The sequence below is a fragment of the Drosophila rhopaloa genome, unplaced genomic scaffold, assembly GCF_018152115.1.
Source record: "Drosophila rhopaloa isolate 14029-0021.01 unplaced genomic scaffold, ASM1815211v1 contig_3, whole genome shotgun sequence".
Taxonomy (NCBI): Eukaryota; Metazoa; Arthropoda; class Insecta; order Diptera; family Drosophilidae; genus Drosophila; species Drosophila rhopaloa.
In genome coordinates, this window is record NW_025335123.1 from 2881822 (window position 1) to 2989863 (window position 108042).

Below are 108042 nucleotides of genomic sequence, written 5' to 3' on the forward strand. Positions count from 1 at the left end.
CCCCACCTAGATCGATTGAAGACGACTAACCTCGGACTTCTGGGAGCTGATATAATAAGCGAAAACGACGTGGAAGTTATCAACTTTATTAGCATTTTTATGTTCCATCCGTCTGGCATAAAATAGATTAAAATACAAGAATTACAACTATTGTATTTATTCGTATTTGTATTTGTTTTGAGCAAAAACGGGTTTGATATCATAAATAATTCTTTGACTTTTAAGAAAACATCTTTTTGGATAAAATTTTAAAATAATAATAAGAAATTTAATAGAAAGACATTGAAGGCAGTTAAGAAAAATTACTTTACGTTAATGTTGTATTGGAATTTTTGAAAAATGTAAACTTTGCCTAAGTGAATAATATTGAATATTTTAATCACCTGATTAACAACTATGAGATTAACGGTTTAGGATACTCTATAAAATAACTCTCATACAAAGTACTAAGTTGGTTTTTCCTTTTATCTGTTGCTTTATCTAACTTAGTTAGTTGCCTTAACGTCCATTTGTTGTTGCTGCTTGGCAGAACGCACTGCATGCTGATGTTTTGTTTTCACTTCAATTTGATTTTAAGCACTCTAATTAGCATAAGAAAACAAAAACAGAGATCGACTAAAATGTAAAGAGAAAAAACCAAACGTTTCCACTCAATTTAGTTTTTTGGTTAATTTTGCAAGCACTCCTCTTTCTAACAAAGTATTCGGGGCGGGTTGCAGAGGGGTACTTGAACTGTATCAACAGCAAAAGTGTGGCCAACACACACACTTTCTCAGTTTCTAATGTGCATGCACTGAGAGCAATTAATTAAATAAGTGTACTAACAATGTACAATTTTTATACAAAATCTAGACTTTTTCTAAAACATTTTTGGTAGCTATATGCCCATTATCCTGTTGGACTATTACTATTTCTTATTTAGATGTTTATTATGTTATATTTTTCAGATATTCAATTGCCAACAAAAAATTTAATTTGAAATTATGCATACCAAATTAAACTAAATAATGTAATATTTAATTTCTCAACTATATATTTTATTTTAATCGAATCGTATTTCTAAAATAATGCAAGATAGTTTTTAGACTAAAAACAACCAATAAACTAAATATATAAAAATAAATCAATATATAAATTATTTTAATTAATATTTAATCTGTTGAAAGAGAAGAAAACCACTTAAATATAAAATTGACTCATTTAAACATTAGATGATTAAATATTATTATTAGGATGAGCTAGTAGTGATCGAATTAAGTGCTGATTCCTCTCAGTGTATGCAAAGGCAGCCCATTAGCTGTGCGCTGTTTGGCATTTGGTTGTATGAGCGCTACCTGCGGGGGTGGGGCGGTTGTGTGGGGGTGTGGCGGTAGAAATACAGGTAAACACACAGGTGCGGCCGCGTCTAGCCGCAAAAGTTTTCGCCTCCAGCGAAAGTTCTAAACGAGGCGAGAGTGTGACCCTTATTTCTCTGCGTTTTATTTTCTGGCTCCGCCAATTTATGCAAATGCCTTTTGGTCAATCGAATGCCAAGATTGCGCAGCCAAATAAAAGTAAATCAAAAACGCAAATAGTTTTAGAAATTGGAAATTCCAGCAGACTACAATTTTTGGTTGGCATTCGGCATAGGAATTTACAATTTGCTTATTAAAAGTACCTATTTATATGTAATAAAGAAAAAGAAATGAAACATTAATTTTCTGTTCGCAAATTTAGAATTAAAAATAAAACATATTTATATTTATATGCAGACACATTTACACAGTTTTAAATGATTATGACTAATATTATATGATCAAATGTACTTTTTTCGGCTTTAATCTGATTGCCTAAGATTAATAATTAAATATTAATTATATATTTGACTTGCTGAAGTTAACATTTAGTTTCCACATAAACTCTGATTGCATATAAAAGCTTTGTAAAATGTTTTAGGTTAGTTTATATTAAAATAAGTGAAAATGTTTGGATTTCGCTTTTGTTAAAAAAACTACACAACGATTAGCTAAGAGTCTGCTGAAATTGCAATAAAACAACATCTGTCTAACAACTGTCGATGTGTGTACTCTACGAACATACCTCAACTATGTTGTTCAGTGTGTTTAATTTTGGAATTTTTTGGTTATTTACAATTTTTTTCTGCTGGCGCTGAATATTCATGAAAACGAGCGTGGCGGCAGCCCCCGAAATATTTGCATAATAGAAAATGTTTAAGCTCGTTTTGTGCCTCATTTCTTGGCTGCTGGCAGAATCGACGAGATCGCAGATCGGCGGAGAAAGAGTCACCCGGAGTTCGACAAGTTGTTCACTTTCTTTTTCACTTCACCTCGTACCCAGTCAGAAATTGTTTTTTTCCCTGTCTTTCTTTCTTTCTTTTAAATGTATGGAGTTGCTAAAGATTATGATGACGGCTGTTGGCGTAGTATATAAATATATTCCATTTTACAGAACCAAAGGGCCTTCTTTAAATGTTTTTGAGATATAAGTGCAGATAAGCCAAAGAGTCAAATAAAGATGACCTATTGTAATTAAATTGTATAAAATTCTTAGTTATTCGTTGGTTGATATATTTTAACAAATCTGATAAGTTGTAAGATGGGATATATAATATCTAGATATAGATAGCACTAACCATCGTCGATGCATAATTTTAAGTGGCTTATAGAGAGCCAAAACCATCCTGTTGATCATTTGTTTGGTTTGCCTTTCGAAAGGCGCCTCATTAATCATGTGGCCAATGAGCCGGAGCTGTGCATTGTTTGATCTCACCTGAAGCTAATTACGCACCTTGGCAGAGGGCGGTGAAGGCGGTCAAAGGGCAGGAGGCGGAGGGATTGGCCGAGGAATGGACATTGCAAATTGCGCATACGCCCCGCATGACAAGTGAAAGATACTGAGATGCGAACGAGAGGAAAAAAGTCGTTAACTGGCGACGTTTTCGAAATTATTCAACTCTCTCTCCCTTCGCCACCTTGAAAATCTTTATGAAAGAATTCCAAAATCCGATGGAGAGTGAAAGCAGCCGGCAAAATGCGCGAGTTTCGTTTGGTCTTTTGCCGGGGCCCCCCCAAAAAAAAAGTCAAAAAATAAAACTTCCAAAGATCATTGACTGTCGCTGTATCTGTGTGATTTTCGTATCTCTGAATTGTTGTATCTGTGTGATTTGATTTGCTTGCGTGTGGGATTGAGCTGTACCTGTGTGTATGCCACACTTGCTGCCTGTTTTCATTTTTGGGCTTGGCCCGATCGGCGATCAAAGTAGTGAACTCGTTTTTTAGTCGCCTTAGACTTATTGAATGTCTGGTCAATGGCTAAGGGGAATTTATTGGATTCGTGTGGGCTTATAGTGTGCATTTAACTCACTGCAATCTGGTAGTAACTGCAATTATGCTGGCCGAAAAAATATTAACTTGAGTCTGATTTTTCAAATTATAATTTGAGGGCCCTAAATAAATTGTTACTTTGGTATTATTTTGATAATGTCTAAAAGCCATGGCTTATTAAATAAAAGGAAGAAATCACTTCAAAAAGTAACTTGTATGAACGTAAAACATTTTTCTCTCTCCAGTTCGGGTCAAGGATTTTGATCATAAATTCATTCGACCCGCAAAATATCTTCTTTAACTTTCATTATACATAAAACTAGACAAATACTGTAATAAAATAACAACCACCAACCGCATTAAATAGTATACGCCTAAATAACAAGGCCTATTTTACTTTAACGAGATACAATAAATTTTGACTGTGTACTTAAAGTCTAATTGTGGCATTAAAATTTAAGAACCATATCCAAAGTATTTTTGCATATAACAGGTTAAAATTGCAATTATCGATACATTTTAATGATAATTTTGTAGAAAACTAAATATAAATTATTTAAAAATGCTCAATAACTTGTATTTAATTAGTCCCTGCTGGCTGGTCACCGTCATATTTGGGCAAACTATATACATACATATATAGGCACGTAAGTCCCCGATTTGCACATGCATTCATGGATATCCATTCTGCTTATCATGCAGGCACCTTTCGCAATGTGATCAGCGATTTATGAGCACGCCGCCAAATGTATAAGAAAACGAAAGACTTAAGACACAAACTTGTCGCAGCAGCGACTTCTACTGCAGCAAACAGCAGCAGGTTGCAACTTACATAAAGCAAGTGCCAGAAGTAACAAAAGCCAAAAAAAGAAAAAGCGGAAAAAAAGTCTGAAAAACAAGTGAAAAACCAGTCATGAAGTTGCCGGCCAGGAGTTTTTGTTCAATTGGTTAAATTTTTCTCCTTTTTTCTGGCTTTGGTTTCTTTTGTCTCTTGTCGTTTTTATTTTACCCCTTGCGTAAATTATTTTTTTAACTGCACTTTCGCGTCAGGCTTTACAGAGGCGGGGGAGTAGTGTCTACTTTTTTTTTTTTTTAATTTTTTTTTTTAGTCTGATACTTAAATCTGGCATACTTTTGCTTTTATCTTTTGTGTGTTTAATGTCTGTCTGATTGCAGATGTTGGATGATGCAGCTTTTATGGCTGATGCTGCTGTGAAATGCTTCTTCTATTATTGATCGCTGAATTTGATTGCAGCACGCAAAAAAACACATTTAACAATATTATATTAATATTATTATCTTTTTTAATATCCTGCAAATATCAGATATATTTATGGCTTAAAAAAGAAAGAAATTAGATCTCTTTTTAAAAAAGGAAAATCCAATTGATGAAAGAAATATTAAATAAAAAATTAAATAAAATATTTATTTGTACTATTAAAAATACCTTCTTGGACTACCACTAAGCTTGTTATGTTTTAATTTTACATTTAAGGCCTTTATACAATTTAACGAATTGATTAATGTTTAGTTTTAGTATACTGAATAATTGTTTTGATGGATAAAATTGTATTAATGACGAAATAGTCAAATCAATAGCCAAAACATGTGTCTTTTGCTGTCCAGGATCCTTTAATTGCACCTCCTGGAGTTGCATGTTGCTAATGATTTTTTGGCCATATTGTTGCTACGTTTTTCAGCTTGGTTTTTACCGCTCTTGTGGCTCTTGTTGTTGCTGTTAATGCTGTTGTTGCCTCCACATAATGCGAGTTGAACGCTCTATTTAAGATACTTTACTGGCAAATATTTTCAAGTAGTTGTTGTGTCCGCTTTGCGCGCCAAAAAGTGATCAAAACTTTTAATTGCACACTCAAATGGTAGCCGTTTCTTCGTTCGGTTTAAGTATTTTATATGGCCTATAATTTCATATTAAATTTTTTGTGGCCTTTTGTTTATGGATTTCCTACCTTTCTTGTGTGCTGTTGCCGCTGCTAAGCGTTCGCAATGCAACCGTTACACGCCTTTTACAATTTACAAAAGGTATATTCATATATAATTTTTTTGCCATCCCAGAAACACTCAAACACGAAGTCAGTTATGTAACGCCATTAGCCTGAAATAAACAACATAAAAAACCAAAGCCGAAAAAAGATTCTCCAGTCACGTCTCTCTCGACAAGTGCCAAAAATAAAAAGAAAAACAAAAACAAACAAACAAAACGCATTTTTCCAATCCAACCCAAGGCAACAGCATTGAATTCTTTTTTATGTGATTTCAATTAACATAAAGTACACATTACAGCAACAACAATGACGGAGAACAAGTTTTCAACTTCACTTTCGGCTGTGTGCAAAGAATCATCAACAAAACCCCACAAATCAACATGATCATGATCACAATTGCCAACAATCCCCAACAACTCTATTTAAAAATGTTTAACGAACTTCGTGCCTCGTTTAATCGAATAACATTCTTTAATTTGTGGCCTAATTGTAAATGTAGATCACTTGAACGCGTTTTGGTAACTGAAGCGAAGGGTTTCGTTTTAAAAAGTGCAAAGATTGGATGGTAATGGAATGAATTTATATATCACAAAGGAATGGGAGACTGATCTTGACAACGTAACTATACCAATCTTTATTTAATAGAAACACTAGTAAGTTATTATTTATAATGGAATGATTTTGAAATTTTGGATATTGAGTATTTATCAAATTCAATTGAGATAGGGATAAATAGGTATATAAATGTACAAGTTCTAATGATTTTACTAATGCTACTTTTCTTAGCTGATTTTCCACCTGATTTTTCCACCTGAAATCACTCTCAATTATTTTCGCCTATCATAGAATGCCGCCGTGACGTCAGCAAATGCCTTTTTCCCGTCTGCAGTTGCAGTTAAACAGCAGATTGAAATTGAAATTGAATGGCGGTGGCAGATTGAAGATGCTGGCAGAAAGTCTAATATTCGAAAGTGCGTTGTTGTTGCTGCGGCTGCTGCACGCTCATTACCGTTTGTTGTTGCTTGTCGGCACTTCTTTAAACGCAGATTTACGCGAACAGGTTGTAAAGCAGGCGCAATCAGAGATGACGCTAATTTTTGATTTTTTGATACATCAACATATTCCTTAAAAAATAAACCTCTTATAAACTATAAAATATAAAAGGCATGCATTCTTGAATATACCTATTTATAAAATATTTATTTTATCTAATTTATTTTAATACCTAAATTTATTTTGTGAAAAACTGACTTTATAAACATTGGTTCGGCCTTGTTTCTAAAAAGACAATTTAAAATACGTATTTTATTACTTTTATTTTGTTAACAAATGTTGAAAAAGTCTTTAACTTAGATAAAACTTTATTTAGAAAAGATCGGCTTAAAAATCTTTTAAAGAAATCGGCTTTTCTCATGGGTTTCTGTAGCTGCTCATTTTGGGAATTTGGGCATCTCCAATCGCAGCAACAACAACAAAAGGTGGCGTACAAAAAAGTTAAAGCTCCGCTTTGCCTTGCCAGCTTTTTGGCAGCGACGTCGACTGAATGGCGGTTGAAAGCGCGGCGGAGCGATCAACTTGAATTCAGTCGACAACGAACGCGCCGCCGAGCAACACGCACGCGCATACTGTCTCCGCGCTCTCTTTCTGCTTTTTTCTCCCTTCGAATAACGGTACTGTGTGTGGATCGCGAATTAATCGCACGGATTTTCGCCTGTTTCGATCATTTTATCGTTCATCAATCACTTGATGCAGTTTTTTTTTGTAGTTGAGTGTCGAAGTGAAATGGAATTTGTTGAATTTTAATTGCACGCAGCACGCTGCCGGCGAAAACAACAACAAAATTAGCGGCCAGATTTCATTCAACTTGAGATAAAACAGCAACAACAACAATAATATACAACAACAACGCAGCGAAGCAGCAGGAGAAAATAGCTGATAAATAGACAATAATAAATAAATAATACATACAAAGGCCACAGACGCCGCTTCAATTAGCGTAAGTTTGCACAGGGAAAATTAAAGAAAAGAAAAAAAGAAAGAGCGACGAATAAAAGAAAACAATAATAATGAATTACAAATGACATTATCAAGCACGTGCAAAATGCAGTGCATCGCAACCTGTAAAACACTAAGAAGATTAGGAAAATCACTAGAAAATTTAACACATAATGTAGGTAGATTGATGCGGTCCCAATTTGTTTAAAAATATTAAAGTTTTTCCCCACACCCATTAATATTATGCGATTTGCTTCATTGAAAGCATATTAGATTCAAATGCGTTTTAGTGACCGTGCAGCAGCCTTAAAGTTTATCACTCATACGCACAGTTGCCGTCTATCAACAAATTTATTCTAATTTTATGAACACATTAATTGCACACCAAAAGCTACCACATTAATTGTAAGGTTTTTTGACAATCCTAATGTGCATACCTGTTTGGCAGCTATGGAATTTAAAATAATAATACAATAATAAATTTTATTAAAATATATTACGCAAACCTTTTTAATTGTAAATACTTAAGATTTTGTTGGCAATTGTTTACATATACGTATTTATTTTGTAATTTGATCATTTAGACCTGCGTTTTTTATGAATTAGCTTGAAACATACAAAAATATATTATATGAAGCGTCTATTTTTGCAGTCATAAAATAATAACTCATCCAAAATACTTTAACCATGTTAGTTAAATGACAAAGTTGGGAATTCTCAGAGAAATATGAATGTACCTTAAAATGTGTATTGTTTTTTGATTTTTGCAAACAATATAAAATGTTTCATAAATGCTTATTGAAAGTCAGCAAGGTTATGTCCAAGAAAAAAGGTGTTAAGAAGAGGGCAAACAGGCTTTCAATTGTTTTGGTTAGGTTCACTCTTAAAAATTCCAGATAAATTCAACTGTATTGGAATTTCAAGGTTGCCTGTAAATATGTACAAATTACACTATACCTAATCTTCATTTCTCGAGGAGTTTTTTTTCCATTCTAATGGCTTTAAAGTGACCCGTTGACCAGAGCGCACATTAAATGCTTTAAAGCCCCGGGGCAAAGTCGTTAAGAAACTTAACAAATTTTCGTTCATTGAGGTTGTCAATTTTTTTCCCTTTACCAACAAGCAAGTAAAAAATTGCTCATAAATACTTTCCATTTTGTGGGCTATCCACCTAATTGTAATTGTTTTTTTCGGGCTGACCAGCTCAAAAATAAGAATCATAAAAAAAAATGCAAAAAACAATTGACAAGACTTTTACAAAAGAAACTGCACTGGTTTCTAAGATTTTCGTTGTGGATTGTGGCCCGATTTCGATGGGAATTGTTGAGCGGTTGGGGTCACATTGGCTTTTGGCAGCTAGAAAACAATGTTTAAGGCTACGAATAATAAAAAGCTGCAGCTTGTGAGTCACAAATAATGGGAGTAATAATGAGCGTATTTTGAGCTGCTATTTGTTATCCCCGTTTTCTAAGTTCTATCTTTAAAACAATTGCAGAGACGGCCTTCATAAAGTTTAAGATTTAAATTATAAATGTCGTTTTTCAAATACAAAACAATAAAGAACATTAGAGACTAGTTTCCCGACTATGATAGGTGCTTTAGCCAACTCGCTTTATTTGAAAATCTTCCACATATGGATTACTTTATTTATGTCCTGTTTACACAGACTGATGTGAATCCTCAATAATCTCAGGATATATAATAACTACTTACACAACAATTATTAAACGCAATGTTAAGTGGCGTAGCTAATTTAATTTATTTGAATGACTGTTATTTAACTACAATTTGTTGTAATCCTCAGTAATCTCAGTAGTTTCGTCATAAACTCAATGACCGTTTGGGCCATAGTCGATTACGATTAAGGGTCTTGTGACTCCTTTTTCGGGGAACTGTGATTTCCTCACCTACCATTTTCGAATGGAATTTCACATACAAGTGCATACTTTGCATAATTGCGCTTAGCACATTTATGGATACCCATGTGGATTTATGGTTTCATAATCCACCTGAGCAGGTACACCCATCCCCCAACATTTTCCGCCCTCAGCACGCGTACTTATGCGATAATTGCAGGAAATGCAGCACACTCCACACACACAAAGTTTGCGTGCAGCGAAAGTTTTTCCGTGAAGTGCGCATATTATAAATAATAATAAATGCGAAGCGAAAACGAGAAAATTGCAAAGAGGCCAAAAAAGCCGCGCGACTGCCCACTGGCTAATTGAAAGTGAAAGGGGGAACCAGACGCAGTTCGCGAGACATGGGACTGCACCGGCAGAAAACTTGGTAAAGCGACTCATTTTTCCATATCACATTCGCAATTTCTCCTAAGAAGTTACCCTTAAGCTATGATAAACTATAGTCAGCCAGCAAAAGGGTTTTTGCATTTTATATCAACCATTTATATTGATAATTTCTTATAAAAATTAAGATTTTATGCAAAAAAGAAATTAAAATTACATTGAAGCTTAATCTAATTTTTAATCGACGAATAAAATTGCATGCAATCAAAAATAGCTTGAAATCGAATGTTTAGACAACTTTTTTGCTGACATTTTTTTTTCCAGTGTTTGGCCGAACCTCCGAAAATCGGCAGTTCCATCTAATGATATGCCTGGCCCACCAATTCATTTCCTCGCAGTCTCAAGCAAGTGTTTCGTTTCTGAATATATTTTGTTTCGATTCGTTTTGATTGCGCCTGAGATATGTTCAATGTTTTGTGGCCGCTTTTTTGGTATTTCATAAGCTTGGCCATAAATTGGCCAGTTATCCAGTTAGCTTGTTGGCCAGTACCAGTTACCAGTTGGCCAGCTGCTATTTAGCCGCGTGCGTTGCACTCGATTCCGAATTGCGAGTGTTCGTGGCAAGTGCGTAAGTCAATTTTCCAGCCACCATTTTCCGCAAAACACCCCGCTTGATCTCTTTCCGTTCGCGCAATTATTTTCGTATGAAGTCATTTCAAATGTTAATTCCAGCGACGGCAAACGGCGACGACCTTGCCGCCGTAATTGTCCGGAGATCGGGGAGCGGAGATCGTGGCTTTAAGGGGCCGTATACACGGGGGGATCGGGCAATGAGAGTGCGAATGCGAATTCGAATGCGTGCAACGATTGTTGTTCAAACCAGATTAGGCAGTGCCTGCCGTCGCGGGCTAACCATATGCGATATATGCAATACATTATGGTACGACACATACTTAAGTACATACACAAAATAGAGGGGGTCTTTCGGTTTGACTGCCATTGCACCTGACTGCGCTAATAAGCAGCAAATATAAACAGCAGCCAGTGAATTTTAAGCATTACGATCAAAGATCACCTGGGATCACTCACCTTTAGAAAATCAGTGTATGGCCTGCACAAACAGTCATGCATTATTTACAAATATTTAAGCAGCTGTTAATAGTATTTTCATATTTTATTTGTTATTATTGATTGCTATTATTATTTTAGTCATTAATCATTAAAGACTTTCAGTAGAAGAAACAATAATTTTACATTTTTTTTCAGACTAAAACTATAAATCTAAAGATGATCTGTTTATTTTACATTACCAGATCAAGTTCAACAAAGATCTCAAGGCCGCCTTACTATTAAGTCTGTAGTTTTCAAAGGTATCTTTTTTAGTTATGTAATACTGAGAGCTTTCATCGTTGTGCTAATCGAAAATTAATTGTCCACAAAAACTGATATTAAGCTTAAGGGCAAAAATGTGTCGAAGATCTAATCAAATGATCAGATTACGAAATCTTTAATGATGTGGATCCAGTTTTTGGGGCTTTCAAAATAAACCCAAAAACGATTACGACTACCACAAAAAATTTTTAATTGCGCGGAGCTGTCGTTTGATTAATATTCCTCTGCAATTAGAAGACAAATAATGATTATATGCGGAATATTTTTTATTCAATTTGTAATCAACTATAATAACAACGAAGTACACACAAGTGATTGTCATTGGCTGGGCCCTCCTTGAAAGACACCCAAAAAATAAACATGAAAAATCTGAAATATTAAGTATACGCACAGCTGCCATTGGCCAAAATTAACAGTCAGGTACTAAATTCCATAGGAAAATAAACAAAAAAACGAAAAAACGAAGCACTGCTGGCTGACCACAATTTTGAAGGCTGCTCTTAACCCATTGTTGGCCAACATCCGAAGCCGAAATGAAAAGAAAACAAAGCCGAAAAGGTAAACAATGCAAAATTGTCATTTGGCTAGCGACTCTTTGATCGTGTGACTTAAATACTTTGACATTTCAACCTTTGTCAGTCTGCATTCCAAATGCACCTCATGTGTGTGTTAACCCCTTCTTGCCCCTCCACTGGCAATCAGCCTTAACTTCAACTTGCAACCATCATCAACATGATCATAATTATTCTCATTCCTATTCATTTGTCTGTCCGAATGCCTGCATAAAATTAACTCCAGCTCATGTCGATCCAAGAAAATACACCGACTGCGGGGGCAGGGTGGGTTAAGAGTGGTGTGGTGGGTTAAGAGACCTCAAGCGGAGAGTTCGAGCTGCATGCATATGTGATGCATGAATTCCAGGTCTTACAGCGAGACAACTGACTAGTGATGAACTGAAAGATACTAAGTATCTCCAAATATAAATTATAATAATTGGTTAAAAAAATATTAAGATTTTTTATTTTTTAATTTAATAACCCATTAGGAATTTATTATAAATGTATCATTATTTACTTACATAAAATCATATTTTATATTGAACTTAAAAGGGGGTATTGTATGTATTAACATTGAGATGTAAAATTATTTTGCTTAATTTGCCTTTGTGTACAAGTTTTTTGTAGCCTTAAAACGTCTAACGAATAAAAAAGTGGTTTTTTAATTAAAAAACAACTTATTAAATTCACTTTTCATACGAGTTTTTTCGTTCCTAAATCATTCGAGCTCCCTTCCCTTTTTTCAGTTTATATGCAGAACATGACGACCTGATGTTGACGCTACCCTGTTCTTGATATTTTGTAGCACATATAACCGATTGTGGACACATAAATTACCATCGCAAACGAAAGACTTAGACAACGAACTTACTGCAAGAGATATATCTCCCGATGTTGTTGTTCTTGGTCTTATTGGCAAATGGAGCGCAATTTAGTCAAACAGTTGTCAAGCAGTTTGGTCACCCACTCCCCCTTTTTGAAATACCTGCTCCACTTGCCTTTGGATTGTTCTTAAGATTGTTTTCTTTGATATAAATGGATGGCGACTTTGGATGACGATGATAATAATAATGGTGATGCAACGCAGAGCAACTCAAGTGTTGCAAGTTGCTGCTGCAGTGTCACATTTCACAGTTATTTGTTATTGTTGCACGTGCTCTTTTGATATTTTAATTTGCCTTTGTCGCTTGTCTGTCACGGCAGGCGGCGTTTTAATTACCTCAGACAACGACGACGACGTAAACATGCATCCCATCTAATCATATAATATCAGCTGCAGTGCAAACAACGAGCCACGATTGCGTGGGTAGCAGGAAGCTCCGTCATCTGCAACTGCATCTCGTGTCTTGACTTTGTCTATAGCCATCAGTCAGGCAGTCAATCAGTCAGTCAGTCAATGTTGTGGGAATGTTCACATACTCGAAACATTTGTTTTTCTGTTTTCATTTTTCGGCATACCCGCAGCATTTGCAGGTGTCTTTTCTTTTGATGCAACGCGATTGAAGTGTTCTTCGTAGGTTTTATCGCGGTTAGCAAATGGATAATTGCATCTTTGTAAGGAATTTGAAGATTTTAAAAAGAAATATTAGTTTGAGTATCTTTAAGGTCCGTTATCATAATTAATTTTGTATTTTTGTCAAGATTGTATACTAACCAATTCAAAAAGCTATTAAAAAGATCTGTTTATTTTTAAACGATTAAGCCCATTTAAAATTCATATCTGACTTATTATTATTAGTTAATTAGTATAATAGCTTATATATATTTTATAAAAAACATCTTTATGAATACTAAAAAAACTAAATATTTTATGTGAAATGAGCTGAGATATGTTTTTAGACAATTGCTTTAAATTTCGCTAGTGAGACTTGAGTAATAAATACTATATTTTTGTTAAGCTTTTAACAATGTTTAAAGTGTGTTGTGCAATCTATGTTCGCTCCCAAAATGTAAAAACAAAAGCTGCACTTTAAACACTTTTTGAGCAGCGGCAGTTGCAATCGTCGCAGCTGCTTCAAGTGTCTACACTGATAGTTAAATACGTGTTTGTGGAATTTAAAAAGTTAATTCATTTTCTAGCACACATATTTTTTTTATAATACTTAGATAATTATTTAAAATACCAGACTTTATTTTATTTATATACCACAAAATAACTTACTTACTTTACTACTTAAAAATAGTAAATCAATCAATACAAGATAAATGTATTGAATTATTCAATACATTTATTGCACAAATTCCTGTTTATAACATCTCTCAATTCAACTTATTTACTGTTCTATAAAACCAGATATGAAAAGGGAGAAAATCGTTTTAAAATTGACCAAAATCTTTATCTTAAATTTTAAACGGATGTCCGCAGACTATAATTTGAATGACCTCTTCTATGTAGATATATGATATAGTAGTCTGACTTTGATTAAATTATTTGATTTTTTACGAAGTTACTGTATTGTCAGTTCTATTCGGAAAAGTTTAGAGACCAATGCTGACTCTTCTATAACTTTTGTGATCATTCCTAATATTTTAGATCTCCCAAAGACATAAAAATGTTCTCTGTGTTAGGTTTAATGTCGTCGATCTCAATCTTACCTTCCTTCAACACCCACTTTGAGTGCACACCCCCTTCGTGGTGTTTGCCTCAATGCATATTTTAAGCCAACGCTCAGCGCTGCCCAAACATTCCACTTTAAGCGCAGCTGTCATAACTTTAATCAAATTTGCAAAGTTTCAATTTCGTTTACACCAAAAAACAAGAGAGAACGCTATAGTCGGGTGCCCCGACTATCAGATACCCGTTACTCAGGTAAAGGGAGTGCGAGGGAGATGGAGATAGAAATTTTGATCACGCATAACTTTTTAACGAATGGTCCGATTTGAAAAATTTCTTCTACATTTCGATAGGTATTGATAAACACAATAAAACTGCATTTTTACTTTTCCGAAATATTTAAATTTTTAAAATCGTATACAAGCGATTGTGGGCGTTAAAGGGGGCGTGGCACCTTTTTGAAACAAACTTGCGCTGCGTAGGAACTCCTAGAATCTGCATGCAAAATGCCAATCTTCTAGCTTTTATAGTTTCCGAGATCTCAGCGTTCATACGGACAGACAGACAGACAGACAGACAGACAGACAGACAGACAGACAGACGGACAGACAGACGGACAGACGGACAGACGGACATGGCTATATCGACTCAGGAGGTGATCCTGATCAAGAATATATATACTTTATAGGGTCGGAAACGCTTCCTTCTAGCTGTTACATACTTTTGCACGAATACAATATACCCTTTTACTCTACGAGTAACGGGTATAACAAGCAAGAGAGAAATAACAACCTTTCGATATGTGAATAATTAGCAAATCCAATGGATTGCCTCAGTGGCTGGCATGCAAGAAATGGTTTCGAAAATATATTTCTATTTGGTTCCGCTGGAAAAGGCAACGCCGATAATGTGAGGAAATCCTCTATCTAACTTGGCTCCTCCATTAAAAAATAGTTGGGCAAAAATTGGTGTATGTCAATCAATTGGCCACCAAAATTATGGCCAACATGAGACGCCGGCCAGTGAAAGTGTATATATATTTACATGTGAATTCAGGTATATACATATGTATGTGGACACAACATAGCTGACCGCAGCAGTGGAGTTTTTCTGCTGTCAAACCGGTGCAATTTTACTTTCAGGAAAACTTATCGACATCCCACTTCCCCTCATGCCATCATGGTCATCATGGCCATCTACCAGTCACCAGCTCCTCCTTTGCCTTGCCCCCTTTCCATCCGTCTTTTCATATTTCCGTTTGACTTTGCCCTTTCTTTGGCCAAAAACAGTGGAGAAAAGCACAATTTAGAGGAAAAATAAGCAGCAGCACTTTTTGTAAACCAGCAAGATTGCACAAAGAGAAATATTGGTTTTATTTTGGAAAAAGCTTGATCTTAACTGTGCCAAGTTAAATTAAATTTTAATTAAATAATTTTAAATATAAATTCGTTCATTATATACAATTGTATTCAAAATACTCAACTTAATTGATGCTGTACGTTTTTTGATAGTGCTACTGTTTTTTTGAAGTAACTGCTATTGCTGTGGTTTGGCTTTCTTCTTTTGCTTTTGATTGTGACTTTGCTGCCTCTTTTCGGAGTTTTCATTGTGTTTGATATTGGTTTCTCCAAAGATATTTCCACGTCTTTTGCCCTCGGTCAATGGTGTTTATCTACTGATATATCTAAATAAATAAATAACTTATTAACTAGTTCTCCCTGTGCCTTAAACATTTTTATACTCTTAACTATCGATTCTCTAATCGCAGCTTAGCTTGTTCAAATCTCTCTGTTTATCTTAATCTCTTTGCTATTTTTTGATTATTTGCTCTGCTGATTTATCGACAAATTTGAATGTTTTTGCATTAGTTTCTGGTGTTGCAGTTGCGGTTTTGTTGGTTAAGCGCTTGGGCGATTTTCGAGTGCAGTAACAGCTGCAGTTTGGCAACAGTGTTGGCCACCTAATATTACAACAAGTAGATAAAGCAATTATTTAAAATAAAATAGGCTAGCAAGCAAACAAAAAAAAAGCTAAAACAGTATAAAAAACACTTTTCTTATATAAAGAAGTAGAAGCAATGATTCTTTTCTCGGATGTTCACAATAAGTTAATGCTTTCGAAAACATTTTTCTTTCATTTTTGAAAGTATAGAAATGCTTTTTATTAAATTATATCTTGAACATACCTGTACCTGTCTTTAAATTACATTTGTTTAATATATCAAATATATATTTATTTAATAATCTTTTAAGGTGACTTAAAAAATAAGTAATTTATTTGATAAATGTCGTTAAAGTACTACACTAAATAGCTTCTAGTACTTAAATTTTTTACTTATTTTAAAATTCCTCTTCGACCTTTGAAAAAGGTGCACTCTGGCTATAAAAACTTGGCAACACTTGCGAGTGTGGGAATGGCTTGTGGAGTATTGGGGTTTTGGAAAATGGAAAACAGTGCTCAAAACCCGGAGGATGGAGGGGAAGGGCGGGTTCCTTGAATCCAAATCGAAGGCAGCCGGGCCGATTTTCCTGTGCTAATTGAAGTGTAAGCCATTCACGTATGGCGGTGTGTGTCTGGCCAATTACGCCTAATTGCTGTCAAGGCGACAACAGTGAAAATGAAAATGAAAAGTGCCACAAATGAGCAGCCGGACTTGGGACAGTGAAAAGCTTTGTCGTCTGTCGGTGGAAAAGCGGGGGGAAAACGCTGGAATAGAGACAGAAAGAGGCTGCTGGCTGGCTGCAAGTGGCGAAATGTCAACAGCAAACCGAGAAATACCAAGCTAAATACCAACTTTCCTGAGCTCACAGCACAACTTTGTGTTTTATCATTGCTCCGGCATGTTTTGCATTCGCTTTTGGCTCTCAGTGACCTAGTTTTGATTTTCTAAGCTAAGATTAAATAATAAAGAATTAGTTTCGGTTTTGATCATATATTTTGATATAGTTCAAATAAGATTTATATTACTATGTTGGCTTAAAGATGGTAGATTATTTCGGCATAGGTGAACAAACCTGAGAAATCTGACCGATTTTTGAATGAAAAAAACAATTTTTAATGACAAATGTAATTTATAATCGGCTGATTAATTTAAATATTATTTTTACATTTATTTCTTATTTTCTATTTTGTATTTCTTACTTCGAATGGAAGACTTGAAGCTTGTTGCTATTTCTAGGCTGTACTTGCTCCACTCCCCTAGATAAAAACCAATTTGCCACTTGCACCAAACAATTTGCCATATCAGATGCCATTTAAGTGGTTTACCTCTAAGCGATATCGCGCATACGACGCATGGCACCACCAAACAATGCGACCCCATGGCCCCCGCCTCAAAACCTGCCACTCCCCCTTCTTCGAGAGCGTTTATAGGCTGCTTAAAATGCACAAAAAATAAAATTTTGTTGAATCTTTAAACTTAAAGTTCTGACTATTGTGTCCCAAATTTGCCAATAAAAATTCGAAAACAATATTTTTGTATGCCAAGATAATTTGGAATGTACCTATATTTTAATTAAATAGTTTATTATATTTTAATAAGAAATTTAGATTTGTAAACAAAATGTTTAAGATATGTATTTACTTAGCAATTTAGAACAAAATATGTTTTCCTTAACTTAAAAATATAGATAGGTGCGGAAAACATTTGTTATTTTAAAAGTATAGTTTGAAAATTATATTTTATTTTTGAATAATGATTTTTAATTCTTTCATCTTTTTCTTAAAAGAAATAACTGACTAGTTGCATATATTATTCATACTCAGCCTGCCAGCTTAATTTAAAATATTCAATTTTTTTGGTGCCCTAAGCGACTGTTTGGTTTTAGCTTTTCCATTTTGTTTGGGCTTTCGATTTCATTTTAGTTTTTGGTTTCGGTTTTGGTTTCAGTTTCGGTTTTTGTTTAATTGCCAACCAAGTGCGAACCGGTTCGCAAAAGCCAAGAACAATGACAACCGGCCAGCGGCAGGCAAATGTCAAGGTGTTCGATGCAGAACACTGGCAATGCCAGCCGGTTGACACACGTTTATGTTGGATCCGATTCTGAGTAGGTATTATAAGTGGATTAATGGCGGGCTAAGAACAGGCGATTATTGCGGCAATTATGCGACCAAATTGCGACTTAAGAGATCAATCATCGATCGATGAATGGCCAAAAGCAATCGATCGATGGATAAATAAGCGATAACTGAGCGCCTTTCGAAAGTGTGTGCGCCAAACAAAAGACTCTGGCAACGAACCTGCTTCGCCCGCGGGGAGTTTGGTGTCGATTCGCTAATCCATGGGCCATGGCTTTTGCCCGAAGCACGAAATATGCTACACTTGAAAATAATTCAAGTTTTGTGTATATGCTTAAAAAGCTGATTTAAAAAATATGTACATCTGTGATTCTTAACGTTCTTATGGAATATTTAATATTTAAGAAAATCACTTTTAAATCAAATATGAAAATGTAGAATTTGAATATGACTTTGTAATACCGAAAAGCTTACTAAACTTTGTTAGCCATTTTTTAAGATAATATAAAACAAACAAACAAAAATGGATTTTCTTACATTTAAAAATACGGAAGTTTAAGTATAATGGCAAATCTTTGCCTAGAAAAATTGAATTTATCAAATGCGATTAGATCTGCAGAAATTTATTTGTTTTCAAGAATTAATATCTTGAAAAGCAAAATAAATAACTATATTTTTCCCTCTCCTATCAAGAATTAATATCTTGAAAAGCAAAATAAATAACTATATTTTCCCCTCTTCTATCTGCAGCTTGTCAATGAACCAGTGACATCACCATCGTCATAGCCCAATCATCTCAGCCGTTCAGCAGAAATGATAGAGACCAGCAATCAGCAGCCAGGCGGCGGAGACTTCAATGGCCGCCACTCGGCCTCGCCGGCCCGCACTATAGATTCGCATGATTCCACCACGGGGAGCATGGACACCATTGTGGATCGCAGTCTGAATCGCGAAGAACTCCACCAGGTGGTGTCCACTATCGAGCAGAGCACGAATACCACAAACACGACGGGTTCGGGTAGTCTGACCAACTCGCAAATTGGCATGCTGCAAAGGGACGAGGATCGGAAGCAGCAGGAGGATCAGGATCAGGCACGCCAGGATGCCCAGAGTCACATCTATTCGAGTCCCGTCTACGATGAGAAGCCGCCGGCGCTGAAAGTCCTTTCCGCCGCCTTGGACTTGGATACCGAGAAGGCCAAGGCCAGAACTGACGAGGACAACCAGAAGCCCAAGTTGATTTCGCACCAGGAGTTTAAGCAGCAGCTGGAGGAGGCGATGGCCTCGCGGCATCCCAACCAGGTAATCCACATTGAAAAAAAACAGTTCTATATCACCTCTATCGAAATACAGAAAGTGTTCTTTTGTTTGGCCTACCAACCACCGAATACTGCGCACACACATTTTTGATGGTAGATAAATGTTTTTAATTTCAACCGTTTGATAATCATTATTTTAAAGAAAATATTCATGTTGAGTGGGCTTTTCAATACTTTTGGCCCTTGAACTTCTTTACATCCGCTCCGAAGGACCATATATGTTAAAGAGGTTGTGCGAAACCAAAATGGTGGGACCTTTCCCATAGAGAAATAAATGCAAAGTGGAAAACAGGTTCCTTGAAACTTCATTTTAATTATTTTCGGGACAGCTTGCGTAGAAAACCAGCTAAGAAATAACTTATCAAACTATAATCAAACTATATTACTTAAATGTATTGAAATTTGGCTTTTGTAAAATCAAAATGATTTGTGAAATCAGCCAATTGATCATTATTAAAAAACGTTTTATTGTTTCTGTGCAGGTGAATGCCACCAAAAGCCCGGCTAACACTTTGGACTCCAGGATCAGTCGTAAGCAGCGCTGCCCACCGGAATTCATCAAGTACAAGGAGGGCAGCGAGGGCGGAGGCAGTGCCTCCTCGTCGCTTTCTTCCAAGGATCGGCGTAAGCGAAAGGCCAGCAACGAATGCTGCTCGGCATTTCCACTGCAAATAGTGCTGGGCACTTTGCAGTTGCTCTTGGCCATTTCCCTGGTGGCCCTGGGATCGTTGCTGATCGTTCGAGAGGCAGCGCTCTCCATGGCGGGATGCGGCATCTGGACGGGATTAATAGCCGCCGTCACGGGTTCACTCGGAGTGGTGAGCATGCGCAAGACGCAGACGGCCTTTCTGGCCCTTAGTTTGGTCTGCATCGCCAGCAGCACTCTGGCCCTGGCCATTTCCGGGGTGGGCTTGTCCAGGGATCTCAATAGGATGGCGGAACAGAAGGGCGAGCAGGTATGGCTGGATATTCCTGTTAAAGGCACTCCTCTTACTAGTTTTATTCTTTCCAGCTCGACCTGATCAATGCCAACAGCGAGGTCTCCGCCGCCTGCGGGCTCATCTTCGCCCTATTCCTCCACTTTGTGGTCAGCATCGTCTCCGTCTACAGATGCGCCCTTCAGATATGCACCAAGTGAGTAGAGCCTTTAATACTTTTCAAGTTTTAATATTTAAGTAGAGAGATTAATAATTATAATTATTGAATCACAAAAAATATTTTTTTTTATATTTAATATTATTCTTTAAAAATTAAAATTATTTTTTAGGAAAAAATTACATTTGAGTAAAAATAAAACTCATTGATAATTTTGATTCATTTGCTTAAAATAAAAATATTTTTGAAATTGCGGCTTTTGTGTGCACATTTTTTACAATTTTAAAATAATAAAAACTAAACGTCTGAAAAATTCAGCATTAGAGGAAACAACCCAAAACTGTTCCCGTTGAAATTTAAAAAAACTGACCCACGTAATTTAGTTATAAAACATTATTTTTAAATGTTTAGATTTCTAGAAATACTGTAGTTGTTCTTTTTTTCCTCGGCTTATTTACTTTGAACAAGTGCATTTCGTTAATGCGATTTTAGACTTCTGTCTGGACAGCGTATTAGAGCACTGTGACAGTGACTCGTGTCTTGGTGAATGAGTCACGACTTGTATGGCAGGGTGCTGCCTTCGGTATTTTCTATACTTTTTGGTATATTTTAAAGCCGCGGTCACACTTGCGTAGGAAAAATATTAAAAAAAACTTTATTTATTGTTTAATGTGTAAATAATAGTGATAAGAAGCAACACAGCTGTGCGGATTGCGAAGCGGATAGCAAAGCAGTCGGCGTATAAAACGGGGCGCGTTGAGAAAGTGCAGCTTATTGGCTGTAAAGGGCAGCACGGAAAGCAGAGAAATCCGGAGAAGCAACAGCGCAGTCGGCAGCGACGCCCACGCAGCGGAAGTAATAAAAAAGCAAAGAGAAATCGGAAAGAGTGGGAGGAGAGGAGGCGGAGGAGCAGGTAGCGTAGGAAGAGGGGCAGGAGGAGCACTAGCTGGTTAAAAGGGTGCAGCAGGAGCGGCCAAGAGGAGGGGGCGGAGGAGTATCCGGACAGTCAGTGGAGCTGGTAATTAAGGTGCAGCACAATTAAAAGAAGAAGAAGGTACCGGGAGGAGCAGCAGCCCCACGACGCCAGCAGCCATTGACGTCATGCCGCTGGCCGATTCCCAAAAGGATCTCCGCCAGCAGCCTCAGCAGCAGCAGCAGCAGCAACAGCAGCAGCATGTCTCCTCCACCAACAGCAACAACAATGCGGAGCCGCAGTGCAGCAACAGCAGCAGCGGATTGGGCCTGCAGCTGCGCCAGCGCATGCAGATCACTTCGTCCGGCTGCAGCAGCCTGGCGGTCACGCCCATGGAGCACACGCCCACGGAGGACGAGGAGAGCGGCGGTGGCAGCAGCGGGGTCACCTCCTCGGTGACCACGGTGACCTCATCGCAGCGCCGCCAGCAGGTGCAACAGCAATCCGCCCTGCAGGCGGCCCTGGAACAGCATCACATCTCGCCGGCGGCGGAACAGGAATCGCCCCGAGGAAGGACAGCAAATCGTACCCTTTGCCCACCGCCAGAACTGATGGAGCTGAGTGATTCCGAGTCGCAGGGCGGCGGTGGAGCGGGGAGCAGGAGAGAGGGAGCAACTGGGGGCAGGGCCACCGGCTCAGAAGACACCGAACTCCTGGACGAAACCGAAAACGAATTCGAGCTCAAGGAGGTCATCAAAGAGGGTCACGACAAGGCCGATCCCTCGCAGTTCGAACTTCTGCGTGTCCTGGGCGAAGGTAGCTTTGGCAAGGTGTTCCTAGTGCGCAAGATCATAGGCAAGGATGCTGGCACCCTGTACGCCATGAAGGTGCTCAAGAAGGCCACCCTTAAGGTCAAGGATCGCGTGAGGAGCACCAATGAACGCAAGATACTGGCGGACGTGGGACATGCCTTCATCGTACGCCTGCACTACGCCTTCCAAACCCCCGGAAAACTCTACTTGATACTAGATTTCCTTCGTGGCGGCGATCTGTTCACCCGCCTGTCCAAAGAAGTAATGTTCACCGAGGAGGACGTCAAGTTCTATCTGGCGGAACTGGCGCTAGCCATGAACCACCTGCACACGCTGGGCATCATCTACAGGGATCTGAAACCGGAGAACATACTACTCGACGAGCATGGTCATATTGCCTTGACGGATTTCGGTCTGTCCAAACAGCCCCTGGATGGGTCCAAAACCTACAGCTTTTGCGGAACCGTGGAGTACATGGCACCGGAGATTGTGAACCGGAAGGGACACGATTTTGCTGCCGATTGGTGGAGCTTCGGAGTGCTCATGTACGAAATGCTGACGGGGAATCTGCCTTTTCATGGCCAAACCCGCCAGGAGACCATGAACCAGATACTTAGGAGCAAGCTGGGCATGCCGGAGAATCTATCGCCGGAGGCACAATCCCTGCTGCGCGCTCTCTTCAAAAGGAATCCTCAGAACCGATTGGGTGCGGGTGCCCAGGGAATACTGGATATCAAGGCGCACTGCTTCTTCGCCACCATCGACTGGGTGAGGTTGGAACGAAAGCAGGTGCGTCCGCCTTTCATACCGGCGGTTAGCCGTGACGATGCCTTCTACTTCGATGTGGAGTACACCTCGAAATCCCCCAGGGATTCGCCGGGAGGCCCCATCTCCGCATCGGCGCACGAGATTTTCCGTGGCTTTAGCTTTGTGGCTCCTGTTCTCCTGGAAGAACAATGTGCCGGCTCGAATAGCCTCTCCACCAGTGGCAGCCCGTTGCATAGTATAGCTCCTATACCCGCTGCTCCGGTGGGTGCGCCTCGCACCTTACCAGGTGTCCTGCCCGGGAACTTCCATGCCGAATACAATCTGCTGCAGGAACTGGGCCGAGGAACCTTCTCCGTTTGCCGTCTATGCGAACATCGCGCCTCCAAGAAACATTATGCGGTGAAGGTGATCGAAAAGGCAGCTGTGGCCGCCGCATCCACATCCACATCAGCCGACTGCTGGGAGGAGGTGGAGATTATGCTTAGGTATGGCAACCACCCCAACATCGTCACTCTGTATTCCGTTTACGAGGATGCGAGTTCCGCCTATCTGGTAATGGAGCTGCTGAAAGGCGGCGAGCTTCTCGATCGCATTTTAGCAGTGGGTCAGATGTGCGAGAGCGAAGCGAGCGCCGTTTTAAGGACGATTGCATCCGCGGTGGCTTATCTCCATGAACATGGAGTGGTCCATCGGGATCTGAAGCCCTCGAATATGATATATGCCAGCATGCGACAGACTCCCGAAACTCTGAAGCTCTGCGATTTGGGTGAGTGTGTGGAGCCGCCGGTTTATCCCCTTGAATAGCCTTGCAGTGACTTTTTCAGTTTTTAGTATAAATAGGTTGAATATAAGGATTTTAAAAATATCAAACTCAACGCCTTAAGAACACGTTTTATAAAGGTTATGATTCTAAATTATTTTAACTCACGATACCCAACCACCATAATATGATTTACATAAAACTAAAAGTGAAAGTAAAGCGTTATTAAAGTGAATAACTATTCTTAACGAATATTTCTTATTAATACTGATTTTAAATAACCAATATACAAATTACATTTTTGGTGCGTAAATCATTTAATTCTTTCTTTTCAATTCAAAATCTAAATAGTTTTAAAATACGTTATTTTTGTGGAATTGCTATAGAAGTACAATATTTAATTGGAATAGATTTTTTGAGTATCCCCGAATATACAAGAAAACTATGAACAATTTCTGCAAGGCTATATTCTTTTAGGTTCTCTCTTTCGGGTGGAACAGGAGTGACGTTTATATTTCCCTCTAGGCTTTGCTAAGCAGCTGCGCGCGGACAACGGACTTCTGATGACGCCCTGCTACACGGCCAACTTTGTGGCGCCCGAGGTTCTGAAACGGCAGGGATACGACCTGGCCTGCGACATTTGGTCGCTGGGCGTGCTACTATACATAATGCTGTCTGGCCGGACACCCTTTGCCAGCACTCCGAACGATTCGCCGGATGTTATACTGAAGCGCATCGGGTCGGGACACATTGACTTCACCAGCAGCCGCTGGGCACTGGTCAGTGTGCCGGCAAAGGAACTGTTGCGCCAGATGCTCCACATAGTGCCAGAGAATCGGCCGACGGCGGCGCGAATTCTTGAGCACGCCTGGCTGCGGGAACAATTCGCCGGTGGAGTTCAGCTCACGGAGTATGCGGTGGCTCCCGGATCACAACTGTCGCTCGGCGCCCAGCAGCAGCAGCAGAACCACATTTCGATGGCCTTGAGGGGCGCAGTGGATGCAACGTTTCGGGCCATTGCCATACCGCAGGCGGCCAATGTGGGACCCGTTGAACTCTCGATGCTAGCCAAAAGGCGGGCCAAGGATCGAGCCAACTTGCACTCCTAATCCTGGGCCGCAGCATGGTGTCCGCGGCGCCAGGCCAAGAGGCAGATAATCCGGGTAGTTCTCCGACTCTATAGTATTCTGATCCAATGCTGCTGTGTCATACCGCGACGCCTCGTCAAGGGCAATGGGCACGGGCTTGGTCCACATCCACTGGGCAATCCTCGCCAGCGCTGCCGCAGCGCCAAGCTGCGCGTGGTGTAGGCTTATGGGGACTTGGCCCACCTTTAAGTATTTGACGACAACTGTTAATTATTTATTTTATATAAAATCATACCGCAATGCCAAGGCCAAAAAGCTAAGTGCAGGGCATCTATATACACAAATATAACTATACAGATACGGATATACATCTATATATATAGCTATTTATATAACAAATCCTTAAGCAAAGGCCACGAGTGCGTGTGTGTGTGTGTGTGACGCCAGGATCATCCCAGATGATGCCTGATCTCCCAATATTTATCCTCAGCTCGAAATCGACATCAATCCCCTCGCACACACCACAACTTTACAACTTATAAAACAAAATGCATACATATTTTTAATTAAATTAATCGTAGCTAAATTTTTCAACATCACCTTGTTATTGTTGTATAACTAATTAATTAAAAAGTAATACAAAAAAAGAATATAATTAACATTAAAACAAAAACAAGGGCAAAAACCACAAACCTTTTCTATTATTATTAACCACTTTTGTCGCCAAACTATGAATGAAAAAAAGTAAAGAAGCTACAAAAAAACTGTGTAAAGAGATAATAAGCCTAACAAAACTACAAAGTTTACCACAAATTTTTCTTGAAATGTCAATTTTGCACAAAGAACTAAAAAACTTAACAAATGATATACATATTTACGAGTTTATACCACATATGTACATAAAAGCGTAGGCGGAAACGGACCGGCTTTTTGGGCTAATAAGGTAAAGGATTTCAAAAAGCCAGACATTTAATCCTAATTTGCTTTGTAATGGAACTATTTAAGTGCTATTAAAGTGTAAATCATTTCCTTAATTGTACAAAAGTACTATTGTTTACGCTCCTATTTCAACATTGAATTCGGATTTTAATTTAAAATCGCAAATTCTGCGCAGCTGTCTTATAGTCCTGAAACGCACAGTTTGATCGTACACATGCCGAAAAACAGATGTGACAACATAGAATTGGTTTCTAATTTCGTTCGCCGATGTCTTCCAACAGAAGTTGTATCGTTCTACAATACCATAATGCACTGTAACTAGATATAGAAAGGTTCGAATTACAGCAAGATGACTCAGAACATAAATTGATTGGAGTCGTTTCCAAACCCTCACTAACTTTCAACATAGATATGAAAGTGTACGATTAAACAATTAACGCGAAATATAAATATATATATTCCATACGTAAATCCATACGTATAGAACGATCTGCCCAAGAACTTGTTTGCCACTCGAAAGACAACTAAATATGTGATTTTATAAGCAAATTCTTCGCTATTTCGTTTGTAATTTGATTTTTTCAACTTTTGCCAAGAAAAACTTGTTGAAAATTGTGTTAGAAAGAATTATAAAAATTAAAATAAAAAACCAAAATGAGAAAAAACCGAATAAAAATATGTACAATATTGATGTGAATTGAAATCAATATTTGAGCAAGCTATGTTAACTGAAAAACCAAAATTACTTCGATATTTTGGTGCTTTTCGGATGCATGTGTGTGTGCTTTGAAAGTGTGTGTAAGTGTGTTGTATGCGTGTGTGTGTATGCTAACAAGATTTATGCGCTGTGCCACTACTGAACTTACTGCTAACAAAAAAAAACAATAATTGCATATACATATATACAACACCTAGAAAATGTTAGTTAAACTTGAAAAAATTTTTAAAATAGATAATTCCCCAAAGAAAAGAAAAACAGGGAAGCCGATGGAGGGTAGAATTTCGTATGATCCTCCAAAATACAAAAAAAATTGTAGATATAATGGTTATGCTATGATAAACAAGATATGGGGTCGTATATAGCAAAATTCTAAAATCAATAACAATAACACAATTACAGTTTTAACAATTTAATTTTCAAAAAAATTTACCCAAGCCCCAATTGAGAAAAAACCGGCGTTAATGGTTCAACTTAAAGAATATATATTATGAGATGTGCGATACTTTGGAAAGATTTGACAAGTTATAAGAAAATCATGGCATCATTAAATCAAGAAAGCTGATTTTTAGAACGTTTTAAAAATTCGTACGCAATATAAAATTCGTATCGTATATACTATCAGAGTATATACCGAATATTCTAGCATCATCAATTCAAAACTTATTTATTTTAAATTGTGGCACTTATGAAAATGAAACAGTTAAATTTCATAGCTAAATATTGCAATAATATATCCCCGGCTTGTTAAAAAATTCTGGGCTTTCACAAAAAAGACAGAGACGGCAGACAAACTCCGAAACCAGAAAAGCAAACCAAGTATTTCGGCCCAGCGGCCAACCATTATACTGAAACCATTACACATATTCTTGGACCCCGATCTCAACCTGGACATCGACTTAACTCCCTGAAAAACAAAAATATATATATATGGATGCTACGTACATATATTTTCTTAGTAGATTTTTACAGCTTCCAGAACTATATATATGAAAAAAAAACCCGATAAAACAAAATTAATTATTGAAAAAATTAATAACAACATTTTATTGTAATCGAAATCGATTCGAAATTATTATACAGTTAAATCATAAAAAGCAAACAGGAGAAAATGATGTGAAAAAAATAAATTAAATTCAAAGTTTGAAATTGTTTTAATATAACTGGGATTACTCATATTAAATACTAAATCCATTTATGGTATATGTTTATCTATGATTTAATAAGCGTAAAGCAAATAAATGGTTTCTTATCGCTGGGTTCTTATCGTTTTAGATAAGGTTTTATCACGGCGCGGTGATATCAAACTATAATAATGAACGTGAACATTATATAGCATAACATTTTTTATTTATAAGCTTCTTGACTTTATTTTTAAGTTGTATTTCGATTGCGCTCTTCATAATAGCTATACGCTCTGACTATTGACTCACCCAATGTTTCTGAAATTTCATATTTGGCTAGAACTTTGTTCAGTTCTAATCGTTTTTTCTCTTATCTATCATACCAATAATTTGTTCGATTGTTTCTATGTAACAATAATTGTTGTTTTATTTTATTTTATCGTTTCGCAGCTTAAAATACTTTTCAATTTTTGTTTTGTTTGTATGTGTTTAATTGGAATCATAAGGTTTTCATTTGTGTTAATTGAAAAATTCGCCACCGTTATTCTGAGGCTTTCTTTGTTCATCTATTTATAAATTTGGATCGAATGAAAACAAACACACTTAAGTTAAAGCAAATTATTGTACAATGCAATTAAGTTGACTTGCGTTTTCGTTTTGTTTTTTTTGTACATAAGCAAATTATGTATAAACTTTGAATGTTTTGAGTTTGTTCTTGTGTGTGGAGTGTAAAAAAATATAGATGTGTTAACAACTGTCGCATCTGTATCCGTTTGAATATTGCTGTGTCTCTAAATAAGCCTAATAATGCGGCCTGTGTGGCAGGACCTGTGTCCTAGTGCTTGCCTTTGCCCTTGCGACCCTTTTGTTGCTGCTGTTGCCGCGTCGTCGTCGCGTCTTTCTCTTTCTCTGTCTCCTTATTATTATCCTCTTCCTTGCCGAAATCGGCCACTAGAATATATAGAAAAATTAAATGATGTATTAATGTTAGGTATTTATTTCCATAAGACTCTTCTTTATTTTCTAGATGTTTTCATTAAATTGGAAGCCAATCATAGGGTAACCTCCCTATTGGTTAAGTTTCGTTATTGTCTTTTCTTTAGGTTATTTACTAAACTTGTTGACTTTCTTGACATTGCAAATTAGTGGATAAACTATATTTTAAGTTTATTAACCAAATTATTCTTATGGCTGCTTAAACCATTTCATTTCTAGAAGCAACGGAAGCATGAGAATTCATTGGATTTGGTTTAGGAAATGTCTTTCCAGGACCTTTTATTTGGATATTTATTTTATTGAAATTTTAAATTTAACAATTCATATTGTGAAATGGCCGGGGAGTAAGCGCTCACCTGCTGAATCCGTGTCCTTTAGCTGCACCTGCTCCAGCGAGGGGGTCAGCTCCACCACTAGGGTCTCTGCCTCCTCCGCCAGCTGCTGCTGCTTCTCCTGTTGCTTCTGCGAGCTCCTGGCTTCGTGCACGACCACCTCGCCCTCCTCCTCCTCCTCGACGACGTGCGCCTCCTCGGCAATTACGCCATTGAGCACGTTGACCGCCTCCTGGGCCATGTTGGCCTGTGCCTGGCGGCGACGATGCTCGAGATCTCGCTTGTAGTTCTGTGTCCACTCCACGTGCTCCTTGTAATACTGGCTAACCGGGATCACAATCACCGATATGTCATCAACCGTGGCTGCCGCCTTGCTATCGGCGAGTCGCCAATGCCCAGAGTCGTTGATTTTGCCACGGGCACGGGCAACCAGCTCCTGGGCGACCATCGTATATCGATGCTTCTCCGTTGGATATTTGGAGAGCGTCTGGAAGACGGTGCGTGAAACAGCCTCATTCTCTGACACATCCCACAGGCCATCGGTGGCCATGACGAGCACGCCGTAGTCGCCGTCCCGATTGTCCTCATCCGGAATGCAGACCACCTGCGTAAGGTCTCGTTGCCTCACATCGGGATGGGGCGTGAGGAAGGGTTTGATCTGTATACCAGTGTTGATGGCCAGCAGCTCGTGATCGCCAAACCCACGCGTTACGCCCAAGGTGCCCAGCAAGCGACTTCGCTTCCCCTCGCCATTCACCACCGGCATGCGGAGATCCTCCCTGGTCAGCGTCTTGTACGTCCAGCCACGCATGGTTCCCTGCCGGCAGAGGATGCGCTGGCCCATGTCCTTGATGTGCGGCCGCTTGGCGTACTCCATGGCCACATAATGTTGGCCCATTAGGTGTGGCTTCAACCTGGCCACATTCAGCAATCGTTCGCGCTCTGTTTCGGGCGTGTGATCCGCGGAGAACGGCACTGGATAACAGCTAGCTTCTAGGGGATCCGGCTCAATGCCAGAATCCGTATTCGTTTGTGGCCTCTCCGGTGTGGCACGCCGCTGGCAGAGCACAGCTCTGGAATCGCCGGCATTCGCCACATACATCTTGCCATCGATGAACAATGAAACGCAGGCGGTGCAGCCACCGGCATCTCGATAACGATCACTGTCCTGCGCTATCAGCGAGTCCATGTTGAAGAAGGCACTCTCCAGCGCCCCGATGATCAGCTCGTCCTTGCTCACGCGGCGCTGAAAGTATATGGGGTGCGGAAATGTGGGATTTAGCTTGCTGCCATCCCCGCCACCACTGGTGGCCTCCGCGTCCCGCGGCAGGAGCAGCTCCAGGCAGTCTACCAGCTTTTCGTGCAGGATGTGATGAAACTGATGCGAGGCGGCCAGTGCGGCTCCATATCCGGCGTGTCCGTCGAAAATGCCAAAGTATGTGTAAGGGAGATCCGGGTGCTTGTGCTCCGGATCCGAAAGAACTTGCCTGTGGATGAGGGAAAAACGTAGAGATTAGTTATGACAATTATTCAAATTCAAATGAACTCCAAACCGGTTAGTTTTTCTGAACCTAAATTAAACTCATTACTAATCATATTTTTTCCCACAAAGTGAAAAAAATCAATAAGCTATGCCTATGACATTTAAAAACTATAGTCAAGGGTGTCTAGAAAAAACCGGATTCTCGCAATCCGAGTTACAAAGAATTCCCTATCAGCTTCCTATAATAAATGATTTAATTGCTTAGATTCAGGGGAAGCTCAGTTAGTTTCTAGCATTTATTTTATTTATGCAATGCTCTACATTTAGTCGGAAATATTTCGCACCAATGCCTAATAATTTTCTTACAAGATATTGATTTTACAATTCCCAGTGGTGTTTAGCACCCTGTCTGGGACACTAAAATGCGACACATATGTACCTATGAAAACACTATCTTGAACATGTGTAAACAAAAATCTTAGTTATCCCCAAAGTTTTTGACGCCAGTTTCTAAGAAAACATGAAAAACAAACACATCATTCTTGAAGAATATCTCGAGTTCTAGTAATAGTGACGCAATCTTCAGACAAACAAGGCTTATTATATTATAAATAAGTAGCATCTTAAGCAATAATTTTTTTTTTTATTAAATTGAGAATAAAATGGACTGGGAATTTGGGCAATATATTCTCGATAATGAGAAACAAACAAAAAAAAATTCAATAACATTCAAAGGGTGTAAAATCATTTCCGTTGAAATCGTTTCATTTAAATAAATTAAATATTTTCTTAAGAATTTGATATTTGATTATTGAGTGCAAGTGAAATACAGTAGAATCCAGTTATAACGACTCCCCTTTTAGTGTCCGTCCGGTTATTGCGACGAAAACTCAATGGCTGGGTTGGTCCCCATACAAACTTATATGATACAAACTTATATGGTTAGTGCGTCTTCCGGGTATAACGACGTAAAATCGTCGGTCCTTGAAAGTCGCTATATCCGGATTCTACTGTAAATGCTTTTTGATTCCTGAAAATTTCTGTGATCCCACGTTTATTTTTAGGAATGATATGATAGATTCTTTCTATGGGTATTATCGAAATTGTTTTAAAGACAATCATACAACTTGAAGTAATACAATTTTTGGAGGATGTAATGAGCTTTGTTGGGATAGGACGGCTATATCTCATAGAATCGAATAAAAAAGGGACAGTACATGTGTTAACAACATCTGTAGTAAGATGGTAAAATGGATGTGGTGACCTCCACAGGCCGGTTCACTTACCGGCAGAAGGCGCCCTGGTCCTCGTTCCACTCAGACTTTCCGGAATTGACGCATTCGGCGTATCCGGTGCCCCAGGGCAGCAGGTTGATGTCCCGCGGCACGATGATGGGGCGCACATTGTGGTCCGCGGAGGCGCGCAGTTCGTCCGGCGTGAGAAGCTGCAGGAAAGGCGGCCGGGCGTAGGGGAACTTATCCGGCATCGGTTGTCCGCCGGAACCGCCGAACCGGAGACGCTGGTGCTGCGAGTGGTGACCGCCACTGTTGCGTTCACCGGTGCCCGGCAGTGGTGGCAAATCCGGCGCTATGGCCGATATAAAACGTACCTTAAAGTTACTAAACATTTTTCCTCCTTTTTCTATTTCTATCCCTCCCTCTCGCTCGCTCCCGTTCGCTTGGCTCTTGCGCTCTCGCTCACTCCCACTGACGTGGCGAGCTTGCGTTGTTGTTGTGCCGTTGTGCCTCTTCTCCTTGCTTTTGATCAATCCCTGGAATATCTTGTTTATCGGGTTTACTGGCTGCGGGCTTATATTGGCGGCAACTTGGGTATCCGATCCGATGCACTAGGCTACAGGGCGAACGAGTTGCACGCTTATTTGCGACAACTTTGCGGATTTATGCTGTTTTTTTTTGTACAAAATAAATCGATTAGCGTGCCAGAGTGACCGTGCTCATAAAGCTATGAAATATCAACGTTCTAGTGGGGATTGGCGGAAAATACTAAAAATATTAATAACAAAGAACTACAGTGAAGCCAATGAAACAAAGTACTGCAACTGATGTTCGTTGATTGATTTCATTAGGATTGCAATGCATTTAGATACAAAAAAAAAAAAATAAAACATTTTGATACATAAAAAACTTGATAAATAAAACCAACTTTCAGCTAGTGCAAGTGTGATGAAAGCTAATAAAATGTTGTTAAATAAGACTCAAGCTAAGCAAGCAAATAAAAGTTGTATGCATTTATTTACAGTTCAATAAATTAAAAACAGATTACAAAAAACTTAAGAAATGTTCGGAGACCATGTCAAAAAGTACACAACAAGTAAAGCAATTTTCAAATTGCCGCCACAATTTACTCAGCCTCGACGATACACCAAAAATACGTAAAATACGACCAATAATCGGTCTATCGACTGTTTTAAAATACCAAATTTTGCAGTGTTGCCTTATCAATTAAGTTTAAATTTAAAATGGAAATGCAATTTTTGTTTATTAACTGAATTTCTTCAAATTTTATTGCAGATCGGAGCACAGCGAGCTGCGCGATGTTATTATAAAGTCGAATGCTTCGGGAATTGCTTTGGACCAGCAAAAGGTGGATCAATATATAAAGGCGATGTCTTTAAATGGCAATGAAAAGGTGGACAAAAAAAATGTTAACACAAAGTATGGACATTGATTTTAATGTTTTGTTTGTTTAGGTGAACACCGAAAAGCTGGCGGCAATGTGGATGTATGCCACTCAAATGGGAAGTCTGCCGCCGCCCACGGTTCGCAAATTAACGCCTCCTTCGCGGCAGATTATGCTAATTCCCTCGACCGCTGGAAGTGGGGTGAGTTTAATCCCCAATTATTGGTTTATACTATATTTTCTAATAACTAAGCTTTTTTTCTTGTAATACTTTGTAATTCTGAACGGACTTTTGTTGGCGACTTACCTTGGTGTTGGAAAATAAAAACTTTCTTTTATTTTTGTATTTGTATAATTTGATTAGTAATATTACCTTTAGGGAACATTTATATTTTTTTATACGTTATTCTAATAGCAATATTACTTTCCGTATAATAATGAATAATGGAATTATGGTTTTATGTTATTATGGTTTAGTTGTTACTTTATTTAAATAAATTGAATATATTTAAAATCAAAATGATCTATTTTATTCTTCTTACTTATTTTACTAATATTTTTTATTTTTTATAGTTGCTAACTACCTTGGTGTTGGAAAATAAAAACTTTCTTTTATTTTTGCTTTTGAATAATTAGATTAACAATATTACCTTTTGGGGAACATCTATATTTTTTCTAATAGCAATATTACTTTCCGTATAATAATGATTAATGGAATTATGGTTTTATTATTTGTTTTACCTGTTACTTTGTCAAAATAGTTTGAATACATTTAAAATCAAAATTATCTATTTTATTTCACTAATATTTTTATTTTTATAGTTGTTAATTTTGGAATTGTGGTTGATATTTTTATTATTATGTATTAAACGTGTTACTCTAATTAAAATAACGTTGACAATATTTTACATGAAACATGTTACTCTAAAATTAGGGTTGGTTTCTGTTGCTTTTGAACGGCACTAGAAATTCTGCTGAGTTATTGTTACAATGCTAATCGTATGTGATTTTGAAATGATTCAGATGGCTCCGCCGCCGCCCACCCGCCTGCCTCCTCCACCCCCTGGCGCCGGAGCTGGACTTTTGCTGCCCGTGCCGCCGCAATACCGCGGGATGACCCTCCCGTACATGCGCCCCGGACCCGGATCCGTGCTCTACGCCCATCCGGCCAGCCTGAGCGGGACATATCGCACCCACAAGAGCACCAAGTCGGCGGAGATCAATGGACAGCGACGACGCCGGCGGGCGGGGAAGTCGGATGCCAATCGCCGGCAGCGCCGCAAATCGGAGGCGGACGTCCTGGACGGAGCACCCAACTTCCAGTACACGGGTCTGGATCGAGCCATAGCCGATAGCTTCTTGGCCAGGCAGGAGCAGTCGCAGGCGGGCAGCCACATCGACTATTCGTCGTCGGCATCCTCGGACTTGTACGGCAATAAGAGGGCCTCCTCCAAGACGAAGATCGTCTGCCGGGATGTGGTGATGTAAGGGGTAGTGGTAGTAGTGGTCCCAATCCCAGTCACCTGTCTTTTGTACATATGTTTCTCCACTGAGCAGTGCCCAAGACCTATCTTTGTCTGGGCTAACAAGAAAAATTACCCTTTTTTTTCGTCCTATCCCATAACTCTATCTCTATATCTACATATGCGTATTATTTGTAAGGCACTTATAAATATGAATCGAATAAAGTTATAATAAATAAACTAAATTAATGCATTTGAATTCGTAATCTACTTCCCCAATGAGAGAAAGCTTTATTTAATACAGACAATCGAAGCTGTATACAAATTGGAAAAATTTTCAATTTATATTAAGGAGAACAAAAGCCGTTTAGTTTTTTATAAAATTAGTAATTGAAGTATTATTATTAAAATATTCTTTGGTTTCCTCATCCAGACGCTTTAAGGCGATTTATCGATACTACAAATTATAAAATGAAAGTCCTTATGTACGCATTTGGATTCAATGCTGAATTTCCCCCGTGTTTGGTTCGAAATAAATCTATTATTTAGTTGCTGGGAATATTTCTTTATTTGTGATGACCTGAATGCCCTTTTTGACGTGTCTATAAAATCCGTAGAAAATGATTGGTTAACCCTAGAAATCCTCATCGCTGTGGTGCTCCGCCTTATTGGCCGTCTTCGGTCGCAGCGGCAGTTCCCCAGTTAACTTTGAAATGCTAATGTCGTCGATGGAGTTGAGATCAACTGGGGATAGCTGGGTGTTACAAGCCATGTCAAGTTAGGGGGATATTTGGAAGACTTACAATCGTCATCGGCGGCTCCCAAGGCAATGTTGCTCATCCCACTCATCCCGCTGATGGCGCTCATCCCGCTCAGCCCACTCATGCCCATGATCTCGCCCACATCCAGTTCACTTTCGGAGCTCCCGAAGCTGCTGTCATCGTCCCGTGAGTTGAGCATACTGCTGCCGGGTCCATTGCGGCCATTTCGATGGGCGCCACTTGCTCCTCCTCCAGCTGCTCCTCCTCCTCCTCTTCGGGATCCTCGAGCTGCTCTGGCATCGCCACCTGCTCCATCTGGTCCTGCTGCCCCTTTTCCTAAGGTTTGTAATAATTAAGTGCATTTTAATGCATTATCACAGCTGGTAATTACATTTCATTACGATATTGTCTATTGTTTTTAAGAATTCAAAAATAAATATTATATTGGTAAGTAAAGGTAAATTGTGGTTTCCACAATCCGGTCGTGACTAAAAAATGAATAATGAATAGGGAAATTATATTGTTTTTTTTTAATATATTTTAATTAAATAAAAATAATTTGTGAGGGAAAAGCGGGTTTAGATTTTGGTTATTATAGATATTATAACTTGAAGTGGAAATTCGAGGTAATTAAATAGAAATTAAATTAAACAATTAACTTTTTTACTGTCCTCTGAACTTTTAAATTCAGCTTAAAATGCTTATTTAAAACCGTGTTTTAAAAAGCGCGGTATCTCCTATAGTTTCTATGAATTTTCGATTACCTTGTTTAATGGCTTGAAATGTATAAAAAAAAGGTTTGGTTTCGAAATTTTGTCTTAAATTATGTAACAAATTATAAAAGAAGGATAATCACACTTTTAGACATATTCTAGGGACAATAATATAGTATTTTCGGTGACTTTGAACCACCAGGTCATACTTTTCACATATAAATGAATGTTTACTATTTGTATTTGGCATTTGTGGGCATGCAAATATGAAAGTTAAAATATTGATGGTTTAAATGAACATGATATCATTTTGCAGGCCATTTTAGACACTCCTTTTGGGAGGGGAAATGGCAGTGATTCCCTACCTGCGGCTCCCTTCCTGCTCCTGCCCGTGGTGGGTCTCATCCTGGAGGTGGCGGTGCCAGGACGCTTTCCCTGTGCCGAGCTGAGGTGCCCGGTACCCTGCTGCATCAGCTTATCCTCGTCCCGAATGTCCGGTATCTCCGAGTCCAGGCCGAAGACACTGCGTCCATTGACCACCATATCGAGGCCGGAGACCGCATCGCCGCCATCGTCCTCGGCCTCGTCATCCAGATCCTCCTCGTCGTCCTCGTCGTCGTCGTCATCGTCCTCGATGAGTCCCTCCGGGATGAAGGGCATGGAACTCTCGGCCGGCTTCTGCAGAACCGGTGAGGCAATGGGCGTGGCCCGCTTGGTACGCAGCTCCAATTGCGATTTGAGGGCATCCCGCACATGGAGCCGCAGGAAATAGCGCTGGAAGAGCTGCTGCAATTCCTTCTCGCAGTCCTCGAACTCGGCCATGTGGGCAGGTCGAATGCGATGCAGTGCCTCCAATCGTTGGCGAGTCCTCTCCAGCTCCGCCCGGCGGCGTTGCAACTTGGAGCCGAGGGCATTCAGCTCCACCTTGGCCGCCTCCAGTTGGGCTCGACTGGACTGCAGGCGCACCTGGCTGGCCTGGATGGCGTTCTTCAGGGTCCGCTCCACACTGAGCAGTTCCAGAGGTCGCTGGGCTTGGGACAGACGCGCCTCCTTGTTGAGCAGCTCCTTGGAGAGCAGCTCGTATATGGTGGTGCCGCGCTGGGTCAAATCAGCGGCCAGTTCCCGGGCCTTGCGCAGCTCCTCCATCTTATCGCCAATGTCCACGGGATTCAGGCTCCTGTACTGATCCCTCTGCTCCTCCTCGTCGCCATCCGCCTCGCTCTGTCCAGGGGCTGTCAGGAGTCGGGTTATCTTTTGCAGTTCCGCCGCGGTGACCGCAGCAGCGGCATACAGCTTCCGGGGATTCAAACGGATGGCCGCCTTGGTCACGAAAAACTCGGTGGCCGAGCGAACGAGTAGCACCCGCTGCTCCTCCGAGTCCACGCCGCCGGGCAAAGTGGCGCCCGGCTCCATCAGACCAGCCAGCCACTGGAGCAGCTCGGCCACTATGTGGAAACTGGCCAGGCTGCCATGCGGATTGGCCAGGGACTGTAGGGGAAATACCCGTGGAAAGCCCAGCAGCTTGAGATGTTCCCCCAGATCTGGAGGAAGAAATGCCAATTGAGAGGGGGATTGATGATGGGAGTCAGTACGCACGCACCTCGCACATCCTTGAAGGACATTCCTGGATTCTTCCGACGAGTTCAACCTGTTTTCGCTGCGCCGGCTGCGCTGGCAATTGCATTTTCCACTCCGTCATTTGTTGTGGTCTTTGGCGCCTTTGTTTGCGCCACCGAGTCCCAAATTGAAGGTTGCCAGGCAACGGCAATGCACTGGCAAAAAATACTAGATAGTACAGTAGATTACTTCTAGTGTTGTTAGTTACTCCGTATCCAGGTAACAAAATGTAGTGCTTTTTACCTTGCCAAGATTCAAAAATAGATGGCTACCCTTTTACTTACTCAGGTGAAGATTTTTAAAAAGAGTTGAGCTAGTTAATAACATAATTAATTATGTATTTTGTATGTTCTATAATTAGCTTAATGTATATATGCTTATAAAAATATCAGATGAACTGGAAATCTTTAGGATAAGCCATTACATTCCATTCGCACATTATGTTAATGCTTATTTTTAAATATATCCAAAGTCAGACATAATTTAACTTATTATTTAAAAAAATTAGAAAAATTCTTCTTTATTTTTACCTTACTTACATATAACTAGGTAATTATGATCTACAATACTTTGTACTTAACCTAGGTCCAAAAAAACAATTATCCCTTTCAAAACCCACACAGTTTCAAGGAATTTTTGCAATTTTGAAACTCATTTTCTATAACAATACCGCAAAATTATTTATAAAGCAACAATTAATTTTTTAATAACTGTTTTCTTTTTTTAATTAGTTTCAATGATAAGTGGTTAAATTCAAATAATGTCTTACTAAATTGTTTGGTTTTAATTGTTGTGGTTTTTTTTTGGAATTTAAATTGATTTTCTTGCAGTGCTTCTTCACAATTGTGAATAGTTTTCACTTGATTGCTGTGGTCGGTCATACAGAGTTCACCAAGGAAACGTTTGCGTGGTTGCCTTACCCAAATTTAAGGGCTGTGAGGGTTCACCCACTAGTTTGTACTACGATATAAGGCACTTTTCATCTGGCTGTTCAGTTCAGCCGCCAGAGGGCGCCTGTCAAGCTAATGTTGCGATTGGATTTTACCTGTTGCCTTTTGGTCATTTAATTAAAAGCTGCTGTGAAAGACGTTTATTATCACGCTTTTCTCTTTACTTTTTAATTACCATGCCATAGATTTTATCTAATTTCCGTTAAGCTTCAATTCATAACATTATGCCACTGACAGATTTTAATCAGCGGGTGGTGATAATTCTTAATTGCCACCCGCCGATTAAAATATGGTGAACTATGGTTGGCTTATAAAATAAAGTTATTATGGCGGGCTGTCTTGAATTTAAATTCGTTTTAAAATTTTCAAACGATTGACATTCACCTTTGAACAATTACATTAATGCGCAATTTTCGCAAAAAATCTTTATTTAATTATGTAAAAAATTAAATTTTCCAAATTAATTTGGAAGTTGTTTAGTTTTCTTAGCTATACAAAACTGTTATTCTTTTGGCTGTGCGCCTTAGTTTGGCGAAAATAAAGTCCAAAACCCGAAAAAAACATTAAGAGTTACGGTTCTTTATCAAAGTAATGGTCAAAATGTTAGAATTTGTTATAAAACTGCCCATCGATTAGCATTCACAGCTGAAACACAAAGCTTTATGTAAATAGATTCCCAAACCAAAAATGCATTTTTGTATTATATCTAAAATAAAATCGGGGTCCCTTAATTATGTCGTGGGTTTTGTTATTTTAAAAGGCCAGAAACTGTTATTCCGTTAAAATTGTGGAACCAAAAGACCAGGGAAATTAATGCATCTATAGGGTTATATAATGCAGTTTTTGGGTGGCAGCCCTATTTTTGGTTTTTTTTATTTACCCAATACTCTAAGTATTTTTTAGATTTTACGAGCACTAAGAAGGCTTCATTTTAAGCTTTGACAGCTGGGTAATTTCTTTTCGAGTTGGTTGGTCAATCGAGCTGGTACGTCTTCCGGAATAAACCGGGAAAAAAAAGAAATCTAGAGAAAACTCAGTCACTTGTGTGAGCTTGTAAGTAATGGCCCCAAGGAAGCGCATTTCGAAGATTGCCTCGCGCACCGTGCCGCCAGTGGTGCAACCGCAGGCGGATCCCGTGGGTCGCCGTTCCATTGGCACCCAAACGGACTTCGATGCCACCGGACCGGCGAAGCGCAAGAAGGTGCAGCCGGCGGGCAGGCCTCTGGGCCCGCAGATACCGCCGCCCCAGGAGCTGGCCACGCACCTGATGCCGGCGGTCAATCCGCAGGCGGAACCCCTGCCCGCCGCCATCATGATGGGCGGTGGCCAGCCGGTTGCAGCCATCCAACCGTTTGTGCCCGGCCCGAATGAGAAATCCTGTCAAGCGCTGAAGGGCGGCGCCGTGGAACCGGCCGACCGGGTGATCACCCCGAATGGAGGCGAGCGTCAGATGAACTACCTGAAGTCCCTGATGACCAACCGCCGCGAGGAGGCCAACCAGTGGGATGTGAAGCGCCTGGAGACGCTGCTGGCCAAGATCAACGGCAATCCGCCGCCGCGCTGGTACATGGCCACCCAGATGTGGCTGGAGGTGGCCCAGCTGGAGGACCGCATCGACGCCTACGACCGCATGGAGATGCTCAACGAGGCGAAGCTGATGTTGGAGAAGGAGCAGGAGCAGCAGAAGGAGCGGGAGCAGCAGAAGCAGAAGCAGAAGCAGAAGGAGCAGGAGCAGGGCAAGGAGCCGGGCAAGGGATAAGTCCAGGTGGTCATCCCCAGATGAAATCATACACTTATTTTTTGGTTGCGGCTTATATTATCATCACTTCACACACTCACCCAAATGTAATGTAATGTAATGTCGCAATTTCAACACTATTTGACATTTAACATTTTCAACAACATTTTACTCAGTTCCACATACTGTATGTACATATAATAAATAATCTTAATATTTAACATACCCAGTATTTTAACATTACGTTTCCATAAATTTACTAATTCTCAATGCATGCACCAGTCTTTAGTTCTTCTAATTTTTAGATAGTCTTCTTGAAAAATACACGTGGTAATATTTCTATGTTCCCTGTGTTATTTTTTTAATTTATTTATTATTTTGTTAATTAATAATTCAAAAGAAATATAAGTAATAATGAAAATTGTTTTGACCGTGAGCGATAAACAATCTTTGTGTGTTTCCAGAAAGTTCTTTAGAGGCCGTTTTCGGTTCCGATACCGATGACTTCACCAAGGATTTCCTTAAAAAAAGGAGGACAAAAACAAAATGTAAAGGTAAGCTTTCTAGTTTCTAAGGTGTTTTAATGTCTCTGAAGATTTCTGTGGCACTGATTTGGGAGAGCATAGCTCCCTGATGTCAGTATAAAGCCCACTTAATGCAGCTGCCCCATGGATTGAATGGCTTTATTCCGGGCACCCAAAAGATTCAGTCTCTGACTTTTAATTGCAATTCAAGTGGTGTGAATCGCTTGTTACCATATGAATGCCCTGAATCGCGGCGATGACAGTCACTTGGTCTTTTGGTCCTGGGTACTGGATCCCTGGTCCTTGGTCCTGGGTCCTTGGCCCTTGCTTCTCTTCGCAGCTGCTTAATCAGTTGACAGCCGACCGAGCCACGCCCCTCGCCCCGCCCTCTGGCTTACACACAGACACTCGCATGGCCGAGCAAATCTTGCCGGTCTCGGCCTTTTGGCCATGGGTGAGTCTTTGTGCATATTTAAGCAGCATTGGGCGGAGTGCAGGAGGGAGGAGGGAGGAGGGTGGAGGGTGGAGCGCAGGAGAATGGAGGATGCAGTCGCTCCCCCATGTCAGTTGGCCTGCATTTGACGAATTTTCACGCGTCACGCATTCGCAGTGACCTCAAGGCTCAAAGGCTTCCTGCGCGCTTTACAGGCTGTTCACACGGCACAGTTTCCAAAAAGACTGGTTCCGAAAAATACACCGTCCTTACCTTTGTTTGCTCAAAATGTTCGTAAAATGGTAAAAAATGTTCTAATATTAGAGAAAATTTGTCATGACCTGAAATTAAATCACTTAAAGTTAAGCAAAAAAAATATTTTAAAAATATTTCGCTTTATATGGAACTTAAGAAGGTGAAATGATACAAAATTATTATGAGTAAATTCCTGTTACTGAATATTTTAGCTTACCTATTTAATTTTAGGTTAAACATTTAACATTGGATTACTAATATGTTATATCTAAATTAAAAAAATTAATTTTATATTATTTCAAGTTACTGTGAGCTTTAATATAAGTCAAGGAATGTTATAATAGGTTCCATGCAAATGTTTAATAACTGTTTTCAATTATGACGTTAAAAAACTGTTGAAATTGTTTGCTGAAATATATTTTTAAGTGTAAATAGTAATATAAGAGAATGCTTCAATAAACTAATTTATTCTTTAAGAAACCGAAATATAATTTAAAAAATTAAAAAAGTGTTTGCTTATCACGAGAAATAATCCATCAAAAATGTGAGTAATAATTGTCTTTGTGATTTTATAACCTCGCATAAACGTCCCCGAAAATGTGGAATGATATGGACTAGACCCGTGTTGTTGTTGTTGTTGTTGTTTGGAGACCTCAATTCTGGGGCTGCCTGGTGTTTATCCAGCGTGTTGGGGGTGGTATTGGGCGGTTATGTCAGAGGGGGGGAGGGGGGTGATGGGGCAGCGTGGCATCTTAGTTGGTGCTATCAACTCCATTGGCCTCGTCATTTGGTGGCCGGCGTCGGCTTGCATGTACTTATGTCAACATGTGCATATATTTGCATTGCCTCGGGTGTCGACTGCGCTTTTCACGCCAAAGTACTGGCATGATGGCCTTTTTCTGGCATCTTTGAATATTTCGTAAAGATCGAACAAGGAGTGCCTCAACTTTTTGAAAATAAGTTTATTTTTAAATTTATTAGTGTACAATGGGTGCTTTATATTTATTGTGCATTGTGACCAATATGCTTTTCTACACGAAAAATATAGACTGACCTTGCCGCTCTTCCAAACAAATTTGGTAATTTACATTTTTTTGTAATTCTAATGTAAGTATACTTGTATCTTGGCCAAATTTTCTTTGGCTTGGTTGATTAAGTTAATTTTCTTTTTTTTCAAAATTGGAGAAAAATTTAGGAAACATTACATGAAAAATGATTTAATGTTGACCACTTTTTAGGTCATTTAGTTTTTCAACTGTTATATTTTTCTCGGTTGAAGAAATAGCTCATGTGAGAATTAACTCCAAACTGGCACATATTATGTCTGTTAGGTCATTTTCAAATCGAAAATGACGAAAAGTAAATGCAAAAAGTAAATACAATGTACACATTTACAAAAAGGATAACCGGTCATTAGATTACTGGCACTTAATTGGCACTCGAGAAACCGTCCCTTAGTAAAACAATTCCTTATTGCTGGCTTGAAGCCTTTATTTTAATGCGGTAGTACTGCACAGGGATTAACTCGATATTGTTTACATTGGAATTTGGTCAAAGGTGGTTCCTTTATATGGTTCTGGATCCACCTAACCAGTCGATCCAGCTGCGGTGGAGCTAGGAGGTGGTGGAGGAGCTCTGAATTGCTCACCTGTGGAGTTGTGATGATGACTCACATCTGCCATGGTCAGTTGCTAAAAATATTTAGATCATTTTTAGAACTTATTTTAGAAAATATGTTAGCGATTGTACACAAGACTAGTCTCTCAGTTTTGAAAAACTAAATGGATGGAACTGACACTTACGTTTGCAGTAGCTTAAAAGTTCGAAAAATAACATTGTTAAACTTTTAAGCTACTGTAAATGTAAATTTAGAACTTTATGTTTGAATTTGATCAAAAGGTTCATGTATATTTCGTGAACTATTTTAACCATATATTTATAAATCGGTTTTTAATTTAACTTACCATCAGACAGCAACTTAGGGCCAGAAAGAACAGCAAAAAGAGTCGCATCTTGATGTTGAATGGCCATTGGAATTGAAAACCCGGCTTATATAGCCGCGCTTTGTTTATCTTTGCCTAAAATAATGTATACAAATTGCTCGTTCAACACTTTTGTGTCATACAGTATTAAATTGACGAGTTGATTTTGTAACAATATTATTTCAACAAGTCCGCAGTTATCTTGTGCACTCAAGCTGTTTTTTGTGGCCAGTTTGTTTTTATATTTTTGTGTATATCCGCTTTTAAATCATTCCAAAATATGTGTGCGCGAATTAATGATTGGTCTAGGAAAACAAAAAGTTTGTTTTCTTTTTGGTCTGAATTTATCATGTTAAAATATATCTGAACTAAGTGAAATTATTTCGGGAACGGAAGACTATGTCATATAGCTGTCATAAAAAAGACTGTTGAAAAATGATAATTTCCTTGTTCTAAAATGAAAAGCACTTTTAATTTGTAAACGGTCTTCTGAAAGACAAAACAGAGTGGATTTTTGATCAGCCTATTTATGACACATTAAAAATAATTTGAAATAATCGCAGCTTCGCAAAGAAATGAATTTTTAAGAAGTCGATGATTAAATTATAATCAGATCAAATAGTAAGTTGTTTTGGTGGCACATTTTAGCTACCTTTGTAAGCTATTATTGGCAACACTGAGGGCGTATGGGCGTATGGGCGTGTGGGCGTGGCAGGCGGCCGTGCGCCCACTTGCAATGCGCTAAACTTCCGCTGACGTTCCGCAGCCGGAGCCAATCTGCATCAGACTACAAACAGGCATGGAGTCACGCACTCCGGCGTTGAGGGGTTAAGCGGGTGGCATCAGGATGCTGCTGCAAAAGGGTTAAAGGGGGCGGTGGGCGGTGGGCGGGAGAGGGGCTGACACCAATGAACACTGCCATGTTCAACTATAAACGGAAGGCGGATGAATAAGACCCGAGACGCAGGACTTTAAGGATGTTAACACCACATCAGAATCAACCTTTGGCCCACTGATTAAACCCTGAACTTTAAGTGGCTGTACATCCTAAGTGTTTAAGGTATTTACTGGGGCACAATATAAATAGAAATCAATTAAAACTCTCGATTGGGATTATAAGTAAATAAAATATTATAATATGATAAAAACAGGTAATCATCCTATTCAAAAAAAAAAACATGAAACAATATTTTCCCTACTAAAACTCGCAACTTAAAGCCACCTTTAAAGGAACCCCTGACATTCGAATAATTTCACTACGAATGCCCTTGCTTCTTTATCATTTTGGATAAATAATTCCAAATCCGTTTGTCAAATTTCGAGTAAACATCCAAATATTTATCTATGAGCTTCCAAATTATGTAAATAATTTCACCCATTCACGGCTTCTTAAGCCTATATTTGCACATTTATTGGGTCATAATAATATCCCCATAGTTTCGCTAATTAAATCTTGTCAGCATTTCTAGTGAACGGCCAGTATTTTGGCATGATAGTATTGAAATGTTTTTGCATGGCCTTGCTTAATTTAATTTAATTTGAATGGCATTAGCTCGAATGTCCTGTCATTAGCAGGCAAGCTTGATCCTCCTTTGTGGTTTTCGTTGCACGAGTGCGAAAATCCATAGTTGAATTCATTGTCCGGCAATTGTTGTTGGGCTGTGTTGTTGTCAAATCAATGCTGCATAAATATTTCGCGTTGACATTCGCAAAGCTCTGCTATTTGCATTTTTTTTTGACTGCAGTCCGGTGCTCGAATTGTGAAACAGCCTATAAATTAGACTTCCTGAAAAGAATAAATTGGTAATTAGGTTTGATTACGCCTAGTTGGCAGTGCAATTCTGTTGGGAAATAGTTTTATATGGTAACAAAGGGGCTAACTATGTAAAAAAAATATATATATAGTTTGTAATTTTTTTGCTTTTTTTTACATTTATTTAAATATTTTGAAAACCGAATAGTAGTTGTCTCGATAATTTTAGAAAATCTTAAAAAAAACCTTATCCTAAAGGTACTTTAAAATCTTTGAATATTACAAAATTTAAAAGTGGTTTTATCAAGGACACTAATAAATGTAGTTTTTAAGTTATATTTTTTGGGCTTACTAAAATGGTTTCTGCTGCAGTTTATTTTCATATTTGCAGGGTTTTCCAGCTTCGATTGCCTGGCTCAAAAACTCGAGTTGAGTGCACGCTTTACAAACGTTTTGCATTGGTAATGAATAATAAAGCTGCATGAATTCCACATTCCCCCCACCACCCACCACCCACAACCCACCACAGACATGGCAATTTGTCAAAAAGCAAAACTTAAATTGAACCGAACCAGAATTAGAAGTACATATGTTTGTGTATTTGTATGTAGGCAAATAAACTAAACGCACATGAATTGTTTTTGGGCTTATATCTGTTGAATATTCTAGCCGGATTCTGTTATTCGACTCAAGTAATCGATAGCCACAATAAGCTTTGCATTTTATGAGTTTTTGGAATTTGTTTGAAAATACAAAGTATCTGGATGTTTAATTTCTATTTTTAAATTCTAGGTTTTTAATGTTACTTTAGGAATACAATTCAAAGTCTACAAAAATATAAAAAGTTAAATATAAGTTTTTAGATGATCCCCTATTAACCAAGGTAATTCGATTTACTGCTTTAAAAATAAGTCATCATAGTTGTTTGTTTCGTTCTGTATTTGAATATTTTGTAAAACCATAATTTAAAAAGGATTTCCAGTTTTATGTTTCCGCAATCGATAGTTTATTTTACCGCTTCCACTTTCGTTTGGTTAGTTTTTTTTTTAATAACTTTTGTTTAGTTTGTGTTCGATTGTAATTAGCATTTTCAATTAGACTTGTGTGCCCGAGTTTGCGGGTGAATGAGTGGGGAAATGTCGGGAAATTTGATTTACAATTGTTATTGTTGTTGGTGGCATTCGAATTACCGTTGGCAATTAAATCGATCAATCAGGCCATATTATTTCGTTTTTCGGGGGTCTACTCTAATCGGAGATTAAACACTTTTTCATCTTTGTTTTAGGTAATTTCAAAAATGATTGAAAGGGAATTTAACAATAACTTTTGAGAGGTATACCACTTGGAAATCAGATTTAAATAGGTTAAGTTGCAGTTTGAAACATTTTTCAAAAGACCTTTTTTTTGGAAATTCTTAAGAATTACACACATATTACTAAGAATCGTCCCAAAACAGGTATCCAAAATTTAAATGAATATATGGAAGTATTGTATTCTATATATGTATACCTCTCCGAAGTCTGAATTAAGTATTCAAGCTTTACATAGGTATTAGGACCTCCTTTTGCAAAGATAATTATCGTGAAATTGGAAAGGGGCAAGGTCATCAAAAATGCCAAAGATCAAATACAGCAATTAAATTAGGCAATTTGCTTTAATTATATCAATCGCATGGTTTGGATGGGCAGGCTTATTACAAATTTTTGGGTCTGCCAAAGTTCAAATCAATTAAATCTCGCTTAACCGACAACAGTGGCCATATTGCAGATGGCGGCACAATGCCAAGTCAATTACAATCGCCCCCATGGCTCGAAATTTGAATGCATTAATATCCCATTTCAGAATTTAAGGTTGGAATTTAAAGTGATTGCGTTTGGGGGATGATGGCGCAAATCTGTCACAATTAATGCCGCCAAAGTCGCTCACGACTCACGATTCCACGATTCAAGAGGCCTACGAAGTCTGGTCCCCAGATGTTGGCATATTTACACCGGAAGTGCGGGGGCAGGGGTGCGGATTTGTCCCTAAAGCGTGGAAAAGTTTGCCGCCTCCTCATCTCACTCTTATTGGCAGTGTTGGCCAAATTGCAGTACTAACCAAAGTTAAGTCAGGGATTAAAAATAGCTAAAAATAGTTCCTTAAAAAAATTTTTCAAAAAAAAAAAAGATAATAAAAAGTCTATATTACGACCTTTTTATTAAAATCCTTTAATTGATTTAATCATTTAATAATATTATGTGTTTTTATGTTCTTTATAGTTGTCAAAAACCCTTGACCTCAATCTGGCAAGAACAGTAAAATAAATAACAGAGAAGTCGCTAATAAAAAATATTTTTCTCATCCTTAAAAAAGCTATAGATAATAGCTTTACCGAATTTCGAACTTGATATTTATGATTTTATTGGCAACCAATAGGTCGTTGCTGAAACTTGATTAATTTGAAATTAAATTAATGTAGTAGGCAGTTTAGCTGTTAAAAAAATATTCTTTTTTATAAGAAAAAAAACAAATAAGCGGTCAGCCTCATTATTTTTGATATATCGCTTTCGAACTTAGGCTAAAAATATCTAAATTGACAACCCTGTTGGCAGCAAGAGATGGGGGCCATTAAAGCCATGTTAATCGATTTTCTGTTGCTTTACACGCGCCTTTCCAGCAGGCACACGCCAGCCACACCCTCCTACTTCCACCTCCAATTTTCCGCCCCCAACCCTCCCTTTATCCAACCCCCCTCCCCCATAGCAAAGTAGAAAATAAGCAGGATGCTTGGGAGTGTTTCAGGTGACGCCCTCCTCGCTTAGCGGCCGTTTTTGTGGGCGTGGCAGGCGGCAAAGGCAAGGCAAAGTACTTTCAGGGCAATTGCTAATCGTTGGCTCCCAGATTGTTGTTGTTGCCAGATATCGGGGGAATGTTGCTGAGGTTTGTCCACTATAAAAATAGACTCAAGGCGGATGATAGACGATTAGTTGACAAAAGCTATCATAAGCGAACAACTTTATTCGAGCGGCAAATAAAAACGATTCAACTTTAACTGCATAGGTAAAACCTTGACCCACAATTGAAATTTCAGAGGTCATAACTTTACCAAATTTAATCCGATTTCAAAGTGACATCCCTCTTTAGACTTGTGGTTTGATTCTCTAAAAAACTGCATTCAAAATTTTTATTTTAGCGTTAGTCAAATTTTTGACCCATTTTCATGTTAGTTATTTCTAACTTTCCGACGACTTGTAAAAGGGTGACCCAAAATCGGACTTCAAGAGCTCACAACTTTACCAAATATAATCCAATTTCAAAGTGCCATACCTCTTAAGACTTGTGGTTTGATTTTCTAAAAAACTGCATTCAAAATTTTCATTTTAGGGTTAGTCAAATTTTCGACCCATTTTCATGTTAGTTATTTTTAAATTTCCGACGACTTGTACAAGGGTGAGCCAAAATCGGACTTCTAAAGCTCATAACTTTGCCAAATTTAATCCGATTTCAAAGCGACATACCTCTTGAGATTTGTGGATTGAGTATCTAAAATCTGTACCCAAAGTTATCTTTTAAACATTAATATTTTTTTATTTTCTCCAAATCAATTAAATCAATCAGTTAAATTTGCCGTTGTTTCACCTTTTGAATATTTCGATTATACGGTTTTTTATCCGTATATGAAGTGCGTAGATTGTACTTACTTGAAACCCTTTTGAACGTTCTCTGCACTTTCCTTTGAGCAACTTAAAGTTGCAAACCCAATTTAATTGCTACGTAAATTGCGTAACTGTCGCAAAGTGACAAATATGAGTTACCACACTTTTCCCCACTTTCTTTTGCTTTCTTTCACCTTTTTTTGTTTGCTGCTTAACCACAATGTCACGTGCCTGTGTGTCGGGTGTGTATTTGCAAAGTGGGCGGGACGAAAGGCGGTGGGTTAATTGTTAAGCGGCGTGTGACTTTTCCAGCCACAACTCTCAAGCCGTTCACACAAACACACACCCGGAAAATGCCACACGAATATGATGTCAAGAGCGTAATTATTGAATTACTTGACATACACCAAAAAAAGAACAAAAAAAGAAGGGGGAAAGAGGTCCGTAAAAAAGTCAGGTGGCTCATGTAGAGACTTGGTAATATTATGCAATATAAAGTGGCAGCTTGTAAATGTGTAAAAATGCCTTTTACAAACGCATCTGTATGAGTGGCCGTGTGTGTGTGTGTGTGCGTGTGTCGCGCAAATAACAAAGAACCAAAACATGGCCATCCGGTTAGCTGACACCAAACAAGCAGCAGAAACAGCAACAGCAACAGTAACAGTGCCAACGGTAATGGTAACGGTAACTGCCACGTCCGTGGGCGGCACAGACACGCCCCTAGGCCACCCCCACACACAGATACAATCAACTCACACATATGCACAACCGCTCTGAGCATTCGTTTATGCGGTTAAAGTAGTGGCAAAAGTAGTAGCCACCAGAAAAAATAAGGAGGAACCCCAACATTCAGCACTCCAACAATCAGTACAGTGAAAACTCTAAAATAAGTGCAACCGAAAATAAGGAAATAAAAAAAAATTTTTTTATGCACCCTTACAAGACTACTACGAATTGTATTAATGCAAATTTAATTGTATTTAAAAAACTAGGAGTAACATTTATGAGTTTAAAAAATATATAATCAAAATATTTAATAAATCCATAAGAGCTATGCAATATAAAGAGCAAGTTTCTTAAAAGTGCAACGCCTATATTGTACAAAAAATTGCGCAAGAAAAATTTAAAATTCGTTGCACTTATGTATATTCCCCAGAGTTTTTAAAAGAAGTTCTTTGTTTGGTTCTGAGTCTCTTAAAACCGTTGCTGAATTTTCATATTTTAATTATTTTATTTTTTATTTTAAGTTTATCTCATGAGACAATTATACATAGAAGAATGTCGAACTTGTTCTATTCACAATACAGAGTATTAATTTAAGTGAAATGTGTTTTATTCAGCACGTTGCATGGCGGTTCGAGTTGTAGAAGTTAGACTCTGTGTTGAATTATTTTTTCTCTGTGTACAATACATCTGCGAACGTGTGTGAGTAGGGAAGCGCGTGCCTTTTGCCGTCCATGTGGTTACACACTCACACCAGCGCCAGTACACATACAGAGGCACTTATTCAAGCTGCTCGCATATGCATAGAAAGAAATGTTTACCTTATATTACCGCTCCGCAGTCTAACCAACTCTGCGCTCCTTGGCCCCCTTTTAACCACTTTTTTAGCTCCCTTTCACACTTTTCACTTTTCACCCTCCCCCTGCCCCTGCCCAATTTCATATGTGTGTTTGTGGGGGTGTTCTGGCAAAACTTTGTCATTTAGTTAGGTGTAAGTTAGTTTTTTGGCTTAGCCGGGCCAACACTTTAAACAGAGTGAGAGGGATTGACGGAGGGGGAGGGGGAGAACGATGCCAGAAGGGGGGAGAGGGGGAGGGGGGACAAGGGGCACCGCACGGAGTTACCTTAATTTAGTGCAGTTTGCAAAATGTGCGTACGTGTAGAAAGAAACACTTCCTCACACCCACACCTCGTCCGCCAAAGTTGCACTTTCCTTTAAATCAAACACTTGGCGAAACATATGATCGGAAAAGTTGGCAAAACACACTTAGAATGAGTCATGGAAATGGGTCCACGCCAGGATGGATAACTTTAAACATTGCTTTTACAGCTGCAGCCACCGAAATCCGAAAGCGGTAAAGTTGACTGCAGAATGTGTCAAATGCGTGGGTGTATTCCGTTTTTGGGGCAGTACAATTGATAAATACTTAGTAATAAACAGTTGCATTTAAGACTAGAGGTATATATTGAATAAAGTCACACTAAGAGACGATGTTCCAAATATTCAAATTTTATTGACTGACAACTCTTAACTAGAATCAATGTTCTAGATAACTTTCACTGACAAATTTCCAATCACTACATTAAATTGGTTTTAAATTTACAAAATTCGAATATATAAATTTAATCTTAGACATAAGTGTTTTGGTTAAAAAATGTTGATAAATTGTGCGTTATATATATTACACATTCATCGATTTTTTGTTTTCAATCTATTGAAGTCAATCTAAAACAAGAGAGAACGCTATAGTCGAGTGCCTCGACTATAAGATACGCGATACTCAGCTAAACAACTTAAAATATGCGCTATTGTATTGCGCCATCTACCCCAAGACATTGGTACCACAGGCCATGAAAGGCGGAAATGTAGGCGCTAGCCAGGCTTAAGCGTTTAATGGGTTTTTGGGCGTTAGAGTGGGCGTGGCAAACTTTTATTAGTCCAATCGATAGGTATTGACGAAACAAATACATATCAATAAAAATTTTCATAATAGCATCAAAACTGTGGCCACAGCTTGTGGCTTGTGGGCGTCAGAGGGGGCGTGGCACCATTTTGAAACAAACTTGCGCTGCGTAGGAACTCCTAAAATCTACATGCAAAATGCCAATCTTCTAGCTTTTATAGTTTCCGAGATCTCAGCGTTCATACGGACAGACAGACGGACAGACAGACGGTCAGACGGACATGGCTATATCGACTCGGCTAGTGATCCTGAACAAGAATATATATACTTTATAGGGTCGGAAACGCTTCCTTCTACCTGTTACATACTTTTGCACGAATACAATATACCCTTTTACTCTACGAGTAACGGGTATAATTAGTTAGAAGTGTATTAATTTTCGCTCGCAAATCGTTGCCTACATTTGTGCTGAAACCTCGTTGGAGACTTCTATAAGAGAAGGAAATATAAGTTAAGAAGGAAATAAAATCGAGCGGATATTTGACAAAAAAATAATTTAGAATTCCATTTAGAATTTGAAAAGTTATATTTAACTTGAACCTGATACGCATCACAAAAGTGAAGGCAATAAATGTACCCTCCTCTGCCTTGGTTCATATTACCAATTGTAAATGCCAATTCATTGCCTTTAACTTCCAATTTGAACCTTCGATCCTCAGACAACCATATTTTTTAGTGGGAAATGGGGGCATAAATACGACCAACAAATTTTCAATTACTTGTTTGGGATAATATTTTCGGGAAATGCAATTTGTCTGACTAACTTTATTCATTCATTTTGGGCTAGAAGTTGTGCAAGCGCACGAGTACACAGATCTGCTCACACAGATACTCACTCACACGCACACACTCACACACACACACACAGGGCAAACAGCAGCTATGAATGCACTTTTATGTCCTGTTCCCCAGCCTGTGTGTATGTGTGTGGGATTGTGTGTGAAAGCGCATGTTTGCTTGTGTTTGTAGTTTTGTTCCGAAAAACAAAACTTTAGCAAAACGAGCAGAAAAGGAACGCACCACGGACAGAGGTAACCAACGCTCGAATGTCCCTTCCTCTCTTTCTCCGCCTCCTTCGTTTTCCTTCACTATCTCCCCCTCTCCATCACACCTTTTTAATCTTTTCAGTGCTGAAGATCTGAAATCCGAAAGTAGAGTTTTTTCCAATATTTATATATATCAATATTAAATGGATATGTTTTAACTTTTTCTTATACAAAAAAATTTAGTTATTTTAAATTATATACATTTCTTTAGGATTGTATAAATTGTTTTAAGATAACACATTAAAGGGTTTTGATTATCAAAAACGTATCTCATATTTTCAATAAAACTTTGTTCAAAAAAAAATATTGTTGAGGTTTCAAGCCTATAAAAAAAGTTTTATATTTTTTCCAATTTTGAAAGATATTTTGACAGATTCACAAAAGATCCCTAAGTGGCTAGTTGCTTTTTCTGTAAGCGTAAGACTTAAGTAAGTTATAATAAAGTTTATGTTAAATTTGTTTTAATTTTTTAAAATTTATTTAAGTTGCTCAACACTGAGTAAGGCGATCACAGAGGCGACAATAGCGGCGGATGTTGTTGTGGCGCTTAAAGCAATTCGCCCGCCTGCGTTTGTTTGGGTCCTGGCCTTCTCTTCTCCCTCCCCCGGCGAGCCACGCCCCTTCGTCCCAAAAAAAATATACATGTGAGCACATACATACATACGTCGCGCGTGTTCCCTTTGACGCTATGCACGTTTTTTACCCGTTGAAATTGTAAAAGTTTTGTGATTTTTCCACCACCCTTTGGGCGCGCATTGTCGGCGCTGTTTGACTGCATACTACACTTTGCAAATCTAATACATGCTTAAAAGAAAAAATGTCTTGTAGTAAACATTTAAAGTAATGGGCATGTATTATGTTTACCCTAAAACCTAATTTATATCAATTTCTGATAATGTAATAATAGTATATATATTGTTCTTTTTTAAAACAAATTTATATACTATATAAAATTTACTTTGTTTAGACATCGTCTTTAAGCATTTTGGAAAACATTATTCCAATATAAATATACAGTTGAAGAATTCTAAATGTTCTATCCAAAATGATAAAAAAAAGCTTTTAAAATTCTGAAATAGTTTATTTATTTTTAAAAATATTTAAACACCATGAGAAACATATTTATTCAAGACGATTTGTTGACACAATATGTCGAACTCATTTGTACTTTTGTCAACAAATCAGAAAACCTTCAAATAAAAAGAAGAAGGCAACGTAATGATCTAGTTCGATTACCTCAAACCTTACCTTTAACTGTGTCTTAATAATGAAATTGGACATTTGTGATCCAAAAACCAGCGAGGTGCATAGCTAAATTGTATAATTTTTTTAAGTATATAATGTTGTCTTATATGGTGTCGCGTCCTCGACGTGTGGCCCTTTTTGTTTTTATAATTGCCGGTGTCGTGTCTAATTTCTGTTTTAAATACATAGTTGATATTGCTGGCAAAAGTTGCAAATTGCGCTTTTGGCTGCTGCTTCTAGTGCCGCTGAATAATGCATAAATGCAATTTGCAAGTTGAATTGTGTGTGGTCGCTCTATTTTCGGTGGACTCGGTCACACTTTTGGGAGCCAAATGCGACCCCCAGATGGCGCCAGCTGGACCGTCGATTCCAGCGTGATTTATGTCCGTCAGTTATCGATTGTCAGTTAGCATTTATGAGCCACCTGAACAGCACTTTGGGGGATTGCCGTAGTCGCGGCTTAGGGCACCGTTCCCGCTCACCCAGTTGCAAACTTTTCGCTGGCCATAATTTCGCCCGGAGAAAAACTTTCGTCCAAGTGGTGGACAAACATTTTAATTGAAACGGTTGGTAAATAAATTAAACACGGATTACGTTTGGCGTTTTTTTTTTGGGTTCGACTGTAATGTTTATGTAGCGCATAATCTACTGCTTTTTATAGGCAGTTCCCAAAGAAATCTCTGTTTTAAAATGGATAAAATATTAAAACAATATCTTTTTTGCTCTGCTTATAATGTTTAATATTAATAACTTTATAAGATAGTTATAGTTTAGTATAAGAAAAAAACACTCTAACAGAAAAACACCACACCTTAAGATTTTATCAGTAATAACTGTCAGAAAGTGTACTCACTATGGATCTTTTCTATAATTTGAGATAGGCCATTTATCAGATGATTTCCCAAATCCGAAACTAAAACGCAAATTTATTTGTAGAAAAATAGTCAATTTATTCATTAAAAAAAACACATTTCCTTTACGAAAATTTTATCGCTTAAAAATTAAGAACAATTTGACACAATTTCGCAATTTCTATTGGAGATTGTGAAGGACAGACAGGACAATAGGAATCATGAGGAAGGGACTGTGAGTTATTAAAAAAAAAAGAGGTGGGGAAGAAATTTAACAAAAATAAGAGGCAAGGAGAAATAAAGGGAACAGAAGTAACAAAAGGAGATATCCTTTTCCACGATTAAGATGCTTCTTCTGTTGTATCCGGTCCACTATGAAAGATATAGTTATCCTGACCGGCGATTCCCGTGCCGCCAGCGTCGCCTAGCCAGGGATAGACATTGGGGCACTCCCGACAGGTCTCCATGTAGCGCGTATCCGTCAGATTCTGTTCGGGGATCTTGAAGGACAGCGCACACGTCTGCCAAATGTTGCAGGGCTTCGGGGCCACCGCCACGCTCTTGTCGCATTTCCAGGACTCGATTTGGCTAACTTCGCGCAACTCCTTGGGATCGGTCATGTACTGGAGCATCTGGGTGACCGTCAGGATGTAGACGTCGGGTCTGTGGAATCAAGAGGAAAAACTATTAACTCACGCTTATGATGGATTAAGTTCAAAAAACATATTTTCAAACATCTTTAAATTTTGATCAAATTTTTGTAACATTTATTCTCGTTCAATTTAAAAGCTAGAGATTTTATACCCAGCTGTGATACTATTGCTAACTTTCTTTGTTTTGAAATATACCTCTTTGTAAATATACACTTTATATTATATAGTTTGATTTACAAAATAACTAACATCTTATTTTCCTTCAAAATAAATTATTGTTTTCTATTTGAAGCGAATTTGTTCTTCACTTGTTAAGTAACAGGTTTCCAAAATGTTTTTACAGGTAGGAAAAATTAAATAAGCAATCCTTAATTTCGGTACAAATTTTCAACGAATCAGTATATTAAAATCTATATTTTTTGCAACATATTAAGATATTTTACAAAAGAGCAACGAACGATTGTTGGTCACTATAATTATTCTTCAAACAATTTGTAAGTATTTAAGTGCTTGAACATATGTATAATTATATACAATTTGAGTTTCATTTTTTTAAGTAGCAAAACAATTTGAATTTGTATTCCTACTAATCCTACTAGTTCACATTTTTAAAGAGTTTTCTTGCAGGAAGTATTTATAAACAGAATATTTAAATTATGTTTGTTGTCTTAAACTTTATCAGATTTATATTAAGATTTATAATTTGTATGGTCTCTTATAATTAATCAGAATTTCGGAGTAAATAATACAGAAATCTATTTATATAATATTTTCTCAAAAATGACCCAGTCTATATATAAAACACTCTTCAGTACATATAAAAAGCAGAAAAACTTAAGAAATAAACCTTTTCACATATGCTCATTACGATGACAGTGCACCTGTACGGTGAATACCTGTGTGCCAAAACAAAAGAGTAATGATGATGGGCCGAAGTGGGCGTGGCAAAATGGGGGCGTAGATGAGGGCCTAAGCAAGTTGATGCAAAGAAAACTTTACGGCATTCTTTTGCGCTGCTCTGCAGAGTGGTACGCATTTTCAGGCATCTCATGCAAACAGTACACTCCGCCCTCCGTTTTGGCCCTACCTTTCTACCTTTCTACCATTCCCCCTTATCCATTTCCCACTTTTCCATTTCCCGTGAAGCCAAAGCTTCAGCTTCAGATCCAACTGAAGCTTCAGTTTAAGCCTGGTCCGAACGGCAACGCAATGTTGAAAGTCATTCACACTAATTAAAAACTTCGTACAATTGTGCGAGAAATAGTTTCACAGCAGCTGCTCATTCAGTTTTCCCCTCGTTTTCCCCCTTTTTATCCATCGTCCAGTTCACATCTTTATAGTTTTTAACTTCTCTCTCTCAGTTTGCCGTAAACTAATGCATGAGGTGGGAAACAGGTGGGCGGCTGCAGCGAAATATGTGCCGGCATTTTGTCGAAAATGGAGTTGAAATTTCTTCAGTTTCAAAAATAGCAACAGTAAAAAGTTTTGTTACTGCCCTGAAATGAATTTGCCAATGGCAATTTTTAAACTGAAATTCATTAAACTGTTGCTAAAATAAATTAAGTATCTTAAACAAAAATTTGATTTCATATAGAATTTCAGGCTGTTGGATAATTGAGTAATAAGTGTAATAAAATAAAAAAAAAATATTTTGAAAGAGATAATGGATTTCAAAACTATTTGCACATTTCTTATGAGTAAGTACGTGTAATTTGTGCAACTACTTTTGACCACCCCTGTATTTTAATATTTTAAATTACAACTTTGTCTCAAAGTATGTCTCGAAAAATAAAACATCGTACTTCGGCTTTTATTCTTCAGACTCCCGGATTAAACAACTAGTGTTAAAGTAAGATTGTTAGATCCATTTGTAACGCCCCCTGGTTTATGAGAACGAGAGAGACACAGAAAGAGATCTAACAAGAAAGGAAAGCTAACTTCGGGCGGAGCCGAAGTTGATATACCCTTGCAGAATACTCTGTAAATTATATTCTCCAAAATTATTCATATGATGCATTCTTAATACTCATAAAAAATCCGAACTTCCTAACTTTAACAACAACAAAGTTATGGCATTTCCAATCGTTCAGTTATATGGCAGCTATAGGATATAGTCGGCCGATCCTTATGAAATTTGATAGGTCGGATTGATTGGCCAAAAATAAAATCCATAGAAAATCCCAACTTCCTAACTTAACAAACACCAAAGTTATGGCATTTCCGATCAATCAGTTATATGGCAGCTATAGGATATAGTCGGCCGATCCTTATGAAATTTGGTAGGTCGGATTGATTGGCCAAATATAAAACCCATAGAAAATCCCAACTTCCTAACTTTACAAACACGAAAGTTATGGCATTTCCGATCAATCAGTTATATGGCAGCTATAGGATATAGTCGGCCGATCCCGGCCGTTCCGACTTATATACTGCGTGCAAAGGAAAGAAGGGTGTGTGCAAAGTTTCAATCCGATAGCTTTAAAACTGAGAGACTAGTTTGCGTAGAAACAGACAGACGGACAGACGGACAGACGGACAGACGGACATGGCTAAATCAACTCAGGAGGTGATCCTGATCAAGAATATATATACTTTATAGGGTCGGAGATGTCTCCTTCACTGCGTTGCACACTTTTGACCAAAATTATAATACCCTCTGCAAGGGTATAAAAATCCAAAAGACAGGCGATATATGTATGTCGAACACACGCGGATTTTTATTATAGACGTCTTGGTTTGCACCCTAACTCATTGGCGAAAAGGCTGAAATGGAGACCGAGAAAAAGAAGATTAAAAAGATACCACCCACATGACCTCCCATCAAGACACATATAATATTTAAAAGCTTAAAGTAATTAAAATATAAATTAAATATATATCTCTTATAATCTGTTATACCTACAATTTATTATCCCATTTATTTATAAAATACTCAAGCTGCCACATAGGTAGCAGTATACCTGTTAAGTTTTGCAATAAATATACACTTTTTTACTTTTATAAAAAAACAACAACTAGTGTTGCATACTCTTAGACATCTTTACAAGTGATTTTAAAACCCTGTCGGTTAGTTTAAAAATAAGAGGTTAAGGGTAAACCATTAGTTTTTAATTGGTGTAATTCTATGTTTTCATTTAAGGGCTTATTGTAATAAGTTTCAAGAGTTCAAAAAGCATTTGAATTAGCTAAAGTTTTCATAAATCAACTTAAAACCATAAAATGTGAATTAGCTAAAGATTTCATAAATCAACTTAAAACCATAAAATGTGATCCGAAACCCCGGCTATTTTTCCACGAGTTGTTTTTATGGCCGGAAGTCGTTTGTTCGTAGAAATCCAATGTGTAACCTGGTCCACACAAACAAAGATGGCAGATAACATGTAACATGCACATCCCTTGAGTGATGTCGATGACAAAGTGCGATTCTATCGGCATAACTTCATTAAGGAAGTTTTGAGCCACTTTCGCTTGCTTGCCGCCTCTTTCTGCGCATTTCGCCGGCCTCTACCCGTCCCTCTCTAACGGCAGCAGCCCGTCTCTGTCTTCGTTAGCTGACTTGTGTTGTTTTTGAGCGCTTAAACATTGCTTTTTAGTTGGTCAGGACCCCAAATACCGCCGTCCTGTTTTGGTATTCTGTTCTCCCTCCCCCGCGGCCCTTCGCTTCGTCCTTCCTCCTTTCTTCTCTCTCCTTTCTCCTTTCTCTTTGTATGTATATCGCTCTCCTTTTCTTGGCCTGTGCCTGCACTGATATTTTCCAAAATGAAACTTTAACAAAATTAAACTTTTCTCATTAAAACGTGCGATTTTTTCTCTCCTTATCCTTATCCAAGCTACTGCTCTTATTCCTGCTGATGATTTTTTTAAACGCTGACCGCAGCGTCGCCATTGTGAGCTGGTCGATTGGCCGGGAGAGGGGTAGTGGGGGATCGGGGGAGAAAGTAGTCGGGCGAAAGGGGGTGAAAGTAACGCCTGAGATTTCGCTGAGAGTTGTGCATATGGTTGAGTGACTGCCAGCCGGATTGGCTATATGCACAGGTCAAAAATGTTTAAAAATATAAGTTTTTTAACAACTAAACACATTGTGTTGCACACGAAAATCTGTAGTAGTTCGATTTTTTAAGTTGCCTACAAATAATGGGATTCTTAAATCTACAGAAATTGTTATTTGTCTTAAATTGAACCTTTTTTTATATTTATAAAATAAATGTAATATTGTTGTGTAGTATCTGAAATATTTACTATAATTGTTTGTTTACTTGTGTGAAAACTATATATAAAGGCGGTGCTACAGAAATCAGTAGGGCTTAAAAATCTTTTATAAAAGTGTTTAAGATTATGCAATCATCTATTTTGAATCCTGAAGTCTGATAAATTCCTTGAAAAATACGGAATACTTTAAGACACCTTAATAAGTGCTTTTAAAACCTTAGTAATTTTTTTGAAATTTCACAGAATTTCACTACCCAATTTAAGGTTATTAAGTTCTTTTTTTTTTTTGATATTCCTATTGGGTAATGGGTAAAAAGAAAACTATTTTTTCAGTGCAATCTAGGATCAGGGGTGTTGTTTGCGGAGGGGTTTTTGGGTGGCTTGTGGACCACTGCTCAACCTGTCGACGGACGGGCAACATGTGCCGCCGCTTCTACAAGCAATTTTTATAGCAATTGCCAATTTTGCTGCTGCTGCTCCTTCCTGCCTTTGCTTTCTCCGGCCCCACTTTCCCCCTGGCTTTCTCCCATTTCTTTTTATTCCGTCTCCTCGGCTCTCATCTCGCTCATCTCTCTTGGATTTTTTTAATTGAATATAAAACTTGCCAGCGGCAATCGGAAGTGCACTGCAGGAAACGCCAGCTGCCCATGTGTGTGTTTGGGTGTGCGAGTGTGAGAATAGAAAGAGACGGCATGTGGGAGTGAGCCTGCTCCAAAGTTGGCTTTCAATTATAAAAACACCAACAACAAAAATATACTATGTATAAAGTCGAAAACAGAAAAAGCTGAAAAAATAAATTTATGAAAAATTGAGAGCAGTGTGTGCATATAACAGAATTGGTTAAAACGCCTCCCCTCCCACCCCCTTTCCACTCTCAGACACTACTAACGAAATCAAAAAAAAATATTTGAAAAAAAACGAGTCAAGAATGAATATCTTCCAAAATATATACAAAATAAAACAGTTTAAGGCTTCAGGTTTTGTAGCGGGGTTTTACATTAAAAACTGAAGCGTATATAAGTAGGGTATTTATACCCGTTACTCGTAGAATAAAAGGGTATATTGTATTCGTGCAAAAGTATGTAACAGCTAGAAGGAAGCGTTTCCGACCCTATAAAGTATATATATTCTTGATCAGGGTCACTAGCCGAGTCGATATAGCCATGTCCGTCTGTCCGTCTGTCTGTCCGTATAAACGCTGAGATCTCGGAAACTATAAAAGCTAGAAGATTGGCATTTTGCATGCAGATTCTAGGAGTTCCTACGCAGCGCAAGTTTGTTTCAAAATGGTGCCACGCCCCCTCTGACGCCCACAATCGCTAATATACGATTTTAAAAATTTAAATATTTCGGAAAAGTAAAAATGCAGTTTTATTGTGTTTATCAATACCTATCGAAATGTAGAAGAAATTTTTCAAATCGGACCATTCGTTAAAAAGTTATGCGTGATCAAAGTTTCTGTCTCCATCTCCCTCGCACTCCCTTTACCTGAGTAACGGGTATCTGATAGTCGGGTGCCCCGACTATAGCGTTCTCTCTTGTTTTGTATTTATGAGTTGCAAATAAAAGTAGGTATTTAAAGGCTTTGTTTTTGAAACGATATTTTGAAAACAGCAACACGATTTTTTAATTTAACTGACAAGTTTAATACTTCAAAATGTAATCTCCAAATGTAAGTTTTGTTCTGACAAAACAAAAACCGTTTGGTATCCAGAAAAAACGATCTTACAAGTGTAACATTTCATCTCTTTTTTAAAAGTGAACATATCGATAAAGCCCTAGCATTCTTTTAAATACGAAAAGTTATTCAAATTTTTGAATTATAAGTACTATTGAGCAATGTATTATTTTTCGTAAACAAAGTTCATGAACCTAATAGACTTATGATTTAGACTCTCATGGAAAACAATCTATTTAAGTTTTGTTTGAATGGCATGGAAATGAAAAAATGATAATAAATCCGCATTGTGATTTGAAAAGTTGGACACCATATAAACCATTGGATACTCACAGCTCGAGGGCCCAGTCCAGGAACTTGTGCAGGCCGTTCTCCAGCGGCTTGGTCTGGAACCAGTTGGTGTGGAAGGGCATCATGTAGGGGGCCTTGTTCTGCTCGTAGTAGCGCGAGAAGTCCTCCTGCAGCCACTGGAGGACCTCCTCCTCGTCGAGGTTGTGCAGCACGCACTGGTCGAGGTAGGGGCAGTGCCCGCCCTCGTACCCCTCCACGTAGTGGGTGTTCAGGGGCACCTCCCACACGCCGGGGAAGGTGCGCGAGGGGCAGGTGCCGCTCTTGCACTCGTGCGAGATCTTGTAGTCCAGGGTGTACGGCCACACGGGCACGGCCACCGGCGGAACGGTGATCGAGCTGTCGTAGATGTAGCCAAAGTCCTCCAGCACCTGGTAAGGATATATAGGGATTTTGGGTATCATTCACTGATTATCAAATATAATTCGGGCCAGCACTGCTGTCACAGATATAAAAATAATAACATAACTTCAGTCCTGGGGCCATATAATTTATAAGTCCATTCAAATCATTTAATTTATTGCACAATAATAAATTTCCTATTTAGAGATTTCTATTATCAAAAATATTCGAAAGTTTTTTTTTAGTTATTAAGTACTACAAAAATTATTTGTATTTTATTATAACTAAATACAATACCATTAAATCGCCAATTTTATTGTTGCAGTTGGCCTCCCTGCTCACGAAAATTACAATAAAAATTTACACATACAACCAGAAATTGTTGATATCGCTTTTGGTTGAAGACGGAACATGACTTTTTTACCTCAGAAAAAAACTGATGTTTTTCTGCTATTAGAAATCTGCTTTCTCCGTCAACACTGGCAAAAAAAAATCAGCGATTTCCCAAACTTTAACAATACAATTAAAACTTATTTACCAGCTTATCGTCGATCCCTTTTTAAATAAGATTAAAAATAAATAGCCATCACAAGAGGTAAAAAACGTAAATTGGTCTTTAAAAATTATTAATAAAAGTGTAATTTTTGCCATCAGGGAATAGCAGAGCTACATTTTTTCTTTTAAGAAAAAAAAACGATTTAATTTTGTAAACATGAGTTTATTTTCTTTTAAAAAATGGCCACATTTTAGTATTTTAAAAAAGTTGAGAAATCTTGGAAAATGGAAAACTATTAGTTAATAATGTATTAAATGAGTGAAACCAAATCTCTTTTTCCGTACGCAAATTAATGAATTAGAAGAGCAACAGATGTCGAACCTATCTGCGTTGTCCTATCGCTACATACATATATCTACTTGTAGTATCACTCTGGCCCATTATCCACATAAAGAGATTTCGCATAGATATGATTTTATATGCGTGAATGTGGCAAACAGTCTGATCGAGAATTGCGGGTGGAACGGGGTGGTTGGCTGGATGTCGCATAATGGGGCACTTGAACCGTGATGTACGTATATGTGTTGTGACATTGATGTCATGTCATGTCATGTCAACCAGAAACTTTGGCCCGAGTCAAAGCGTATGTGTGTTTGGGGGGCTGAGGTTACGGTTAGGTTGTCATTGCTTCATTGGATTTTCCACCAAACCCAATTTCAATTTAAAGCCAATACCACGTCAATTTAAATAAACGACCTATCACATTCCAGGCTACTTTGGGAGCATTTATATGGTGATTAAAACAACAGAATATGCATATGTGTACCTAACAATATTTATATTTTTTTTAGGCAGAATAGACCCTCAAACTCGGGGGAAAAGTGCTTGAAAATGGGTTATTAAAAACCCAGCCTAACTATCAAACCCCTCATTTTGAGCCGAAATAGAAGTTTTCGAACAATATAAGAAGTTGAGTAATCTGTGTGGATATCGAAAAATCTACGATTTTCTTTAGAATTTATGGATGATTATTTAATAACGGGCTATTTGATATTTTTACTTATACGTAAAATTAAATAAATATTATAATTATAAACAATAATTAGAATATCTTTGAGTCTCATTAACATTGAGCTTAACCTTGAGTTTATTTAGCAGTTCCGTTTGGCTGTGTTGTAGCCTTAAACGAATAACTTTTCGATTCTGTTTCTCTGAATTCAAGGAATCGCACTCAACAATTGCATGTCGATTGATGTTCTCATTGTTTGCATTTCTTTTGTGCAGAGCACAACCGCCAACCTGCCACCTGCCACATGCAACCTGCCACCAAAACTCACCTTGTATTGGGTGTTGCGGCCAGGCTTGAGGAATGGAGCTCGCATGCCGACCACATCGTTGACGGACACATTGGCGAAGTGTCGCAGGATTTCACGCATGCCAATCATCTCGCCCACCCACTCCTCGTAGCCCTTGTCCTGCAGTCCCTGCTGCTGCGAGATGCTCTCCGTCCCGATTTCGTGTCCATAGTAGCCCAGATGCTGGATCTGCTGGTAGTTGCTGCAATTGCGGATTGAGGGGGAGAATCGAGGGTCAGTACGAATATTAATTGGCCATAATTGGGCTTCAATCAGAGCCCGTGCTGTGCTTTTTCTTAGTAATTGTTTACCAATATAGACGACAATAATGTATAACAAATAACCGGGTAGTTGTATACCAGGTCTCTTAATAATAAGTCACTTAACTATTGGATAATGCAAAAAAGATACCAACACAATCATAATTTCGAAATATATTTAATTTTATTATAATAAAATAAAGCATCCTATTTGCCCCCATAAGTTATGAATAGTTTTAAAATTTCTTCTACTCATTATTAACTCAGAAATAACCAGTTGAAGTGTTTTTCTTTTGCCCAACTGCTGGCAAATCATTTTCACACTCGATGGCTTAACACAAAGAACAGCACAGAAAGACACATCTGGACAAGTGATAATTCGAAACTAACTGACGAAATGAACACAGAATCTCTCACACTTCTGGTTTTTGCCAATTAGAAGAGTTTCCAAACAGTCAAACTGAAATCCAATGGGGACGCAAAGACTAAATACAACTGAGAGTGTTTCAAGAAAAAGTCTGCGAATCTAAAATGCCCTAACAAAACATGAGTGCACAGAAAAATTAGAACTTTTTACTTGGCATTATAGTTTTACATAAAAAACATACATAAAACATAATGCTTTTTAGATTTAAGCAAATAATTTTTTTAGAAAACCATTGATTACTATTTACCAAAATTATATTTTTTAGACCTTCAGTGTATTTACCTTTGAACATTTTTCAAAAGCAATTTTTTTGCTCTTCGTCATTTCCTAACCGAAATGGAGGTAAAGAGCTGGTATTTAAAAGTACGCAGCAACAAATGCAAAAGTACCGAAATATATGTGTGAAATTTCATTCATTCATGTTTTCAAAGGGTGCCAAAAAGAAGTTTTCGATGGGATTTTGGCTTTAGGATACTGCTAACGAATAATGCATAGTTTTTGGTGCTGCTTGCAAAGCGCAAATAGTTGCGAGAAGCATAGAGCGTAGGGCAAAATATTGTATAAAAAAAAATGGAAATAAAATTATGAATGTATTCAGTTGTTTTTTCATTGTCTTTTCGTTTTCTGTTAGCTCTCCTTTTTTTTCCTCAGTTAACTCTTTTCATGCAACAGCAGCAACAATAAGCAAGAATGTTGCATGAATGTATGTATTTATTAAACATTTCACTCGCAGTGCCTCCTTCTCTATGTGTGTGTGTGTGTGTGTGTCTGCAAATATTTTGCAATGAAATTACGCCCTAAAGTCAAACTTTTGGCCCAAACAGCCCGAACCAACCCCTTGTGCCCATTGAGAAGCGAAAACGAGAAGTAAAAATCATAATGAATGCGATGAGTTCTCTTTTTTGTTGTTGTTTGTGCACAGAAAAAAATTCTTTAAAAAAAAACCGAAAATTGTATATGCCTACTTAACAATAAATCGTTTGTTGACTTGTAATGCCTTTGAATTTCATTGTGTTTTACACAAATTAAATAAATATTTTCCATGGTCTTTTTTTTTTTTGGTCTCATTAAACTAACTAAAATGATGTGAAGTTTTGTTATTTATAAATAATTTTTATATTTTCCAAAAAAAACGAGCTAAATAAATAAAATATATATGTAAAATATATATATATATATATTCTTTTTTCTTGTGTAGTACTGCTGACGCACTTGATGCACCGTAGGCGTTGCAGCCACGCCCACTGCATAGGGGCGACCTGCATCTACACCTCCATTATTTAGCCTCCTACCGCCTTTTCCATCCGTTAGCCCCTGCTGCACTTTCAAACAATAGCGCACGGGCACAAAACTATCTGACATCGTCAAAAAGTTCATGCAAAAATGTGGAAATGTGAAAAGTTGTTGAAAAGCCTGGGCCTCGGGATGTGCGAGTGTGCGAGTGTGTGTGTGTGCGTGGGTGCATCCTTTGGTGCGTATGTGTGGGGTAGATTTATTGCATGACATTTCAATTGTTAGACAAACAGCTGGACGAAGAACTAGAAGCAAACGGAGGGGTTGCAACACTTGAAGCCAAGGCCAAATGAGAAAAACTGGCAAAAAAAAAGACTTGTAAAAGGAAAAACAGAGCCTAGCGAGGGGAACGAATCCCGAAGAAAGCCAGCAATTCAAACAAACAGTGTTGCCAACAATGTGACACAAAAAAGGGTTGTCGATAAGCAAAGCATCGACTGCTTCGACAGAAAAGATAACTGGCCCAAAATAGTTTCGCACTGTATAAAAACAATACTGTTTGTAGCTCATAATTTCTTGAATTAACAAAAATTTTATTTGGTAATTACTGGTCGACAGTAACTGCAAATTAATTGAATTGTTTCTAGTGTGACCAAATACCTTTTTCAAACTTTGCTTGCACTTATAATACAGTTTGTCGAAAGGTGTATTAATAGTGTGACCAATAGAATATCAGTTTAATTTAACATTATATTAAAAAATAAATTGAATGTAATCAAAATGAAAAATTAATCAAATTCTAGGATCAAATTAGAGACAAAAAGTTTAACAACAAGTTACTCAATTGTCAGAATATTATGTTCTTGAAACATGAAAAATATATATAAATAGTGTGACCAACAGAACGTAATTTATAATGAAAATTAGAATGTAATAATCCAATAGACTTTCAAAAAATTCGACTCTCTAAGACTCCAAGTATTTGTTGATAGAAAACAAAGCTTTACTTCTTAGAAAATATAAAATAAAAAAAAAAAACAAATAATTTAAAAATATTCTACAAGTCGAGGCAACAATAAATACAAAGTATTTAAATCAATAAAAAAATATTAGATAGCTTAATGAAAGTAACCTAGCTGAAAATGCATTTCTTGGGAGCATCTCATGGTAACCTTGGCACTTCCAAAATTATCCTCGAGCCCCTCTTGAAAGTGCCCCCCCCCCCATGGCTTCAGATGACGCCATATGAGAAGTGGTTACAGCCTGGGAACCGAAGGCCAAAAAGGAGGTGGACATGGAGGTGGAGGTGACAAATGTCGGCAGCAATTAACAGAGCCACCGAGGCAGAGCAAAAATAGTCAAATGACGCTACAAAGAAAAACTGACAAACAAGGGGAGTGGCTGGGTTTGGGGTGGTCCTTTAAAGTGGACCAAGTCTGTGGTGGAAGTGCGTCACACTCATTCACATTTGATGAATTTCCGTTTGGCCTTGTCGCGAGTGGCCGAAGACAAAGTGCAGCCATTGTTTATGCCATCCACCCACGCGACAAACTTCCCAACACAAAGAACACCCAAAAAACCACCCACTCGATAGTGGTTTCTCAACAACTTTTATTGCCAAAGCCCATTTAAAAAATGACATCGCCTGTTAAATTTTCCAGCTACGAAAACTGAATATTCCCCTGCCCCAAAGCCAGACCTCTGTTCGCATTTTGCGTTTGCTAACAAGTTCAATTTGCATTTAAAAAGGCAGAAACACATGTAATCTGAACGATTAGAAATTGTAAAATTACACGCACACACATTTTTGTGGGAGGGTGGCTGGAAAGTCTTAGGAAAAGCCAAAAATAGAAGGCGAAAACATTGTTTTTTCTTGCAATTAAATTGAGGGATTTGGCAGATCAATTCAAAATAAAATAAATAATGTGGAGGAATGGAAGACATCAGTGAGCTAAGTGTAAGGTGTCTCAAAGAAATGAATATAAAAAATTGAAAGGTAATCGGCTTAAAAAGCGACTTAAAACGGCTAAAAAGATTTTATAAATTTAAAGATGGGAAAAAGCTCGCATATGTTAAGGATAATAGATAACTGGAATGAAAGCACATAGTGAATTTTTTTGACATTGGAATAAATCAAGGTTTTGTAAAATTTATGTGGAAATCTTATAATAATTTAATATAATTTTAGCCTTAGCATGGACACAACATTTTAATCTTCTTCTCTATTTTATATAATTTACTTTGGCTTAACTTATTTGTTGTTAGGATCTGTTCTTTTATTTTTTTAAATATTTTCCAATAGATGTTCCCCCAGGGACTGTGTATCTCAAACTACTTAGTCAACCCATGCAGCTGAATTTTCCGGCGCACACTCAAACGTATTTTTCTTCAATTTGTGCCCGTCTCAAAGTCAAGCAATTTCTTTTAATGTGCTTTTAAAAGCCAAATCTACAGGTTCCCTTGGCTTTTTGGTCCATGGCAATTTTTTCATAGCAATGAGATTTCTGTTGTTTTTCCTACGCCCAGCACCAAAAACTAACTTCATTTGCATGTCGAACATATTGTGCGTGTGTGCGGGAGTATCTGTGTGTGTGTGTGTGTGTGTGGTTTCTGTGAGTTGTATCTGCGTGTGTGTCACGACCATGGCTAACGAGCTAGCCTGACTTTGGAGAGGGCAAAAACTATAAGATCCCCCCTTTCGCCACGATTTCAATAAAGCCCTTCGACAGCGCTCTACACACTCATAAAGAAAATTGCCAAAGAAAAAAGCGAGCAAAACCAGGCAAAATGAAAACTAAGAAAAAGAAAGCAGAATGCAAAATGCAGAAAGGGAAATCGGGAAAAATGGGGGCGACTCTGTTCACTTGGAAAAATTATGGCTGCCTTGCTGACTTCCCTTTCTCCTCTGCTTCTCCCGTGATCATCGTTATTATCAACACCAGTTAAGCAATAACAGTTGGAAAACTAGGGAGGAAATCCGGGGAAAACGGGCGAGCTTAGTGGGTGGCTTTAGTGATTACAAGAACGAACTAATAAAAACAGACACCCAAAAACAGAGGGCGAACGCAAAATAACACTCCGGCACATAAACATACACGAAATCCCTGAAAAATGATAATACAGGCTTCTCTGCAAAACGGAATAAACTACAATTTTTTATGAAGTAGTTTAATTATTTAAGAAACTAAACTTACATTTTATTTACTAAGCAAATTTTAGATTTGGTTATAATTTGAGGTAACCGCGTTTTATGATATATATTTAATTATTTTACCATTTAAATAAGACCAAATAATCACGCCCATAAATTATGATCTACAAGAAAATGAACATTTCCAATATAATAATAAATTATCACTAAATTGTGCTTATATTGTGGAATAGAAAACGCCGAAGGCAATAGAAATTTGGAAATCAGTGTAATTCAAATTCAGTTTTGTTCCGTACAACCATTTTGCAAGGCCATTTAACGAAGTAATACTGTACGATAGGGGAAAAAGGAAAAATCAGCAGAGTGGAGCAAGGTCTAGTGCACATGGAGTGCACTTTGCATATACACAAAGATGCAGATGTGCATGTGTGCCATCATCAACAGAAACTATGACACGAAAAATAAGAGAATTAACCGATAAAAAAGGTAAGCCATACTCGGTCTAGTTTTATGTTTGGGCATACAAAGTTTCAATTTTGTTTAAGCAAATCAAACTTATGCCAAGTTTTTCAATATAATGTTAAAAAGTTAAAAAGCTATTCTGTTATATAGAATTCTTGCAATGGCTTATAAGAAATTCTTTTAAAAATGGTGTTGAAAACTTGAAGCTTATCAGTATTACAGAATTATTAATGAATCCAACCAAATCGATAAAACGTTCACCATTAACACCTTGCTTTACTACAGATTTCGTATTGTACTTGCCAATGTTATAGCCAAATAAACAGGCTTTCTGATGATATCCCTTTGAAATGCTATATCTTTTGTTACCTATTATTTGTTTTTAGGCACAAATACTTGAGTATATTTCTAGGATCTGCAATATATATAATATGGCCTATCCCTGGTCCAATCTCCCAGCCCATCCGCTTCACCCCCAAGATTTGGCCCGAAAGTTAATGTACCTCAACAGCTCTTGAGTTAGCAAAAGGATACAGCCAGACGCACATAGATATGTGCATATGTGTGCGGATGGGCAGCCACACACACACTCACACACTCGCACATGGACACGAGGTAAGGCACCTGCAAGAGCTGTTAAAGTGTCATTGGGTTGTTGTCATAGTCATTGTCAACGTTGTCGTTATCTTTATTTCACATCAACGACATAGTCATCATCATCATCATCGTCGTTCGTTGGAATCTCTTCGGGTGCAGTCTGCGCCAGTGTCCGAGCTGTTTTGGCCATCTAGCTATTTTCCCGCGAGCTGACTATCTCCGAATCTTATTTTTGTTGTTTAACTTTCACTATTTATTAAGCACTTAATTTTTTTTTGATGTATAATTTTCTTTTTAAAGCCAATCATAAAGTACCAAGAATAAAATAGTATTTTATAGTCATTTAAGAAGATAACTCTAATTAAGTATTTTTTCATTATCATTAAAAGGATAATAAATTCCATTATCTGTCAATTAATTTTTAAAAATATCGGCAAATGGAATTTGTTTTAGTTTTTTTTAAATACTTATTCAATGAATCCCCATTTGTGTGTTTAATATCAATTATTCACATTTGGGATATCACTAAAAATGAATAAGAATCTCATACAAATTAAGGATTAAGGATAATTTCATTTAATACAAATTGGAGAAAGCTTTAAAAATGAATAAGAAACCCATAAAAATTAAGGCAATGCCGACAGCATAATTAAAACAATTGTTTAATTTTTTAATTAATTGATTTAATATTAGGTATAAAGTTATTGAAATTTTAAGCTGTTTAACTTTTGTTTTTAAGTTGTTTAAGTACACATAGAACTACATATAACTACACATAGAACAAATAAAATTAAATAAGAGAGGCTTTACCAGCTTTAAATATATGCATAATATTATTGGCTACCTTTCGTAGCATTAACTGGACAGCACTGTGTCCGAGAGTCGAAGCCCCTGTTCCCAATCCTGCACCCGTTCCCATTCCCATTCCCATTCTCTTTCTCATTCCCATTCCCATTCCTGTTTCCTTGCCCGTAACCGTTCCCGGACTTCGTTCAAGTCTCATCATCATTGTCGACAACAGCAATGCTGGCAACAAACAACAATGCTGGCAATAACAAGAACTACAGCAAGCTGGCCTTCATCAACAATTTGCAGTAAGAAAAACAGGAAAAGCGACCAAAAGCGACCGCACCCACACACATGCACATGTCACACACAGATACACACACACACAGCCACACACACCGATGCACGAAACCATTAGCCAGCGAACAGCATCTACATATTAACGTTACGGATATTTTCCTACCAAATTGCAAACACGGAGAGAGAACGTTCGTTGCACAGCTCAGTGATCTAAACCAATTGCCAGGACCAAAGAACCGGGGCCAAAGCGAGAGAGAGGTGGGAAAAGGAAGGAAGGATGGGAACTTGGAATGCCCACTTCACTGAACTTGCCGGAAATCCTCGGGATGCATCGATTCCCAGGAGCGAAGTATATGTGTACATATTGGTGAGCAATGGATACACGATTAATTGCACCTCTCCAAATTGACTTTAATTTAAATTTAATAACGCTAAATTAAATGGTTAACGATCGACAAGTATGTTATTTTGCCATAGATTTTTATAAAAATATTTTATTTTCAAAAAATTCCTTTTTAGTTATTTAGTGTCCATATGCTTGCCAATAAAAATACATAATATATATATATAAAGTGCATTCAACTAAAGAGAGATATATATCAACATATTCTTAATTAACACTTGTGAATTACTTCATTTACTTTAACTCCTTTACCGAATCTCTTATCTTCCTTTATTTAATTAAACAAAACAAAACAGTATATAAAGAGCATTTAACTATTAGATAAGTGTGTATCAGCGCATTCTTCAATTACGAATTGTAAAGTATGCCACTTATTAACTTTAACTCCTTTACAGGACCTCTTGTGTTCTCAAGTGTCCACTTAACTGATGCATCAATGTAAACTTTTTTTTGCAATTGCAATGCAGTATTACGTATACGCCTTGTGCGCCCAAGGACTAAACAGTGTCGCGGACAGTTGAAGCAAATTAAAGTGAAATTTGCATACATGAAAGTTATTTACGACCTTAACCCCCCCCCTCCCATTCCTAAACTTTTCCTTGGTTGAGTTTTTCGCTGCCTTTTTGATGGCAACTTAAAACTTGCAAACCCCGCCAGACAGCTGCTCAAAAGTTGTTCAGGTCATTTAGAAAGTTTAAAGCTAAAGATGTCGGCTTCGCTGTCGTTTCTTGTATTCCTGTTGTTGTTCAACATCCCGGTGTTGTTGTTGTGGCTGTTGTTGTTGCTATTGTTGTTGGTGGCACCAAGGGCAGGGCCTTGTCAACATTAGCATCAACATCAGGCGTAACCGCGACGTTGAGCCCGCCGCTAGGCATAGAAAATTTCCCGAGCAGCTGGACGAAGTCAAGGTACAAGTTACGCCACTAAAAAAAAAAAAGCTAGACTATGTCACAGTGGGCTGGAATGGCGAACTACGGCTTATAAATCGCAAGAACTATAAAAAGCATTGGATAGCAAAATTCGATCAATTCTTCGCAAAGTCCTTTGAAAAACTCTCGTGTTCATTAATGAGTGTTTTTTAAAGTATGCTCCCATACATATTTAAAAATAAACGACATTTGATGTACATATATGTAACGATATAACTTTCAAAAATTAATAATAATATTAATATCCTTTCTAATTAAAAAATATTACAAAAAAATGTTAATTTAAGTAATTTTATAAAAATTTCATTTCATTATCAATAGAGAAAAATGTACATTAAAAATCTTACTTATTTTATAATAGTGGCATTTTTTAAGGCAAGAAAAATTAAATTCGTGCCACTTTTCTCAAAATTATTAATTTTTATAGAAAAATTTTTAAGAACAGGTAACATTAGCTTAAACCTTATATGGATACTTGCTTTGAACACGAAAAAAAGCATAGCAAATCGAATGAAATATATTTCATATTCATAAGGATGCATTTGCCCCACTTTGGATCTCGAGCACCCTGACACAATATGGTCACCGCCGTGGGCGGGGGCTCTAAGTGGGCGTGGCTGCTTGGTTAGCCGTTGGATGAACAGCCGCCGTCCGATGTTATTAATATTAAGTCGCCGAAACGGGACCTGAATGAAAATGCAAAGCCAAGTTTTGCCGCAAATGTGTGGATGGTAAGCCACGACACCAAAGTTGCTTGGCCGGCACAAGGATGCTAAACGGATTTCGGCACGATCCCACTACGAATGCCAAGGTGTTGATTACGCGTGTCAAAGTTCACCTTTGGTAATTGCCAACGGCTCTCAACAGCATGTCCTTTCCGCATGTGTGTGTACGGTTGCTGAGGTCAAACGATGGCAAACAATTGATGAAATGCAATATCAAAGAGCACATCGACTCAGAGGCACGCTGGGCAATTATTGTCCTTGTGCAAATATATCCATGCACTGAGACAAAATATCGAAGATAACATTCAAAAGTGGACAATTGTATTGAAATTCTTTTAAACAATTTAAGTTTCATCTAAGCTGACACATCGAAAAGTTGTAAATCTTTTCCAATGTTGCAGTAAACCTAAATTTGTTTAGCAAAAACGTGATTAATATTTTTTTTTTAATAACATCATAGCATTTTAGATCTTTGAAAATTATTTAAATATTTTTGGTTTGCCAAACGTGATTTTGTATATATTTAAAAATTATTTTAATATTTTTATCTTGTAAAACTACATTTTGCAAAATACATTTTTGGATTGCCCCACTAATTATGAAATACAACATTTTCCCAAGTGCATTTTCGAGATGCGAGTGTGCAACTTGAATCTGGCACAATGTCTTGGCCAAGTTGGGTTTGCGGCTGGAACTTGTGTTTTATTGATTCCATTATAAATGCCACTTAATCGATATGTGGCAGCAGGCAATCGGGATTAGGCATATGACAGCACTAAATATGCAGCAAGGAAACGCTTTGATTGAGTGCCATCCAAACAGCAGTTAATGGATTTCTATGGAAATGAATGGAACAGTTAATGGAATGTTCAGTCAAACGCACGAGCCATAATATCAAATAGAAAATCTAACCGAAAATCCCTTGTCATTTTTGATTCGGAAACTATCCATTAAGTTTCCAAATCAAAAATGACAAGGATTTTTGTGCCCTTGCAGAGTGTATTATAATTTCAGTCAAAAGTTTTCAACGCAGTGAAGGAGACATTTCCGACCCTATAAACTATATATATTCTTGATCAGCATCACCAGGAGAGTCGATCTAGTCCGCAAACTAGTCCCTCAGTTTTAAAGCTATCTGCTTAAAACTTTCCCAAAAGTTGTCTTTCTATTGCAGGTAGTATATGAGTCGGAAAGCGCCGGATCGGGCGACTATATCATGTAGCTCCCATAGGAACAATCGGAAAAAAATTCAAAAAAAATTATAACTTTGTTGTTTTTAATTCTTTAGGATTTGGTATTATTTAAATATTATTGAATTACAGTTTTAATTAAATTGATTTATTATCGGACATCTATATTATATTATATAGCTGCCATAGAAGCGATGGCAAGCCGAAGTTTAATTCCTTTCTTGTTTTTATTTTTTTTTAACATTAAAATTCTCTATTAAAAAGAAAATGTTTATAAAATGTTTTATAAATGTTTTATAAAAAGTTATATATATTGTTAAAGTTATTATATTTAAATACCACTATACATATTTAAAATATTTTGGCATGCACCTTTCATTGCATTTGCTATCAATGAATTGTTGCAAAGATTTAATGATGCCAGAAAATATCTCAATTGGCCAGGAGGACAAGAGTCTTAATGTCAGTTCTGTGTAACTGAGTAGCATTTTAACTCCCACTAACGGCCACGCCCTTCGTGTGCGAACACTTGACTGCCTTTTCCCGCTTTTCCCTGTCAGTTTTTCCTGGCAATTCGCCGTTCGCCTTTCGGTTGATGGAGAAAGATGAGAGGGAAAACGATTTAAAATAAATAATTACATAGTTAAACCAGCTGCTGCTGGAAGTTGTCTGGGCGGCTGCCAGGTGGCCACGCCCACTGGGCCGGCAATAAAAGTTTATCCCTCAGCTATGACTGAACATAACGCGGACTCGATTTCAATCTTCTGGTTTCTGCGGGGAGAGTCTCGCTCATGTTTATTCAGTGAGTTTTTGCGCAACCCATCCGTCCTTCACAGAAAAAAAATATAACTAGGATGTTAAGCCACAGGAAAGGTAATGTTGCAAGCGTTTCAAATGTGCAAAAGTTGCAGCAACGATGTCGGTTAAAATGACCAACATCTGTTGTTTTTGTGTTCAAATTAGAAGGACTTCAAATTAGAAGAATTAGAAGAACTGAAAGTTGGATAAATTTGAATGTTTATTTTATTTATTTCAACTCCGTTTCTTGTGTATGGGAATTTTTTACCAGAATTTTTAGAAAATTTATTGACTGAATAGCAAATATCTCATTGTTAATTGTTCAATGTGGAATCCAATTAATTTAACTGATTACTGATCATTTTTTTTATGAACATTCTACAAAATGTTTGTTAATACATGATCAATTTTTCTTGTGACAATTAATCCAGAGCTCAAAACATCACTTTTTTTTTGTTATTTAAAAATATCTGATTGTTTTGAAAAATGGGACTAGTTTTTGTCAGTGCAGCGGGAAATGGTTAGTGTATTGTTAACAAGGAAAATTAAAACGTAAATGTTTGAAAATTAGATTTCGGCCCAAGTCGCTTTTGTTTAGTTGGCTTTAGTTTGGCCTTTGCCTCTCTTCCTCCTTCCCTCTTCCCTCTTTCCCCTTCCCCTTTTCTTTCGTTTTTCTCCTTTCATTCTCCTCCCACCTCTTTCTTTGTGCTTTCTATGTGTGTGTGTGTGTTCAGTGAGGTGTTGCCTAGTTTTCGGCTTGTTAGTTAGTTAAAAGTTTTTGCGTGCAATTAAAATGCTGCGCAAAAAGTTTCCTTCAACATTGTTCTTAATTTTTTCCTTGGTTTTTGCAGTTTGCCAAAGCCAAATACAAATGAACAACTATTGTCTGAGCCCCTCATGTGTGTGTGTGTGTATGTGTGTGACTGTGTGTGTGAGTGTGCGTTAGCCTGCAGTCGGAAAAGTGTGGAAAGTCCTGTGGCAATTGTCTGATTGTTTTCTTAGCCGCAGCAGAAGGAGCAGCATTCGATGGCAAGAAAGTTCGTTATCAGTGACATTTCGGCGTATAAATAGCAAACAGTGAGCACTCCCCAAAAACACCCAAGTTCTACACCAAAACACTAACCAGTTCGCCCAGCCATTCCCAGTTATCACTGCCTGCACTGAGAGAAATATCATGGCGAATGCAGAGGTTTAACATGTCAGTTGAGTTTTATTGTTATTTTTTTGTATTAAATAACTTAAGTGTTGTGATAAAGTATTAATAGATATATATATTATCCGTTTATTCAGAAACAGAACTATTCTTTAATTACTGGAATATATTTAAAACTTTATTAAATTATGTTCAAGTAGAACAGTACTTTTGACCTGCATTAAGAACATTATTAAAGGATATATTTAATATTTGATATATTTGTTTGTGTAATAAGGCCATTGAAATTTTTCCAAAAAGAAGAATTCAAAATTGATCTTTATTAAATTTGTATATTTTTATTGACCACTTAGCATGCAATATGGCAATGTATAAGCATTTTTTATGTTTTTCCCTCTGTAATTCTCTGTTCCCAGTTAGCAGTTAGCAGTTAGCAGTTAACAGTTCCCAGTTGCCGTGGCAAACGTGCTGGCAATGTCAATTGAAATGAATATTCTAAGCAGCTGGGCCACAAGATTTGGAGGACCAAGGAACCGAATCCTGAGTCCCCAGTCCTGAGCACTGTGTTTGCACTTCGTCGATGGCGATGTCGAGCAATTAGGAAGTGAATCACAATTTCCAAGATATAAATGCTCCGAGTGCTATGGCAGGCAATTTAAGTAAATAGAAGGAATGCAAATAAAATATAGAGATTGCCGCTGGCTTAGCAATAAATATTGTTCATTTCAACGGGGTTCATGGGTACATCTTCGATGAAAGCATGTGGTATTTATAGAATATTTATTTTTACGACTATTTAATATGTATGTAAATGAATTTTAGTTCGCAAATAACTTATTAGCTTTATTTAAATGTGTGTAGATTTGTCTATTTCTGTTTTTTTTTAAATTAATACTCACTTAATTGTTATTAATTGAACAAAAAGATCAAGAGTAAGTTGGTGCACTTGGAGCTTAAATTTGCAAAAATAAAATTCGACATGCGAATGACACTTCTCCGTCGCTGCGTTCTCTTCTGCGAAATTGAATCAATTGCTGACCGCAAAACCACGGGCAAAAAGTCTGCGGAAAAATATGATTCATGTGTGTGTGAGTCTGGCAAAAGGAACCGCACAGCCCGATGACAGAGAATATGCATTTTTCACCAATGCGCACTCCTCCCCCTCCCGAAAAACTCGATTCTTGGGAAAACTGACAAAACTAATTGCCTGGGCGGCCGTAAACAAAAAAGCAAAATTCACTACATACTTTGCGGCAGTCAGCGAGGCGAATTGAAAATAAAAATCTTAACAAAATAAGCTAAAAGCTGAAGAGTTGCCGAGCGCATTAAATCATTTCCGCACTGCAGAGCAGGCAGATTCTTTTGGCTTGTTCTTGTGTGGCAAGTCGCAAGTCGCAAGTCGCAAGTCGCTGGTAGCAAGTTGCAGGCAGTTGCAGTTTACCACTATTTATGGGCTGCTGCCGGGGGAAAAAGATGAAAAGTGTGTCTCCGTTCCTCCATTTCCCTCGGTGGCAGAAAAATGATTCCCCCGAAAAAAAAAAAGGAAAAGTATCCTGCTTATATACTATGTGTATATGTACACACAGAGTCAGTCGTCCGATTAGCGCATTCATGTGTGTGCATGTGTAACATATTCAGGCAATTACTGCCATTCAGCGCATTTCAATTCAACTTCAAAACTGCCTTGCCTCTGCCCCAGGTTTTCCTCCCCCAGTTTTTCCCCGGCTTTTCCCAAAATTTCCCCCGACCCGGTCTGTGTTGTGGCTAAAGAAGAAAAAAAGCTTTTAAACTTCACTCAAGATTTTTGCCGTTCACGCTCGGCTCGCAAATTTTTTGACTGTCGCTGCTCACTTAGTTTTCCCTTTTTTCACTAACCGCCCGAATTCTGCACTATGGCAAAGAAAACGTGATTTTTAGCTTTTAGGTGAACCTAAAATTTCAAAAATTAATTATAAATAAATGAATCAAAGCAAAACAATCTGTTATACTGTATGTGTGTCTAAAATGGCGTACAATTTAATTCAATGGCTTGTTGATGTTATTGAAATATGTCACACATCTGTTGGTAAACAAACACACTTTGTGTAAACGTCTTAATTTCTGAAGTCAAATAATTTAAAAATAAACTTCAGTATTTTAATAACTTTATTTGATTTACAGCAATTTTCCATGAAATTTATTTGGCAATTTTGCGTTAATTTCCTCCACCGTTCAGCATTCTCATAATTTTTGGGCATGCATGCTCACTGCTTTTGCTTCTGGTTCTTCTTGGATGTTCAAAACTACTACTGTATATATCCTACTGCCTCTGCTGCTGTCTTTATCTACGACTGCCACTTTATATATATATGTTTGTGGCACAGAAGTGATCAAAATAATAGTTTCGTAGCAATTTTCTTTTGTTATAATATACTAACGAAAATTACTTTGGTTTTTGTATAGTTAAAATTTGTTTGACGGATATTTCTTACATTTGTATTGTAATGTTGCAATGGTAAATTACATAAATAAATTTAAAGAAAATGTATGACAGTGGCATAACGAATTATTGTGCTAAATTAAATTATTAAAATTTACTGTATCAACTTCAAAATACAAATGCTTTGTTTCGGCTAGTTTTCTTAATATTTTTCAAATTTCACTACTATTATTATGACCGCAATCGTATGTACACATGTACTTGTGAAAATGCTGCTTTTCCTTCATCATTTTCTTTCACTTCATTTTGTTGTTGGGCTTTTACTTTGTTGCCTGTATGTGTATGTGTGTGTGTGCCTGTCGTTTTTATAAGTCTGTCAAAATGTAGTTCATATATTTTGGCGAAAATTCATTTTGCAGTTGACATAACTTTGTCAGCCCCAATTTATCAACAACAATTAGTAGAGCAGAGCGGACCCCACTGACTTGACTGACAAGTGTGTGTGGGTGTGCTGTAAGAATGTGTGTGTGTGTGTGTGTGTGGCATGGCAAGTATGTGACAAGTATTCTGAACAAAAACTTTGTCTTCCAAACAGAGACTCTCACTCGACTCACTTGACTTTCTGGCCCCGAGAACTTTGAAAACAGCTCGAGAAGACGCATTTGGTCGCTGCCTGCATACTGGTCGTATGCGTAATATTGTAATGCCAAAATAATGTGCATTTGGAAAATTGCTGTCACATAGGAGCAGCGGGAGCAAAAAGCGACAGCGACAGCAATAGCACACATCAATTGTCAAGTGCCAGCTCAGCCAGCTGGCTTATTAAACTACAATTTGCCACCTGAGCTGACAACTCACCTGTACTCGTGCGACATGAAGAAGGTGCCCCGGATCAGACAGCCATTGGGATTCTTGCGCTTGCCGTCGAAAATCTTCAGGTAGTGCTGGTAGTTATTCAGATTCACTGCCCCATCGAAGGTCAGCATGATAATTTGGGGGATCTGCAGAGAGTGATTAAGAATAAATGCGAGTTAGTTGGCTTCTAAAAAAAAATATTTCCAATTTAATTATTTTCGTTTTTAAGTAAGTGCACGTTTAACGTTTCGTAATAGTTACCATTTTATATTCCTCAAAAATAAGTTTAAGGTACCAACTCTTAACCAATAAACGAATATTCGTACCACAAAAAACTGTACAAATACTTCATTTACAGTAAAATCAGTGCTGTTTTTTTATTTTTCAGTGTATCAGTTAACTAAAATTATAGTTATAATTAACGGAAACGACAACTAATGCCTACTAAAAGTACACAACAACAAAATTTACTTGATTGTTAAAATGTTCGCAGTTAATTTAACACTCATTACAGCACAAAATGCAAAAACTGAATAAAATGTAACATAATTTTTAGGTATATTTACTGTAAATGTAGTGATCAATACATATTAGCACTCTTGTGATTGCATTGAATAGTTTAATGTGTTGTTTTGTAAGCACTTCCTTATAAAAATAAATCTTACCCACCACAATCTTCAACTCTAACCGAAAATCCCCTAATCATGTGATTTGAACATTTTCCCTGTCTCCAAATAAATATAAGCACTTGCAGCCACATGAGTATGTGAGAGAGGGGAAGGGGGGTGGGGGTATATACATATATGAGTAGGTAGGTGGGCGTTTGTGTCCAATTAGAGGATTGCCGACCTCAAAATCAGCCGGGCATACGATGGCATTGGAAGCCGCAGCAGCAGCTCTAATTGAAGGTTTTGCATTTGGCGTTTGTTTTTCCTGTCTGCGTTGCGCCTGGTTGCGCATTTCCCAACCACCTTCAAACCACCCATCCATCCCGAAGGCAGCCGAAAGCACCCAAAAACCACCCAAAATCACCCACTAAGCCCCACATTTTGCAGCTTGAGCATTAAACATAATTAGTGGGCATGTGGGCAGCAGGCGAAAAGGGAGCAACTAGCAACTAGCAACTTGCCACTTGCCACTTGCAACCGGCGACTGCGAACCAATTCACAAAACCAAATTAATTTCAAATAATGCCCGACTATCAATAACACCCAAAAGCAACATCCGCACGGCGAATTCCATTACAAAATTGCCACCCAAAAATATGGACACTGAAACGGGAATCAACCAAAGCCAAAGCCAAACTCAAACTCAAACTCAAACCCAAACCCAATCTCAAACGAAACCTCTGTAGTTGCAGCGTTTGGTGTTTTTATTTCACTTGCAACACTTTAAGTGCAATTCCATAATCAAAGACCGCCGAGTGCAGTCGGAAAAGAATGAGCGAGGGAAAAGTAATAATAATGCTAAAGAAATGACGCCCCACAAAAACATGGGATTTTCAGTAGTGGCAAAGTGGATCAAAATTTGCAGATACTCTAACTGAGTTTATGAATTTATGGAATTTATGCATTTTCAAATAGGTGGCAAGGGCTTTGATACTAATTCCACTCCCCAGTTAGTTTAAGAACTGCCAAGATAGGGCTCTTGATTATATATTATATCCTTAATGACTTACAATTTTACAACTAATCTAAAAATAAAGAAATAAGCAAAGTCTATAATAAAGCCAACATACTCCCCAAGAAAACTCGAATCTCGAGGGTCAGAAAAGAAAGGCAGGGAAATAAAATCGTGGCTGGAGGAAAATCGGAAATGCATTTCGCATTTGGTCCGAGAACTGGCCATAAAGGCGGTTGGCACGGCGGCAGGAACGCACTTAGTGCTCATTGTAGGACACATAAAAAGGATTATTGTACAAATTCAATATTAATGCGGTCGAAAGGAGGAGATGACTATGACTATCACGATGGCGATGGCGGTGGGCGATGATAATGATGGGGTTGGTGATATGGATGATGATGATGATACTTCCACCTAACCGAATTGAGCTGGCAAAATTATGCAGGGGCGTGAAACACTCGGCGGTCAGTTTAAGTGCGGCTTAGATGACAAGTCGGCATTGAATTGAAATTGAAATTTGCGCTTCGATTTGACGGCTTTTCATATTCCTCCTTATTTTTTGTCCCCTTTTTTTCCTTTTCTCCTCTATCTTTCCCGTCTTTCCATCATTCCATCTCGTCTTATTGCCTTTCGCTTGGTCGCCGGCTTTATTGAAAGGCATATTTCAAAGGCGCGTTTCCGCAAAATGAGTGCAAATCAACTGCAAAACTTTTCCCCTTCTCGCTGAATTATGAAGTAAAAATATTATTGCAAATATAATGAATGTGAGGGGCGAAAGGAGAGCGAGAAATGGAACTAAAGCAAATCATAAATTTCAAGCTTGGACCAAGTTTACGTGCAGAAAAAAAAAAGGATGAGGGAAAAAGTGTGCAAGCCATTGTGGGCCGTTTGAACTTTATGCGATGGCCATATTGCTGAATCGCCGATTACCTGTCGTCCCAAAACCCAATTGCATTTCAAGTTCTCAAACACAGAAATCGCATGCATTTCCACATCGAATTTGTGGCCAAGAAGTTGGCTCGGCTTTTGCTTAAATTAATGTTTGTAAGTGTTCTAGGAATCAGCTTCCTTATATTCAAGCCCTTTAAAGTATATTATACTTACTGTAACACAGTAAATTTATTATAAATTTATGACTATACATTAGGGGCAACTCTGCAGAAATTAGTAGATTTTGGATTATTTTTTTTAAGCAAAAAACTGTGAGTTTTGGTATTTAGAACAGAGAGTGAGATACAAATTAAATACCATTAAAATTATTTTATTTTAGAAAGAAAGAACGTGATATTAATTTAAAAAAATGTATTAGAATATAAATAAACAAAGAAAAAAATTGATCAATTTTAAAGAACGTTAAAAAAGACTGTTGAATTTTCAAAGCGTCTTATTAGTTTATTACAAATAAATTGCAGATTAAGTTGCCAAATAGATGTGGTGAATCACTTTTTATTGCAATTTTTTTTAAGGCCATTACTTAAAGATTTTAAATATTTTATTTTGGGGAGATCTTAAGGTATAGAAAACTGGAACTATGTGACCTGAGTAAATAGTAGATGAAAGTGCTGGAATATTTCCTCTTGCTCTTCTGTGTGCGTTGATAATTTTTGCCTAATGCGACTCAAGTTTGCACTTTAGTCTTTCAGCAAATATGGCAGCCGAAGAGTTGGCTGGTGGGAGCAGCCACCCCGCGGGTGGGAAATCGGAAAAGGATGGCTGGATAATAGCGCGTAGAAGTTTCCTCCGTCGTCGAGGATTTCCAAGTGTTTGGGTGAGATCGCGGGGGGGTGGAGGGGAACGGGCCTGGCAAATTTGCATAGCTCAGTTGCTCAATCGCAGCGACAATTGAGCGGCTCATTGATTGCACCACCCATTTGCCATTATCCATTTGCCATCAGCTCCACTCACTACTCACCACTTAGCCAGCCATCGGGGCATCCACAAACTTTTTGTTGACACTGTGCCATCTTTTCATTTCATTTTCCCAAATCAAATTCGATTCGCTTTCAAATTGAGCAAAAGCGGTTTATTTAACGCCTCGCCTTGGCCACAATTTAAACCTTTGCAATGGCTCATACCATCACCTTGATTTATGAAAATATTAAATAAGTTTTGGCAATATAAATCTGTTTAACTGGGCCGCAACTGTTATTACTTTAATGGCTTAAAAATCGTTTAGTTTTAGGGAAATTTAAAATCGATATTTATTAAAATTTATTAAGTAATTATTTACTGTCTATGACATTGTAAATGTATTTCATAAATAAATATTTATTTTTGGGAAAAAAAACCTTTACATATTGCAATTTATTATATTTTGCATAAATCTCAAATTATTTAATTTACTTCAAAAAAGTATTGTTATGTTCGCTTAACTTCTCACTATACACATTTGTATAATAGAAAGAATAAAGCTCGAAGGAGCTATTTTGTGACATTTAATCAAGTTTATTTTAGGATAACGGAATGTTAATATTACTATTTTAAATTTTAAATTTGATAATTTGTTTCATTTGATAGTTTTAAGGGAAAAAATAGATTAGAAATTTGTATTAAAAAAAATTTATTTATAAATGCGTGTTTATTAACCGTTTAAAATTATATTTAATTAGGGTAATTTAATGTTCATAATTTTGCCGCCCAAGTTTTCGTTTGCCTTGCGGAAATTGGTAGCACATTGTGAAATGGAGCGATACGGTAATTAAAAGCGAAAAAATAAAACGAAATGGGGAAAAGCAAAGTGATATGATGAGCGAAAGGGGGAGGCGAAGGGCTAAAAAGACAAAAGCTGAGAAGCCATGGCCCACGCGGCGTATGCGTAGTTTGCGAGCCCAAATCAAAGGAACTTTTTGGCATACACAAATTAACCGCTTGTTTGCGGTTAATTGAGATAATATTAATTATAATTATGCCCACACACTCACACAGATACACACAAGCACACACACATATAGATAAAGATTCAGTTAGCAAATGGAATTATTTTGGGGCTTGCGTTACTGCGAACACATGTAAGCGCTAATAACACTTAAATAAGCACCGCCAAACACACATACACACACCCTCACCCATACACTAATAAACAACTGACGCACACACACACACACATAGGACAAAACGGATGGCAAGGACAAACATACATTTCAATTTCGAAATTAAGTGGCTCACTTGTCTTGTTTGTATTTGAATGCGTGTATTTGACTGTCTGTGTTGATGCATCCGCGAGATTGTGTGTGTGTGTGTGCGTGAATTGTGTGTGGATTTGTTTGTATGTTTGCGATTTGCGCATATATTTGTATGTTTGCCCCACCACATAAACATCCGCTTTGCTCTCAACCTATATTTGCTTGGTTATTTTTACCGTCAAGTTATACTCTTCATATAGAGCATATATATCGTAAAAAATATATAGTTTGACTAGAGAAACTTGTATATTGATATTATTTTCGAGGAGTATTGTATCCCATACCTATGACATTTGATTAAAACAATACAATTTAATACTTTTCCTTCGACTAATTCCTAATGATGAAAAACGCTGCTAAAAACAAATACAAGTTTCTTTTAAACAGTAAGGTTTTCTCATATTGATCTACCTTATTGTCACAAATGCTTCGTGTTTATTACTACGACAACATTAAATAATTTTGTTATAATATTTTCCATATAGAATACGATTCCAGATTAGTTGGGCAAACTAAGTGTTATTTTCCTTTTTCATAATTTTTTATATTAATCCTTCGATAATTGGAAATTATTTTCCAAATGGGCTAAATAGCTTTTAGATGTAGTGCCCTTGATAAAGATTATTCAAGAGAAGTATCAACAAAATAATCAGAAAACTAAATTAAATATCAACTAAAACATTAATTCAATAAATCTCCATAAATCTTTTGAAAAGCATTCGCATTTCGGCATTCCTAGGGTAATAAATATTTTCTGAATGTCTCTTTATTATTATGCAAGTGAAACCACAACTAATGTGCACCGCAAACTGTCTGTCAATTTGCCAGAAGAGAAGGCACAAGTCAAAGGGCAAAAGGGGGTCATATGTGCATTTACTGATTTTTACATGCTAAATAGAGGCAAAAGTATAGCAAAGGAAATATTTAACAAATGATTTGAGCTAGTGAGCATCAGCATTTTTCCAAAGCAACTCTTTTGAAAACGTAACAAAATCAAAGAAAAGCTTAGACAAAATAAAATGACTTTAAAGTAACAGCCTTAAATGCATAAAAGTTGTAAGGCAATTTTATGAGCTTTCCGGCTTGCTGTTGCCATTGCTATTTACACCATGAGCGCATAACTCTTGGCCAAATAAACAAAGCGTAGTTATTAAACAGGATATTCGAATCAACAGGAACACCAGTAGCAACAGCAACACCAACAGCAACAGCAACAAAAACAATAACTGACAACAATAAGGAGGGGACAACAGCAAAAACAACAGATGGCAAAAAGTACAAGAGCACAATTTCCTTATGCAAAGCGACGATAAGAGCAAACCGAATGCAAATACATAGATTTATAGCCACAGAACACGGAGAACTGGAATCCAGAGTAGAGCTGGAATCCAGAAACCTATATCCCATCCAAAGCGCTGCGATCCACAGCTGCCATAGCCCCAGTTCTGTGTCGTAAAAATAAAAGCTGTCAATGCACTTGAAATTTATCGCCCTGCAAATTAACACTTAAATGCAAAATGGAAAAATGGAGAGCAAACAAGTAGCCGATTTCTTTTTCGCCAAAAATCGACTGACTGATGTCCTATACTTTGCAAGGCTAACAAAATTACCCGGCAATTACTTCATTCATAGAGTTTGAGGTGTTATTTTGTGTGATAATTGCATTTATGCGTGGCGAAAGTTTTTCAAAATATTTGCAGAGGAAATTGAATCGATGAAAGTTTGTTGGTTACATTTAAATTTGCCTAGGTGTTGATTTGTCAATGAATATTGTCAATATTAACAATAAAGTGTATCAATACAAGGTATTTATTATTATTTGTTCAAATAAAATTAGGAGCTGATTATCAATAAGCGCCTTAAAACGCCTTTGTCTCCCTTTAATTACATTTTACACGATTGTAATGTGCTAGAGAAGCAGATATACAACTTTTGAATTTATTGAATGTTTGTCTAGTCTTTCAATAAGTTATTATAAATTAAAAAGTTTTTTGTGGCTCCAATTGTTAAAATGTATAATTTCTTAACGTTCTGAACAGAAACGTTTAAAATACAATGAAATGATTAACATTTTAAATACTAAAAAACGTTTAAAATACAATGATATGATTAACATTTTGAATACTAACAAGAAAGGAAAGCTAACTTCGGGCGGAGCCGAAGTTGATATACCCTTGCAGAATACTCTGTAAATTATATTCTCCAAAATTATTCATATGATGCATTCTTAATACTCATAAAAAATCCCAACTTCCTAACTTTAAAAATACCAAAGTTATGGCATTTCCAATCGTTCAGTTATATGGCAGCTATAGGATATAGTCGGCCGATCCTTATGAAATTTGGTAGGTCGGATTGGCTGGCCAAATATAACACCCATAGAAAATCCCAACTTCCTAACTTTACAAACACCAAAGTTATGGCATTTCCGATCAATCAGTTATATGGCAGCTATAGGATATAGTCGGCCGATCCTTATGAAATTTGGTATGTCGGATTGAGTGGCCAAATATAAAACCCATAGAAAATCCCAACTTCCTAACTTGACAAACACCAAAGTTATGGCATTTCCGATCAATCAGTTATATGGCAGCTATAGGATATAGCCGGCCGATCCCGGCCGTTCCGACTTATATACTGCGTGCAAAGGAAAGAAGGGTGTGTGCAAAGTTTGAATTCGATATCTTTAAAACTGAGAGACTAGTTCGCGTAGAAACAGACAGACGGACAGACAGACGGACAGACGGACAGACGGACAGACGGACAGACGGACATGGCTATATCAACTCAGGAGGTGATCCTGATCAAGAATATATATACTTTATAGGGTCGGAGATGTCTCCTTCACTGCGTTGCACACTTTTGACCAAAATTATAATACCCTCTGCAAGGGTATAAAAATATAGTTTTCTTTGTGATCAGATAAATTTACTATTGATGGTCAAACAGCATTTGGGTACGATATCTAACATGAATATCTTTGGATTTCTCTTTATTTCTTAAAACTAGTGTATATTAAATATTTTTTATTAGCTAGAGAAATAAAGAAAAGTGGTAAATTAACATTGGTATACGAACAATTTTAAAGACAATCTTTACGTAAGCATATTTTTGTATGGCAATATCATCATAAGTAAGTTTAACTAATATAAGTGCATTTTTTTATAAATCTGTTCGATGTTATAGGTTCTTGAAGACTATCAATGTTCAATATCTGATTATGAACTAATATATGTTAATTTTAAAGTCATTAAACTTTTTTGTCTTTAAATTTATACAGTTTTTTTCTATAAGCAAGGTATTTCTACACCAGCAAATTTGTTTTTTAAAAAATCCAATTAGTTGCTTATACTTAATGTCTACTGCATTGTTTATATACTCCTCTTTTTCTGTAAACAAAGTCCTTCTACACAAGCAAAATTGGTAAAAAAAAAATCCAGTTAGTTATATATATGTATATATATTATATACTATATTATTATATACTCTTTTTTTTCTGTAAACAAAGTCCTTCTACACAAGCAAATTTGTTTAAAAAAAATCCCATTGGTTGTCAAAGTCCACTGTATTGTGCATAGGCACTTACTGATATTCACTTTATTGGGTATGGAACACATATGCCCCTCTTGCTACCCTGGCAGCACCTGAGTGCCCACCGAAACCGACATATCCCTGGGAATCGCCACCGATCCCATCCAACCCACCACCCAGTGCTACTACTTACCTTCTCGGGCTCCAGGTTGTCGGGTATCTGGGTGCCGTCCTTGGAGCAGAAGCAGTAGGGCAGGGCGCAGTTCTCCGTGTCGCACCGCTGGGCGGTGTCTGCCGGCGCTTCCGTGACAGGGGCGGGGGCTGGAAAGAGGAGAGGGGGTAGGGGGGAAGGGGGTCGCAAATCAGTTTGGAAATTATTTAAAATCTATTTCGTTATGCGGGATCCAATCCCAGGCCAGATGCTGGGCGGTGGAAAGTCAACAAGTCAGCCGGCACAATGCCGGACGAAATGTCAATAAGCAGGCAATCCAAGGCGAGTGTGTGCAAGAAACAAGTTAAAAGAAAGTTAACAACAGGCGGGTGAGTGAAGGGGGATCAAAGTCAAATAACCTTAAGCCAAATCCCGAGTACCCGAGCTTCGAGCCCCTCACCTCACCCTCAAAAGCTATTTGCATATGTGGGCGGTGCTTGGGCGTGGCATCTGGATGTGATTGCGAGCCGAAACTCAATCGAATTCAATTGCTTTTTTCTCCACAGAGCCCCATCCTCAGTGGCAATCAGTTGTTCGGGCCTGGCTTGGTTTGGTTTGTTTTGTTTTGTTTTGTTTTGCGATCGAGTAAACAAATTCGCTTTAAGTTCGCAAAACAAAAGGTGAGGCCAAGACAGGGGCGATGTTCTTTGGCAAATATTAAATGCATATTCGGAGCATCCGGCAGATGCACTAACCGAATTAGCACTCGCCATGGATATGGATGCGCCATCGAAACTCGTGCCCGGAGGCGTTGATTTGATTTGATTTCGAGTTCGACTTGAAGTTTGGCTTCCAGGGGTCAAGAGAATTTCCCAGTGCCTTCGAAGGGTTAAGAGACGTGTGTGTGTGTGTGTGTAGTGTCCTGTCAAATATTGTCATCAAAATCCTTGCCAAATAAAAAATGAATTATCTGAAAATACTCTTTTCTTTTACAACTTATCTTTATGATAATCTGAATTCAAATAATTAGCTAATCTCATGTTTTGTGATTCAATTGTTATAAACAGAATTATTAAATTCATCCCGACCAATTAATCATCCCAACCAGTTAGTCATCAATCGATTTGCAAATGTAAATTCTTAAGACATCAACTTCCTTCTTCGGAATTATGTTATCGAAAATAAATGGTGAAATGATAGTTTTTTCCTAATTCCCGGGGTATGTCATCAATCAATTCCATTCAGTTCCACTTCCCTTTTATTGTTTTTCTTCTAAGAATTTTTGGGCAGGAACTTAAGCCTCTTCTTTGGTGTTGAAGTGAAATCTACTTGAAGTTTTCATTTCGATTGAGCCTTTCGGCAATGCTTAACTGGGATTTAATTACACAGTCTCAATGTTATGCAAATGAAAAGCCCAATCCACCAACAAAAACCAAAGCAAATATATATAAAAGTATATAAAGTAAAGCTCTCTGTATTTGGCATTGATTTGGTTTTTGTAATGTGTCTCTGTTCTATTTTTTTTGTTTACTTTCTGTGACTCCTGTTCAATCTGTTACCTTGTCTGACCGTAAAAAGCGAACAATAAAACTAATAAACAATATATATGAATGAGTTTTCATTTAGGAGTTTTTAAAATATTAACATAGTATTTCTGATCAGATTGCTGGGCGAAATGGAAAAATAAATAAAAGTAAAACCGGAAAAGAAAACAAAATAAATGCTTGTGGCATATCAATGCCTTTTGAAAAATATTTGTGGTCACATCATAAATAACAGCAATGAAAATGAAATGCTTGGCAATTAATTGGCCAGGACACAAACACACATACACACACACATACACACACACACACACACACACACACACAGAGACACACAGGACATGACTGCAATCAACATAAATTCTCTGGGGTTGGAAACCAAACTCTTTGCCAACCATCCTGTCCTGCTTTTCCAACAGAAAGTAAATGCATAAAATTTTATTATTTCAAAAAGAAACTTCAAGAATTCTACACTCCCTCTCGCACTGTCTGTCCCTGTCGCACCGACTAGTGCCGTCTCGCTCCAAACTTGTGCTGAGTTATTGAATAAAATGTAATAAACACTTTTAGTAACTTTGTCTTATGCATTTTGTCGTCGGTGGACGGACAACGATTCACATTTTCGCACACGATGCGTATACGTAATATTTGGCTACTGCCACTCCATCCAGCAGCTGTTGTTGTTGTTTTCTTGATTTTTTATACTGTACAGTAAATGTCCCATAAGAAGAACTTGTACATAACAAAACAGTATTCAAGTAATGTTAATTTAATAGGTAAAATTTACAGGTGATGTCGTTAATAAAAGATTTTTAAACCCCATCACTAATTTGTAATTTCCAAAAAAATAAAATCAACGTTAAGGATGGGAAAAATAATGAATCTTGGCATTGTAACTGTGTGATAATTGTAAAATAATAGTGATAAATAATTGAAATGTTAGGAGCTTACGTAGGAAATACTATTATTGTTATTTAATAGAGAGTGCACTGCACTTGTACACAGTATAGTTTTCGATACTATTTTTCCCAGCTATTTTTGCTGTTCGTGTGTGCGGGTGTTACTGCTGTTGTTGTTGTGTAAGCAATATTGAAATGCTGTCATTGAGCGTGCTCACTGAATTATGAAATTGAAAACTATTCAGTGCAAAACATTTTTCTTTGAATTTTATCAGCTCAGCTGTGTGCTTGTGTGTGCGTGTGGCTGTGGGTGGAAAATCAGCTTGTCATTTCCTTGGACAAGCTGCCTGTCAAGCGTTCTAACCCTTGCGAAAATACAACTGCCTTTAAAAAAGTGGCTTAAATATTTTAATTCGTGTCTCGCCTTGGCCAAATCAAATCGAAATTAAATGAAATGAATTCGCATTTATATGCACAATGTATTGCATATATTTCAGGGCACACACACATGTCGCTTTTTGCTTATTTATTTTGGGGACAACTTGCTGTCACAATTTCAAATTCAGTTGAGACTCGTTGCGTATACGCAATTCGTCAGTCGAGATTTGAGGACAGCATTTTGGGGAGGGGTAAAAGCAGGGTTTGCAGGGGACTACGGATGTCGGGGAGGAAGTCTTTCGGCTGGCAGAGCTCTTAATCCTCGGATGGCTTAGGCAGTTGGCAGCTGGCTGCAAAATTAAAGTGCCTGACGATTATAGGCAATCAGTTAGTTTGGTTCACTCATTTCAAGGAAAATGCTTTAAATTATAAAACAAAATACCAGCCCAAAATGGTTAGGTGGGATTTAATGGATGGCAAAATGTGAAGATGAATGTTGGCTGCACGGACGACTAAGTACTTACTTTGAATAGGGATAACTTAAAACCGACTATCTGCAGTTTTGTTCAATATATTTTGCATCTTTATAGCCAGACTTAAGTTTAAGAGAAGTAACATATTCATAGTAAGTTTATAAATAAACTACTAGATAAGCTGGAAATATAATTCTTGATCTGTTCATACATTTGGTCCTGCAGAAATTAAAATATTCTGTGACTAAAAAGAACTCGAAAATCTGATTCCCAAAAAATATATATACATATACATTTGCGGCGGAAACTACCCAGCTATATCTATGTATCAGCTGAAAAAAGCGGGAACAAATTTTTATGCACAGAGCTTTGACCTAATCTCTGCTGCAATATTTCGCCTCTGCGTGTGTGTGTGTGTGAAAAGTAGAAGAAAAGTAATAACATAAATGACACACACAGACAGACACACACACAGGGAGCTATTTATATGGGACAACATTCCAGTTGGTATTACGCAAATCCCCAAACGCTTTAGCTGTCGCAGCTTTCTTCCAAGCGGTTGCCTTCCGACCGACGACCGACGGACCGGGATCAGCATCCGTACCCGTAAGCCGCAACCCCCAGCATCTCCCCCCCCCCCCGCCGCCCCTACTCCCCTGGCCATTACCCTCCCTTTTCCGTATCCAAAAAAAAGACGTGGTAGACGCAGTTGCAACCGGAATGGCGACTACTGCAAAAGTGCGTGTTTGCATGTGAGCGATATGTCACTCGGCATATGGCTGTATGTGTGTGTGTGTGTGTGATTCACCCCCTTGCCACGCCCTACCGCCCCTTTTTAGAGCCCTTCTCATACCCGCTTTCTAACACTGCACACTGGGCCAACAAATTGAAAGATAGGCTAAAACATAATTTTGTTCCTTAAATAAATATAATGCTCTCTCTTTTAATGTAGAAAATTATATTAATGGAATTTTTATGTAAAAAACATAAATTATAATTTAGTAAACATATTTTAACTATTTAACTGTGAAGTTATTTATTAAATATGAAGTAAATTTATTCTTTGATCAGAATCACAAGCCAAAAAATCTCCGAACCCAAACTATATGAGCTAAGTCACTTGGAATTTGTAATTTAACGGCTGAACCGCTTTTTTATTTTAAAGTGTTTTACATTGTATTGTCTATATAGTAAATAAATCCAATAATTTGTATTGGTTTTATTAAAGATTATTAAGCTGACTAGATATTCGACAAAGAACACTGTTGAAGTATTTTAACTCTAAGCTCGTTTATGTTGCATCTTTGGCCTTTTCGTTGGCTACACTTGGCAAAAACTAAATTTTCGTAAATCAATAAAAATCGGCAAATCTTCCTTGTTTTCCAACATATTCCCATATAGTGGCAAAATATGCACATCTCAACAACGTATTAATCTATTGACCAATAAGTTGACATATGTACCTACTATAGTAGTTGTAGTATAGTACTATAGTTGATATATCAACATATTTCAAAAAATTTCTCAAGTGTATGCTCAAAATAAGGTTTAAAAAAAGGGAAAGGGAGTAGAATGGTTTTCAGCTCTGTAGGTGCACGGAGGCGATGCAAAAGTCCGAGACTGAAGCTGCCGTAAAACTGAAAACTAAATCGTAAATGTAAGCTTTAATGGCCCATACACACACATTTATAGTTGAGGTCGAGATTATAGAACTGCGAACGGCTTTGAATAAATTAAAAATTAGTAAATAAAGTATAATTTTTAATTTAATTTTTTTACATTATTGTGCGTGGTATACACATTAATGTATTTTGATAGTAAAGCAAATTGGTTTTTAAATTGTTAGTTTACTGTGACCCACCTTAAAAAAAATCTAAAAACTAGATATTTGTAATATCAAAAGGTGGAGTTACTTACAATTTTTTTACTTTCAATTAGGAGCTTTATCAAGGGTCCATATCTCACTTACTTGCAAAAAAATAGTAGTTTCCCGTTTGAACTTAGTACTTTAAGTACTATCAGTACAATCTCAAAATATTTTTTTTATAACAAATTAAATAGCCTTCAAGCTTAGCAGTGCTATTTTTTCGGCCTAGAGTGTGTAGATGAAGGGAGGACGAAAGATAGACTTGGTTATTCTTAAGCGGTCGCGTTTGTGCCCCATTTGAAGTGCACTCAATGTTGTGGGTGGTCGGGTGGTGTGCCAAAGTACTTGGCATTCATCTTGGCAATGGCTCAACTACCGCCACGCCCCCTTTTTCACCCAGCCGCCCTTTTCCCTGCGGCAAGGTGGCCCTTTGGGCAGCGTCGTTAGGCAAGTCAATAGAGCGGACAATGTTTGGAATTGTGTCCCCGGAGTTGTGGCCACCATTTGCTCATTGCTTTTGTCATCGAGTACATTTCGATTTCGATTTTGGTTACGTTTCAATTTGGTTTTGGCCAGCACAATCGCAAGAAAACACACACATTTTGTAACCATAAATGAATTATGCGACATTTACTCAAAATTGCTTCCTAATGCACAACATCCGGCCTGAGAAATTTCCTACTCTTTGTCTCTGTGTGTACAGATGAAAAAATGCGGATATTTTTATATAAAAAATAAATCAATTTACGCCTTTTTATGTAGTTTTTAACAACTAAATTTGTATGACAAATGGTTAGTAAAACAATTTTTGCTTTCTTTAAAAAGCAGATGCCATTTAAAAGTCACATTTTCGAAGTCATTTTTTTTGTTTTCCCCATTTTTTTTGTAGCAGAATGCCCACATTCTGATTTAAGGTTCTAAAAAATGGTAGTCCCAGCATAGCCTGAGGATTATTTTGGCCCAAGGTTCGACTTTATATTATCAGTGGTTTTTGTCCCTCTCAAAACTTCGAATCGTTTAGCAGCCCATACAGAGAGATCTGGGGAAAAACCTGGCCGAAGGAATGGTGGCCACACTTAGAGTGCACTTACAGTTTTTACCCCATTTCTTTGTTCGCCTTGATTTATGTTGCACTTTCTTTCCCGTTCTGGCTGGGATTTGAGACTCTCCTAATCACTTACTTGTTGGTAGAGGACCGCACTTGGCCTCATCCTTGAATGTGCAAAACTTCTGCAGATCATCGAAGAAAAGTCCGGATGGACAGCGGTTCAAATACGGAAATCCATCGACGCACTGTAAGTTGGGTTGATAAAAAGGAGGTAAGTTGCATTAAATGTATATAATGAGGTGTCATTAATTTGAGAAATACAAATACAGACTAAAGGAGTGACACTTACCTGGTAAAAGCGACGACAGGTCGCCGGATCGGCGTAGTTGCCATTGGCGATATGCGAGGGGCACTGGAACTCCTCTTTCTCCTTTCCCTGGGCTGTAAAAGTTTAAGGGAATTAAAAAAGGGATCGGCTTGGCTTACAAATTTGCACAATCATATCGATATTGAACTCCTTTCATTCACTTGTTTTATAAATCACAATATAAAAGTATGTTTCTTTAAAACATGTTTTTGTTGGTTTGAAATGTAAATTTTATTTCTGTTATATTTGTACTGTTTGCATAGCATTTATGAATTAAAATTCATTGGAATGCATAATCCTTTCTGATGTAATTCCATCAAAGAAAAAATTAAATGCATTTTATTATGTATTTAAAAGCCAATTATATAAAATGTAAGCTTAAAGCTATTTAAATATATCGAATGAAATTAGATAGGCTTTTATTGGGCATCCCTACAATTTAATGTCAAAACTTAAAGTTATCAGGGATTCAAACATTCGAATTTTTAGTTTTTAGCAACTCAAATTTTGGGTTCTTGTTAATTTAGAGTTTTAATTAAAATGTTGTAGAAAATCATGGCACCAATCGGATAACTAAATGATGAATGGGCTTAAAATATGTAAAGCATGAATTATATTTATGTTTTGGCAATAGCGTTTTGGCATATAAACAAGGTTAGGTATTTAGTAGAAATTAGGTTAAAAGCTTTCTTTGTAGCAATTTCACAATAATAAGGATAAACAAGATCGGCATGTATATTAATATAATATATATATATATTGATAACTAAAATTTACTATAACGATCAGAAAACGGTCCTTAGTTTTGCAAGCTGATTTATTTTGAAGAATACTGATAATTTAAGTAATAAACTCAAAAATAGTCATTTAAAAAACCGATTTCCCTGCAGCGAGCGAATGCAAATATTCTGGTAAGTCCGACGAATCCATAAGCCACTAGCTGTAACTTTTTTATAAAGTTAAGTTGTGCGTGGAATTTAAATATCCGGCTATTAATTGCGTAATAGACATAATACTTTATGTACGAGGGCATGTTACACATCAGATTTATATGTTCATGTGGGACTGACCGGCAGTGAATACAAACTATAATCGCTGAATGTGTATTCATGATGATTTCGCAGCATAAATGCTCATATATATTTGTTTTTTAATAATCCAAATCTAAGCTTAAAAGGCTTGGCGGCTTGACATTTACAAAAAGCCACAAGATGGGGTGGGCGATAAGCGAGTGAAACAAATAAATAAATAAATAGCAGATAAGTTATAATTAAATGTCGATTTACGCTTTGATCAAGTGGAAAAAAAGGCATCATTTTAAATGCACAAAATAAATAAAGGCGGAAAAAACAAAAATAAATTTATGGAAATATTTCAAACTTCAAACTTAAATCCAACGCCTCGTTTTTGTGGTATAGGACAAGTTTAACTCTAATGAATATAAATTGACTAACAGCATTAGATTAACAGAGGCCTAAAACAACAAACAGCAGAAGTTCAACCCTGTGCCCATTTCCCAAATCCATTGGTCGTTTTTCGACCAAAATGTTTGGTTTATTGGGGGGAAATCGATGAGTTCTAGCGGCGATTAAAATTACGCAGGCCACGCCCACTTTTCCGGTTGACTGCCGCTGAAATTATTCATATTTTGGGACTAAATGTTAATTAAATGAAAACTATTATTGGACACAATTGCATTACGTATACGTGGCGTGTGCTGCGTGTAGTTTCTATTATAATTATAATTATTTGTCAGTTTTATGATTTTTCATTGTTGCCATGCCACGAAAATGGCAATTAATTGATAGCTAAGACCGAAAACCGAAAATAATAAAATGGAATTGAACGGATACAGGCTTTTGAAAAATTCAAATTTAACAGGGGATTAGCTTCAAAGTTTTTTATAAAGTGCCATACATTTCAACAGATTTGGGTTTGGCTTAAAATAAAAAGTAAATGGCATTTAAGTAATTTCCAATATTTTATATTTCGTAACTGCCTATTTCCATAAAATAAAGTTTAGTGAAGCAAAATTTGAGATTTGCTTGCCTTAATTTAAATCTAAATTCAAAAACAAATACAAATTATTCCTATTGTTCATGCCTCATTTGAATTCATGAAATGCGATGCGGAAGAGACTTTGTCGAATGATACTCAAAGATACAATTGGCTTGAAAAATAGTCTTGAATAAATTTTGGACCATTTCTTCATTTGTTTTATTTTTTGTAGTTTATTCTACGAACGCAGGTTTCATATAAATATTTGCTACGATTAAATATAGAATGAAATAAATACGGTTAACCAGATAAATATCATTTCATCGTAATAACAATGAATATTAAATAGTCAGCCGTGAATCCAGATTCGCCCCTATATATTGTGAACTTTCAAAACCAGAGTTAAAATGCAACTAAAAAACTCTGTTGGAATATTTGTCATTGGGTTGGGCCCAAAAAACTGCACCTTCTTCCTAATCTTTTTTTTACTTTTGCCATTTAATGTTGCACTTTTTGCCATGTTATTTATTTTTATTCCAGACTCGCAACCTTTCTTTATTTCTGTGCGATTTCTGATAGCGATTAACAATAAGTGAATAACTTTAAAGGGCCCCACTTAAATTTTTGTCAAACAAAAGCAGCTTTTAGGCTTTCAATAAAAAATCTGAAATATTTTCCTAAAATATTTGAGTGTTGGTGCTTGGTCAATTTATGGTTATTTATGTGTATATTTATCCAACAACAGCAGCGACCACAATGCGGCGAAAAAAGCAACAAAATTGGCAGTTAATTTAAATGGAATGTGTAAAATAAACAATAAAAAGGCAATGCCAGAATTAAATCAAATGGAATTGCAATTCTAAAAAAATAGCAAAAATTATGGGGCAGTGGAAGAGTGTGGCGAAAAACATTTTCATATAATTATTATGGCTAATTAATATTTATTAACCAGTCCAAGCCCACATCCACGTCCAAAAGCACTGGTCGACTCACTGGCAGGAGGCCAGAAGTCATGGCTAATGAGGCGACGTCCTCTAAGCGGCTTAATTTCCCCTTTCCCCCACGATCCCTGATGGTTGAGCTGGAGCAGAAGGAATTCTTGAATTCCTGAATTCTTGAATGGAACAATTTAACTCTGTCGGGGAGTTACTTGTAAGTTGAGCGGGAAGAAACTGCTCGCAGACAATTTCATCTAACATTTTGCAGTAAGTGGCAGGAAAATAGAATAAATACGTCGAAAGTCAATCTCTTTACTATTTAAAAGCTATAATTCTTTGCTCTTTATTGTTGAATTGCTAAAACGAAATCAGTAAAAATATGAATTTGATATGCTTGGTAATTGACAAGTTTAAAAGTTATTTAAGGGGCTAGTTAAGATTTATTTAAATTTATATAACCCGTATTCTTAAAACCTTTTTTAAATTGTCAAACTTTTGTTTAATTCAAATTACACATTTTTCATTCGCATGGTTTAAAAAAAAAAAATAAATTCTATTTTCTTAAACTGTTTTAATGCCCATTGAGTTTTAAAGGCACCTGTAAAGTTTTCCGTTCAATAATATGTCACGAACATCAAGCCATTCGACCTTTTACAGTCATGACGATAGTAAAATACGAAAAATAATAATAATAAATTTATTGCACATTTATTTAAAAGTCATAAGGCCAATTACATGGAAACCTTTTTTTGTTCTTTGCCCTTAATTAAGAAATTGCCAATGCGGAAAATAATAATTAAAAATAAGCCGAGAGCCGTAGCGTTCAAAAGGATACATTTCCCTCTCAACCGCTCTCACTGTTGTCCTTGTCTCGCTCTGGAGAAATTAAATGTGCCCGAGAAAATAAATAAAATTGAGGAACAAAAAACGGGGAAAAACCTGGCGAAGAGCCGGAAAAATCTTTATTTTATGCACATCATGCAATAATTTTTTGTTTTCTGTTTCATTTTTCAGTGATTTTTTTTGGTTTCCCGTTGATGTTTTTTTTTCGGCATTGTTGCTGCTTTGTGATTTTTCCTTTTCTCTGACCATAATTTATTTAACATTTTTGCGAAGGTTTAAAGCGAGAAGGGTGAAAATCGAATAGGTTGCAAATTAAATATTATTCCTACAGAAAAATGTTGAGCCAACGTAAAATATCATTTTGCGGAAACAAATAAACGTAAAATATAATTTTTTGGAAACAAATAAAAAAATTGAGTGAATTTCAATATTATCGTAAATTATTTTCCAGTTATTAAGGTCAAAGATATAGATGCTCGATTCCATTTCTTCGCTTGCATCTTTATTCTTGACTTTATGATTTTTAATTTATCAGTGAATAAACGCAGCGAAAGTATAAAAGGCCTGAAGATCCAAAAAGTGTAAGCAACAAAGTTAAATAAATAAATACGAATGGAAACGCAATCAATCAAGCACAACAAAGTATATACTAATATAACCACGAGTATTTACTGCGAGATCTACACGAACAGTTTTATTCAACCAACTGTGATTGATATACAATTTTGCATTTTTGTGTTATTATTTTTTGATATGGAAAACGTGCACAGCTTTAGTTGCATATAGTTCAAAAATTTAGCGTGTTAGGCAGCCAGTTTGGTTTTTTATTTAATTAACGAGGTTACAATTTTGATAAATAAAACATAAAAGCTTATTGAAAAACTTAATACAACGAAGAATTCGTTTTGTATCCTTTATTACCTAAAGTTTTAAAAATGTACCTAAATAAATTTTTAAAACGAAATATAGCTATGAAATTATAAGTGATTAAATCAAAAAGATATCTTTAAGATTATCAATTGAGCAATATATCTTTTTTATATAATAAAATAAGGAAGCTAATTTTTGAAAATGAGAAAAAATTATGAAAATATTGACAAAATCTTAACTTAAAATATATAGTACTACTTTTCTGCACTACAATTTTATATGAGTTGTGGATATATTTTCTTTAACAACGTGGTGTGCTAAAGTCTTAATTCTGTGTGATAGATTTTCCGAGTAATAGAAAAAGTGTACTTTCAACTTTTATTTGCGAAGGGTATTAAATATTTTTCCTCCTGAAAGTTGAGTTTAAATCGAGTTTCGCTGACACACTTCCATTCTGTTGTTTATGTACAGATATTCACTTAACACATTTCACATTCAGCCTCGTGCCGTCTCTTTCGCGCTGCCCCAATAGCTGTTTCTTTCTTGTGCAACTGATTTTATTTTTTCTTTTTTGTTTTGGTAAAACGTTTTCAGTTGTTATTTGTTGTTGTTTATCCGCTGGTATTTTCAAGTAATTTTTCACGCATTTCTGTGGCTGCTTTGCGCCTCATTTTTCACGCCTGTCCATGTGTTTGTGTGTGTCTGTATCTGTGTGTGTGTTAAGCTGCTTAAATGTTTTTGTCGCTTCCTTTTGCAACATTTGCCATTTTTTTCGCGCTGTGTGCGTGTGTTTCAGTTGCTGCTTTTCTGCATTTACAACACTTAAATTGTAAATAATGCCGATTTGGTTAGCTCGGCGCGAAAGAGACGGCCACAGGGATGGGAGAAAGAGATGGGGCGACTGGAAAACCTCAGTGTTCACTTTTCGAGTGTGTAATGGCCAAAGCCACTTGCCTTTGTCAACAAATTTGCGTTTAAATGCCTCATGTGCCCGCTGTTTCCCCCTTTCCCCACCGTATTCCACGCCCACCAATTCGTTTTAATGTATTTTTAAATTATGTTGATTTCGTTTTCTTTAAGTGAGCGCCACAAAAAAATAAAGAAAATACCAGGAGTGGCAAAAGAAAAGAGGGCCGGTGAACTTAAATGAAATGAATGTGTCGCACTTGAGAGTGATAAATTCCTCTTTCTCTTAATTGGCTTTTCCTTAAGGATAATGAGATTTGGCCTTTTCACTTCATCAGTGCTGCATTTATCAAAGCTGATTTAATTTTACGGAAATATGTATAGAAAAACATGAATAGGCACGGCAAAGTGTGTATTAAAATATTGTGAACAAGAAAGGAAAGCTAACTTCGGGCGGAGCCGAAGTTGATATACCCTTGCAGAATACTCTGTAAATTATATTCTCCAAAATTATTCATATGATGCATTCTTAATACTCATAAAAAATCCGAACTTCCTAACTTTAACAACAACAAAGTTATGGCATTTCCAATCGTTCAGTTATATGGCAGCTATAGGATATAGTCGGCCGATCCTTATGAAATTTGATAGGTCGGATTGATTGGCCAAAAATAAAATCCATAGAAAATCCCAACTTCCTAACTTTACAAACACCAAAGTTATGGCATTTCCGATCAATCAGTTATATGGCAGCTATAGGATATAGTCGGCCGATCCTTATGAAATTTGGTAGGTCGGATTGATTGGCAAAAAATAAAATCCATAGAAAATCCCAGCTTCCTAACTTAACAAACACCAAAGTTATGGCATTTCCGATCAATCAGTTATATGGCAGCTATAGGATATAGTCGGCCGATCCTTATGAAATTTGGTGGGTCGGATTGATTGGCCAAATATAAAACCCATAGAAAATCCCAACTTTCTAACTTTACAAACACCAAAGTTATGGCATTTCCGATCAATCAGTTATATGGCAGCTATAGGATATAGTCGGCCGATCCTTATGAAATTTGGTAGGTCGGATTGATTGGCCAAATATAAAACCCATAGAAAATCCCAACTTTCTAACTTTACAAACACCAAAGTTATGGCATTTCCGATCAATCAGTTATATGGCAGCTATAGGATATAGTCGGCCGATCCTTATGAAATTTGGTAGGTCGGATTGATTGGCCAAATATAAAACCCATAGAAAATCCCAACTTTCTAACTTTACAAACACCAAAGTTATGGCATTTCCGATCAATCAGTTATATGGCAGCTATAGGATATAGTCGGCCGATCCTTATGAAATTTGGTAGGTCGGATTGATTGGCCAAATATAAAACCCATAGAAAATCCCAACTTCCTAACTTTACAAACACGAAAGTTATGGCATTTCCGATCAATCAGTTATATGGCAGCTATAGGATATAGTCGGCCGATCCCGGCCGTTCCGACTTATATACTGCGTGCAAAGGAAAGAAGGGTGTGTGCAAAGTTTCAATCCGATAGCTTTAAAACTGAGAGACTAGTTTGCGTAGAAACAGACAGACGGACAGACGGACAGACGGACAGACGGACATGGCTATATCAACTCAGGAGGTGATCCTGATCAAGAATATATATACTTTATAGGGTCGGAGATGTCTCCTTCACTGCGTTGCACACTTTTGACCAAAATTATAATACCCTCTGCAAGGGTATAAAAAGGGTGTAACTAAGTTTCATGATAAGCAAAAGCATAAACTTAAACTTCAATTTAACTGAGTAGAACTAAAATAAAACATCAAGCTTCTTTCTTAAAATAATTAAAAAGAGGAAAACTATTGCAATCAATAATATGAATAAATCGTTAGAGTTCTTTAATTTAATTTCATTTTGACCTATTTTGTGATCTTTTTTATATATTGTGTCTAAAGTATAATTCACTTTCCTTTCATTCAACAACTGTGTTCATCTCATAGAAACCTTAATAGATAAAATCAGCTCCTGTATTTTAAATACTTTCAATATGTTGTAAGCATTTTTTTTCAAAGGATTTCGCAATTCCGGAAAAAACGCCGCACAAAAGCCCCGTTAATATATATTTTTCCACTTGTGCAATCGCGCGCCAATGAAATGAAAGTATTTTTTCGATTTTGTTTTTTAGTTAAGCTTTTTGGCAGATTTTTCATCACACACCAAAAGCAATTATGCAACGCGCTTGGCGATGGCCAACCAAAAAATAAAAGTAAAATCAATGTCACAATCAAGTTGCATAAATGAAGCTCAGCATCTGCTTTAAACTCTCTCCAAAAAATAAAATCGATTGGCATTTTCAATTCCCCTAGTTTTTTTTTGGGTTTTTTCTTACATTTTACATCAACGTTTACATAATTCAAGCAATATGCACCGTTTTCGAAACACGTTTTTCACCGCCCGTTAAACACCAAAGAAAGTGAAATCGAAAGAAGAAACTTTACCAATAAACGTGATGCTGCAATAATGCTTATAAAATATAGGCAAGTCTACAGAAAATATGTAAATAAAAGTATGTGAGCAAGAAATGAAAGCAAAAGTTGACCATGAAATCTGGGCAGAAAAGACTTGACAAGATTTGCATATTCATGAAGTTCATCTCGCGGATATTTCCGATATATGAGCTACACGGCAAACAAAATGTCTTTAACCGGACTTTAAAAAGTTGGTCATTTCGGTTCGATTTTCATTGTGTTAATTTTTTTAAAATACTTTAAATGGTGTTTAAAAAACTTAGCCAAGTTACATATATATTAAAATACTATTATATTTTAAAATCAGAATAAAAAAATAAATTAAAAATGTGTCATATAAAGTAACAATTTGGTTATGTTAAAATAGTCATATTATTTTTTTTATAAATGAATACCATACTTTAACATCAGTTACTGGGCGCTATCTTTATTTGGAGTGCAGACTCAAACTTAGATTTGAAGCAATCCCAGCGTGGAAGCTTCCTGATAGTTCTATGACGTTCGGTGTATTTTCGCACAGTGTATGTAAATGTATGCCGATGGCTGGCTTTCTGGCTGAATTGCTAATTAGCATGAGCGAATAGCCGAGCGAGAGCTGCAAAAGTTGCCGCTAATCAAGTTGGAGGTCAGTTCGGCAGTTGTCGTCTGTCAGTTGGCAGACTTTTTATTACGCAACTGGGAGAAGTGGAGGTGGAGTGGCCAGAAACTGGATGCCCAGCCAGCCAACCAGTTTTCCCGACAGGACAGCTGACCTTGCGAGCCGACAGGGTGAAAACCTGCTGGGAAAACCGCTGGCAGTGTTACCTAATTCGTACAGGAAGCGATGTGCCCAGCTTTAAGTAGTCGGTTTTTCATTTTCCAGCACTCAAACAAATAAACGAATACTCAGGAAGAGACCATCGCAGCTCTGGCTCTATGATTTCTTTCACTCGCACGAAGCACAGTAACAAAAATTGCAAAAAAAAAATATAAAACATATACATATATATGGTGAATGCGGAAGTGATATATATTTCTGGTAGATCGCTCGTCATTTGGCCAGAAACTTACCATTAACACTGGCTATTACTAGCAGCACGGCCACCAGACACGGCCGCAACATCTTGATTCTGGCTACGTGTACGGATCGAAGTTTATATATCCCGATTCCGGAACGAGATATATGGCGAGTGTGCGCGAAAGAGAGAGGGAGATCGGGGCGGGCGAGTAAAAGCGAGACGTCCGCAACGCGCAAATGCAAACCGCCAACTGATCGAGACCCACTGCCAAGAAACCGAAAGAAGCCAACGCGAACTCTCGGGCCAAAACCACTCGATCGATCGTGGCCAACTGCTCGGCGGCTCAGCGGATCAGAGGTGCTGCGGATAAAGGTTCGAAAAGGCCAAACAAAATTGGTTTCGAAAGGCTCACGAAAATCAAAGTGAATATATGAAATATTTTTGCAGATATAAACTAAATTTGCCATACAGGAAATTGCTATTGCGTTGGTCTAAATATTTACTTCCTTATTAATGAAAGTTTAAAGTGTATACCTACAAATGAATTATTGTAATAATTTTAATATATTTTGCCATTTCTTCTTCTCTTTTGTTAACAAACAGTGTAATAATAATTTTAATACATTTTGCCAAGCATTTTTGAACTGTTTTGTTAAAAATATTTCAACAGCTGAAACATGCAAATGGAATCGTTTGCTAAAACTCTCGATTGGGTTCGTTATCAATTAATAATCGAACATAAAATTGGTTCAAGTAAAAAAAAATTAAAAATAATATTTGTAGTTTATTATGACTTACTATGACTTTTATTTTGATATAAAACTAAATGGACTTCAATGAAACCCCCGCTTTATGTAAAAGATTTTTTTTAATGTTGAGTATCTAAGCATTTAAGTTAAAATTAAAGCTTTGTTGCAGTAATTTGTAGAAAAGAGGCTAAGCCTGAAAAGTGACTATGAGTTAATGATTAATGCCGCCAAATGAACAGACCTCGTATTTGAGCACTGGGGTGCGGGCCCCTTACGCGATGGATTGTATTCTCCATTGTTCGATCGCTCAGTTAGCAATCTCAGTGGCGATCTCAATTCACTTTCGTTTGAACTGGTTGTCGGATGATTCAACTCGACTCAGTTTTATTCGATCCGAGTCGAGTGGATTCGAGTGAGTTTGGAAACGAAACAAAAGCCGGTTTTGGGAAGCGGCGAAGTCTGCGCATGCGTGCGCATTTCAATGAGCCCGCGGGCCAAACAATCTGACTGTGGATGTGGCGGCGACTGAAGCCGACTCCAAATTATGCATATTGGCCATCCCATTATGCTGGCCATCCATATGCATGACAGGCTGCCCATCCACCAATCAGCCCAATCAGCCGAAGTCGGCGATGGAACAAGTTCTCGGTCTTCTCGCCCATTTCGATTGTCGGCCACGTTTGCATACTAATCGAATGCTAATCGCGGATAACAGTTAACAGATATGTAGACCCCTTCTTGGAAAATAATAAAATCCAAGTCACATCGGCGGGGGTGGGTGAATTAAATAGACATATACCCACATCGCTGGTATTATTGTCATTAAACTTCAAGAAACGTACACGCAAATAAATATTGTTCAAAATGTTAAGCCTAACTAAAGATTTCAAGCTAATATTTTTATATTTTTAATTGTTTGATGCCCAAATTAAAATGTTTCGTAAAAAAATTTTAGCTCCAAGAGCAAAACTCGAGGATAAGAAGAACTTGGATAATTTTTTAAATCAAGTTTATGTACAAAGGATTTATGTATACGAATAAATTCTCATATAACAAGTAGCAAAAATGTATCTCGCTTGCCTTCTATAAATAATTATTTCTTTTATATTTTAATTGAGAATTATTTTTCTCCCTGTAGAGTACTTTATTGGCTTCATTGCGTCTGAGTGCATAAGTGAAGGGCAATTGTCGCGTTTTGATTCTCGATTCTTGGCCACATTTCGCTGGCAGACTTTCTGAGACTGACAAACCAGTTAGTCGAATGTTAATCAGTTGTCTAGAACTTGTAGAAGCTAAACAAAACCAAAACAAACAAAAATGCAACAAAATAAATATTTGAAAATACAAATATTTATTTTCAATTTTTATTAGACATGGGAAAACTTTTTATGTATTAGATTATTAGAAATTCAAAAATGTTTTATGAATGATTATTAGCGAAAATATGATTGTCTTTGTTATATTTAAATTGCTTGAAAATCCTACTAGTATAAATTAAGCTTTAAATTTAGGAGAATATACAAAAAATTACGGGACAAGAATTTATGGATGCCACAAGCAAACTGGTCATGAAATATATATATAAATATATATATATATATTATACTATGCTGGCATATCAAACGAACTTTCAATTTTAGTTAAAATGTCAACAGAACTTGAATTAATTTGCGTTTATTGTTTGTTATTTCGTGGTATTTCAAACGATTTGAGTTCGTGCTTTTGTTTTTTTTATGCACGAATAGAAATTTCAATTGAAACACAGATTAGTCTTCCTAAAAATATTTGTTTTCCGTTTGGAATTATGCCATTTTAATTTTGTATGATAATCCTTGTATAGAAAGCCACTTTTCAGGTGGAAGGGAAAGTATTCAGCTTGGTGATTCTCTCAAACAAATAGTCAAGATTACATGTAAATATGTGAACAGCTTTAGTTTCTCTGCATAGTAAATAAATACACTCGTGAATGTTTTTGGACTCGTTCAATTTCCATTTCGTTTTCGGTGGAATTATGTGCATTTTTCGGTGGCTTCCAAAAACTATTTTCCTCAGAGTGGGAACGAATGGCTTTTCACTCCAGCCTCCACACACTTACTGTGACAGAAAGTTTTGTTTTGTACATTTTTATGAATATTCAGTCACACACATTCAAGCCCTTGCGTACAGTACGTTTCCTAAATATAAGGCCAATAATTTTGTGACTTCAAACTTTTTAAAAAGTGATGAATACTTTTTGAAACACTAAAAAAATTAAATAAATTTTAAAAATTACTAAGGACATAAGTATTAGAATTTATCAGAATTTATGCCTTACATTTTCGTCCGAAACTGTGTTTATGCGTATGGACAACAAACAATTTTTGGCCATTTAAGCCAATAAATATGTAAATTTTTCAAAAATTTAATTAAATTTACTCACAAAGAGCTGAGCGCCGCTAACTGCGGCGAAAGTTGTGGCCCCGCCCCCCATTTCCCCATCCGGAGGCGGAGGAAAATAGTAGCAGTAGAAAGGAGAAGAAATGGAAAAGTATTTTTTGCGGAGATCCATGGCTGAGTAGTTTCGTTGAATGCGAGAGAATAAAAGTTGGCAAACGTATGCAAATATCTATCGCAGGCGCTGAGTTGAGCGGATCCCGGTTTTTGAGTTCCGACTCTGCAGGTGCCAGATGCTTGACGGACGGATGGACCGATGGACGGATGGACCGATGGACGGATGGACGGATGGACTACGGCCGGAGAAAGAGTGCCGGAATGGAGACATGCACTTAAAATAAATAATAGCCAAATGGGAGAATAAATAATGTGTTATTTACTCTGTCCTATAGCTGTTAAAAAAACAGGTTTGATTAAAATTAATGATGTTGCGAGCAACCTAGTTTATTCATTATTTTATAAGTACTATTTTTTCATATTATTTTTCACATTCAAAATAAAAAAAATATTTTCATTTTTGCATACAACTTTTATGAAAGCTTTAAACAAATTAATTAAAATATTGTTTCATAAACAAACCGTAGTTAGTGTTTTTTTCACAAAAATAAAATTATGCTAACTTAAATAGGTAGTAAATGATATAAAAACACAAACTAAAAGTAAAAATACTTAAGAAGAATTGATTTGCCATACAAAACACAAAATAAATAAATTTCTTTCCGTGTATCCTATAGTCTGTGGCAAAAGTTACGAAAGTTTTTTTTCGGGAGTCTGACGATGCCGATGATAAATGAGAATTGTCAGAGAATTTAACGATTTTGACTGACAAAGAAGCTGACGAAGAAGCGGATGAACTTTCATAGTTTCATGGTGTTTCTGCCGGCGAACAACAAAAGGCGATGAAAATGCAAGTGAGCGGACATGGAAATTAAAATCAACTGATGGGACAAACGCATGGCTGCGCAGGAATACAATGGTGGCTAGAGTACTCTTCAGTATTGTCCTCCCTTTTGGACATACTCCATTAACAATTACTCAATTTTCCAGCGATTTTGGCCTTTTGTTTGGTCGATTAATAAACCAAAACAAGTTGCTGGTAAACGGAATTTTTGCACTGGTAAAAAAAGCAAAATGAATAATTTTTTGTTTAGTAAAAGTTGTTAATCATACAAAATCCAACGTCATCCATCTTAGTTTTTACTAGTAAAATAAGT

At 37.3% G+C, this 108042-nt stretch overlaps 6 protein-coding genes and 1 long non-coding RNA gene across 9 annotated transcripts; 3 read left to right on the forward strand and 4 right to left on the reverse strand.

The window, feature by feature from the left end:
• The first annotated feature begins 6925 nt into the window (after positions 1-6925).
• LOC108043779 lies at positions 6926-34782 on the forward strand. 3 transcript variants are annotated; one of them, XM_044461442.1, is made up of 8 exons: positions 6981-6996; positions 7092-7322; positions 18838-19389; positions 19889-20362; positions 20419-20540; positions 32966-33083; positions 33145-33276; positions 34098-34782. In XM_044461442.1, the coding sequence occupies exons 3-8, from the start codon at positions 18901-18903 to the stop codon at positions 34560-34562; spliced, it is 1800 nt and encodes a 599-aa protein (XP_044317377.1). In that variant the 5' UTR covers positions 6981-6996; positions 7092-7322; positions 18838-18900; the 3' UTR covers positions 34563-34782. The 3 variants fall into 3 exon arrangements, with proteins under 3 accessions (XP_044317376.1, XP_044317378.1, XP_044317377.1); XM_044461441.1 differs by having other exon boundaries at positions 6926-7322; XM_044461443.1 differs by lacking the exon at positions 7092-7322 and having other exon boundaries at positions 6928-6996.
• LOC108043776 (ribosomal protein S6 kinase 2 beta) lies at positions 21117-25534 on the forward strand. The gene is made up of 2 exons (XM_017122580.2): positions 21117-23760; positions 24280-25534. Exons 1-2 carry the CDS (start codon positions 21603-21605, stop codon positions 24861-24863), a joined length of 2742 nt encoding a protein of 913 aa, XP_016978069.1. The 5' UTR covers positions 21117-21602; the 3' UTR covers positions 24864-25534.
• LOC108043778 (protein phosphatase 1H) lies at positions 27722-32400 on the reverse strand. Its single transcript, XM_017122581.2, has 3 exons — positions 31721-32400; positions 28976-30438; positions 27722-28574 (listed from the first exon to the last, which is right to left on the reverse strand). The coding sequence occupies exons 1-3, from the start codon at positions 32059-32061 to the stop codon at positions 28459-28461; spliced, it is 1920 nt and encodes a 639-aa protein (XP_016978070.1). The 5' UTR covers positions 32062-32400; the 3' UTR covers positions 27722-28458.
• Positions 34783-35098: 316 nt separating the features above from the next.
• Positions 35099-37713, reverse strand: LOC108043775 (clusterin-associated protein 1). The gene is made up of 4 exons (XM_017122579.2): positions 37612-37713; positions 36377-37552; positions 35341-35634; positions 35099-35281 (listed from the first exon to the last, which is right to left on the reverse strand). Exons 1-4 carry the CDS (start codon positions 37631-37633, stop codon positions 35172-35174), a joined length of 1602 nt encoding a protein of 533 aa, XP_016978068.1. The 5' UTR covers positions 37634-37713; the 3' UTR covers positions 35099-35171.
• Positions 37714-39548: 1835 nt separating this feature from the next.
• LOC108043774 lies at positions 39549-40463 on the forward strand. The gene has a single exon (XM_044461296.1). The coding sequence runs from the start codon at positions 39639-39641 to the stop codon at positions 40335-40337; it is 699 nt and encodes a 232-aa protein (XP_044317231.1). The 5' UTR covers positions 39549-39638; the 3' UTR covers positions 40338-40463.
• A 2535-nt stretch (positions 40464-42998) lies between these two features.
• Positions 42999-43539, reverse strand: LOC108043773. Its single transcript, XR_001769265.1, has 2 exons — positions 43493-43539; positions 42999-43219 (listed from the first exon to the last, which is right to left on the reverse strand). It is a non-coding gene; the product is annotated as an uncharacterized LOC108043773 (long non-coding RNA).
• An 11262-nt stretch (positions 43540-54801) lies between these two features.
• On the reverse strand, positions 54802-103910 carry LOC108048087 (chitin deacetylase 1). Its single transcript, XM_044461129.1, has 8 exons — positions 103699-103910; positions 94542-94633; positions 94326-94437; positions 88026-88153; positions 79500-79642; positions 63791-64010; positions 61601-61986; positions 54802-55390 (listed from the first exon to the last, which is right to left on the reverse strand). Exons 1-8 carry the CDS (start codon positions 103748-103750, stop codon positions 55069-55071), a joined length of 1455 nt encoding a protein of 484 aa, XP_044317064.1. The 5' UTR covers positions 103751-103910; the 3' UTR covers positions 54802-55068.
• Between the last annotated feature and the right edge of the window lie 4132 nt (positions 103911-108042).

Bases quoted from the DNA above. Each gene is read 5' to 3' on its own strand.
- LOC108043776 (XM_017122580.2), top strand. From the start codon at position 21,603: ATGCCGCTGGCCGATTCCCAAAAGGATCTCCGCCAGCAGCCTCAGCAG. The intron at 23,761-24,279 runs GTGAGTGTGTGG...ATTTCCCTCTAG, and splicing joins TCTGAAGCTCTGCGATTTGG to GCTTTGCTAAGCAGCTGCGC.
- LOC108043775 (XM_017122579.2), bottom strand. From the start codon at position 37,633: ATGTCCTTCAAGGATGTGCGAG. The intron at 37,553-37,611 runs GTGCGTGCGTAC...TTCTTCCTCCAG, and splicing joins GTCCTTCAAGGATGTGCGAG to ATCTGGGGGAACATCTCAAG. The intron at 35,635-36,376 runs GTAGGGAATCAC...TACAAACCTTAG, and splicing joins GAGCAGGAAGGGAGCCGCAG to GAAAAGGGGCAGCAGGACCA.
- LOC108043778 (XM_017122581.2), bottom strand. From the start codon at position 32,061: ATGTTTAGTAACTTTAAGGTACGTTTTATATCGGCCATAGCGCCGGAT. The intron at 30,439-31,720 runs GTAAGTGAACCG...CCTCATCCACAG, and splicing joins GACCAGGGCGCCTTCTGCCG to GCAAGTTCTTTCGGATCCGG. The intron at 28,575-28,975 runs GTGAGCGCTTAC...TATATATTCTAG, and splicing joins AAAGGACACGGATTCAGCAG to TGGCCGATTTCGGCAAGGAA.
- LOC108048087 (XM_044461129.1), bottom strand. From the start codon at position 103,750: ATGTTGCGGCCGTGTCTGGTGGCCGTGCTGCTAGTAATAGCCAGTGTT. The intron at 88,154-94,325 runs GTAAGTGATTAG...TCCTCTTTCCAG, and splicing joins GTGCGGTCCTCTACCAACAA to CCCCCGCCCCTGTCACGGAA. The intron at 64,011-79,499 runs GTGAGTTGTCAG...CCGCAATTGCAG, and splicing joins TTCATGTCGCACGAGTACAG to CAACTACCAGCAGATCCAGC.
- LOC108043774 (XM_044461296.1), top strand. From the start codon at position 39,639: ATGGCCCCAAGGAAGCGCATTTCGAAGATTGCCTCGCGCACCGTGCCG.
- LOC108043779 (XM_044461441.1), top strand. From the start codon at position 18,901: ATGATAGAGACCAGCAATCAGCAGCCAGGCGGCGGAGACTTCAATGGC. The intron at 20,363-20,418 runs GTATGGCTGGAT...TATTCTTTCCAG, and splicing joins CGGAACAGAAGGGCGAGCAG to CTCGACCTGATCAATGCCAA. The intron at 33,084-33,144 runs GTGGACAAAAAA...TTGTTTGTTTAG, and splicing joins CTTTAAATGGCAATGAAAAG to GTGAACACCGAAAAGCTGGC.